Source organism: Argopecten irradians, chromosome 2, assembly GCF_041381155.1.
Source record: "Argopecten irradians isolate NY chromosome 2, Ai_NY, whole genome shotgun sequence".
NCBI lineage: Eukaryota > Metazoa > Mollusca > Bivalvia > Pectinida > Pectinidae > Argopecten > Argopecten irradians.
The window spans coordinates 59,097,490-59,235,432 of NC_091135.1; the positions used below are offsets into that span (position 1 = coordinate 59,097,490).

The 137,943-nt window shown below is 36.3% G+C and overlaps 1 protein-coding gene, 1 long non-coding RNA gene and 1 other non-coding gene across 3 annotated transcripts; all 3 read right to left on the reverse strand.

Annotated features, from left to right (window-relative positions):
- Positions 1 to 12,944: 12,944 nt before the first annotated feature.
- Trnah-gug (transfer RNA histidin (anticodon GUG)) lies at positions 12,945 to 13,016 on the reverse strand. The gene has a single exon. It is a non-coding gene; the product is annotated as a tRNA-His (tRNA).
- A 4,587-nt stretch (positions 13,017 to 17,603) lies between these two features.
- Positions 17,604 to 74,600, reverse strand: LOC138316082 (TPR repeat-containing protein DDB_G0287407-like). The gene is made up of 27 exons (XM_069257573.1): positions 74,193 to 74,600; positions 73,829 to 74,005; positions 73,400 to 73,537; positions 73,071 to 73,109; positions 72,129 to 72,321; positions 71,493 to 71,642; positions 67,290 to 67,516; positions 66,551 to 66,706; positions 65,715 to 65,819; positions 58,469 to 58,536; positions 57,611 to 57,695; positions 53,296 to 53,435; positions 50,507 to 50,569; positions 46,287 to 46,335; positions 46,038 to 46,189; positions 42,539 to 42,698; positions 35,587 to 35,682; positions 33,666 to 33,808; positions 31,961 to 32,069; positions 31,290 to 31,439; positions 30,310 to 30,428; positions 29,375 to 29,519; positions 28,882 to 28,996; positions 24,189 to 24,435; positions 23,106 to 23,331; positions 21,708 to 21,926; positions 17,604 to 21,019 (listed from the first exon to the last, which is right to left on the reverse strand). Exons 1-27 carry the CDS (start codon positions 74,460 to 74,462, stop codon positions 20,957 to 20,959), a joined length of 3,804 nt encoding a protein of 1,267 aa, XP_069113674.1. The 5' UTR covers positions 74,463 to 74,600; the 3' UTR covers positions 17,604 to 20,956.
- Positions 74,601 to 126,667: 52,067 nt separating this feature from the next.
- On the reverse strand, positions 126,668 to 127,499 carry LOC138317040 (uncharacterized). Its single transcript, XR_011207701.1, has 3 exons — positions 127,310 to 127,499; positions 126,917 to 127,028; positions 126,668 to 126,745 (listed from the first exon to the last, which is right to left on the reverse strand). It is a non-coding gene; the product is annotated as an uncharacterized lncRNA (long non-coding RNA).
- Positions 127,500 to 137,943: the final 10,444 nt, after the last annotated feature.

Sequence of the window (137,943 nt, forward strand, 5' to 3'; positions counted from 1 at the left end):
TAAAAGCTGTTGTCAGACATCTTGTTTTTCAAAATGGCTGACAAGAAAATGTTTAAATTTTTAATATTTTGAAAACTAATTGATATAGAAGTTTTGTTTTATAACTCTGTTTTCTGGGTTACTGAAAGCAAATATAAACATTACTAATTGGTAAAAGATGCTGTCAACCATCTTGTTTAACAAAATAGCCGCCGTAAGTATAATTAAAATCTAATACATGTACCCTGAAAGTTAATTCATAAAAAGTCCCTGTATTTGTGTACATACCTATATTTTATGGGTTACTACAAATGTTAATAATTGATAAAAGCTGTCTTCCATTTTTTTTCTTTTTTTTAATAATTTTGAAGATATTTTCAATGTATGCCTTGGTTAAATAATGATTAAAATTATATTTTTTGACAAGAATCAAGTCATCGCCCGGGAACTCCCGAGGGAGTAAGTTAAAAGTTTGTGTCGTGTTCTTCTTTTGGTCAATTTGTCCGCAATTGTTATCATTTCTTGTCTGGACATTATCTCATATACTATAAGGTATTGGAATTTGGTGTTTGAGTTATCCTAGATAAGACATACCAAGATCAAGCCATTGTGATTTTTCTTTTTGGCTGTTATTGAAAACAAAAATCCATTTGTTACATTGTCATTAAACGTATACCAGAATTTTCAAATATATTGACAACTAATACATAAAGTATAGTTTGTGTGGGTTTGATTTTTGGTGCGATGTATTCATCAAAAAGGTGTCCAATTTGTTCTTTTTCTATTTTATTTTGTTTTTGTTTTTTTTTTCAAAATGGCTCCTATAGTAATATAAATGGATATTTATCACCCTACGTTTATTATTGTCAAACAAGTTTCAAATCATTAGTTGATTGGTTGGTTGATTCGGCTTGACGTTGTTTTGAAAGCCAGGATCCCCCCATGTAAGCAATTTGTTGCGTGTATGAATGTATGTTTTGAGAAGATGCTGTTTATTCGTATTGTGTCTCCATGTAATACTTTTTCAATTTCTATAGTACTATCCCACTGAAGCATGCCGCTTAACAATAACCCACCTGGTAATATTGTACTGACAATGGTGAAACTAATAGTCTCATTTCCTTTATGCTCAGCACTTAGCAGCACAGGAAACTATCACCGTTATAGACAATAGCGTGTCTCAACCAGGATACAGAATCCTGAGCCTTGAACGAGACGAATGCTCACTTAAAACAAATGGTGAGGTGGAGTCAAGGGAGATGTTATGAAAAAAGATAATATTCAAAATTAAGTCTTCTTTTAAGATCATGCAATATTGGGACAGCAGGTACATTTCTAACGCTCTACCTACAGTGCAGGCATTTATTAATAATATATTATATTGCTTTTGATAAACTTTTCTCTTAAACGCTAACTCTATTGATGAGATTAGAAATAATAACAATTTTATGCAGACCATAATCTAGATCTAAGGAAGCAACTAGTACCTTATTTCTGTTATTAACATGTAAAATTATATTTGAGATCGAAGCTACATGTAGTTTACACATTCTATCTCTTTGCTTGAAAATTAATTCATAAGATAGTAACGTTAACTTGACGAACTAAAGGGTCCTGCTATATATGCCAAAAGGTTGCAATCCCCTCGCCTGAAGGACCAATGTGATTTGTATATTACTAATCAGCAGAGAGATCAGACATGTTTTCTTTCTGATGCTGTGGTCAAAGGTAAATGTTTGTATTCTGATTCTACTATATGGCTTAGTGGCTCACCTGGATGGACCAAAATGCAACTATACAGCAAGTAGGGTGTTGATATGGTACTTGTTGCCACCATTGCATTGTCGTCAAATGAAAATAAATATTGGATTTTACGTTGTTTCTTCTTCCTAAGGTCTCTCTTGACATGGCCACACTCTTGGCCCTGAGTTTAGGATATGGGGAAGGCTCTGGTTCTGTCCCCTGGCCGCGACACATTATAGTCTGTAAAAGTGGTAGTCTCTGTTTTTACCTAGCGCTTTGCATAAATGAAACAAAACGCCTTTTACTCCGGTGGCTTATGTCGGGTTTTGAGAGTCCGTGGGTATTTCTTGATGAAACTTGACACCATATACCAAAATGTTCATCCTGTATCCTGGATGTCATCCTCTTTCGAGAATAATCTAATCGTAATGAATTCTGATAGAGTTTGGAGAAAATAGCTACATTATCTCACAACGCCATGACGTCACACATAACTGACGCAACAATCAATACATGTTCTTTTAGAGAATAATTTAAAAACAATTCTGATTAAAATGCCGGCACATAAGCACTGCTGGAATATGATTGATGCCCGAATGTTATGACGTAGATAGTTTTCAGTTCTGATGTTTATTTGCTTGGAATAAAGGTGATACTGAAGAGAGTGTGTAACAGATATCACATCACGCTGGAGTCTGGTCAGACTTGCTAACGACTGACAAAATAGGCCTGGCAGGATTATATGACGATTGCAAATATACGTCAATATTTAGTGGGAGAGTTGCGTGCAGGGTGCAGTCGCGTGGCTAGTGAAATCAAACGTAGCATTATCGTCAGTGTCAACATTAATGGGGGAGAGGACATCTTTGTATAAACCCTGATGTATAGTCAACACTTTAAGTCTTTTGAAACTAGACACGTATTTGAAAGTGTAGCTGGTATAATGAGAGAATTAATCGTTGTGTAGTCCTGTAACACCGCCACTGTGACGGCACTCAGTACACCTCCATACCCTTATCACGTCAAAATGAACATTATTAGGTTACAATTGCTTTCTTGAATTTGTACAGAAAAACGCATCTTATTTTTGTCAAATCATCATTGTCATGGCGAATAAAAAGATGACGAATATGATATAAACGTGATTTAGAGTAATTATAGGAAAATTGTGGAGGGGCAGACGACACGTTGCTAGGGAGATATATGTAATTGTTTTGTTGTGAATGTGACTAGTGAGATAGGAGGACATAACCAGGTCACAATGATGGTAAGATGTCGCCAGAAAATAGAATATCAAGCACAATGTCCAGTGAGTTACCATCACATCGTCATAGCGTCATCGAGCCAATAGCCGATAGCAATCTGTAACATGGGTGACCATTTTTTTTAAATATTGGATAAAACATATTGTCTCGCTTTAAGGTAATAATGTGTGTATGTATCAAATCTTCTTCATTTTTACAAATTCAGTTTAGAAACCACAAAGTGAGCATTACATTGTATATCCGTATGTCTGACGAACTGACTCAACCCAAGTTGTCCACGTCGTGGGCGCAATATCGAAACAAGCACATGCTATAGAAAGATGGCATCCCCAAAGTAATAAACTGCTGTAAATATCGAGAAACACATGCTTATGATAAAAAGAATGTTTACATGTGAAGCTGGTGTTTGATTGTGTTGGTATAGTAATGATGCCACCTCGGAGATGGATCCCCTCACAGCTGTACACACTAACCACGTGGAAAAGGAGGGAGCTGTTCTGTTCGTTTTTATTGCAAGTACTATCTGCTTTATGATCAAGCGAATGTTTCTTTATCAGTTTCACCTTATACATGTTATCATGAATTTGTTATTAAATCATTGTCTTAATAAATATGTCACAATGATCAAACTTAACGAGAGATGTGGAAGATAAATCGTGATATATTTCAACTTCACATGAGCATTAAGCTAACCCTTCATGTACCTTCAGTATCCAGAGTGATTGTCTATAAGGTAAAGGATCAGTGTTTTACGTTAGGTAGTTAGACACCTATAGACGGTCACGGGTCGTTACTAATGAGGGAATACGCTACTACAACGCATGCGCGGACGACGAATGTTGGCATAGTTGCCCGTGCTGGCGCGAGGAACGTGTCTCATACCTATCTCTATACGGTGGTCCACACATCGCAGGTGTTAGTCTGCAATTTCCACTGGAATTAGACTAAAATGGCATCTAATTGCTCATTAGGCCTAGCCTACGCCAGCTACTGGCTTCGCAACATTTACAAAGCACCGACAGGTTTCCAATACACTGCCAATGATTGATAAAAAGAGGTACGGGGCGGGCTTACAACTCGCACCACAAAAGGATTAACGATCACGGCCATAACCAGTCCAGTGTCCATAACGTAAAGTACGTACTAGGCTTATATATTTATATGAGGAATCATATTCTACAAAGAAAAACGGAATGTCAAACATACACTGCTATATTTACAGATGCTTTTTAACATTTCCAGTCCATCTTTTCAAAAATGAAACTTTGGTAACCGTCCTAATTTGTTCTTCTTCCTAGATTTGAAACAGAGGAAGATAGCTTGGACTCGAAATTCGTTTGTCATTTACTCCTGCGGCTAAATATCTGTTGTCAATTAATAGAAATATATCATAACATTATCCGAAATGATTTCCCTGACATTTAAACAGAATACAGAGTATTTTTAATCGTTTCTTTTTTTAATGTGGGAAACACCAAATGACATCTACGCCAAATCTATAGAATTGGTTGAGGTGTATGTTGTGTCACGTATATTAAAACGTTCACCAAATAACTAAAACGTTTAATATTCAGTTGACTTTCACTCCCTGTCTAGGGCCTCTGACACAAAAAGAGTGAACATTGTTCTAGTGTTGATAAGTTCGACCCCAATCGTATCTCTATCTCTTCTACTCTCTACATCGATGAAACATTTGCACCTTGAATAATCTGTCAAAAGATGAAAAACGTTTGACAAGGTGAGAGGTGCCCACGCGTAATTTCGCGTCTATCTGTGGGTGAAGGTACAATTTGGTACAGACTCGCTCAGTCGAAGAAACAAATGAGGTGGCAATGGGGAAGGCGAGGCAATCAGATTGGTGTGCATACAAACCAAGCCACTTGTAATCGTCCTATCACTCTAATGCATGTGTGATGATGAGTTTGGCTATCAGAAATGAACTTTTCCCAAACATAAACGCGTTATTACCACTGAGTGTCTTTGCTCTGAGCGAACTTTCCAGCTCGGCGAGATTCGCCTGATGAAGTGGTCCGTTTGACAGTCTCTATATATTAGTCTATGTTGAGAAAAGAACTGACAGGTGCTCTTATTCAACTTTTTACTCATAGAATCGTGTACATGCTTCAGTTTAAAACAAATAATTCTGGATTCCCGTTGATCATTGACAAACAAGGTAAACCTTCTAAGATATTCTTGTGTTATTGAAACATACTTAATTCCGTGCCTTTGCTGGTTAAGTAAGAACTTTCCGATCTTTATATTGCTTCCTTTAACATTTCTTTCGTTTTTGTTCGTTGGTTTGTTTGTTTTGTTCTGTTTGTTTGATTTGGGTTTGGGTTTTGTTTTTGTTTTGTTTGGGTTTTTTTTTTTTTTTTTTTTTTTTGGGGGGGGGGGGGGTCTGTCCTTTGTATGTTTGGATGTCCATTGCATTGGTCTCTATTATCTTAACTAAATTAAAATACAATCCTTTATCCACATTGTAATATAAGCATTACCAATACAAAAAGCCAATATAGGTCTGTGTTTTATTTTTATCTTGATTGTACTTAACCTATATCGCTTGCAACAATTTCAACTTGAAAATACATTGAAGTTACATTACCAACGTCAAAGCCTTTAGCGCTTCCAATGTTTTAGCATCATATCAATTTAATGAATATCTGATTCGGCATGTGGAAACAAATTGCTGCTTCAGTTAAATTCTTGGTTTGTACTTTTAATTTCAAAAAGAACGTGGTTTTTTTTCATTTCTTGTAAAACACGTGTGCATTCGGGAATCAATGACAGCAACCCGTTTCTGGTCGATCAATGATTGACATCCTCCATTGGTGGCACTTTTTATAAAGACAACGTTAGTGTCATGAATGTCCCCTGTATCATTTTTTGGAAAAGGTACCACTGGTTTATGTGTGATGGCAGTACGATTTGAGAGTTGATAGCAGATCTGGGCGTGCTGTTTTTGTTGCGCTTATCTCGTAACAGAAACACCCATGCGTGTCAAACCTCACACCAACTCAGAGTGGGAATCCCGTAAATGGTAACACGTAACAGTGAAATCTCTAACTTCTGCCCCGTAAACGTCAGCACATTTATACAACTGATAAATGAATATATTTCAATATACTGTAGTTCGGAAATACGTCATAATTTAGGAAAATGTTTCAATGAGTTTGTTTTATATAACAAATATTAACTGAACATTAAAAGGTGGTGTACCACTTAATCATGTTTCCTCTATCTTGTAAAGAGTATATTGATATTAAAACAAAGTTATTGTAGACTTTCCTGGTGATTTATTATGTTAACACTTGTTGTACATGGTGTAATATGTTTCCCTGTCCAAACCCTATCTCCTTTGTACAAGTGACTGACAGCCCATTGGGCATGTCCTATTGCAGACAACAAGTACCCCAGTTCCGGTCATGGCATGGGCCAAGTTTGGTCAAGTGTTATTGGTTCAGGCCGCTGACAGACTACTGATAATTTACATACACACGTGTTGTTTTAGAGATATATACATATCGTATTGTTATGAAGATAACGATTGGGCAGATGGACTCTCGCGAGGTCTTCTTTGCGTACGTGATGAATGACGGGGGTAAACTTGATGTGTTGCCTAGATTCTGTTATAGACCATGAAAAGTCGTTACACTATATTAGTAATGACTTTTAGTTGTACATCTTAAATGTGTTGTTTTTGGGAAATATAATCGTTCCGTTTGAAATAAATATTGACATACAAGAAATCCTGCAATCATACGGCTGATGTACATGTACATTGTATCAACAACAACACAAATGAAACGTGCATTAAAACTGGTCGAAAGTTTGAGGCTCACAATTCAAGACCACCTATTTCAAATAAATATAAATAAATGTATAGTGATACTTAAAAAAGCTTACTCAACTTTATTTCATTTTGAAATCTGAATGTGAAGAGGAGTTATCTTTGTGTTATGTATAATAAGACTTCTCGCTAAGTTGCGGATCGTAATCACCTTTTTGGAATTTTCCACCATTTTCGGCTCGAGTACGAGGCCTATTTCATCCCTAGGCTATACTATGAGGTAATAGTGCCCTCTCAACCAGGTCGTAATGAGTTTAGTACATCACTCTCACATGAGACGCGTTTTCATGTCATCGTAACAGAAGCACGTCAAGCGAAGGCTCGGCTATCTTCATTTCCACACCACGTTGTTTCATTAAAAGCAGAAATCTGTGTTTCTATAAAACGGGATTCAGCTTCATAAAGATTGAAAGTATATCAATATTAGAACATGAGTGAACGGTCTGTAGAAAAGCAACATTTGCTTCCATCCCCGCACACAACAGCCTGTCCGCCATCTTAACGTCTTGGTCGAAGGGCAACGTTATAATGACGTCATGTAATGGTGGCGTCACAATACACCCACGTTCAATTTCGCGCCACTTCAAAAGTGCCCGTTTGCCCGGGCGCTATTGCAAATTTATAGTATCCATGTGTGTAGCCAATCAGAATCGAGTATTCTGTCACGTGATGTACTAATGTCATGAATTCATTTTCTCCTAATTTTGTTATTGTGAAACTCAGCGATCCAGTCATTTGGAGATGGTGTTTGCCTAAAATCATTGAAGAGGTCTTGAAGAACAGTATTACTATCCTATTATTGCCCTTTCCAGAGGGAACTGTTCTCCTATAGTGTTGTCTGGCGAGGTCCTAGTCCCCGAGTCGAAGACGAGGGGACTATACCTCGCTATACAACACTAGGAGAACTGTTCCCGAGGGAAAGGGCCATAATAGATTTAGTACGTCACATGACATTTAATATGACGTCATATATTTGGTACTATTTGGACCAAGTGTAATAGTGCATTAGTTTCATGTTTTAATCAGTTGAGTGATAAGAAGGGCTCCTGTTATAAAGTTTTAACGTCATTGCATGACCGATGATAAACAACAAAGGGGCAATCTCGAGGTAGCTGTTTTTAATAATAAAAGAATACATGTTTATAGAATTTTGTTCTTGACCTGGAAACAATTAAAACAGTCTTTCTGACTTTCAAGGCGGATTACCATTCATATTGCTATCACAATCGGATACTTAGTGCTATCTTGTTTTAACAAAGTACTTTTAATCTTAAGTGCACAATCATCAAATAAAATGGAGGTTTGCGTTTGTTATCAAGAGGTGCTGTTTCATTGTTGTGCACAATAGCTTGAACAAGTTTCAATCTTACAAGCATTCCTCCTCTCTCCACCAAGGTTTTACCTTTGAATATGTGTGTACCTGGTCATCAGAAGAGACGCAGGGGTCATTATGACTCACCTGTACATTGTATATTGTATTTATTATGTCCAAAAAACTGAAATTTTGTTTAAACAACATTTTATTCCATTATTTTACATGTCATACTAAGCACAAATCAGAAGACAAGAATACATGAATCGTGTATTAACTGCTATTTAAATTCGCGTCCTCTTTTGAACTCACGTTCTAAAAAAATAAAGCTTAAAAAGGCACTAACTGTAGAGACGAATTGATACTTTTTGGTGTAAGAGGTAAGTGAATTTGTCGAAATAAAAGAAGAAAGAGTGTCGAATGAACAGAGAATCAGAGAGACAAATGAAGTCCAACTGTATTTCAGGGAAGTAAAAAGTTAATTTTATAATTTGGTACAACGTATTGCTCTGTGGCTTCTACTGCACCTTATCAGCATCGTGATATACATGTATGTACGAGAAACATCGGGGATGTTGAAAGGTTGAAACTTACAAAGCAAACCATATAAGGGCACTATAAGGTAGTACAGTCTACATGTTCGATATCACTACTCACCAAAACATCTCGTACACTAGGTATCACTTGTGTAATACTGGCTACACATAAGTATAAAGCAACAGTCTGAAAGATCAACTTATATTTAAATTATTTCCTTACTACCTCTGTTGAGTTTTTACAGATCTGAAGGATTTGTAGAATATTTTCTCGGAGTTTTCTTATTGGGCCATCGATCCTTAGGTCAAGACCAGCCTCTTACACTCAATTTATTTGCTTTGGTCCAAAGATATTTTGATTTATTGTAATTGAAACATACATTAGATACTGTAGGTCTAGTAACGATTCAGAGGACTCATCTTTGTTATTCCCACTGGGTTACACCTCTCCAGCCCCAGAAGGGTCACATTTACTATTTAGGCCAAAACAAATATGTTTAGGATTACCCGACCCCCCCCCCCCCCCCCCCCCCACCCACCCTAATTTTTTTCTCACGTTTAAAAGTTGGGATTTCGATCTCAGACTCGTGTTCTGGCCATTACTTTAAAGTGAAAGATATTAAAAAAATCACGACCCTATTTTTTTGCCAATGTAACCCTAAAGGGACATTTTTTGCCTTAATAGTATACAAATCTGTTGCCCTTCCTCTTTTGGCGTTTATGCCAAACCTTTGTTCGGACATAAACATGACTTTATTATTTTTTGTCAAATATCCGACCGAATTTAATTAAAATGTGTGAAGTTGGAAATGGACAAAATTCCATGGTGTACAACCTTTGGTTGGTGTGTTTAACTACAATATTGTATCATTAAGGACGTCTAGAATTTTTATTTTCTTTAGAACAGTATATAGTAGGCAGGCTACGTATAGTTGTTCAATTTAAATACTGAAAATATATATCCAGTCAAGTTTTCTATAAGATAATGTCTATCCCAGGGATCACAAAATGTGGTAAATTCCTCGGAAGGCCTAGGTTTTAGTCCCCATAGTAACTATCCTTCATACTTACATATACAAAAATCTGACACTCTACCCAGGAATCAAAACATAGACTCAAATCACAAAACATATTGGGTATAATCTTCTGATATATTTGTACTATCCAGTGTGCCAGGTCTCGTGGCGTACGTCAAATACGGTGTCTTAGTTCTCGATGGAAGGGGTTTGTTTAAAGGGAGGCAACTCGTAATAGCCACTATCAATAAAGGATGACGTTTTATAAAATTGTTGCTTTTGAATTTATCTTTATCAAAGTAGCCAGGGGCGGATTTAGGTTTTCAGGTTAGAGGGGGCGTGGGACAAAGCAAATCAGGCGAGGGGTCTAGGGGCCGCCCCCAGAAGCTCTCGAATAAATGGTGCAAAATCCTGCATTCTGAGGATTACATGAACACATTTTCCAGAAAATAAATGAAGCCATTTAAGGATGTTTATTTATGGTTTTCGTGTCAAGTGTCATATTTTTTATTTGAAGCTTTGATTTATTTTTTTTTTACTTACAGAATTGCAATATTAAAATCTTAATAATTATATGGACATAAAGCGAAGAAGGGCGGGGTCTGGGGGCCGCCTAGGCCCCCAGAAGCCCTCGAATAAATGTACACTTTTTCCAAAAAATGATTGAAGCCATGTAAAAATGTTCGTTTATTATTTTTGACGTCTAATGTCATATTTTGAATATAAAGTTACTGAATTGCACTGCCTAAAATCTGAATATCTATTCATAGAGGCACGAAGCAAAGAAAATGATGGGGGTGGCCGCCTAGAACGAATATACGTACCCGGCCTATAGCTACTATGCCTTTAAGCCGGGTACAAATTGGTCCCTATGTATCGTAGTGGAGCACTGCCTCCGAAAATCACTCGGGCACAGTTTTTCATACTTTTTTGAAGGTTTTGAAGTAATAGGGAACAATTGTAGCTCTAAAGAAGACACCATTTTCAGTCTAAAAGTCTTTTGAGCTACAATATTGCAGCTAGGGGTCGCCTATCGAAGGTTTTTGTAGGACTAATGAAAGTGTATGTGAACTTTTTTAACGATATAAGCTTTTACTTTTATACATTATCTGTCAGATTAGATAATTCATTTTCCCTAACTTACACAATCTTCATAATTCGTGTATTGGACAATGAAAGAAAAGAAGGCTAGTGGTCTTGTCTATGGCCATACGGTGCCAGGAACCATTGCTATCATCCTGTTTTCTAATAGGGAGCCTTTTGTCATGTGCATTAATTTTTTAACATCGTTTGCCTATCTTATAACATTATCGTTACGATATGTTTTTATTGAAACAAAAAAGGAAGGCATCTGGCCACGGGATGCACCCAGACCCTAGAAGTTCTCATTTTCTGTCGCATTCCACTTTTTTCTTTACAAACATTTTCTTAGGACAAATAAAAGGCTTTTAGAAGCATTCGGCGTCAGTAGTGATCTTGTAACTGGCGTTTTGAAAGTACGCACACATTTGTGAATTAATAGTCGGATTTAATACAGGACTTTAATGCTGATTCAAAAATGTGTAATATATCATTTACAACCTGGAAAACGAAGGGCATGACATATAGTCAACCAGCGAAGACTCATGGCCAGCTACAATTCCTTCCACCCACCCCCCTCCCCCTTTTCTTTTATTGCTAAGGATATCGAGATATAACCTGTCAATATTGAATATTAATGACAATAAATTATCTAATACATGTATATTGGGATTTTATCGGGTTTTGTTTGGAAAAAGTAAATACTTGAAGGGATTTACATTGTACCTTTTAAGCGATGGAGATAAAACCTTAACTTACAAGAAAAAATATATAATTATTCCATTGCGCCTGGATACAAGTATGTTCATGCATGTATGTACCACAAAGTCGAATACGTTTAGATTTCAAAATGATAACATCAAACGGTAAAGGTAGGAAATGGAGCTTTCTGTCTAATTCTCACTCTTTATCTAATTCCATAATTTTTTCCCTTTTCCTTTCTCCCTCTTTTTTTCTTTCTTCCTTCTTTTCTTTCCTTCCCCTCTTTCTTTATCCCTTCTTTTTCCTTTTTCTTTTTTTTTCTCTCTCCTATTTTAGGGGGGGGGGGGGGGGGCCCCCCCCCCCCCCCCCCCCCCCCCCCCCTTGGATCCGCGCCTGGTAGCTGATATAAATTGCTTACTTATTCCAATAAATAAAAGCACATATTGTTTACTGCAACTATTGTAAAATAAAAGTTATGATACATCGATGAAATACGAGAAAATAAACATAGTTTCATCCCAAAAACAACCACATAACTACTGTTAATTAATATCACATGTATTTACACGTTATAAGATATTACTTATCAGAGCAAATATGTTTATAACCATTCACATCGATAGTAGTCAATTGTAACATCATCTCAACTTACATCTTAACTGTATTATTTTTAACGTATTTCAATAGATAAACATTTCTTTATACATTTATAAAATTAAAATGTTGAAATAGTAAGTTTCTAAATCATCATTCAAAAACAAATGAAGTAAGTTTAAACTAAAAATAAAATAATCCGCCGTGCCGTACCAGTACTTTATGTTGTTGTTTTTTCATTATATTTCATATTAATCACTTACGTGGCAAAAAAAGTAAATGTAATATACGACAAAAAGAGCCTTTCCAAAAATTTAAATATAATTAATGATGCCGTTATCAGTTATTGGTACAAATCATGTAAAGATTATTAAAAAAAAACTTTTACTTTATTATTTTCAGTTTCTTGTGAACAATGATCAAATCGTAAGTATTGCAGGAAGGAAATCGATGTGTGATGGCTTTTTATTTTATTATCGTAAATCAATATGTTAATCAGTTTTAACAGCTACAAAAAAGAAAGGGCATTTATAACTGAAATGGGGTATTAAATTATATCTTGTTCACATTAAGACTATATAATGATGCCTAGTAGAAGAGATAAGTGATATGTATGATCTTGTAATCAAACAATTTTTGTCACAAATACAGCATTGATATCAGTATTGTTAACAATGGTTGCTAAAACTTCTGCTTCAAACGTCATATTTCTGGCATCTCTACATGCGTTTTTGGTGAATTATTTCAATGTTTTTTTATGAAAATGTACTAGCGATTTAATACCAACACTCTACCACATCATTTTCTATTAAATATAAAATAAAAAAAAAAATAATCCGCCGTGCCGTAACAGCGACTGACACAGCTCGCTGCCGTGACCAGGATTCGAACCTGGGTTGTCGCGGCCACAACGCGAAGTACTAACCACTATACGATCACGGCTGTATTGGCGGATATGTTACTGAGGCAAAAAAATTAGCCAGTATCGTTGACCTCGTTAAGCTAAACCGGAAACTAGCCTAATATGATTTTGTAGGCTAGTATGACTTTTGTTATTTTACGATCTTGTATGTATTACCAAGAAGATATACGTTAATGATTTATCAACTTAAGTGAATCAGAGACATGACAGAACTTAGCCTCTTATGGGTGTGACGTTAGCTTAGGCCTAACGCTAGCAGTGACACGGTAACAGACGAGTAACGTCACTGATCGGACCAGTAGGAATTAAAGAATGTATCGATATATTAGATCTATATAGATCAGACTTTTTAATGAATTCCAAATTGATATAATATGTCATCTTGTTTATCGTCTATAATATGCCGTATTTGTCCAGATACACAGTTTTTATCGACATTCTGGTCAAAGGGAGATAATCCAAAAATTAACGACAGCCTGTATTAGCATTTCAATCTTTTCACTTGAAAACCATATTTTTAATACAATATTTAGAGAGAAAAAATAGATAAAAGTCACCATTTGCACGATCATACATATGTAGAACTATGTCGCTTAGCTAGTATCTAAATCTCCGTAGTAAGTCTAGGCCTAAGCTTATTGTATACGTGTACATATATTAACAACTTTTCTTTAAATTATTTTTTCTGATAGATCATCTTTTAAATCTCAATCGTAAGTGATAGCCCGTATTCATGAAACCGTTCTTATGCTCATACTCAACTTTTATACTCATGCTCAAAACTGTGCTCCGGTGAGAACGTACTCAAAACTCCTATTCACGAAACTGGAGTATCGAGGATGCCCACGGTGTAAAGTTACAGTTATTTCACTAATTATGGCGACCCGTTTCGACCTAAAGGGTATCGTTCAAAATCCAAAAACTACACAAGCTATACATACATGTAACATATTTATAAATTGTATTATTTGCGAAAAGTATTGTATTAATTGCATTACATGTACATGTACTGTAGGTGATAACTGATATCCCGGAGTAGTATTAAAACTACTTAAAGTATTTGAAACTTTTACCGGTGTTTATTTCATTTTTTTTCGCTATGGCTCGCTTTATTCAGTTTTATACAACTTTAATCCTGTTATTAAAAAAGTCCTCCGATATGCGCTCATACCGAAAGTGAGAAAATATATATTTAAAATCGTTATCAGGCAGACTCGTATGAAGTACAAAGGTGTGTACAAGTAGGTTTTATTTTATCTTTAGTCAATGTACATGAAAAAAATGTCCAAAAATTTTAACTTTGAGTTAGGAATGTAGGAAACTCTGGCTTTCTATATCACCTTGTTCAATGTTTAAGACTATCGAAAGTAACATAAAACAAAAAAAAAACAGACGAACTGAAATAATACGGTCACCTGATATCAGATACAGAATGAAACAAAGACATGCATATAAACACTATATATTTGCCCATCAGGCCCTTGAAGTCAGTCAGTGATTTTATAAATTTGACTTTTTAATCTATGAAGATTATTTGGTTACATCAAATCTGTGAATTCAGAAGTAAGATTTTTGAAATGTTATCCATTTTGACCCCTTTTGGCCCCAATTGGCCCCTGGGGGGACCAATTTGGATATGATGTTAAAATGCTATCTCAGGCTAATAATTCTAACCCAGATTGACTAATTTCCTATGAAAATTAAGCAAATAATGTTCCTAAATGTGTTTTTCCTATATAAACTATAGTAAACTTGACCCCCTCCCCAGAAGGGAAACATGAGACCCCAGGGTCATATAATTCACAAATTTTGAAAAGGACCTCAAGACCTTTCCATCTATGCAGAGTATTTGATTCTACCAGTTCCAGAATTTCAGAAGAAGATTTTTGAAGTTTTAGCCTATTTGACCCGTTTTGGCCCCGCCCCTAAGGCCCCTGGGGATCAGTCATGGAAAATTTGGTAATAAGATTCAATGGCCATCACATAGGGATAATTCTGACAACAATTGACTATGAATTTCCTATTATAATGACTAAATAATGCTCAAAAATGTGTTTTCCCTACATAAACTACAGTAAACTTAACCCCCTCCCCAGGGGGAAACCTGAGACCCAAGGGTGATGTAATTCACAATTTTCATAAAACACCTTAAGACCTGTCCATCTATGAAGAGTATTTGATTCTACCATTTCCAGTATTTAAGAAGAAGATTTTTAAAGTTTTAGCCTATTTGCCCCTTTTGGCCCCACACCTCTGCCCCGAGGGGGTTGACCAGGACCAACATAGATATAATATTAAAATGTTATCTCAGGCTAATAATTCTAAACAAGTTTGACTCTTTTCCTATGAAAATTGAGCAAAAAATGCTCATAAATGTGTTTTCTCTATATAAGCTATAGTAAATTTGACCCCCTCCCCAGGGGGAAACGCGTGAGACCCCAGGGTCATATAATTCACAATTTTCATAAAACACCTTAAGACCTTTCCATCTATGAGAGTATGTGATTCTATCAGTTCCAGAATTTCAGAAGAAGATTTTTGAAATTATAGCCTATTTGACCCCTTTTGACCCCGCCCCTAAGGCCCCTGGGGATCAGTCATGGAAAATTGGTTAATAGGATTCAATGGCCATCTCATACTGATAATTCTGACAATATTTGACTCATTTCCTATTACAAATGATCAAATAATACTCAAAAATGTGTTTTCCCTATATAAACTATAGTAAACTTAACCCCCTCCCCAGGGGGAAACCTGAGACCCCAGGGTCATATAATTCACAATTTTTGTAAAGGACCTTAGGACCTTTCTATCTATGAAGAGTATTTAATTCCATCACATCTGTGAGTGGAGAAGAAGATTTTTGAAATTTTAGTCAATTTTACCCCTTTTGGCCCCTCCCATAGCTCCCTGGGGGGTGGGGACCATATAATTCACAATTTTGATTGGCCTTATGCCTTAGAAGGTTTGTGCAAAATTTCATTGAAATTGCTTCAGCGGTTTTGGAGAAGAAGTCGAAAATGTAAATTGTTTACGGACATACGACGCACGACGCACGACGGACGACGGACGACGGACGACGCACGACGCACGACGGACGACGACGGACAAAAGGCGATTAGAATAGGTCACTTGAGACTTCGTCTCAGGTGACCTATGATTTTGTAGGCTAGTATGACTTTTGTTATTTTACGATCTTGTATGTATTACCAAGAAGATATACGTTAATGATTTATCAACTTAAGTGAATCAGAGACATGACAGAACTTAGCCTCTTATGGGTGTGACGTTAGCTTAGGCCTAACGCTAGCAGTGACACGGTAACAGACGAGTAACGTCACTGGTTACACGTTGATCGGGCCAGTAGGAATTAAAGAATGTATCGATATATTAGATCTATATAGATAAGACTTTTTAATGAATTCCAAATTGATATAATATGTCATCTTGTTTATCGTCTATACTATGCCGTATTTGTCCAGATACACAGTTTTTATCGACATTCTGGTCAAAGGGAGATAATCCAAAAATTAACGACAGCCTGTATTAGCATTTCAATCTTTTCACTTGAAAACCATATTTTTAATACAATATTTAGAGAGAAAAAATAGATAAAAGTCACCATTTGCACGATCATACATATGTAGAACTATGTCGCTTAGCTAGTATCTAAATCTCCGTAGTAAGTCTAGGCCTAAGCTTATTGTATACGTGTACATATATTAACAACTTTTCTTTAAATTATTTTTTCTGATAGATCATCTTTTAAATCTCAACAAAAAATTACCCGTCCTCTCAGCTCATAATCAATACTTTCTTATGTTTCATTTTCACAAGGACGTAGATCTATGACTAGGCTTACAAAATATAGGCACATTTTACATATAATCAGAAATCCTTGTCGCAGTTACCCACGGTGCATCCTCGATACTCCAGGGGTTCCGATCACTTACGATCTCTACACCCCTGGACTATCTCATAGTGAAATTGAAGGCAGCTCAGCTGAAAATATTTGACCAATCACAGACCAGCAAAGATTTCCTTTGAAGACCCACGTGTAAAGTTACAGTTATTTCACTAATTATGGCGACCCGTTTCGACCTAAAGGGTATCGTTCAAAATCCAAAAACTACACAAGCTATACATACATACATGTAACATATTTATAAATTGTATTATTTGCGAAAAGTATTGTATTAATTGCATTACATGTACATGTACTGTAGGTGATAACTGATATCCCGGAGTAGTATTAAAACTACTTAAAGTATTTGAAACTTTTACCGGTGTTTATTTCATTTTTTTTCGCTATGGCTCGCTTTATTCAGTTTTATACAACTTTAATCCTGTTATTAAAAAAGTCCTCCGATATGCGCTCATACCGAAAGTTAGAAAAATATATATTTAAAAGCGTTATCAGGCAGACTCGTATGAAGTACAAAGGTGTGTACAAGTAGGTTTTATTTTATCTTTAGTCAATGTACATGAAAAAAATGTCCAAAAATTTTAACTTAGAGTTAGGAATGTAGGAAACTCTGGCTTTCTATATCACCTTGTTCAATGTTTAAGACTATCGAAAGTAACATAAAACAAAAAAAAAACAGACGAACTGAAATAATACTTTTATTCATTTCAGCTACTTACTGAAATACAATGTATAAGTTAGATAGATAATTACTGTAAACTTATAACAATGGCTGCCTAACTTAATCAGTATGACAAAGTGGACGGATATTTCTAACATGGAATTTAAAATATCTCAGAATATATGTAAATAGTTCCAACCAAGGCGGTGACATTTTTCTCTTTCAATTTCAAAATGGTCATTTATAATATTAAAGGTTCAAAGTGCAAAAAGTTAAATCCAAATTGTTTTCTAGTGAAAACGCTAAAAAATAAAGAATTTCATCGATTAAGATTGTAGAATTCTATATTGATATTCTGGGTATGACCACATTATCCTTACAAGTCAATACAGATATACTGCTAGATATAGAAAAAGACATGTACTGTCTTCTGTAATACATAGAATTAAGTTTTATATACCACTATTCAGAAAGAAAATATACATGTAGGTATACATTCAACACAAGACTATGGTATACTCTACAACATAAGTGTGTTGTATATGAATAATCTAATATCATATGTTATGCTAATTTCTATTGGTTGGATCTTTGAGGTTATTTTTCCATAGGCCGAAATAATTGTAGGTCATGTATTATGACGTCATACATACGGAATGTTTTCGTGGAATATTCGAAGAATATTCTTAATTGGCACAGTCATTGGCCAAATTGAACTATTGGATAATTAAGATATCAATGCGCAACAACTCAATTTGTTTTATTATAAAAGATAGTCAAATCACGAGAATTTATGCCTAAATAGTACCTGATTGAGTTATCTAAATTAAATTATAAGCATTATTCTCAATATCTTTTGGGTTTATGAAGTCATAGACAAAAAAAAACGGCCGGACATTCTTCCTGTCTACCAAGAATGTTGTTCAATTTATTTTCTATGACTTCATAATTAATCTGATAAGCCAATCCCTGGTCAGTTGCTGAAGATAGGGAGGGTTTGGAGTGTGATGGGCATTACAATGTGTAGGATGTCAGACACAAGCCAAACTATCACCGACACACAACTGTAGCTCCAGTGTTTCAGGGGAGATACATATGTAGCTCCAGTTTTTCAGGGGAGATAATCATTTAATTATTAGTGATATGTGGCTTTCTAAGCTGATTGATGTGGATACATTTCATATCACAGTTCCATTGTTTCCTATATGTATAGCTGCTTTTGTCATTATTTCAAAACCCATTTTATACTTCAGTGCAAACTTCATATATATATATATATATATATATTCCTGAAGAGCCATTATGAAATGGCCAAAGAACTAGGGGAAGGTCGTTGAGTTTTATTTTTTATTATAAAAACTATCATTAATTAAATGACTTCATTAGCTAAATACATGTAAGTACACTTTCTAGGACAAACAAATGTACTGCATTTCATTTTTGGTCATCATAGATAGAGGCCCCTACATTAAGTGTTATTGTTTGAACTTCTTTCAGCAATATTTCAGATCAAACAGGTAAACTATTTATGCAAAAACATCACAAACTGTATATTTTAAATACCCTCATGTAAAATAAACCAGAACAAATAAAAACTACAAAAATATATGAATTGAAGCAATCCTAAAAACAAAATGTTGACTCACACAATACCCTAAATCATACATAAACATAGAACCAATATACAGGCTTGATTCACTGACAAACTACCTGCATACTACAGTCCTAACACAGTCATCTTATTTGAAGATTTCTACCAAATTTGACCCCTGTGATCAAAACTGAAGGTCAATGTACATGTAACTTTAAAAAAAATCGTAGCCTTTAATTCCTGCAATCTGTAGATATAATATTAGGTCTCTATAAGCCCATACATTATTGACCAGATGTTGTTAAACAATGTTAGTCTACTCTGCCCTGTGATCTTAGTTAGACCTTTCCTTCCAGCATGTTACATGCTACATTCCTGATATGAGGTTTCTAATACAATATTATTGGTTATTTCATAAAATTGGATCCCAGCATTCTACAGAGCCAATATATGAAGTCTCTATATATCTTATTGGCAAGAACTTGTTTTAATACGTGTATTATAGCATATTTGACCCCTGTGACCCTATAAGAAAGTCAAGGTCATTTATTTAAATAAACTTGGCAGCCCTCCATCCCAGCATGCTACAGCCTGTAACAGGCGTAATGTCAGGTACCATTAATTGCCAAAATCAAGATGGCCAATTACATGTCTATGTACATGTAGTTTTCCAATGCAATAGGCAATAACAATTGGCCGATCGTCAAGTGTAACATAGCTACCCCTCGTGCTCACATCCACACATGTACCTTTATTCAATTTCAGAGCAAACATCGTAGCATACACCACACAAAATGTAAAGTCACGTGTGGTTTGATTGACAGCTGGCGATCCATCAATTATAGACAAAATCCCACTATTTGATGATGGTAGGTCTATTGATAAAGTATACTTTCTTAGTTAAACAGTTGTACACAGACATTTGTATTCAATGATTCATATATCACATTTGCATCTAAAAACAAAAAACATGTAAAAAACATTTTTTAAACCAACATAGTACACATGTACCTGTAAATCAAAGAAGGATTATAAGTTGATGCTTTGTATCACAGAATGTAAAGATAACAGGTGTAAAAAAAGGTTGTAAAATGGAATGGCTGATAATTTGATGATGAGGAGTTGTTAATTAATCAGCTATAAACACATTCTATATAATAATGCTAACCTTGCGGAAAAGTATTGTTCTCTAAGTTTCTGGCTGAAAAATAAATGATACATAAACTTACTTCAATATATATGTACAAATATGTAAGTAATCTCGATGTTAATATATGATATATTTCAGAATCCTCACATACTTCATCCTCAATAACCCACTGTCAGCAATGTATCATTTACTGTATACATCGCCTGGGTCACTGAGGATGCACATACTTTCAAGTTGTTTGTGTGTATGTAAACAAGGGTAAATAATACACAGTCATACACACATAACAAAAAGGCACAGGACATTTAACAATAGTGTTGAATTAATATATGTTTTGTTGCTGTAGGTTTGATCTTTAATAACATGAAGAATCTAATCTATTTAACTATTCCATTCTCTCACATTGTACATATATACAGTAAAAATGTTTATGGCAAACATGTTTACAAAAAATTCATGTTTTTCGTCCATAGTGATTTTCATTCCCCGTCAATATTCCTATAAGATGTCTGTAGTATATGTAAAATAAACTATGCTTATAACTAAGTGAGTTTGTTGGTCCCTTAACATTCATTATAACCATGTTTTATTGTACATCAATCTTTTATGTAACCTCTGTTATTTTTAGATTGATCACTTGTCTTCACTTTGTATCTCTCTTTCTGCTTCGGCAAGTAAATCTATTAGGTTATCCACCTAGAAAACAGAAAACAAGAGGTATTTAGCAACAAACGCAGTTATTTCACTGAGTGTAACCAGTAACACTAAAATTTGTTGTTATTTCACCGAGTGTAACCAGTAACACTAAAATGTGTTGTTATTTCACAGAGTGTAATAAGCAACACTAAAATTTGTTGTTATTTCACCGAGTGCAACCAGTAACACTAAAATTTGTTGTTATTTCACCGAGTGCAACCAGTAACACTAAAATTTGTTGTTATTTTACCAAGTGTAACCAGTGACACTAAAATTGATTGTTATTTCACCAAGAGTAACCAGTAACACTAAAATTTACACAAATAAAGTCACTAATTATGTTGTATAATAATATAGTCATAATTTCTGTCCCCTTAACCTTTAAAAGAATGTTTAATGTGTGCTTTCAGTGGAAATCAAACTGAAGTACCTAATATACTGTCTTTGACATAAAGGACACCAAGTAGATTTGGTATGTTTGTTTACAGGAATACTGTAAGGTTAAAGATCACCATCATCATCATCATCATCATCATCATCATCATCATCCTCATAATATCATCCTCATAATATCATCATCATCATCATCACCATCATCATCATCATATCAGTATCATCATCATCAACATCATCATTAATAATCATCATCAACATCATCATCATCATCATCATCATCATCATTTCATACCTTTTTTAACAGCTCCTGATCATCAGGGAAACGCTCTTTAGCCTTTTGAGCAAATTCTCTCCCAAGATTAAACTGGTGAGCAAAAGCTGCTTGTGAAATGGCTAAAAGGGCAATATCTGTGTCTTCTGGTGCAAGTTCAAACAGTTTTTCAGCTCCTTTCAGAGCAATGTCGTGCTGTCCGTCCTTTCTGCGACAAGACACCATGTTCCTAAGGTAAGCCTGCAACAAACATGCAAATAAACAAGAGATCGAGGAGGGATCTTGACGCTCACCAAAGAATGATCCATGTCTGACAATGGAAAGAGGGATCTTTTCTCTGGTTTTCAAACTTTAATTGACTACATCCTACAAATAAAATTTGAAACAGATCATTTCAGTTCTTTCTGAGAAATAGCTAAAACAAACTGTTCATCAAAATTCAAGATGGCGGCCTGTCGGCTATCTTGTTCACATATCGGTTCCAAAATGTAAACCTGCACATGAAATTTTAGACCGATCCCTTCAGTGCTTTCTGAGAAATAGTGGTAACAAACTTCAAATATCAAAATCTAAGATGGTGGCCAGTCGATTGCAACCATCTTGGAAAATGATTGGTCCCAAAATGCAATATGCACAACTAGATCCCTAGGGGAACCTATGCATGAATTTGAACACAGATCCCTTCAGTACTTTCTGAGAAATAGCAGTAACAGACTTTCACAATCAAAATCAGTCCCAAAATACAATATGCACAACTAGGGGAACCTACATATGCAATTTGAGAAAAATCCCTTCAGCGTTTTTCTGAGAAATAGCAGTAACAAAAATTGTTAACGGATGGAAGGACCGACAAACCAACAGAAGGACAGACGGACAACGGACCACAGACGAATGACGATTTGAAGATGGTGGGCTAAAAAGACATTGGAAATTGGGACACCTGCTGCATACTAAGCAATTGACCACAGATATTCATGGTGGGAACAAAAAAAAATTGAATTCAACAAATAACAAATTTAGGTGAACAAAATTTGTCAATCTTTCATGACATAGTACATGTTAATATTTGAAATGATATTGCACTGCACATTGTCCCAGGGTGATTATGGTATACCACAGGATAGTCAATATAACTTAAAATATAAAGGTCTGAACAAAAGCCATTGTAAAGTTTACACTTGTTGACATTAGATGTCAAAGTGACCTATTGATCATACACCACCCTTATGGTTTGAATGTTGTGGTCAGGGGAAATACCAGGAAAAACAATCCTAAAGATTATCTAGGTTTTGATCTATCCAATCAGAAAGGATATTATAAAAAGTATTGTTACTTTTGATTTGATAAATTGACCAATGATCATGAAGCAAGAAGAACCTTATTAATACAGATGTAGCATCGAAAACCAAATTAACTCACGATACTATCGGGATACTTTTCCAGGGCTGCCTCAGTCACAGCTAGCAGAATCGTAGTATCCACATTATTACTGTCCAGCATCTGTAGGCCAAAATCATACACAGCTGAACCATGGCTTGTACAGTCATGTAGTCTGTTCAGAAGTCTCACAAACTCTTGAGCATCTCCTTTTGGAATCAAGTAGTTCACAGCTTTGTGTTGAACAAGCTCAGGACTTTCTGGCCATCTATTTGGAAAGGAAAAGTAATTGCCATTTAAAGTTTCAGTATGTTCTATATAAACTACAAGCCATATCTATTCTAAGTACAACGAATATACGTACCCAGCCTACTTTACCTTTCGGCCGGGTACGAATCGGTCCCTATGTGTCCTAGTGGAGCAGTGCCTCCGAAAAATCACTCGGACACAATTTTCTATTTTTTTTTTGTAGGTTTCCAATTAGTTTATGCATATACAAGCATTTACGTAATATGTTGTATACATTCCCTTCAAAAGACCTTTATATGTATATGTAAGGCAAATAATGTCTCGTTGAATTTGATATTTTCTACGGTTCAGTTTTACCTCCTGAGGTAAATGATATAAAACTAGTATGGTAAAAAACATACAAATGTGAAATAATGTTTTCCATGATCATTACTTTGCTCCATTAGCAGTAACAGGCACCAATTGTAGCTCTTAAGACGACACCATTTTCTATCTTAAAGTCTTTTGAGCTACAATATTGCAGCTATAGTCTAAGGTGCTCAGTAGTCCACTGTACCACACTCCCCACTGTACCATAAGCCCACCCCCAACCACTTAGAAAAGTATTCCTATAACTTATATTATTACAGATACAATACAACTATAGTGTTATACATCCTCTAACAGTATTGAAGCAGACTCAATTTCTACAATTAAACGCTCTGCATAAATGCAAAACCAAATCAGTATACGCATACATATACTTCTAATTGATTCCAGGGTACACAACATCAATTGTATAACTATTTGTAAGTTTCAATATTCTGCCTTCTTGTCTAAATCAACATTACCATAATTACTGGATATGTTCATCTCATAAAAGTAAAATAATCTTACTTTTCAAGGGCATAATCTACAGTCATATTAGCTGGTCGCACTGGACGATGGTCTGGAGGGGTCATTTCAATGTCCAGGAGATCAAGATGGACAATATTGACTGCACTAACATGTTTGCTGTTGATGAGGTCCAAAGTGATTCGCAGGGCTTCTGGGTAACGCTTCTCTGAGATCAGGTGTTTAACAATATCTGTAAGGAACCACCCTAAACAGAAATCCACTCTCTGTTCCTTCTCCACAACATCCACTGTAACAGAACATTAAAATTTGTTAACTGAATTCATGGAACATGTGTTCTGTTGAGGTAAATGTGTATTGACTGTATTCCACTGAGATTTACATGTCTTCTGTTGAGTTAACATGCATTCTGTTGAGTTAACATGTATTCTGTTGAGGTCAACATGTATTCTGTTGAGGTTAACATGAATTTTGTTGATTAATGTATACTGTTGAGGTCAACATATGCTCTGTTGAGGTTAGCATGTGTTCTGTTGAGGTTAACTTGTGTTCTGTTGAGTTAACATGTGTTCTGTTGAGGTCAACATATGTTCTGTTGAGGTTAACATATATTCTGTTGAGGTTAACAATTGTTCTGTTAAGGATAACATGTGTTCTGTTGAGGTAAGCATGTGTTTTGTTGAGGATAACATGTGTTCTGTTGAGGTTAGCATGTGTTCTGTTGAGGATAACATATATTCTGTTGAGGTTAGCATGTGTTCTGTTGAGGATAACATGTATTCTGTTGAGGTTAGCATGTGTTTTGTTGAGGTTAACATGTGTTCTGTTGAGGTTAGCATGTGTTCTGTTGAGGATAACATGTATTCTGTTGAGGTTAGCATGTGTTCTGTTGATGTTAACATGTATTTTGTTGAGGTAAACATGTGTTTTGTTGAGGTTAACATGTGTTTTGTTGAGGTTAACATGTGTTCTGTTGAGGTTAACATATATTCTGTTGAGGTTAGCATGTGTTTTGTTGAGGTTAACATGTATTCTGTTGAGATCAACATGTGTTCTGTTGAGGTTAACATATATTCTGTTGAGGTTGGCATGTGTTCTGTTGAGGTTATCAAGTGTTTTGTTGAGGTTAGCATGTGTTCTGTTGAGGTTAGCATGTGTTTTGTTGAGGTCAACATGTGTTCTGTTGAGGTTAACATATATTCTGTTGAGGTTAGCATGTGTTCTGTTGAGGTTATCAAGTGTTTTGTTGAGGTTATCAAGTGTTTTGTTGAGGTTATCAAGTGTTTTGTTGAGGTTATCATGTGTTCTGTTGAGGTCAACATGTGTTCTGTTGAGGTTAACATATATTCTGTTGAGGTTAGCATGTGTTCTGTTGAGGTTAACATGTGTTCTGTCGAGGTTAACATGTGTTCTGTTGAGATTATCATAGACCGTCCCTTCTGTGACATCATACGTTTGTAACGTCGCTATCTGGATCCCGGCAAACGTATTTTATTTCTCCGTACCCATCTATTATAACTCGCTTCTGACATCGGCATTCAAGCAAATACTTTGTCTGGAACCTTTCTGAGTGTTTACTTGAAGTGTATCAATCTAAAGGTGTGGCTATCGGTAAATATAGTATAATTTTGAAGATTCATGCATGAAGTAAAATCCAAGAATCATAATAGTCGCTAAACAATCAGATGGACTACACATGGATTTAGCCTATGGGACCCAATCTTCAAGTCAATAGTAACAAATGAATGACCGTTATCATTATAACTGTATACCTATCTTTTTGCAAAATAGAAATAAATTTACGCAGTATATGGATGCCGAAGGAAGGTAGTGGTGATTTGAATGGAAACATTCGAGTTTAGAGCTTCACATAGGCGCTCTTTGTAAGATACCGTTATACTGATTTTTGTCCGGAAACTAACAAACAGAATACGGAAATAAAATTGATGGAAAATATTTTCATTTTATTTTTATTAAAATCTTTACTTATAATTTGAAAGATACTATAACAGAAAATAGTCCATTTTAGTACTGTATCACACAGAGCAAATATTCGTCTCGGAAAAAACTGATGTATTTTCTGCTGAATTAGACTCTTTTTGGAAGTTTGCAGTCAGATAAGATTAAGATATGTAATTATTGTGTTATCTTGTATTCTTCAATAAAATAATAAATATATAGAAAATTAACAAGGGTAAATGAATATCATAAAACATTGAACAGTGCTACTGCTTTGCCTCTAATTCTAAGGTTTTCAGGCCAAAATTTAAGGGGTATTAGAAAGCAAATCAGTCATATTTTTAAAAATAATAAGGTGAGGTATACTTTTTATTGGTTTTTCTTATTGCAAATGTGTCAATCTTCATAGAAATTGTAAAAAATCGATCTTTCCTGGGATCATTTTTTCAGAAAAAAAAAGAAAAAACATGACTATTTTGATACAATTTTTCACTAAAATTGGCCTGGATTTTATATTAAAATAATGATATTTTATTTTATTGTGGAAAACCAAGCTAATTTGATATAGTTATGAAATTCTATATCACCTACTGAAGGTATAAACATGTCTGTGCCGGGGATCGAACCCCGGCCGGCTAGGTGAAAGGCGAGTGACTTAACAAATACACCACCCGATCACCCAATGATCTTTATATGTTATGGGATGTTACATCGAGGGAATATTATTTATTTAAAAATCCTTCAAATCCAGAATTTTATGTCATTAGTAGATATCTTTAAGCGACCCTGGAAGAAAAATTAACCAAGTGACATATGATTTTTATGTGGTTTTTGTGATAAGGATATACCTAAAATCAAAATATCAAAAAACAAGTACTGATTGTAATGGACACCATTACATAGTCCCCCAAACGCACCCCCAATTGCAACAAATCTGAAAAAAAGTGTGCACTATATGCGCAAAAATACGGTAATACCAGGCTATTTTCAGAGAAATTGATTTGGCAGTAATCATGACTGTATGGCATCCCTTAAAATTTTAAGTTAAAACCCCCATTTACCAATTTTCAATGAAATGCTGACGAAAATTTGAAAACAGGAAGTTTGCCCAGCGACAATCTTTTAAAATTTTCATCATATTGATAAGCATCCCTTAATACCCCTATATACTAATTTTTATTGAAATCAGAGACCAAAATATAAAAACAGGAAGTGAGCCCAGCGGCCATCTTGGAATACCAAAAATCTTTACGGAAATGTTTTTATGTTGTTCGCCATCCCTTAAAACCTCCTGTAGACCAAATTTCATGGAGATCGGAGATCAAAATCTTAAGAACAGGAAATAAGCCAGCGGCCATCTTGGAATAGCAAAATCTTTACGAAAACCTTTGCATGTTGTTCGCCATCCCTTAAAACCCCTATATACCAATTTTCATTGAGATAGAAAACCGAAACCTGAAAACAGGAAGTGGGCCAGCAGCCATCTTGGAATACTTAAATCTTTACGAAAATGTTTGCATGTTGTTTGCAATCCCTTAAAACCCCTACATACCAATTTTCTTTGAGATCGGAGACCGAAACCTGAAAACAGGAAGTGGGCCAGCACCCATCTTGGAATACTTAAATCTTTACGAAAATGTTTGCATGATGTTCGCCATCACTTAAAACCCCCATAGACCAATTTTCAGCGAGATCGGAGATCGAAACCTGAAAACAGGAAGTTGGCCAGCGGCCATCTTGGAATACCAAAATCTTTACGAAAACCTTTGCATGTTGTTCGCCATCCCTTAAAACCCCTATATACCAATTTTCATTGAGATAGAAGACCGAAACCTGAAAACAGGAAGTGGGCCAGCGGCCATCTTGGAATACTAAAATCTTTACGAAAACCTTTGCATGTTGTTTGCCATCCCTTAAAACCCCTATATACCAATTTTCTTTGAGATCGGAGACCGAAACCTGAAAACAGGAAGTTGGCCAGCAGCCATCTTGGAATACCAAAAATCTTCACGAAAATGTTTTCATGATGTTCGCCATCCCTTAAAACCCCCATAGACCAATTTTCAGCAAGATCGGAGACCGAAACCTGAAAACAGGAAATGGGCCCTGGCGGCCATCTTGGACTTCCGGTTGGGAAAAAAAAACCTTTATGCACAATCCCATACCCTAATGAATATGTATGTGAAGTTTCGTGATAATCGGCCCAGTAGTTTCTGAGAAAAGCTGCGGAAACCCGCGCGGCGGAAGAAACCAGAAGAAATAAGAATAAAAATAATAATAATAATAATAATAATAATAAGAAACGGAGCAAAAACAATATGTCCCCCCACTTCGTTTGGGGGACATAATAAACAAAATCCCTGAGAGGAAACCAGAAGGGAAGTCTACCTTAACATGTGTTCTATTGAACCAAAGGAGGAATCAAGTGCTTGATGCCTAGATATTTTATGTAGGGGCATAAAAATGCAGAGAGAGTCCTCAAGGTAGATTTCTGTCTTTGAAATTATCTGAAATTTCTTAATGAATTGGTCCAACCTCATAAAGAGTCTGAATGTGTCTTCACGGCTCAATGAGATAAAGCTGGGTGATGGGTATACTACCAAATGGTATAACAAGGCTAGGAACCTTATGTCATGAAAATGATATGAACAAAATCAGTATGGGAGTCATCAAGAAATGAACATTGCTCATGAAATTCAATTCAATTCAACTCTATTCATCAATTGAGTTGAATAAAAGTTAGCATGAAAAAGGTTGTCCAGGAAGTTGTACTCACAGAAAGGGAAAAAGTCCTCTAGAGTTTCTGCATGCCTTCCTAATTTCCATTTTGCAAGAAGGGCATTCTCCTGGAGCATAAGATACTGGACATTTCCTGGTAATACATTCAGGGCCTGAAAAATTAACAATTTAACAATCAAAAGGCTAAGAGGGCCTGTATCCCCTACCTAAGTAATACATTCAGGGCCTGAAACATTAACTATTAAACAATCAAAAGGCTTAGAGGAACTGTATCCTATACATTTAGGGTTTGGAACATTTTAAAGCTTTAAACAAAAGAAATTAAATGTTTCCTTGAAATGAGTCTCAGCAGTTTCAAAGATACAATCCTTCTAAAATATGGAGCTAGGCACCAATGTCTATCCACACATTAATGACTGTGTTTATCTTCAATGACTACATGTAGCTTGGCTCTGAACAATATTACCAGAAAACTAATTAGTCCCTATGGAATCGCAGTGCTCATTTTTATCATAAAACACAGCAAATACCTTATAGATACTGAGACCCTCAAGGTAGTAGTTCAGCGACTTCTCGGGGTTTCCACGTAAGCCTTCAAGGGTACCAAGGTTCATCAGGGAAATCGGAATATCAATGTGGATGTCACCAAAAGACTGTCGCTTGATCTGTAAGGATCTACAAAACAACACAAGTATAGTATACCAATGGTTTAGTGATATTCAGATATCTTAACTATGGGCTTATAGTGTACAAAGTATCAATTTATATGGAGATGTATATATAATGGTAATGACTGTTTCATACAGGTTTCAGTATTGGTGCAAATGTTATACAGATAAAGCATTTTAGGTGTGTTTTATATGTATATCGACACATATGTCACTTTACAGGTGTGCCACTATAGGTGTGTCACTTTACAGGTGTGTCTCTTTATAGGTGTGATGCTACAGGTGTGTCACTTTACAGGTGTGTCACTATAGGTGTGTCAGTTTACAGGTGTGTCACTTTACAGGTGTGTCACTATAGGTGTGAATTACAGGTGTGTCACTTTACAGGTGTGACACTACAAGTGTGTCACTTCACAGGTGTGTCACTTTACAGGTGTGTCACTATAGGTGTGTCAGTTTACAGGTTTGTCACTTTACAGATGTGTCAATATAGGTGTGAATTACAGGTGTGTCAATTTACAGGTGTGAGACTACAAGTGTGTCACTTTACAGGTGTGTCACTTTACAGGTGTGTCACTTTACAGGTGTGACACTACAGTTATATCACTACAGTTGTGACACTACAGGTGTGACACTACAGGTGTGACACTACAGGTGTGACACTACAGGTGTGTCACTTAACACATGTGTCACTTTACAGGTGTGTCACTACAGTTGTATTACTACAGGTGTGACACTATAGGTGTATTACTTTACAGGTGTGTCACTTTAGAATGACGAGAAGACAGGTGTGATACCTGAAGTAAAACTGCTCCGCCTTGTCCAGGTCACCCTTTCGCCTGAAGATTAATCCAATGTTTGTGAACAGGTTTCCTATCTTTGGTGGTAGATGACCAAAATGGATATCCTCTTCCATCTATTCAACACCGGAATATGTTTTATATACTCAATTAATCAAAAATTGTCTATGTGTATGGTAAAGAGCACAGGTGTATGCTTCTTGAAAAAAAAAACTCTAGCCTACACTTGTTCATTTAGTAGAGGTAAGCGAAATAATTTTTCAAAAACCAGAAGCAGACAACTGTGGTAAAGAGCATGTTGAAATACAACAAATATAACTTGATAGATTATTATTTCGTTTACCACCGTTCAATAATCATCTACACTATAACAAGCAAATTCGTGGAATTTATAACTCTCGTTTTCATTAATCAAAGGGTCATAACTCCGCCAAATAGGGACCTGTGAAAGTGCAGGCTGAAGCTGGCCATGGCCCTGAGACATTTAACCATGTAAGTAAGTTTCGAGAAAATCCAGTAATATTTTCAAGAGTTATTGAACAGAAACAGATGAAATTGGCGTTTTTCGTTAATCAAAGGGCCATAAATCAACCAAATAATGTCCAATTACAGTCCAGATCGAAGCTGGCTAAGGTCCTGAGACATTTAACCACGTTACCAACTTTCGAGAAAATATATCCATTATAGTAATATTTGCGAGAGTTTTTAAATAGAAACAGACGAAAATGCTGTTTTTCGTAATCAAAGGGCCATAACTTGTGGCAGTTATTGCAATGGAACCAAGCATTACAGACAGACGGACAGATAGACCGATAGACCAAAATTAATATCCCGTTTCGATGATTAATTCTTAATTTAGCTTTATATAGCTTTATATATACCAAATGAAACAAATGTAAGTGAAAATTTGGCAATTTTAAAACTACTTCAATAATGAGTCAAATCAAATAGATAATTTGTATTATTCAAGATGTAACCTTCAAGGCTTTGAGAGCATATTCCAGTGCTTCATCAAGAAGTCCAAGTTGCATCTTGACAGTGGCCATGTTTGTGTAGGATGCTGATAAATCACTATCATTTTCGCATGTCTTCTCTAGTTGAATGGACTTCTCTAGGTACTTCAAAGCCTGCAACAGGAACAGGGAAGTACTACAGTAAATCATGTTTATAACAAAGCCAACAAAATCACTTCGTTACTGTGATCACAACTAATTATACCGATTGACTGATCATCCAGATCATTTGCATCGCCATTGTCCTTACAGTTTATCTATAGTTTTAATGTGTTGATTGTTTACGTTTTTGGGAACGTTTGTAACCGTCCTTAAAATGTAATTTCTATCTGTTCATTTTGTGTTTTGATAAAGGGGCAGATTGATTCAAAAAAATTCAACAACACTTTGTCCACACTGTTGGAATGACTTCTTTGTTCCTTGCTTTGTTATACACATGTTAAATTTCATATATGAACCTTGACGGGAAATGACAATTACAACATTATAACCAAGAACTTATTGTTAGCCTGGTTGTTATACATGTGTTTTACTGTATAAGCACAATGGATTTTAACATTAGGAAGATCAATTGTCAGTTATGATGAAGAAAAATAATAAATTTTGGATAAACCTTAGCTACAATGGTGACCTACTTTTTCATACTCCATAAGTTGTTGGTAGAGTACATGTAGACCATGATATGATGTCCCTAACGCCCATCTGTCCTCCTTTGTCACATTATCTCCAGCCTCATCCACAATCCTATCAAATACAGACAAAATCAAGATCTCCAGCCTCATCCACAATCCTATCAAATACAGACAAAATCAAGATCTCCATGAAATCATTTTATCTTTTTTTTTAACTTCTATACTTAAATTAGGGGTTATAAAATTTTAAATACTAACGTAAATTATAATTGCACTAATTGCATACTCTGCACTAATTGCATACTCTGTTAATTGTTATTGGGTATATAAGATGTAAATACTCTGTTAATTGTTATTGGGTATATAAGATGTAAATACTCTGTTAATTGTTATTGGGTATATAAGATGTAAATACTCTGTTAATTGTTATTGGTATGAGATGTAATATAAGATGAAATATCTGTTAATGTATTGTAAGATGTATGTTATTGGGTATATAAGATGTAAATACTCTGTTAATTGTTATTGGGTATATAAGATGTAAATACTCTGTTAATTGTTATTGGGTATATAAGATGTAAATACTCTGTTAATTGTTATTGGGTATATAAGATGTAAATACTCTGTTAATTGTTATTGGGTATATAAGATGTAAATACTCTGTTAATTGTTATTGGGTATATAAGATGTAAATACTCTGTTAATTGTTATTGGGTATATAAGATGTAAATACTCTGTTAATTGTTATTGGGTATATAAGATGTAAATACTCTGTTAATTGTTATTGGGTATATAAGATGTAAATACTCTGTTTAATTGTTATTGTGGGTATATAGATGTAAATACTCTGATTGTTATGGGTAGATGTAAATACTCTGTTAATTGTTATTGGGTATATAAGATGTAAATACTCTGTTAATTGTTTTGGTATAATACTTGTAATTGTTATTGTAAATACTCTGTTAATTGTTTTGGGTATAAGAGTAAATACTCTGTTAATTGTTATTGGGTATATAAGATGTAAATACTCTGTTAATTGTTTTGGTATATAGATGAACTTGTTATTTAATTGTAATCTTTTAATTGGGTATATAAGATGTAAATACTCTGTTAAACTGTTATTGGGTATATAAGATGTAAATACTCTGTTAATTTGGGTATATAAGATGTAAATACTCTTAATTGTTATGGTATATAAGATGTAAATACTCTGTAATTGTTTTGGTATATAAGATGTAAATACTCTGTTAATTGTTATTGGGTATATAAGATGTAAATACTCTGTTAATTGTTATTGGGTATATAAGATGTAAATACTCTGTTAATTGTTATTGGGTATATAAGATGTAAATACTCTGTTAATTGTTATTGGGTATATAAGATGTAAATACTCTGTTAATTGTTATTGGGTATATAAGATGTAAATACCTCTGTTAATTGTTATTGGGTATATAAGATGTAAATACTCTGTTAATTGTTATTGGGTATATAAGATGTAAATACTCTGTTAATTGTTATTGGGTATATAAGATGTAAATACTCTGTTAATTGTTATTGGGTATATAAGATGTAAATACTCTGTTAATTGTTATTGGGTATATAAGATGTAAATACTCTGTTAATTGTTATTGGGTATAGAAGATGTAAATACAAGTGATTGCGGTAACTAATAAATGTTCAAAATTTAGAACTCAAATTGATCACAAACTTTAGACGGTAATCCAGGACTTCTCTATGAAGTTTCTCAGCAGCAGTAAACTGACTGTGATCCACATACAGACAGGCTAAGGAATACTTCTCTGTCATCAAAACCGACTCATCCTGCAGTTTCCCACTTGCTACATTCTTTTCCTGAATATTAAACATTTGAATACAAGTACAGTGAAAAACAGTAACATTTCTTCATATGAAAGTATAATTACAACAAGAGATCCCAGAGGGATCTTGGCGCCCACCAAAGAATGATCTATGTCTGACAATGGAAAGAGGGATCTTTTCCCTGCTTTTCAAACTTTTTCAAACGAACAACATACGAAATTCAAGACAGATCGCTTCATCACTTTCTGAAAAACAGCGGTGAAATCCAAGATAGAGGCCGGTTGGCCATCTTGTTGGCCGATCAGTCTCAAAGGAACTTGCACATTAGGGCCCAAGGGGAACCTACGCATGGAATTTGAGAGATATTCCTTTAGTAATTTCTGACAAATAGCGATAACTATAAAAATCCAAGATGGCAACCGATCGGCCATCTTGTTGACTAATCAGTAACCAAATGCAAAATGCAAAACTAGGGCCCTAGGGGAACCTAGATATTAAATTTGAGATAGATCCCTTCAGTACTTTCTGAAAAATAGCGGTAACAAACTCTAACTATCAAAATCAAAGATGGCTGCCAGGCGGCCATCTTGTTGACCGATCGATCCAAAAAATGCAATATGTACAACCAGGGCCCTGAGGGAACCTACATATGAAATTTGAGAAATATCCCTTTAGTACTTTTTGAGAAATAGCGGTAACAAACTTCAATTGTCAAAAATTCAAGATGGCGGCCTGTCGGCCATCTTTTTGACCTATTGGTCCCAACTATCAAAATCCAAGATGGCCACAGGTTAGCCATTTTGTTGACCAAACGGTCTTGAAATGCAATATGCACAACTAGAGTCCTAGGGGAACTTACACATGAAATTGGAGAAAGATCCCTTAAGCAATTTCTGAGAAATAGCGGTAACAAACTCTAACTATCAAAATCAAAGATGGCTGTCAGGTGGCCATCTTGTTGACCGATCGGTCCAAAAATGCAATATGCACAACCAGGGCCCTAGGGGAAGTTACATATGAAATTTTAGACAGATCCCTTCAGTACTTTCTGAGAAATAGTGGTAACAAACTTTATCTATCAAAATCCAAGATGGCTACAGGTCGGCCATTTTGTTGACCAATCGGTCCCAAAATGCAATATGCACAACTAGGGTCATAGGGGAACTTATATATGAAATTTGAGAAATATCCCTTCAGTACTTTCTGAGAAATAGTGGTAACAAACTTTAACTATCAAAATCCAAGATGGCTACAGGTCGGCCATTTTGTTGACCAAACAGTCCCAAAATGCAATATGCACAACTAGGGTCCTAGGGGAACTTACACATAAAATTTGAGAAATATCCCTTCAGTACTTTCTGAGAAATAGTGGTAACAAACTTTAACTATCAAAATCCAAGATGGCTATAGGTCGGCCATTTTATTGACCGATCGGTCCCAAAATGCAATATGCACAACTAGGGTCCTAGGGGAACTTATATATGAAATTTGAGAAAGATCCCTTCGGTACTCTCTGAGAATTAGCGATAACAAACTTTAACTATCAAAATCCAAGATGGTCGCCTGTCGGCCATTTTGTTGACCGCTCGGTCCCAAAATGCAATTTGCACAACTAGGGCCCCAGGATCATCAGATGGTGGGCTAAAAATGAAAAACTACAAGTGAAGCTCATTTGTTTTAATTCATTTAATAAATGTTCACCAATATTAAATATCAATTTGTAATTTATCCCTAAAACATATTTGAAAGTATGTGCTCCTCACTGCTGATTCAATTACATATCTATGTACCTATTGATTCACTCCACTTACACATATTCTGATGTGGTACTCCATTATCATAGAGGCTGCGTGAAAATCTCCTACTTGCAGAAAGAAGTTTTGTATACTCAATACCGTGTCCAGGATCTGAAATCATATCATCACAATTTCCTGTAATCTGTAGAATCACATATGCTCATTTTCAATCAAAATTGGTAGATGCTGAACAAAATGTTTATAACGTGTATAGTGCCTTGAGGGATGATGGTGTTTAGGAACTTGTATAGTCCCTAGAGGGATGATGGTGTTTATAACCTGTATAGTCCCTAGAGGGATGATGGTGTTTATAACGTGTATAGTCCCTAGAGGGATGATGGTGTTTATAACGTGTATAGTCCCTAGAGGGATGATGGTGTTTATAATGTGTATAGTCCCTAGAGGGATGATGGTGTTTATAACGTGTATAGTCCCTAGAGGGATGATGGTGTTTATAACGTGTATAGTCCCTAGAGGGATGATGGTGTTTATAACGTGTATAGTCCCTAGCGGGATGATGGTGTTTATAACGTGTGTAGTCCCTAGAGGGATGATGGTGTTTAAAACGTGTATAGTCCCTAGAGGGATGATGGTGTTTATAACGTGTATAGTCCCTAGAGGGATGATGGTGTTTATAACGTGTATAGTCCCTAGAGGGATGATGGTGTTTATAACGTGTATAGTCCCTAGAGGGATGATGGTGTTTATAACGTGTATAGTCCCTAGAGGGATGATGGTGTTTATAACGTGTATAGTCCCTAGAGGGATGATGGTGTTTATAACATGTATAGTCCCTAGAGGTGTATAGTGCCTAAAGGGATGATGGTGTTTATAACGTGTATAGTCCCTAGAGGGATGATGGCGTTTATAACGTGTATAGTCCCTAGAGGGATGATGGCGTTTATAACGTGTATAGTCCCTAGAGGGATGATGGTGTTTATAACGTGTATAGTCCCTAGAGGGATGATGGTGTTTATAATGTGTATAGTCCCTAGAGGGATGATGGTGTTTATAACGTGTATAGTCCCTAGAGGGATGATGGTGTTTATAATGTGTATAGTCCCTAGAGGGATGATGGTGTTTATAACGTGTATAGTCCCTAGAGGGATGATGGTGTTTATAACGTGTATAGTCCCTAGAGGATGATGTTTATGCGTGTTTATAGGTGTAGTGTATAGTCCCTAGAGGGATGATGGTGTTTATAGCGTGTTATAGTCCCTAGAGGGATGATGGTGTTTATACGTGTATAGTCCCTAGAGGGATGATGGTGTTTATAACGTGTATAGTCCCTAGAGGGATGATGGTGTTTATAACGTGTATAGTCCCTAGAGGGATGATGGTGTTTATAACGTGTATAGTCCCTAGAGGGATGATGGTGTTTATAACGTGTATAGTCCCTAGAGGGATGATGGTGTTTATAACGTGTATAGTCCCTAGAGGGATGATGGTGTTTATAACGTGTATAGTCCCTAGAGGGATGATGGATGATGGTGTTTATAACGTGTATAGTCCCTAGAGGGATGATGGTGTTTATAACGTGTATAGTCCCTAGAGGGATGATGGTGTTTATAACGTGTATAGTCCCTAGAGGGATGATGGTGTTTATAACGTGTATAGTCCCTAGAGGGATGATGGTGTGTTTATAACGTGTGTATAGTCCCTAGAGGGATGATGGTGTTTATAACGTGTATAGTCCCTAGAGGGATGATGGTGTTTATAACGTGTATAGTCCCTAGAGGGATGATGGTGTTTATAACGTGTATAGTCCCTAGAGGGATGATGGTGTTTATAACGTGTATAGTCCCTAGAGGGATGATGGTGTTTATAACGTGTATATATAGTCCCTAGAGGGATGATGGTGTTTATAACGTGTATAGTCCCTAGAGGGATGATGGTGTTTATAACGTGTATAGTCCCTAGAGGGATGATGGTGTTTATAACGTGTATAGTCCCTAGAGGGATGATGGTGTTTATAACGTGTATAGTCCCTAGAGGGATGATGGTGTTTATAACGTGTATAGTCCCTAGAGGGATGATGGTGTTTATAACATGTATAGTCCCTAGAGGTGTATAGTGCCTAGAGGGATGATGGTGTTTATAACGTGTATAGTCCCTAGAGGGATGATGGTGTTTATAACGTGTATAGTCCCTAGAGGGATGATGGTGTTTATAACGTGTATATATAGTCCCTAGAGGGATGATGGTGTTTATAACGTGTATAGTCCCTAGAGGGATGATGGTGTTTATAACGTGTATAGTCCCTAGAGGGATGATGGTGTTTATAACGTGTATAGTCCCTAGAGGTGTATAGTGCCTAGAGGGATGATGGTGTTTATAACGTGTATAGTCCCTAGAGGGATGATGGTGTTTATAACGTGTATATCCCTAGAGGGATGATGGGTTTATACGTTATAGTCCTAGGTGTAGTTATAGTCCCTAGAGGGATGATGGCGTTTATAACGTGTATAGTCCCTAGAGGATGATGGGTTTATAACGTGTATAGTCCCTAGAGGGATGATGGTGTTTATAACATGTATAGTCCCTAGAGGTGTATAGTGCCAGGGATGATGGTGTTTATAACGTGTATAGTCCCTAGAGGGATGATGGCGTTTATAACGTGTATAGTCCCTAGAGGGATGATGGCGTTTATAACGTGTATAGTCCCTAGAGGGATGATGGGTTTATAACGTGTATAGTCCCTAGAGGGATGATGGTGTTTAGTAACGGTATAGTCCCTAGAGGGATGATGGTGTTTATAACGTGTATAGTCCCTGTGATGGTGTGGTTTATAACGTGTATAGTCCCTAGAGGATGAGGTGTTTATAACGTGTATAGTCCCTAGAGGGATGATGGTGTTTATAACGTGTATAGTCCCTAGAGGGATGATGTGTTTATAACGTGTATAGTCCCCCTAGAGGGATGATGGTGTTTTAGTGTAAGTCCCTAGAGGATGATGTGTTTATAACGTGTATAGTCCCTAGAGGGATGATGGTGTTTATAACGTGTATATATAGTCCCTAGAGGGATGATGGTGTTTATAACGTGTATAGTCCCTAGAGGGATGATGGTGTTTATAACGTGTATAGTACCTAGAGGGATGATGGTGTTTATAACTTGTATAGTCCCTAGAGGGATGATGGTGTTTATAACGTGTATAGTCGCTAAAGGTATGATGGTGTTTATAACGTGTATAGTCCCTAGAGGGATGATGGTGTTTATAACGTGTATAGTCCCTAGAGGGATGATGGTGTTTAAAACGTGAATAGTCCCTAGAGGGATGATGGTGTTTATAACGTGTATAGTCCCTAGAGGGATGATGGTGTTTATAACATGTATAGTCCCTAGAGGGATGATGGTTCCAATGGATAAGCCCCAAAGGTTTTAATGTTTCTTATTGTAACTCTAGCAAAGTCACACCCTTGGCATTGGATATTACATTCTTCATTAATGATTCTGGGTGAGATAGTCCCTGAGTGAAATTTCCTAACTTAACCCAGCCAAGTCACTCCCCACAGTTTTGACATTTCCTACCTTAATTCCAGTTGAGTCACACTCCACAGTTTTGACATTTCCTACCTTCACTCCAGCCAAGTCAGTCGTCACAGTTTTGACATTTCCTTCTTTCACCCCAGCCAAATCAGTCCCCACAGTTTTGACATTTCCTACTTTAATTCCAGTCGAGCCACTCTCCAAAGTTTTGACATTTTCTACCTTGACTCCAGTCGAGTCACCCTCCACAGGTTTGACATTTCCTTCTTTCACCCCAGCCAAGTCAGTCCCCACAGTTTTGACATTTCCTACCTTAATTCCAGTCGAGTCACTCTCCACAGTTTTAACATTTCCTACCTTGACTCCAGTCAAGTCACTCTCCACAGTTTTGACATTTCCTACCTTATCTCCAGCCAAGTCAGTTCCCACAGTTTTGACATTTCCTACCTTAATTTCAGTCGAGTCACTCTCCACAGTTTTGACATTTCCTACCTTGACTCCAGTCCAGTCACTCTCCACAGTTTTGACATTTCCTACCTTAACTCCAGGTGAGTCAGTCCCCTCAGTTTTAACATTTCCTACCTTAACTCCAGTCGAGTCAGTCCAATCAGTTTTATCATTTCCTACCTTAACTCCAGTCGAGTCAGTCCAATCAGCTTTATCATTTCCTACCTTAACTCCAGTCGAGTCAGTCCAATCAGTTTTATCATTTCCTACCTTAACTCCAGTCGAGTCAGTCCAATCAGTTTTATCATTTCCTACCTTAACTCCAGTCGAGTCAGTCCAATCAGTTTTATCATTTCCTACCTTAACTCCAGTCGAGTCAGTCCAATCAGTTTTAACATTTCCTACCTTAACTCCAGTCGAGTCAGTCCAATCAGTTTTATCATTTCCTACCTTAACTCCAGCTGAGTCAGTCCCCACAGTTTTAACATTTCCTACCTTAACTCCAGCTGAGTCAGTCCCCACAGTTTTAACATTTCCTACCTTAACTCCAGCTGAGTCAGTCCCCTCAGTTTTAACATTTCCTACCTTAACTCCAGCTGAGTCAGTCCCCTCAGTTTTAACATTTCCTACCTAAACTCCAGCTGAGTCAGTCCCCTCAGTTTTATCATTTCCTACCTTAACTCCAGCTGAGTCAGTCCCCTCAGTTTTAACATTTCCTACCTTAACTCCAGCTGAGTCAGTCCCCACAGTTTTAACATTTCCTACCTTAACTCCAGCTGAGTCAGTCCCCACAGTTTTAACATTTCCTACCTTAACTCCAGCTGAGTCAGTCCCCTCAGTTTTAACATTTCCTACCTTAACTCCAGCTGAGTCAGTCCCCTCAGTTTTATCATTTCCTACCTTAACTCCAGCTGAGTCAGTCCCCTCAGTTTTAACATTTCCTACCTTAACTCCAGCTGAGTCAGTCCCCACAGTTTTAACATTTCCTACCTTAACTCCAGCTGAGTCAGTCCCCTCAGTTTTAACATTTCCTACCTTAACTCCAGCTGAGTCAGTCCCCACAGTTTTAACATTTCCTACCTTAACTCCAGCTGAGTCAGTCCCCACAGTTTTAACATTTCCTACCTTAACTCCAGCTGAGTCAGTCCCCTCAGTTTTGACATTTCCTACCTTAACTCCAGCTGAGTCAGTCCCCATAGGTTTGACATTTCCTACCTAAACTCCAGCTGAGTCACTCTCTACAGTTTTGACATTTCCTACCTTAACTCCAGCCAAGTCAGTCCCCACAGTTTTGACATTTCCTACCTTAATTCCAGTCGAGTCACTCTCTACAGTTTTGACATTTCCTACCTTGACTCTAGTCAAGTCAGTCCCCACAGTTTTGACATTTCCTACCTTAACTCCAGGTGAGTCACTCTCCACAGTTTTGATATTTCCTACCTTGACTCTAGTCAAGTCACTCTCTACAGTTTTGACATTTCCTACCTTAACTCCAGCTGAGTCAGTCCCCACAGTTTTGACATTTCCTACCTTATCTCCAGGTGAGTCAGTCTCCTCAGTTTTAACATTTCCTACCTTAACTCCAGTCGAGTCAGTCCAATCAGTTTTATCATTTCCTACCTCAACTCCAGGTGAGTCAGTCCCCTCAGTTTTAACATTTCCTACCTTAACTCCAGCTGAGTCAGTCCCCTCAGTTTTGACATTTCCTACCTTAACTCCAGCTGAGTCAGTCCCCACAGTTTTGACATTTCCTACCTTAACTCCAGCTGAGTCAGTCCCCTCAGTTTTAACATTTCCTACCTTAACTCCAGCTGAGTCAGTCCCCTCAGTTTTATCATTTCCTACCTTAACTCCAGCTGAGTCAGTCCCCTCAGTTTTAACATTTCCTACCTTAACTCCAGTCGAGTCAGTCCCCTCAGTTTTAACATTTCCTACCTTAACTCCAGCTGAGTCAGTCCCCTCAGTTTTGACATTTCCTACCTTAACTCCAGCTGAGTCAGTCCCCATAGGTTTGACATTTCCTACCTTAACTCCAGCTGAGTCAGTCTCCTCAGTTTTAACATTTCCTACCTTAACTCCAGTCGAGTCAGTCCCCTCAGTTTTAACATTTCCTACCTTAACTCCAGCTGAGTCAGTCCCCTCAGTTTTGACATTTCCTACCTTAACTCCAGCTGAGTCAGTCCCCATAGGTTTGACATTTCCTACCTTAACTCCAGCTGAGTCAGTCCCCACAGTTTTAACATTTCCTACCTTAAACTCCAGCTGAGTCAGTCCCCACAGTTTTAACATTTCCTACCTTAACTCCAGCTGAGTCAGTCCCCACAGTTTTAACATTTCCTACCTTAACTCCAGCTGAGTCAGTCCCCACAGTTTTAACATTTCCTACCTTAACTCCAGGTGAGTCAGTCCCCACAGTTTTAACATTTCCTACCTTAACTCCAGTCGAGTCAGTCCAATCAGTTTTATCATTTCCTACCTTAACTCCAGTGGAGTCAGTCCCCACAGTTTTAACATTTCCTACCTTAACTCCAGCTGAGTCAGTCCCCACAGTTTTAACATTTCCTACCTTAACTCCAGCTGAGTCAGTCCCCACAGTTTTAACATTTCCTACCTTAACTCCAGCTGAGTCAGTCCCCACAGTTTTAACATTTCCTACCTTAACTCCAGGTGAGTCAGTCCCCAGTTTTAACATTTCCTACCTTAACGAGTCGAGTTTTCATCAGCGATCACACAGTTTTCATTTCCTTTACATTTACCTACCTAACTCCAGTGAGTCAGTCCCCACAGTGAGTCAGTCAGTTTTACATTTTACCTTTAACTCCTCAGGCAGTTCAGTTTTGACATTTCCTACCTTAACTCCAGTCGAGTCAGTCCAATCAGTTTTATCATTTCCTACCTTAACTCCAGTCGAGTCAGTCCAATCAGTTTTATCATTTCCTACCTTAACTCCAGGTGAGTCACTCTCTACAGTTTTAACATTTCCTACCTTAACTCCAGTCAAGTCAGTCCCCACAGTTTAGACATTTCCTACCTTAACTCCAGCTGAGTCCGTCTCCAGGGAGTCAGTCTCCTCCATATCTATGTAAGTGTTTACAACTGTCTGCTTTAATACATCAATGTAGCGTTTGGCTATATCAGACCATTGTAGGCCAGTCTCTTTCCAAAGCTCCACCAGGTACAGGGTACCATCTCTGGTAAACAAAAATAGGTTTTAGTAAGTTTGTTTTTGTTTTACATCCTATTAACAGCCATGCAGAGTTAGTGATGTATATGAGAGGTTATGTGTAATTTATGGAGAAAACCATTGACCTATGGACAATACTTGTCAAACTTGAGAGGTGGAGAGCTAGTGTTAATAAGTCAGGCCACCTTAACCACTACGCCAATTCAGCCCCTTAAGTAAAACAAGAATTCCAAGGAAGTTGATGTGTCACCTACACAGCAGTTTAAAACATCTCAAAAAAGAGTTATTTACAGTTGAAAATATTCTTAATAATTAGGTGAAGTTATCAAGTCCCGTAACTCTTGTAAATATTAACAGATTTTGACCAATATCAAACCAATCCTAGATCCCAATGATATAAAGCAATATACTAAATGGTTGAAATCGGATAATAAATACTAAAGTTATTGAGCAGAAACCATGGATTTATCTGTTTTGACGATTTTAAAGTCCCATAACTCTTGCAAATATATTGACGGTTTTTGACCAGTATCGGAATTATCCGAGATCTTATTGATATAAAGCAATATACCAAATTTGGTTGATAAAGGACAATAAATACTTAAGTTATTCCATGGAAACCTTTTTTCTGATGCCGTCGACGCTGACACCGACACTGACGCCAACAAAGTGATACCTATGTGACGCCCTTGCGTTGCAGGCGACACAATGAACAAATGGAGAGAATATAAACAAGACAATGCATAGGTGTCTGGTTTAGTAAGTGTGATTTAAAAGAACCATGGAAAAGAGATCAAAGAATTTGTGTACATGCATGAAGATTAAAGAAAGGAATGATGGAAAGACAAGATAATACATGGACAGATAAAGATTGATCAGTGTAATTACATTGTAAATGGGTAATTAAAACTCTGCAATCTGTCTATTATACTTAAGCCCACTACCTTTCCGAAACAGCTTTTTATCTTTAAATAGGACTGTAAAATTGGATTGATTATTTTGTAGATTCACAAAAGTTATTAATATTAGTTTACCTTTAATATTTCACTTACCCCCTGCTGAACAATTTAATTGAAATGAAAAAAAATGTTAATTTTCATACATAGGTCATCTTATGTTTCCCGTCATCGTCCTAATTACCACATGTTAGTTGACTCTCACTGCGCCAGATGGCAAAACAACAAAATGAATCCTCATTGTTAAAACAGATTATGAAGATTATTTTGTTTGGTGTTGTGACTTCATTTTAGGCCATCAATATAAATTTTCTAATGTTTATATTGTTTAATTTTTTTTTTTACTTCTATTTTTTTGTTATGGAAAGGCAGCGGGTCTTTAATATAAAGCCCTCATAGGTAAAGAGATGCATTGATCAGGTCAGACAATAATTAGATCAATTATTTATTTAAAATTGTCAAGAATGATAAGTTTAGTATCAAGGCGTAAGGTGATAAATTTTTAGCTCTCCAAAATTATCATGAACATTTTAACAAGAGATCCCAGAGGGATCTTGGCGCCCACCAAAGAATGATCTATGTCTGACAAACGAAAGAGGGATCTTTTCTCTGCTTTTCAAACTTTTACTACATATTACTACATATGGAGAAAGATCCTTTGAGCACTCTCTGAGATACATAACAGTAACAAACTTCAATTATCAAAATCTATGATGACTACCTGTCGGCCATCTTTTTGACGATCAGTCCGAAAATGCAATATGCACAACTAAGGTCCTAGTGGAACTTACATATAAAATTTGAGACATATCACTTCAGTACTCTCTGAGAAAAAGTGGTAACAAGCTTCAACTATCCAAATTCAAGATGGCAGCCTGTCGGCCATCTTGTTCATTGATCGGTACCAAAATGCAATATGCATAACCAGGGACCTAGGGGAACCTGCACATAAAATTTGAGACCACTCCCTTCAGTACTTTTTGAGAAATAGCGGTAACAAACTTCAATTGTCAAAATCCAAGAATGCGGCCTGTCGGCCATATTGTTGAGCAATCAGTCCCAAAATGCAATATGCACAACTAGGGCCTAAGGGGAACCTACATGTGAAATTTGAGAAGAATCCCTTCAAGACTTTCTGAGAAATAGCAGTAACAATCTTTAAGTATTAAAATCCAAGATGGCGGCCTGTCGGCCATCTTGTTAACCGATCGGTCTGAAAATATAATATGCATAACTATACCCCTAGGGGAACCAACATGTGAATTTTGAGACAGATCCCTTCAGTACTTTTTGAGATATAGCAGTAACAAACTTAAATTGTCAAAATCCAATATGGCATCCTGTCGGCCATCTTGTTCACCGATCGGTCCCAAAATGCAATATGCACAACTAGACCCCTAGGGGAACCTGCACATGCAAAGGAGTAGATATGATAGGACCAGTATTTGGCCTTAATATTTCAGGCCAAAAAATATTAACTCTGAACTACATCAATTTCACATCAATAAATACTCTCATACTTGCCATTCATAATACTCTCATACTTGCCATTCATCAAAACAGAACTTTTTATAACCATGTACACGATGTGCTCCACCTATGACATCATCAAATTGATGATTTTCCTCTTCTCGCCAAATTTTGCTAGAAATTCATCATCTTTAGGTTAGAAAAGGCTTGAAATGGATTTGGCCGCCACCTTGGAGCAACTTTATATTTTGCATGGATATGCGTAAATACACGATACACAACATGTGAAAATCTCTTTCTGCTCCACGAAGGCGGCCATATTCATTTTTAGAGAAAACCACTCAAAAAGTATGATTTTGCAAGGATTTTTGTGAAAAATGGCGGGAAACTGTATGTTGATGATGTCATAGTGAACATAATTGGCACATGCAGGATATTTTCGGGATGTAATGAGTTAGCATATGTATTCAACAGTTATATGGCAAAATATGTTGTTCTTTACTGGAGAATTAATTTTGAGACCATATTCGAGTCTTAACGTACCTTCTCCTTTGACAAAGATCCCTTTAGTACTTTTTGAGAAATAGTGGTAACAAACTTCAATTGTCAAAAATTCAAGATGGCGGCCTGTCGGCCATCTTGTTGACCTATTGGTCCCAAAATACAATATGCACAACTAGACCCCAAGGGGAACCTACATGTGAAATTTGAGAAAGATCCCTTGAGTACTTTCTGAGAAATAGCGGTAACAAGAATTGTTAACGAGCGGAAGGACGGACGGACGGACGGAAGGACGGACCACGGACAAAAAGCGATTTGAATAGCCCACCATCTGATGATGGTGGGCTAAAAAGCAGTTTTGGTTGAGGTATTAACCTTTTACATTCATTAAAAACAAAACCATAAAAGCTGATACTTGCGCATCAATTAAGGTGAGGAAAAGTTGAAGGTCCAAGAGGGCCAGAGCGAGACCATCTAGGTCTCCAAGACTCTTTAACAGGTACGGTAGTTCATAAGCTACACGTGAGGCGGTGTAATTCACCTTCTTCTTCCCAGAAAAGTGTCCTAAACCCTGGAACAGTCACAGACGTTCTTACAAAGGCAAATAATTTACAGAATTTTGTTGTAGTTACACATTAGGTTAGAATGATAATTATCACTTTACGTACCTTTCTATTGTCTTCAAAATAACGGATAATTCTCCGTAAGTAATAAGATCTAAAAAATAAAGTAAAAAATATTAAGGAAATTGACAGCAATGATGAAGTTAATAACAAAGGACTGAGACAATAAAAGGATGATCACATAACTGAGTATTATCTGTCAGTTAGCTTTATAGACCAGTCAAACTAAGTTTCAACATCAAACTAATTGCAACAGAATTTATTTTTGTTGGAATGTTTTTAGATTTCGACTATAAGTAACTGGTAAAAATTCCCAAAAAATCCCATAAGGGGAAAGTGGTTAATTTTACCTATTTATAAAGTCATCTACACCGCCGGTAAATGTGTCCCATATGGGCCGCCGTAGATCGGAAGAGTTCCACAAAGGAGGCGGAAATGAGCTACAATGTTGGCATGAGTGGACACACGAATACAATTTACATAAACAAAAGCGTTGATTATTGACAATCGTGCATCATTGGCAGGTTTTATGATAGTATGAGCTAAGTTCATGATTATTTTAAGTTATATTATACATAATACCATGTGCTTCACATATGTCTTTAAGTGTTGAAATGGTTAGCGATCGGTGACGGTAACTCCTACCCGACGGAAGTACAAAGTGACGACAACATAACTGTATTTATGTTAAATAAAACATATCCGAATTTCGATATTTTGCCAGTGTAGTCTATGCTTTAGTTTATCTTTAATGAGTAATGGTTCTGTCAATACGATGTATTTAAGTTTTAAAAGTTTGCCAGTTTTAATAACCCTGTTTCATTGACGAAAAAAAGTATGGAAGCCTGTTTGTACTAGCGCGATATTGATCAAAATTTCCATTTTACACATATTTCCGATAAAATTCAATATTTAATTCTTATTCCGAAGAGTGGTTTGGATGTTTGCGACCTCATTATTGTTTTGGTTTCTAACTGTGTATTTTATATGTACTATTTTCTTTTATTTCAGAAATTATTTTACTTTATTGCCACTTTATTACTGAATACGTGTCATAGCTCTACATATAACAGATACTAATGGTCAGTTAGTTCCATGTATATATTTATCTGGGGCCAGTTGTTCAAAGGTCTATTAAAAGTTAATCGAGGATTAAACCTTCATTAAACCGTCATTAACTTGATGACGTCATTTCCAGAAAATATGATGTTGCACAAACGTCCATTAAAGTTAACGGAGCATAAAGCTCTAATAAAGCTTGATTAAAATCTACGATATTTAATGGACCTATGGGGCTCCTTTAAACCACAATTAAATGCTAATTTGTGTGGTAAAACTTTTGTATAATCTCTTTCAGCAGAGTTCGGTTATCAAATTCACAAAGACGGTAAAACAATGTCCAATCAGAGCATTTATATGTTTGAGGAAATGTTAAGAAATGAAACTGGAAGAAGCCGAATTAAAAAGGGAACTTACCGGGTTGGGGATGTACATGTATGTATGTTTCCAATTAATCTACATGTACATATATGATAATCAACTTCTACATGTTCTTTATGGATACATATTGAAAAATGACTTTACAGTGAAAACTAGTCATCATGTTAGAGACTCTTACACCTTCTTATTAATAACAGAAACAACAATATCAAGCAAATGAAATATATTTTAACAAACAAATGTCAAAGGGCATATAGATGTAGCTCTGAATAAGTAGTAAATACACACAGTTATGAATAAAAAAAAGGGGGAATTAATTAATAGAAAATCAAATACGATCAAACAAGTGTACAATTAATCATCGATAATGGAAAATCTGCCATAGAACACATTGCTGCTGACTTCGGAATTTGTGAGTTAGCTTGATAACTACGTTGATTCGGGGTGCAATCGGCCTATGACTTTAATGAACTTATAGTTTCAGAAACTCTATATCGAATTTCTGTTAGAACGAATTATTTCTCTGGTCCCAAGTCTGATTGTAATTAGATTTGAATAAAGTTTATTTTAAAGTATAGATGAAAATTGAACTTCGCTTTTCTACACATATGTACATATGGAAGTTAACGTATAATGTAACCAGTAGGTTTCCCCCAAAAATATAAACCGTTCTTACTTTTTAGAATATCACTTTATACAACGTCAACGTAATGTTGTAGACCACAACTAATCCCCATGACACAAACCATACTATACATGAAGCTGTATTATTTGTAGATAAGTTACTGGTACAAGGAAAATACTGTCACATCACTCCGCTGATTACATTTAAACAATTTGACGTCATATATTGGTTCCGCTTCTTATTCATTTTAGTTCTTTATATACATACTGTATTCGACGTAATTGGCGCCCCCCTCTCTTCTTCTGGAGGAATTGATTTGTTTGTCTGTTTGTTTGTTTGCTTGCTTGTTTGTTTGATTTTGGGAGACTGTGGTTTATTCGTGATGTATAGTGGAAGTCTTGGCCTTTTTATAGTATTATATCACTGAAGCATGCCGCCGAAGATATCATACTGACGGGTGAACCAGTCGTCCCCCTCCCTTAATGCTGAAGTTATATAAATGCCCCCGTCATCCCATAAATTTAACGATGTTTTACAACTGTGTGATGCTTACAGGCATCGTATTCCATATTACATGAACTTGTGAGTCTTCTACATGTGAATCATTACCTACTAATGCGTAATCAAAGGAAAGAAGGCATATGTATGTTTACTGTGACAGATTAATGTGCCATGAGTGTGGAAAGAGTAAAAGTATGTCTGACTTTTGTTAAAAGGTTTTTTGTCCACAACTTACAATTTCGTTACCTAAAAAGCGTCCCTTTAATCTTTGTTATAATTTACAAGTATGAAGAAGGATGGAGCATCAACACCAAAGATTCCATGAATTTGTGGGTATTTATTAGTTTACATGTTTCGGATGGCTAGGCCAATCGTCATCAGAACAAATTTACAACAGCATTTCCATTTGTTATAATTTGTAAGTGCACTGGGCGCTAATTACGGTGAATATGGTAATTAATAAATAGTTATTCTGTAGTTGATGTTCATTTTTATGTGATTTTAGTTATCACACCACTGAGGTCAATTATATAACCAATGACCAACACAAAGGGAAAGATACAACCTTAGTATTAGACTACCTTCATCAAAGAAATCCCTTTGGCCAAAGTATAAATTATAGCAATGTCATTATGTAATTTAACCTTTTGGTCCATTGATCCTTTTGGAATTTCAAAATCCAGCATTTCCCCCTTTAAGTCATTGTCCATATACCACAATTATAAACCAAAATTATTGCAGAAATAAATGTCAGTTGTGACAGATAACAGTATTTCACACTTGCACAAAACCTTAACCTGCCTACTTCGGCCAATTGGGCCTCTTGAAATTCTCCAAATCCAGCATTGCCCTTCTTTAAATGCTTGTCCATACTTATCACAACAATTTTAATCCAAGAATATTGTAGAATTAAATGTCATTTGTTTAGAATAGCAGTATATATTACAACACACAACCAAAACCTTAAGATGGGATTCCCAATGCCGACACTGACACAAAAGCGATTCTGTAAGCTCCGAGAGGTGAGCTAACAATGTAATGGGACATTATATTGTTGCCAGGGTAATATTTTGTAGTTTGTATTAATTTATTTTAACTTTGTGCAAAGATGAAAATGTAAGTGATATAATGCTTTATAAACCTACAAGAGAGTACATCTGAAAACACTGCTGGTTTTTCATCATTTTTTCACCAATTTGGCAGTTTTGACCTTTATTTGACCTTCATAATAAAATGATTTTTACTGAAAAAAAATATCATAACAAAGTTTAATCTATCTTTATAGTATTATTGCAAGTATATAATGTATACATATAAATACTTTCCAAGAAAGAATAATTTTATTAACCTACCCCCTTAATCTACAGTGCTTATCTGTAAGGCTATATAGGTCTTAGAAAAGCTGATATTTTTCAATTTTCCCCTTTTGGGATTATTTGGGAATTTCTATATATCATTTACTACATATCAAGGAGTAAGAAAAATGCATAGTTGCTTCTGTTGCAATTAGTTTGAGGTTCAGCTATTTTCATGGCTAGATTGACTGGTCTATTAATAGATAACAATTAAAACCAGGATGTTTGTAGAGATCCTATATAAAGGTAGATTATGATCTTCCAATAATGCAATAAAGATGACAACAACAACATGGCCATCAACATCAATATTCTTTGAATTACAGGTCCATATTCCAACTCACTTTGTTTCTGGTTTTTGTAAGTATCTGTTATATATGGCTGTCCGCAGATCGTTAAGTCCAATGCTACAAGAAAAACCAATTGGCCTTTATCAGAAACGAAATAAACACAAGATCTAATTGTGACGGGTGCTGTCACATAAAGTTCCACCAATCTCCACAAAGCCTAATTTGACAAGAGTGACCTCCGCTGAATGACGACGTTACATTGTTTTACCGGTAAATAAATCTCATTTCGCAGAAGAAAAATGCTTTTTGAAAAGTCACATCATTTAAAGTTAATATATTAGGCTCAGCAAAGTCTATAACTGTATTAGATTTGTGTTCTCAACCATGTTCCTTTTTGTTCAATTTTGACCAATTTGTCTACATCCACAGGTCACCAAAAATTGACCTCAAAATAGTTTTATGTCACTATTAACTATATGATCTATAACTTAACAAGAGATCCCAGAGGGATCTTGGTGCCCACCAAAGAATGATCTATGTCTGACAATGGAAAAAGGGATCTTTACCCTGCTTTTCATACTTTTTCAAATATACTACATATAAAATTTAAGACAAATCACTTCAATACTTTCTGAGAAACAGCAGTAACAAACTTCAACGATGAAATTCAAGATGGCGGCTGATTGGCCATCTTGTTGACCAATCAGTCCCAAAATGTACTATGCACAACTAGGGCCCAAGGGGAATCTAAGTATGGAATTTCAGAGATATCCCTTCAGAAATATCTGTGAAATAGCGATAACTATCAAACCCCAAGATGGCGGCCAGTCGGCCATCTTGTTGACCGATCAGTTACAAAATCCAATGTGCACAACTAGGAAAACCTACATATGAAAATTGAATGAGTTCCCTTTATTACTTTCTGAGAAATAGCGGTAACAAACTTCAACTATCAAAATCCAAGATGGCTGCCAGGCGGCCATCTTGTTGACCGATCAGTCCCAAAATATATTATGGACAACTACGGCCCTAGGGGAACCTACATGTGAAATATGAGAAGGATCCCTTCAGTACTTTCTGAGAAATAGCAGTAACAAACTTTAACTATCAAAATCCAAGATGGCGGACAATCGGCCATCTTGTTGGCCAATCAGTCTCAAAATGTAATACTACATGTGAAATTTGAGAATGATCCCTTCACCAGAAATAACCTCTAAAAATTTCATGGGGATCCAATTTAACATATCCAGAAATTACATATAAAAAATGAAGGCATTAAATCAGACCAACAGTTTTGTGAAAAGCTTTTGTAGGTTTCAATATTTACTTGATAAAAAGTTTGAAATATGTTTTTTAAGATAGCAGCCATGTTGGACTTTAGATTATCTTAATTTTTTTAACAAATCTCACGATCATTATAGGCAATTTTCAGTTAAGTTCAGTGGAACTGGAAAGGAGTTTTGAAATTTGTTTTTTTTTAAATGGCAGCTGTGGTCAGGACCATCTCAGGATCATTTGTTTTCTATATAATTTATTATACATGTATGTAATATTATTATATCAATGGAAACAATATCATTTATATTTTTAATATTAAAATAAAAACAAATAAAAATTAACCTAAAACAGCTCCCTAAGGAACTCCAGAAGATCAGGGTTCACAATTTGAAATTTCAGGTACTGGTAATATTTGCACTTTATACATTTCAAATATGCACAACTAAGGGTCCTAGGGGAACCTGCAAATGAAATTTGAGACAGATCCATTTAGTACCTTCTGATAAATAGCTGTAATAAACTTCAATTATCAAAATCCAAGATGGTAGCCTGTCAGCCATCTTGTTGACCAATCAGCCCCACAATGTAATATGCACAACTAGGACCCTATGGGAACCTACATACACAATTTGAGACAGATTCCTTCAGTATTTTCTGAGAAATAGCAGTAACAAGCTTCAACTATCAAAATCCAAGATGGGAGCCTGTCAGCCATCTTGTACACAGAGCGGTCTGAAAATACAATTTGCACAACTAGACCCTTAGGGGAACCAACATGTGAAATTTGAGACAGATCCCTTCAGTACTTTCTGAGAAATAGCAGTAACAAACTTCAATTGTCAATTGGCCATCTTGTTCACCGATCAGTTCCTAAATGCCATATGTACAACTTAGGCACTAGGGGAACCTAGATATGAAATTAAAAATGTGAAGGATCCTTCAGTATTTTCTGAGAAATAGCGGAAACAAACTTTAACTATCGAAATCCAAATGATTGCTGGCGCCATCTTGTCGCCAAAATGCAATATGCACACAAGGCCCTAGGGAACTACATGTAAATTTGAGACAGCGGCGTAACAAACTTCATCTTGATGGCGTCTGACCAATCACTTGAGTCCTAGGGGCTAAATAAATTTATGGACCGCTCAGTAGCACCAGATTAGCGAAATGAATCTATGCAGGAAAGTATTGTAACCTTATTTCAGCAATCGATATATTTTTCTTTTGTTATTATTGTTTTTGAAAACAATGCCTTTACAAAAAAGCTGAAGCGTGGTGGCCATCTTGGTGGGATGCTGTTCAGAAAAAATGAAACAGGTCAACACATCTGCAGGTAACCAGAAATGACCTCGCAAAATTTAATGGCGATCCAACGCATAGTTTTTGAGAAAATGGTCAGACAAAGTCCCGGCGGAAAAACCAAAAGAAGAAGAAGAGGAAGAATAAGAAACGGAGCAAACACAATAAGTTCCTTACTCCATTGGGGGAACATAATAAGACATCTGACATCAAACAAAAATTAAAATACCACAGACATCAATCAACTGATAATTTAATCAACTTACTATAGATGGCCAGACTGGTCGATGATGTAGTTTTCTACAGCAAAGTAAAATGGCGACCACACAGGCCAAGTTACATTGTAAAGCTCAGTTATCTCCCTTTCTGCTAGTCCCTGTCGACTAAGGTAAAGTGAGCACATCACCTGTGGAATATTAAAGTCTTAATATAGCTTACATAACAGTGCATACATGTTAAACAAAAACTTTTAGCTATAAATAAAATAAAAATGGCTACCAAAGGAATATTCTTGGATCAATCTGAAAGAAGCATTAAACATGACAACTTCTGAATCCTGAATTTGTGAATGAAAATAATACTATTTAAGCTGATTACTTAATGCTACTATAGAAAATATTTATATCTTAAAGGTAGGTTTCGCCCAATGAAATATAAAGACTACAATGTTGAAATTTTTCTGTACATAGATATAATCTCCAGATCATTTTCAATGCATACAACGAACAACATGGGTGATCAGTTGCCTAGCATGACCAGGAAAATACTCCTCTAAAAAATAGAGTGAAGTCAAACTTTACATAAAACATGACGTATTTTTTCCACGAGGCCACATCAACAAACGGAAGCATGTAACAAAATGTCAGATAGCAGTGACAGTCTTGACAAGGTATGTTTAGTAAAACAAGAGGCCCAGAGGGCCTGTATTGCTCATCTGGTTTGTAATGTCAAGTCATGTTCTGAATACAGGTTCATTGTTTCTTTTCTGAAGGAATTTGAATATTTACCTCTTATTTCCCTATTGGGCCCCGCCCCTCCTGCCCCCGGGGGGGGGGGGGGGGGGGGGGGGGTCAGAGCCAAAATTTATACAAGTTCTGTTCCCCTTCCCCCAAGGATGTTTGTGGCCAAATTTGGTTACAATCCATGCAGAACTCTAGGACAAGTAGTGATTTATAGGATTTGCCTCTACTTCCCCTATTGGACCACACCCCTCCTGCTCCCGGGGGGGTCAGAGTCAAAACTTACACAAGTTCTGTTCCCCTCCCCCAAGGATGTTTGTGGCCAAATTTGGTTACAATCCATGTAGAACTCTAGGACAAGTAGCGATTTATAGGATTTACCTCTATTACCCCTATTGGGCCCCGCCCCTCCTACCCCCGGGGGGTCAGAGCCAAAATTTATACAAGTTCTGTTCCCCTTCCCCCAAGATGTTTGTGGCCAAATTTGGTTACAATCCATGGAGAACTCTAGGACAAGTAGTGATTTATAGGATTTGCCTCTATTTCCCCTATTGGGACCCGCCTCTCCTGCCCCAGGGGGGTCAGAGCCAAAATTTACACAAGTTCTGTTCCCTTTCTCCCAAGGATGTTTGTGGCCAAATTTGGTTACAATCCATGTAGAACTCTAGGACAAGTAGCAATTTATAGGATTTACCTCTATTACCCCTATTGGGCCCCACCCCTCCTGCCCCCGAGGGGTTAGAACCAAAATCTATACAGGTTCTGTTCCCCTTTGCCCAAAGATGTTTGTGGCCAAATTTGGTTACAATCCATGTAGAACTCTAGGACAAGTAGCAATTTATAGGATTTACCTCTATTACCCCTATTGGGCCCCGCCCCTCCTGCCCCCGAGGGGTTAGAGCCAAAATCTATACAAATTCTGTTCCCCCTTCCCCCAAAGATGTTTGTGGCCAAATTTGGTTACAATCCATGCAGAACTCTATGACTAGTAGCGATTTATAGGATTTACCTCTATTTCCCCTATTGGGCCCTGCCCCTCCTGCCCTCCAGGGGTCAGAGCCAAAATTTATACAAATTCTGTTCCCCCTTCCCCCAAAGATGTTTGTGGCCAAATTTGGTTACAATCCATGTAGAACTCTATGACTAGTAGCGATTTATAGGATTTACCTCTATTTCCCCTATTGGGCCCTGCCCCTCCTGCCCTCCAGGGGTCAGAGCCAAAATTTATACAAGTTCTGTTCCCCTTTCCCCAAGGATGTTTGTGGCCAAATTTGGTTACAATCCATGTAGAACTCTAGGACAAATAGTGATTTATAGGATTTACCTCTATTTCCCCTATTGGGCCACGCCCCTCCTGCCCCAGGGGGGTCAGAGCCAAAACTTACACAAGTTCTGTTCCCCTCCCCCAAGGATGTTTGTGGCCAAATTTGGTTACAATCCATGTAGAACTCTAGGACAAGTAGCGATTTATAGGATTTACCTCTATTTCCCCTATTGGGCCCCGCCCCTCCTGCCCCCGGGGGGTCAGAGCCAAAATTTATACAAGTTCTGTTCCCCTTCCCCCAAGATGTTTGTGGCCAAATTTGGTTACAATCCATGGAGAACTCTAGGACAAGTAGTGATTTATAGGATTTGCCTCTATTTCCCCTATTGGGACCCGCCTCTCCTGCCCAGGGGGGTCAGAGCCAAAATTTACACAAGTTCTGTTCCCTTTCTCCCAAGGATGTTTGTGGCCAAATTTGGTTACAATCCATGTAGAACTCTAGGACAAGTAGCAATTTATAGGATTTACCTCTATTACCCCTATTGGGCCCCACCCCTCCTGCCCCCGAGGGGTTAGAACCAAAATCTATACAGGTTCTGTTCCCCTTTGCCCAAAGATGTTTGTGGCCAAATTTGGTTACAATCCATGTAGAACTCTAGGACAAGTAGCAATTTATAGGATTTACCTCTATTACCCCTATTGGGCCCCACCCCTCCTGCCCCCGAGGGGTTAGAACCAAAATCTATACAGGTTCTGTTCCCCTTTCCCCCAAAGATGTTTTGTCCCCAAAGATGTTTGTGGCCAAATTTGGTTACAATCCATGCAGAACTCTATGACTAGTAGCGATTTATAGGATTTACCTCTATTTCCCCTATTGGGCCCTGCCCCTCCTGCCCTCCAGGAGTCAGAGCCAAAATTTATACAAGTTCTGTTCCCCTTTCCCCAAGGATGTTTGTGGCCAAATTTGGTTACAATCCATGTAGAACTCTAGGACAAATAGTGATTTATAGGATTTACCTCTATTTCCCCTATTGGGCCACGCCCCTCCTGCCCCAGGGGGGTCAGAGCCAAAATTTACACAAGTTCTGTTCCCTTTCCCCCAAGGATGTTTGTGGCCAAATTTGGTTACAATCCATGTAGAAATCTAGGACAAGTAGCGATTTATAGGATTTACCTCTATTACCCCTATTGGGCCCTGCCCCTCCTGCCCCCAGGGGGTCAGAGCCAAAATTTATACAAGTTCTGTTCCCCTTCCCCCAAGGATGTTTGTGGCCAAATTTGGTTACAATCCATGCAGAACTCTAGGACAAGTAGCGATTTATAGGATTTACCTCTATTTCCCCTATAGGGCCCCGCCCCTCCTGCCCCCGGGGGGTCAGAGTCAAAACTTATACAAGTTCTGTTCCCCTCCCCAAAAGGATGTTTCTGGCCAAATTTGGTTACAATCCATGCAGAACTCTAAGACTAGTAGCGAGCTAAAGGAAATGTTGGACGGACGGACGGACGGACGGACGGACGGACGGACAGACGGACGGATGGACGACGGACGACGGATGACGGACGATGGACGATGGGCACTGCCCCATGACATAAGCTCACCGGCCCTTCGGGCCAGGTGAGCTAAAAACAACAACAACAAATCTAAGTGCGATGGATTGTTTACACATATCATATATTCTAAAACACTTCGTGTTACTGACATACGCTCACTGGCTTAGTACATCATGTCCGCTGGCATATTTGTTGAAATTTAACTCACCAAGTGCAACACGAGTCAAACAGAATCCGGGCAAGTTCCGCATGAGATGTGGCTTCTGTTTCTTCTTTTGCGACATGCCATTTCTGACTTTCATTCCCTAGAGATATCCTAGAGTGCTACCGATTGCATTCTAATATCCTCCTCTTTGTTGCCGATTCAGATAAAAAAAAAATCTCACAGGCTTTAGTTCATCCATTTTGTATACTTTTAGTATGCAACAATGCGCATGTGCGAAACTTCGACGACCCAATCCATCGCAGCTTCATTTGCATACTATCCAGTCAGTCTGACATCGTAATCAATCCATCGCAGCTTCATTTGCATACTATCCAGTCAGTCTGACATCGTAATAAATCAAGGATTTCCTTCAATTTTGTATTCAAGACACACATTTGTTCAATCTCATACGCATAACTCAGTTTATCAGATTTTACAAAAAAATCTTTATTTGGTTGGGCGAAACATACCTTTAATGTAATTAGCTCATTATATTTTCACTTCTTCCCCTTTACAACTGTAATTTTGGTAAGTATTACATCCTCTTCTATTGCTACAGAGTAACACTTAGCAAGCTGCCTCATATCAGATAAAGAAGATACCTGTTCCACCAGATTGCCATCATGCTCAGGAACATTATAGTCCTCTTCAAGTCTTTGTAGGACGTTTCCAAACAGATCATGGACACTGTAAATATACATAAACATTGAACAATATGTTTACAGAGAAACTGTGAAATGACCAGACATATAATCATTTCTTTATAAAGGGACAATTCAGTCTAAGAGAACATTAAAATTTGTACATATATCGGAAAAACCCAGTTCTAATGGAAATTAGATCAGTCGGTTTTACTGTGATATGCCTGAAAAGCCCATGGTTGTGACATGTGTGTAAATGTTCAAACTCGCTCGCTGTCCGCCATTACACATTGTGGTAGAACTTCTTGTATGCCGAACCCTGTTCCTTGCTCGTAGAGTAATGCAATTTTTGTCTAGAACTGCTCAAATCGGTCTGACAGTAGTGTTTTTACCTTATTAGGTGAATTGTCTTGCCTAAAAATCATTGTATCACCTTCTCAGTGGTTATGTAGTTTATTTGTTTAATGTGCGAGACTTTGGCTTGGGTACAAATGTATGGGTAAAGCGTCCATATCGTACCTGTTTAATCGTATTGATCAACAATTTGATATTTCAATGATATTAATTAAAATACTTAACAATGTCGAGGAATTTGTCAATGTTTTACGTTATATGTTTCATAAGAAATGTAGAACAATACATTTATGCCATATTTTCCTTCTTGGTTATGTAAAAGAATTAGCCTGAGTGAATTGTCCCTTTAAGCCTTATAATGCTATTGAATATTATTGAATGCAGAATGTATAAACATATTACCACCATTACTGTTTTGAAAAATAAGATTGACAGAGACATCTACCCTAATGTTGGAACACTTACCTTTGACAAGAGACTAGGGAATCTATCTTCTGATCCAGGAGGCGAAAGTAACCAAACGAAACCAGCTCCTGTACAATACCAAAAGCGGTGGTTTTTATATTTATTTTGGAGTTGTGTACCGTAGTATGCTATATATATATCGACAGTAAACCACTGCTCTTAGACAGGTGCAAAGTAATCTCGCCTCTGAGATAAAAGCCATTATTGAATAGTTATCTCCCCTCTAACATTGATGCCATTATTGAATAAAGCCATCACTCCTTTGAAACAGATACTGTCACTGAACAAAGTTACCTTCCCTCTAAGATAGATGCCATCAATGAATGAAGGTGTCTCCCTTCTCTTTTCTAAGACTTCTACTGTAACTGAACTAAGTTATTTCACGTTTAAGACAGATACTGTAACTGTACAAAGTTAATTCCCCTAATAGACAGATACTGTAACTGAGCAAAGTTATCTCCCCTTATAGACAGATACTGTAACTGAACGAAGTTATCTCCCCTAATAGATAGATACTGTAACTGAACAAAGTTATCTCCCCTCATAGACTGATACTGTAACTGAACAAAGTTATCTCCCCTCAAAGACAGATACTGTAACTGAACAAGGTTATCTCCCCTCATAGATAGATACTGTAACTGAACAAAGTTATCTCCCCTCATAGACAGATACTGTAACTGAACAAGGTTATCTCCCCTCATAGATAGATACTGTAACTGAACAAAGTTGTCTCCCCTCATAGACAGATACTGTAACTGAGCAAAGTTATCTCACCTTATAGATAGATACTGTAACTGAACAAAGTTATCTCCCCTCATAGACAGATACTGTCACTCAACAAAGTTATCTCCCCTCATAGACAGATACTGTAACTGAACAAGGTTATCTCCCCTCATAGACAGATACTGTAACTGAACAAATTTATCTCCCCGCATAGACAAATACTGTAACTGAACAAAGTTATCTCCCCTCATAGACTGATACTGTAACTGAACAAGGTTATCTCCCCTCAAAGACAGATACTGTAACTGAACAAGGTTATCTCCCCTCATAGACTGATACTGTAACTGAACAAAGTTATCTCCCCTCAAAGACAGATACTGTAACTGAACAAGGTTATCTCCCCTCATAGATAGATACTGTAACTGAACAAAGTTATCTCCCCTCATAGACAGATACTGTCACTCAACAAAGTTATCTCCCCTCATAGACAGATACTGTAACTGAACAAGGTTATCTCCCCTCATAGACAGATACTGTAACTGAACAAATTTATCTCCCCGCATAGACAAATACTGTAACTGAACAAAGTTATCTCAACTCATATACTGATACTGTAACTGAACAAATCTATCTCCCCTTTTAGACAGATACTGTAACTGAACAAAGTTATCTCCCCGCATAGACTGATACTGTAACTGAACAAAGTTATCTCCCCGCATAGACAGATACTGTCACTCAACAAAGTTATCTCCCCTCATAGACAGATACTGTAACTGAACAAAGTTATCTCCCCGCATAGACAGATACTGTAACTGAACAAAGTTATCTCCCTTCATAGACAGATGCTGTTGCTGAACAAATGTATCTCTTCTCATCGACAGATGCTGTCGCTGAAGAAATATATCTCCCCTCAAAGAAAGATACTATAACTAAACAAAGTTATCTCCCCGCATAGACAGATACTGTAACTGAACAAAGTTATCTCCCCGCAAAGACAGATACTGTAACTGAACAAAGTTATCTCCCTGCATAGACAGATACTGTAACTGAACAAAGTTATCTCCCTTCATAGACAGATGCTGTTGCTGAACAAATGTATCTCTTCTCATCGACAGATGCTGTCGCTGAACAAATATATCTCCCCTCAAAGAAAGATACTACAACTAAACAAAGTTATCTCCCCTCAAAGACAGATACTGTCACTAAACAAAGTTATTTCTCCTCATAGACAGATTCTGTAACTGAACAAAGTTATCTCCCCTTAAAGACAGATACTGAAACTGAACAAAGTTATTGTAGCATCATTTATGATGTTTGTGATCCACATAAACCCAACACACTTATCAGCTTGACTGTATTCATTCTCCATCATAACAAGCACATGGTATACACAAAAACTGATGACATCATAAACCGGAAGTACCATTTTCAAGGGAGTGTCTATTATGGGGAGAAACCATTATTGTAGTTTCTATATTATCGTTACATCCCCTTTCTTTAGCACTGTTCATAACTCACTATATTCATCAAGATCAGAGTCTCTTTCGCGATGGTGCCACTTTTACTTAATTCACAGTCTTCGCTGAAATTATTAACATTAACAAATGAACTATTAAAACAAGAACAAAATAAGAAAAGTCTTTAGTAAATTGTCCCTTCAATCGCATGACTAGACAGACTAAGTTACTGAACTGTTTATCACTTACGCATAAAGTAAACATATTATTCAAGGATAGTGGCACGTTTCACGAGACACACAAAGTCCTTCAAGTAACTTGGTCGATGTACTTCTCGAGTCGATCTCCTCAGTGGAACCTCTACGACTGTCTGTTCATGCGTCCTTTGTGGCGGCCTCTCGTCTCCTTCATTGACGTTCGTCATCGCTGGTTCAGACACCTCCGGATCCAAAATGGGTTGATTGTCATCCTCAGTGAAGACCTCTGGGGTCTTCTTGAGATGATGCCGATTTCTACGATATACTGACCCGTCCTCTGTTTTGACTGTGTATGATCTAATGTTCACCTTATCTTGCACGCTTGCTTTTGTCCATTCCTTTCCGAACTCAGTTGGTTTAATTCTGACTGTCTCACCAGGCATTAGTTCAGCCAATGCCTTGGTACCTTTATCATAATATTGTTGTTGTTTGTCTTTCCTTCGCTCAATTTCCTTTCAAGTTTGTGAGTTTGGAACCACATTAGGCTCCAACAGCTTTGTTGTTAGCGGTAACAGCGTACGGGTGCGTCTTCCATATAGCCGTTAGACAGGGGACGACTTGACAATTTCCCCTGGTGCGTTCCTCCAATCCAACATGGCCAAGTAGGGATCTGTCTTGTCCTTCTTGGATTTTTCAAGAATATGTTTGGCAGTTTTGATCGCGTTTTCCACTTTCCCATTAGATTGCGGGTATCTTGGCGGACTAGTGACATGTTGGAACTCATAGGCCTTTGCAAAGTCAGAAAATTGTTTCCCTTTGAAAGGTGGCCCATTATTCGACATAATGACAGACGGTAGACCATAGCGCGAAAAATGAGCCTTCAACTTTCTGATTACCTCAGTGCCTTTCTTGTCATGGAGACGGTCGACTTCAAAAAAATCTGAATAATAATCAACAGTCAGAAGGTAGTCTTTCCCATCCGAGTAGAACAGGTCAACGCCGACTTTTTCCCATGGTCTACTTGGTGTCTCATGCGATATCAGAGGTTCTCTGCTATTCTCCTGCGAATATGCATTGCACGTGTCACATGCCCGAATAAACTCTTCAAAGTCACGATTCAGATTCGGCCAATATATTGACTCCCTTGCTCTTCGTAAACATCCCTGGAGACCGATATGGCTTGAATGTGCTCTTTCCATCATGTTACGGCGTTCGGAAATTGGCACTACTACACGGTCATTCTTGAATAACAATCCGTTGTGGACAGTCAACTCTTCTCGAAAAGGGAAGTACTTCTGGACCTCTTGAGAGAGTTGTTCTTTGCTCTCTGGCCACCCACATTGAATAACTCGCATTAATTCTATAAGACTTGCGTCACTTTCAGTGGCCTGTTGTAGCTTATGAAGCGTTTCAGACGACACTGGCAGATGTTTCACAGTGTTTACGTGTTCAAATTCAGAAAGGCAACTCGCAACACGTGTCTCTTCATCAGTACTTGACAAAAATGCCCTGCTTAACGTATCCGCCATGTACATTTCCGTGCCCTTCTTGTAGACGATTGTGTAGTCAAAACGCTGAAGATTTAGCAACATACGTTGTAAGCGTTTAGGAGCACTAAACAGGTTTTTCTTGTCAATAATCTCTAATGGCTTGTGGTCTGATTCAACAACAACATGTGTTCCATACGTGTATTGTTCAAATTTTGTCATTCCAAAAACCACCGCCAGAAGCTCTTTCTCAATCTGGGCATAGTTACATTCTGTTGCCGTGAGCGCTCGCGACGCGTTCTCCACAGGGTGTCCTTCCTGAAGGAGACATGCCCCTAGTCCATTTTCTGAAGCATCACATTGCAGTACCGTTTGTTTTGATGGGTCGAAAAATTTCAATACCAGCGCATCGGACAGTGCTTTCTTGATTTCATCAAAAGCCTTGCCTTGAACAGTTGCGTCCCACATAAATTCTGAATCCTTTTTCAAAAGGTCACGTAACGGAGTAGTCATCTCTGACAATCGCGGTGCAAACTTTTGCACAAAGTTTATCATGCCTAACAAGCGTTGTACTCCAGCTTTGTCTTTCGGAACAGGCATTTCGGTGATGGCTTTCACTTTAGACGGATCCATTTCTGTGTATCGCCTTAACTCCTTCTAATCCTTCAAGTGCCTTGTCCAATCTCCGCTGAAATTCCTCTGGGGCAGGTGAGATGCCAAAAGGCATTCTGAGCCATCGATACCGGCCCCAAGGGGTTCCAAATGTCGTCAAATAACTGCTCTCTTCGTCTAACTCAACATGCCAAAACCCGTCCTTTGCATCAACTACCGAGAATATGCGTGCTTTGTTCAATTCGGGAAGGATGTCTTCTATGGTTGGCATAGCATAATGATTCCTTTTAAGTGCCTGGTTTAATGGTTTGGGGTCAATACAAAGTCTCAACTTTCCGTTCGGCTTTTTCACGACTACGATTGATGAGATCCAATCTGTTGGAGTGTTTACAGGTGCAATCACACCAATATTGGTCAGCCTATTGAGTTCAGTTCGAAAATCATCCTTTATCGCTACAGGGGGCCGGCGCAGAGGTATTTTCGAAGGTGTAACATGAGGATCTACTTCAAGATGCAGTTTTCCTCTCAACTTTCCGAGTCCTTCGAAAATTATCCTGTCAGCTTTTACTTTTGACACATTTTCAGTTGATGAATCCGTTGTCAATGGTAACTAACTTGTGACTTGTAATTCATTATCCACTGGCAATGAAGCATTTGATGTGGAGACGATCGGCACGTGAGTGGATGACTTAAGTTGTAGAACTTTCTCCTTTGGAACCTCAGCCCTCGAGTATAGGTTTTGTGTGTTCACTGTTATTAAGTCCATTGCTTGTATAACGCGGGAACCCAAAATTGGCTTCACTTTTCCATCTACAATTACAAACTCGACCGAATACCGTCTCCCATTTTTTGGGTTGATGATTTGAACTCGTCGGGCCCCGACCGGAGACATTTCAGAGTTATTGAACAAGACAAGCGTTACATCTGTCTCTACTAAGTGTTCCAACTGAGGATCCCCAAAGACTTCCATATAGATAGATTTGGGCAACGCGTTCACGCTTGATCCGCTGTCGAGTTGACATTCAATTAAAATGCCCTTTGTTTCAATTATGGTATATAGCTTGGTTGGTATCTCCTCATGTTTTATAGTGTTTACCTCCTTTCGATCGATTGTGAAACAAAAGTCATCATCTGAACTCTCGTTTGTAGCCTCCACGTAATATACCTTTGGTTTTAATCTCCGACCAGGACGTCCATTTCCTTGATTTTGTCTTTGACCTTGACCTTGACCTTGACGAGGTCTTGACCTACATTTCTTTGCAAAATGATTCAGCATTCCGCAAATCGCACACGTTTTCTGCCATGCCAGGCACTGTTCGTGCTCGTTTACATGATTGTACCCACAATTGCCACAATTCACTATTTGTTTTTGCGAATTTCTCTTTCCACTACTTGTTTGCGGACGGTCCTGTGGTTGAGCGTTATCAGTTGCTTTCTTTCCGCATACCTTAACCTCTTCATTCGTAATGTCTTTCATGTGTTGAACTGATTTTTCAAATGAACGGCAAATGTCAATACACCTATGCAATGTCAGTGACTGATCCTGCAAGAATTTTTTTCTTGTAGCATTTTCCCGAACCCCCATAACGATCCAATCTCTGATAAGACTTTCCTCTAATGCACCATAGTTACATGTCTTTGCAAGGGACCTTAATGCTGCGACATACGCATCTATTGTTTCTCCTTGTTCCTGACTCCTGTTATTAAAGAGGTAACGTTCATAAGTCTCATTAGTCTGTCCAATGCAGAACTTTTCGAATTTGTCCAACACTTTGTCTACATCTGTTTTGTCGTCATCGTTGTCAAACGTGAGGCCATCATATATTTGTAATGCATCTGGCCCTATACAAGTTAGCAGAGTAGCATTTCTCAGTTCTTAAGTTTTGTGTTTTAAGCCACTCGCGACCTCATAATTGTCCCAAATACGACAGAATTTTTTCCAGTTAGCACATAAATTGCCTCGTAAGTCTAGCGCTGTGGGAACGGGAAGGTTTGCAGGAGCTTGTACAACAATGGGAACGGCATTTATTTGGGCTTGGGAAGTCATGGGAATTGTAGTAGAGGCTGTGTTTGTAGTACCAGTAGACATTTTCACGGACACGGTGATGTTTGCACTTGAGTTAGGTTTTACCGTCTCCCAGTCTTACCACACACTTCTGACACCATGTTGCGTCATTTATGATGTTTGTGATCGACATAAACCCAACACACTTATCAGCTTGACTGTATTCATTCTCCATCATAACAAGCACATGGTATACACAAAAACTGATGACATCATAAACCGGAAGTACCATTTTCAAGGGAGTGTCTATTATGGGGAGAAACCATTATTGTAGTTTCTATATTATCGTTACAGTTATCTCCCCTCATAGACAGATACTGTAACTGAACAAAGTTATCTCCCCTTATAGACAGACACTGTAACTGAACAAAGTTATCTCTCCTCATAGACAGATACTGTAACTGAACAAAGTTATCTCCCCTTATAGACAGAATCTGTGAGTAAACTCTTAGATAGATGCTGTGATTGCACTTATTAGTTATTTCATGTCATAGACAAATGCTATGATGTTATCTCCCTTCTAAGATAGATTTTAAAAGATGTTATCCTCGAAGACAGATGCCAGCACTGAATTAAGTTATGTCCCCGTGACAAATTATCTCCCCTGTTAAGACATATCAGGTGATATGTATTTGTATCCTGAAGAATATGTTATTCATGACTTGATTAATGAATTGATACTATTGTAACTAAAATCAGACTTACATTGAGAACAATCCTCATAAACAGTGCATTTTCTGTCTGCTTGGCTTGTACAACTTTGTCCACTTGTGCAGGGGATAATTCCTTTCCAGCCATGCGGAGTGTTTGCTGCAACACAGAAAATTCAAATTCTATATAAACGAATAAAGTGGTGATATATTAATATTGAATTCAGTGGCTAAATAGATCAAACAATAATTCATCATTTTGATATTGTATCACAGTTTGTTATTTCAATTTATTTAAACATACTATCTTTATGTATATTTCAGTACTATAGGCAGCAACTAGCCTTTAATATGTATATTTTGTATGTATGTTTGGAGAGGGCTTATCTATAAGTTGATAGAACTTGTGCCAAATCCTTTTTGTCAAATACCAAAAAGGCAAATAAAATATCTTTAAATCAATACTGTATTTTAAAAGTACATTGTATCCAGAAACAGTCATTATGATCAACTCAAGCTTATAAAAATCAAGTTAAAATTTCTGGATTAAAAGAAATATATATTGTGTTAATTAAAATGTATAAAACACACAACAGAAATATAAAATATGATGAACTTTTTTCTATTTTCTGAAGCTGTAAATTATACAGTCAAACTTGTCTATAAAGACCATGGGCAAAGAAAAAGGGTCTTTATAGACAATTGGTCTTTATACACAAGCCAAATTACATATAAATAGGCCACTAGGGACGCCTGGAAAGTGGTCTGAACAAACAGATAGTCTTTATACAGAGGTGGTTGCTAAGGTAGGTTTCACTGTATTTTCGCTGTACAAATTACTTATTAGAATTCTGTAGGTAAGCTTGATTTTATAACAGATGGCAGACATACTACACAAATGGCTCGTTGTGTTTCCAGGTCTAGAGGAGGTAGATCTATTATACAGAAGTTACGACTTTTCAGTTCTGTAATTGTGTCCTCATCAGTATTTTTCGTGGATACCACCAACACTGCTTGCTTTGGGAATTCTGGCAACCAATACACCGCCTGCAATAAATGTTAACAGGAAATCTGAACAAGAATTTTTTATAATCCACTAAATAAATTAAATGTCAGGGATATAACCAAAACAACGTGGATGGAAACCTTGACCCCCTGTTACCCTCTCCCAGTAAATTATGAACACATATCAGTTACAGTGTTTAATTTTGTATGGCAAGTGTAATTTGTGTAAGTTGGATCATTACAGTTACTGTAGTGAAAAAAAAATCATTTGTCAGTAATTTAATTGATACTCTAGTAGATTATTACCACATGTAGCTATTTCAGTATGGTTTGATAGACAACAACAGAATGTCATAATAATTATGACGCTAACGTTTAATTCAAATAGTGGATACATAAATGTTCTTCATGACTGCCTTTCATTTTACATTTGGGAGATAAAAAGATTAGTTCTCATAGATTTTGTGTATAAACGAAATCAGTATTATTTCAGAGAAAAAAAAGAGAATATGAAAATGATGTGGATGCACAGGAGTCTATGGTAGCTATCTGCCTGAATGTTCATGATAAAACGAGAATTTATACCTTTAATATTCCACTAAATAAACTAGATGCCAAGTCCTACCTTTTCAGATTTTGATGATCTCTTAACATTGCCCAGCCCATCAATAACCACCACAGGCTGTTTTCCCAGTGATACAAGCTTCTCCAGGACCACAGACAGTTTCCTCATCAATTCCCGTACATCATTTGAGCTCTCCTTCTTAGCCTCCCCAGAACTGTTATCTTCACTCATCTCCACAACTTTTTCTTCTAACTCCTCAGTCACTCTTGTCAGAACACTCTGTATTCCTATTAATACAACAGTTGTCATCATTTATCTAACATACAATAGTTTAGCTGCGATGACGTAGCTCTGAACGACGGACGGAAGATTTCTGACAGATGGAGTGGTATGATTATTCGTTCTAACAATACTTGTCATCATTTATCTAACATACAACAGTTGTCATCATTTATTTAGCATACAATAGTTGTCATCATTTATCTAACATACAACAGTTGTAATCATTTATCTAACAAACAGCAGTTGTCATCATTTATCTAACATACAATAGTTTAACTGTGATAACGTAGCTCTGAACGACGGACGGAAGATTTCTGACAGATGGAGTGGTATAATTATTCGTTCTAACAATAGTTGTCATCATTTATCTAACATACAACAGTTGTCATCATTTATAAAACATACAACAGTTGTCATCATTTATAAAACATACAATAGTTGTCATCATTTATAAAACATACAACAGTTGTCATCATTTATAAAACATACAACAGTTGTCATCATTTATAAAACATACAACAGCTGTCATCATTCATCTAACCAGGTTACATGTGAGATGTTTTGATATACTATGATGTTTAACGAGTTACAAGTGAGATGTTATGATGTACTATGATGTTTAACGAGTTACAAGTGAGATGTTATGATGTACTATGATGTTTAATAAGTTACATGTGAGATGTTATGATGTACTATGATATTTAACTAAGTTACATGTGAGATGTTATGATGTACTATGATGTTTAACTAAGTTACATGTGAGATGTTATGATGTACTATGATGTTTAACGAGTTACAAGTGAGATGTTATGATGTACTATGATGTTTAATGAGTTACATGTGAGATGTTATGATGTACTATGATATTTAACTAAGTTACATGTGAGATTTAATGATGTACTATGATATTTAACTAAGTTACATGTGACATTTAATGATGTACTATGATATTTAACTAAGTTACATGTGAGATTTAATGATGTACTATGATGTTTAACTAAGTTACATGTGAGATGTTATGATGTACTATGATATTTAACTAAGTTACATGTGAGATGTTATGATGTACTATGATGTTTAACTAAGTTACATGTGAGATGTTATGATGTACTATGATGTTTAACTAAGTTACATGTGAGATGTTATGATGTACTATGATATTTAACTAAGTTACAAGTGAGATGTTATGATGTACTATGATATTTAACTAAGTTACATGTGAGATGTTATGATGTACTATGATGTTTAATGAGTTACATGTGAGATGTTATGATGTACTATGATATTTAACTAAGTTACATGTGAGATTTAATGATGTACTATGATATTTAACTAAGTTACATGTGAGATGTTATGATGTACTATGATGTTTAACTAAGTTACATGTGAGATTTAATGATGTACTATGATGTTTAACTAAGTTACATGTGAGATGTTATGATGTACTATGATGTTTAACTAAGTTACATGTGAGATTTAATGATGTACTATGATGTTTAACTAAGTTAAATGTGAGATTTAATGATGTACTATGATGTTTAACTAAGTTACATGTGAGATGTTATGATGTACTATGATGTTTAACTAAGTTACATGTGAGATGTTATGATGTACTATGATATTTAACTAAGTTACATGTGAGATGTTATGATGTACTATGATGTTTAACTAAGTTACATGTGAGATGTTATGATGTACTATGATATTTAACTAAGTTACATGTGAGATGTTATGATGTACTATGATGTTTAACTAAGTTACATGTGAGATGTTATGATGTACTATGATGTTTAACTAAGTTACATGTGAGATATTATGATGTACTATGATGTTTAACTAAGTTACATGTGAGATGTTATGATGTACTATGATGTTTAACTAAGTTACATGTGAGATGTTATGATGTACTATGATGTTTAACTAAGTTACATGTGAGATGTTATGATGTACTATGATGTTTAACTAAGTTACATGTGAGATTTAATGATGTACTATGATGTTTAACTAAGTTACAAGTGAGATGTTATGATGTACTATGATATTTAACTAAGTTACATGTGAGATGTTATGATGTACTATGATGTTTAATGAGTTACATGTGAGATGTTATGATGTACTATGATATTTAACTAAGTTACATGTGAGATGTTATGATGTACTATGATATTTAACTAAGTTACATGTGAGATGTTATGATGTACTATGATGTTTAACTAAGTTACATGTGAGATGTTATGATGTACTATGATGTTTAACTAAGTTACATGTGAGATGTTATGATGTACTATGATGTTTAACTAAGTTACATGTGAGATGTTATGATGTACTATGATGTTTAACTAAGTTACATGTGAGATGTTATGATGTACTATGATATTTAACTAAGTTACATGTGAGATGTTATGATGTACTATGATGTTTAACTAAGTTACATGTGAGATGTTATGATGTACTATGATGTTTAACTAAGTTACAAGTGAGATGATGATGTACTATGATGTTTAACTAAGTTACATGTGAGATGTTATGATGTACTATGATGTTTAACTAGTTACATGTGAGATGTTATGATGTACTATGATGTTTAACTAAGTTACATGTGAGATGTTATGATGTACTATGATGTTTAACTAGTTACATGTGAGATGTTATGATGTACTATGATGTTTAATAAGTTACATGTGAGATGTTATGATGTACTATGATATTTAACTAAGTTACATGTGAGATGTTATGATGTACTATGATGTTTAACTAAGTTACATGTGAGATATTATGATGTACTATGATGTTTAACTAAGTTACATGTGAGATGTTATGATGTACTATGATGTTTAACTAAGTTACATGTGAGATGTTATGATGTACTATGATGTTTAACTAAGTTACATGTGAGATGTTATGATGTACTATGATATTTAACTAAGTTACATGTGAGATGTTATGATGTACTATGATGTTTAACTAAGTTACATGTGAGATATTATGATGTACTATGATGTTTAACTAAGTTACATGTGAGATGTTATGATGTACTATGATGTTTAACTAAGTTACATGTGAGATGTTATGATGTACTATGATGTTTAACTAAGTTACATGTGAGATGTTATGATGTACTATGATGTTTAACTAAGTTACATGTGAGATGTTATGATGTACTATGATGTTTAACTAAGTTACATGTGAGATGTTATGATGTACTATGATGTTTAACTAAGTTACATGTGAGATATTATGATGTACTATGATATTTAACTAAGTTACATGTGAGATGTTATGATGTACTATGATGTTTAACTAAGTTACATGTGAGATGTTATGATGTACTATGATGTTTAACATGAGTTACATGTGAGATGTTATGATGTACTATGATGTTTAACTAAGTTACATGTGAGATGTTATGATGTACTATGATGTTTAACTAAGTTACAAGTGAGATGTTATGATGTACTATGATATTTAACTAAGTTACATGTGAGATGTTATGATGTACTATGATGTTTAATGAGTTACATGTGAGATGTTATGATGTACTATGATATTTAACTAAGTTACATGTGAAATGTTATGATGTACTATGATGTTTAACTAAGTTACAAGTGAGATGTTATGATGTACTATGATATTTAACTAAGTTACAAGTGAGATGTTATGATGTACTATGATATTTAACTAAGTTACATGTGAGATTTAATGATGTACTATGATGTTTAACTAAGTTACAAGTGAGATGTTATGATGTACTATGATATTTAACTAAGTTACAAGTGAGATGCTATGATGTACTATGATGTTTAACTAAGTTACATGTGAGATGATATGATGTATTGGATGTTTTTACCGAGTTACAGCTGTGTTAGACATATAGATTTATGATTTATTCTGATGTTTAACCGAGATACATGCACAATGTTATTATGTTTTCAATGTTTTTACCCAGTTACAGCTGTGTATGATCCATGTTTAATGACTTACTTGCACTATCCCTGGCACAGCCCACGAAGTGGTATACGACACAACAGTTACGATAGCCGGGGTTTTTCATCAGTTGGTCCAGCCAGTTACAGATCAGTGCTGACTTACCACTACCAGCAAGCCCAGTCACGAGGTAGGGAGACGGGATTTCTGGACAGAAAACATAACGATCAGAAAGTAGTAGCCAACCTTCACAGATTAACTACATCTGCATTATATATATGTTGTATGCAGTGTTTTTAATCCTAATAAACAGGTGTATAAATATTGAAGACAGTAATATTAGTTCTGTGTACACATAATAACTGAGCAGCCATTCTTACTATTGATATGATGTCATACGTATATTACTATTTTCTAAAAAAATCTCTGAAGATATCGGACATAAGTTGGGCTTTGGAAAATGTAAAATTAGATTATACACGTGACTTAGCAACGATTTGGTCATCCCGATTGCATTTTAGTGATTTGTTTGTGTTATTTTTTGGAAGGTTCCGTTGGAATCGTAGGAGAAATAATTACTGAGCAGTAACAGTCATTCTTTCTATTGGTATGATGTCACATGTTCACCACTATTTTCTGTTACAAAATACACCTGAGTTATGATCAACTCAGTTCAGTTTTTCATATTGTTACCTGCATCAACATTTTTTATGAGCTGTTTGATATAATTGGTGCCACCCTCATACAGTTTGATCTTGTTAGAGAGGAAGGCAGCGTGGAGGGACTTAGCTAAGGCCTTTCTATCCTCCTGTACCACATGTACACTACTGATCATCAGGTACTTGGTCAGGTGCTCATGGATGGCCTTAAACATCAACTGTGCACCCTGGAAAAATGAAGTGCCATAATCAGTAGTTAACAGTGAAACATTACATATACAGTATAGCTTGTACATTTTCATAAGTAGTTTATTCGGCTATATTCATGATTTAAGTTAAATCTACAAATTCAAAACATATGCAAAATAATAGCTACATTATCATACCAGCGTCTTGGCTTTGTTTACAGTGTACCCTATCCAAAATGGCACGGCTTTCAAGCTATTATACTCAAAATTAATTGCAAAGAACACCATTACATGTAAAACTCTATTGATCTGTGTATATTGAAATTAGAAGAACCAGTGTATTGTGAATTCAAACCTCTGCAAATAGGTTCTCAGTGTTTGCAAATTAGCGAAATATGGACCCCGCAAATCTAAAGCATTATACAGTACATTAAAACCTAGCTATCTTAGCAACCACTTCTGTATAAAGACAACCAGCTTAATAAGAGCACTTTTCTAGGGTCCAAAATGGCCTATTTCAACACAATTCAACCTGTCTATAAAGACCACCTGGCTATAAAGACATTTTTTCCAGTCTGTTGGGTAGTCATTATCGACAGGTTTGGTTGTATATACTCTATGTCTAGACATCAACAATCATTTTTATTGCATTATGTTAGTATGTTTATCTGATACATGTATTGGTCAATCACAAAATATTTGTCCAATTCATATAATAATGGTGTAAAATATATCAATCACCATTCTGAGTGAAGTAATTTCTATGTGAGACTTTAAAAAAGTCTTACCTCTTTAGGGTTCTTATAACACAAATTAACACCCAGGGTCTGGAATAAAAATATTATATATTGTACATTTTGATATTGATTTTATTCATTTGTGACAGAAATTATATAAAAAAATTTCCATCGGAAGTTTCGTGTGTAAGTTTGTGTCATAGTTTTTAGCAGTTATTTTACTTAAATTGATTTGAAGACACATATTTTTGAGGCTATCCTATCAAATAACATATCAATGAAAAGTCTGGCACCAAATTCCAAAAGTGAAAACTTATTAAAATCAAATTATTTTATAACAACTACAGCAGTATGTTTGCAGTATCCAGGTTCTGTCTCACCAAACTTTCTGTGTCCTTGCATCTGCATTTCAGATCATCTAGCAGTTTGACTGATTCATCACTCTCGGGGGAATACTTAAATACCATTTTCTTGTCACCTTTCTTTCTCGCTTCCTCACAGACCTTGTCATCATAAGCCTGCATGAACACAAAGATGAGGTTGTATACATATGTGAATAGGCTTTATATATGTAGATGTTACATGTGGTTTGAAAGGCAATTAAATGAAATAGAATCAAACTCAAGACTTAAGTATCACATAACATTTGAGTATCAGTATAGAAAATCTGGAAAATTTAACACAAAATTTAACTATGAATTCCAAGTTGCCAAAATTGATGGAAATTAGGGGGTTTCTTTTGTTGTTTTTTTTCCTTTACTCCAAAACTTTTGAACATGAGTTTTTACATTATTCATTAATCTTCAAACCTTATCCCTGAAGCAGAGGTAGGCTGGAAGAGATCCTGGATTGTTGAGGTGTCCGTGTAGAAACTCTAACTCGGTTACACTCTTGTCACGGACCGAGGACAGCCAAGGGTACTTACTGACAGCATTGTCAAAGTTTTCCTGGAGGGCAGTGTCGCCAGCTCCATGCCATCCATATCTCTAGAATGAAAACTTTGAGGTGTTAAACAAATATATGTTATTTTATGTAAAATCTATAATGCATTCATGTGTGCATGTAATATTTCATTAAATATTTCACTAATTTTTACAAATAAAATTATAGTTTTGAACAGAAAATCTTGTACAAAAAATATGTATATAGATATCTATAAACATATATACTTGCCTGTCCAAAAAAACCTATAATCATATCAGACCGGTCCAGTTCCTTCAAACATAGGTTTATGACCTGGGCACTGGCCGAAGACTCAGTGGTGATGCCCCATCTCATGTCGACTGCCACAAACTGGACTCCTCGTGAGTTACATATATGGTTGATGTGTGGAAAGTAGCGCCTAGTTAACTCTTCTCTCTCCTCCTCCATACCGCCAAACGGAGACGAGAAAAAAATCCGCAAGGTGCTCGGATCTTTGAGCTTTTTCGGATAATTCGTCATGATCGGATTTTGAAGAGCTACACTTGCAATAACCTTTTCAATATCATGGGTTGCTTACGCCTTATACTCCGGAGTTTGATAACTCGACCTAACCATTCAGACATTGCCTTGTCAGCATGTAAACGGATGTAAACAAAATCTTTCTCGCGTAAACTGGAACGTACTACGAGTACAGCCCGGTACCGCCCGGTACTGCCCGGTACCGCCCGGCACAGCCCGGCACCGCCCGGCAAAGCCCGGTACCGCCCGGGGAATCCATATTGACCGCCCGGGCTTTCATTTTCATTCAAACACCATTAAAAGTATAGTATACAGATAGATAACTAACGTATTAATAATTTAGACCAAAAATAGCATGAAAACATTGAAAAACGAAAGAAGTACGGGTTCGCGAAATTCGCGATCTCGCAACCTAACCTCAGTGAAGAGCCGTAATCTTGTTATTTGTAGATATAAGACCGCCCGGGCTTTAATTTGCATACCAACACCAATGCAAATATAGTTTACATGTAATTACCTAACACATGCATAATTTGGCCAAAGAGTAGTGTGAAAATATTGAAAAAAGAAAGCGGTATGGCTTCGCTAATTTAGCGATCACGCAAGCAATCCTGATTGTTGTTATTTGTAGATATAAGACCATTTATTTTCATCCAAACTTCGTTGAAAGTATAGTTTACAGATAGATACATTATATATAGATAATTAGCCTAAATATAGTATGGAAACATTAAAAAACGAAAGAGTAGTGGCTTCGCAAAATTCGTGATCTCGCAATCGAGTCGCAATCTTGTTATTTGCAAATATAAGACCGCCCGGGGAACATATATCTACCGCCCGGGCATTTACTTGCACTCAAATACCATTAAAAGTATAGTTTACATATAGATACATAGCATATAGATAATTTTGTCGAAAAAAAGGTGTGAAATTATAGAAAAAAAAGAAATCGGTACGGCTTCGTTAAATTAGCGATCTCGCTACCGAACCGCGCGCGTAATCTTGTTATTTGTAGGTATAAATCCGGTGTGCTTTTATTTTCATTCAAACGCCGATGAAAGTATAGTCTACAGATAGATACATAACGAATAAATACTTAATCTAAAAAATAGCATGAAAATATTCATTAACGAAAGAGTCACGGCTTTACAAAATTCACGATCTCGCAACCCATTCGTAATCTTGTTATTTGCAGATATAAGACCGCCCGGGGAACATATATTTACCGCCCGGGCATTTACTTGCACTCAAATACCATTAAAAATGTAGTTAACCGCTAAATACTTAACATATAAACATTTTGACAAAAAATAGTGTAAAAATATTGAAAAAATGAAAGAGTTACGGCTTTACAAAATTCACGATCTCGCAACCCATTCGTAATCTTGTTATTTGCAAATGTAAGACCGCCCGGGGAACATATATTTACCGCCCGGGCATTTACTTGCATTCAAATACCAATAAAAGTGTAGTTAACAGGTAAATACTTAACATATAAACATTTTGACAAAAAATAGTGTGAAAATATTGAAAAATGAAAGAGTTACGGCTTTACAAAATTCACGATCTCGCAACACGTTCGTAATCTTGTTATTTGCAAATGTAAGACCGCCCGGGGAACACATATCTACCGCCCGGGCATTTACTTGCACTCAAATACCATTAAAAATGTAGTTAACCGCTAAATACTTAACATATAAACATTTTGACAAAAAATAGTGTGAAAATATTGAAAAATGAAAGAGTTACGGCTTTACAAAATTCACGATCTCGCAACCCATTCGTAATCTTGTTATTTGCAAATGTAAGACCGCCCGGGGAACATATATTTACCGCCCGGGCATTTACTTGCATTCAAATACCAATAAAAGTGTAGTTAACAGGTAAATACTTAACATATAAACATTTTGACAAAAAATAGTGTGAAAATATTGAAAAATGAAAGAGTTACGGCTTTACAAAATTCACGATCTCGCAACACGTTCGTAATCTTGTTATTTGCAAATATAAGACCGCCCGGGGAACACATATCTACCGCCCGGGCATTTACTTACACTCAAATACCATTAAAAGTGTAGTTAATAGGTAAATACTTAACATATAAACATTTTGACAAAAAATAGTGTGAAAATATTGAAAAATGAAAGAGTTACGGCTTTGCAAAATTCACGATCTCGCAACCGAGTTGTAATCTTGTTATTTGCAAATATAAGACCGCCCGGGGAACACATATCTACCGCCCGGGCATTTACTTACACTCAAATACCATTAAAAGTGTAGTTAATAGGTAAATACTTAACATATAAACATTTTGACAAAAAATAGTGTGAAAATATTGAAAAATGAAAGAGTTACGGCTTTGCAAAATTCACGATCTCGCAACCGAGTTGTAATCTTGTTATTTGCAAATATAAGACCGCCCGGGGAACACATATCTACCGCCCGGGCATTTACTTACACTCAAATACCATTAAAAATGTAGTTAACCGCTAAATACTTAACATATAAACATTTTGACAAAAAATAGTTTGAAAATATTGAAAAATGAAAGAGTTACGGCTTTACAAAATTCACGATCTCGCAACCCATTCGTAATCTTGTTATTTGCAAATGTAAGACCGCCCGGGGAACATATATCTACCGCCCGGGCATTTACTTGCATTCAAATACCAATAAAATGTGTAGTTAACAGGTAAATACTTAACATATAAACATTTTACCAAAAAATAGTGTGAAAATATTGAAAAATGAAAGAGTTACGGCTTTACAAAATTCACGATCTCGCAACACGTTCGTAATCTTGTTATTTGCAAATATAAGACCGCCCGGGGAACACATATCTACCGCCCGGGCATTTACTTACACTCAAATACCATTAAAAGTGTAGTTAATAGGTAAATACTTAACATATAAACATTTTGCCAAAAAATAGTGTGAAAATATTGAAAAATGAAAGAGTTACGGCTTTGCAAAATTCACGATCTCGCAACCGAGTTGTAATCTTGTTATTTGCAAATATAAGACCGCCCGGGGAACACATATCTACCGCCCGGGCATTTACTTACACTCAAATACCATTAAAAGTGTAGTTAATAGGTAAATACTTAACATATAAACATTTTGACAAAAAATAGTGTGAAAATATTGAAAAATGAAAGAGTTACGGCTTTGCAAAATTCACGATCTCGCAACCGAGTTGTAATCTTGTTATTTGCAAATATAAGACCGCCCGGGGAACATATATCTACCGCCCGGGCATTTACTTGCACTCAAATACCATTAAAAGTGTAGTTAACCGCTAAATACTTAACATATAAACATTTTGCCAAAAAATAGTGTGAAAATATTGAAAAATGAAAGAGTTACGGCTTTACAAAATTCACGATCTCGCAACACGTTCGTAATCTTGTTATTTGCAAATGTAAGACCGCCCGGGGAACACATATCTACCGCCCGGGCATTAACTTACACTCAAATACCATTAAAAATGTAGTTAACCGCTAAATACTTAACATATAAACATTTTGACAAAAAATAGTTTGAAAATATTGAAAAATGAAAGAGTTACGGCTTTACGAAATTCACGATCTCGCAACCCATTCGTTATCTTGTTATTTGCAAATGTAAGACCACCCGGGCATTTACTTGCACTCAAATACCATTAAAAGTGTAGTTAACATCAAAATACTTAACATATTAACATTTTGACAAAAAATAGTGTGAAAATATTGAAAAATGAGAGACTTACGGCTTTGCAAAATTCACGATCTCGCAACCGAGTTGTAATCTTGTTATTTGCAAATATAAGACCGCCCGGGGAACATATATCTAACGCCCGGGCATTTACTTGCACTCAAATACCATTAAAAGTGTAGTTAACCGCTAAATACTTATTATATAAACATTTTGACAAAAAATAGTGTGAAAATATTGAAAAATGAAAGAGTTACGGCTTTGCAAAATTCACGATCTCGCAACCCATTCGTAATCTTGTTATTTGCAATACAAGACCGCCCGGGGATCATATATCTACCGCCCGGGCATTTACGTGCACTCAAATACCATTAAAAGTGTAGTTAACATCAAAATACTTAACATATAAACATTTTGACAAAAAATAGTGTGAAAATATTGAAAAATGAAAGAGTTACGGCTTTGCAAAATTCACGATCTCGCAACCGAGTTGTAATCTTGTTATTTGCAAATATAAGACCGCCCGGGGGAACATATATATACCGCCCGGGCATTTACTTACACTCAAATACCATTAAAAGTGTAGTTAACATCAAAATACTTAACATATTACCATTTTGCCAAAACATAGTGTGAAAATATTGAAAAATGAGAGACTTACGGCTTTGCAAAATTCACGATCTCGCAACCCATTCGTAATCTTGTTATTTGCAAATGTAAGACCGCCCGGGGATCATATATCTACCGCCCGGGCATTTACGTGCACTCAAATACCATTAAAAGTGTAGTTAACATCAAAATACTTAACATATAAACATTTTGACAAAAAATAGTGTGAAAATATTGAAAAATGAAAGAGTTACGGCTTCGCAAAATTCACGATCTCGCAACCCATTCGTAATCTTGTTATTTGCAATACAAGACCGCCCGGGGATCATATATCTACCGCCCGGGCATTTACGTGCACTCAAATACCATTAAAAGTGTAGTTAACATCAAAATACTTAACATATAAACATTTTGACAAAAACTAGTGTAAAAAAATTTAAAAATGAAAGAGTTACGGCTTTGCAAAATTCACGATCTCGCAACCGAGTTGTAATCCTGTTATTTGCAAATATAAGACCGCCCGGGGAACATATATATACCGCCCGGGCATTTACTTGCACTCAAATACCATTTAAAATATAGTTAACATCAAAATACTTAACATATTACCATTTTGCCAAAAAATAGTGTGAAAATATTAAAAAATGAAAGAGTTACGGCTTTACAAAATTCACGATCGCGCAACCCATTCGTAATCTTGTTATTTGCAAATGTAAGACCGCCCGGGGAACACATATCTACCGCCCGGGCATTTACTTGCACTCAAATACCATTAAAAGTGTAGTTAACCGCTAAATACTTATTATATGAACATTTTGACAAAAACTAGTGTGAAAATATTGAAAAATGAAAGAGTTACGGCTTTGCAAAATTCACGATCTCGCAACTCATTAAAATGTTATTTTCGAGATATATAATTGATTATGGATGATAGGGTTTGTTGTTTTGATATAGTGAACACTTTATTGGGTACATGTATTATATTTGTAAGACTTGAAGATTATATGATATGGGGAGATGGGAAGCGTATTTCGAGCGTGATGGACGTTTTTTGTGATAATTTGGTGGCCCTGAAAAGGGCCGTTTGAGTGGGTTTTAAAGATATCGATTAATGGCTCTCTGCACACTGTGACAAAACCGTCTGGTTCCCAGTCTATTCAGGTGGACCCCATCTGTGGCATACAACGATTTCTTCATAAAGGTATGGTGCCAGAGTTGGTAAACGCCGTTGCCACTCCAAGACCTAAGAAGGAAATTTATTTTCTGTTTCTTCCTGTGGTATAGGAGATTTCAGAAAAGATGGCGATGACGTCACACAAAGGTACATCCGGGCGCTCAAAGGTACAACTCCGTATATCTACACATAAACATATAGAGGGAACACAGCCGCTTGGGATGTTTGTTTACATTTTATTGTAATAAATAGTACGACACTCCGAGAACTATTGCGTTATTTTAATTATAAAAAGGGTAAATAAAGATATTTAACAAAAATATTTAGATATAAACATGTTGTATTCATATACTTTACTCTGTTTATATTCCATTTTCGACCGCCACGAGAAAAAAACACGGTCGCCATTAGACCTACGTATAAATATTGACAGAAGTTACAAAATTGACAAAAACTACAAATTAAATTCCAAGTTTCCCCAAATATTATACTGACATTTTAATATGCGATTAATGTTTTCAAATTCTAACTTGGTAAAACACCTTACGATGTGTGATAATGGCCAAATTAAAATTTGCCTCGTAGATCACCCCAAGCGCACGGCAGCCATTACGTACGGTACTGCCGAGATCCCGAATTTCGTCATTTTTCAGAGTCACAAAATTATGTATTCTGGTTAACTTTTTCGTCAGAAATTTTGGAATTTAGTTTATGACATTCAAATGAGTCATTTTATAGTTACTTTTTATCATATTTTAAAAAAAACTTCGAGTATTTTAGGATTCTCGAAGCCGTGCGCAATATGTGTCCTGGTCGGCATTTATAGTAATTACTATCTACCTATATTAATATATCTAAATGTAGTCTATCTAACATGTATTCAAGTTATTTAAAAGTAATATCACCTCAATATGAACTTCACATAACGGCACATGGAATAAAATGGCTAAAAATTAAAAAGTAAACTCATGAAATTGAACGATTTCACTATTTTATTTTTCGAGATATCGGCAGCCATACTGTAACGTGTGCGTACATGTACACATACATCTTTATTTATGTGTAACAGTGGTTTATATACCATTCATTAAAAATAATATATACATGGGAAATAACGAAATATATATATTTTACAAGTACTTATTGAGATATGTGTTGGTAATTACGTATAAATAGTATTAATTTCCCAATTATTGGCTGTTACCCGAGGTGATCTACCAGCGAAGCCATGCACGAGCGGCCGTGGTCTGGCCAGGTGGTTTACATTTCGTTATATTTATATTAATTAGTGTTTTATGAACAGATTTTTTCGTGTATAAAAGAAATATGATACATTGAAATCAATTATCTATTCATAACTTTTTCACAACATGGATTTCTACGTGTGAACAAAAAGCGGGTACGTGTGACGGCCCGGCACCGCTTCGCAAGCTGGCTTCAACACTAAATCTACACAAATATATTTAGCAATGAACAAGTTGTAAATATAAATGTCTGTTACCTCTGAAACAATAAGAAGCTATTTAAAAAATTAGAATTTGCAAGTATGAAAGTGTATACTTTTGCCAGCGTATCGATTGTGTAGCAGGGATGTACATATCTGTTATTGTTTTTATTAGTCGCCATACTGTGTTTGTACCTTTGAGGACCCGGATGTAAACTTTCTGTGACGTCACGCCATCTTTTCTGAAATCTCCTATTGATTTGGTGTCATCTTTCTGGGGTAGAGGCGGGGAAACAAGGACCCAATAATCACGTGGCGGACTCCGAGGTTCCTGATATATACAGCAAGGTCGTATAGGTCTGATGCGATATCTTCTGCAGATCTCGTGGGCGATATATCGTTGGATCCGACTTGTAAAAAAACAACATCGGGTTGGATCCGTCTGATCAGGGAACTGTCATAAGCCTTGATATCTTTAATCTTTCTTCCGCCGACTCCATAAATTTGTAGATGACATATTTGGGGTGCGTAGTCATTGGATATGGTCCAGTCGCTGAGTCTTCTGACAAAGCTGTGTCCGAGTACTAGAGCAGTCTTCATGCTTCGATTTTGAATTCTATATCTTTTAAATTATGGTATGATTGTTTTATAATACCTGTTTTAGCTACGGAGATTTTATTGGCTAAAGTCCTCGAATGAAATTACAATTTCACCAGACTCTACGTCGCCAAAATAATATGGACGTGCCAGTCCCGTGTAACCGCACGTCGCAGATGTGTCAATGACACATATCTCGGACACTGACATATATCAATGTGATCAATATTACAGACGGCGACTGATACAACTTGACAATTATTGATTCTTCATACATATCATTCTACTATTGAAAACCTGCACCTGTTAAATGTGCTTGTTGATTAAAAAAATATAGTTGAACAAAAAAATCTTTATATTTCAATAAAAGTTTAAAATGCATGGATTTCGAAGTTAAAAAATGCACTCATCTCTTTCCGTTATAAACAGCCAATGCCGACAGATACACTTTCGGGTTGCGTTTTGCGATATCTTAACGTTGATAAACATTGCCAATAGTTCAAATAAAATGTTGTGATTTTGAAAACTTTGTAATTTCAGGTATAAGAACGTTTGTAGGAAGTCAAAAACCCAAAGAAATGTATGTAAATATAATGATTTAGTACCTTTAAATCAAAAGAAAGAATGGAAACAATTTTTTTTTATTTAAACATATTTTATTTGCAATTTTTACAATACAAAAAGGATTGGGCACTAGTTAAAAAACTTATATTAAGCCCGTTCCCGTTATTTTTTAACGTATACAAGCAAATGGATGACCTAAGTTATACAGTGCAGATAAACGTTATTAGAGAGAGAGAGAGAGAAAGAGAAGGGGGGAGAAAGAGAGAGAGAGAGAGAAGGGAAGAGAGATTATCAGTATTTTGATATGAAATATACAAACAAATAATATAATGATAATGATTATAATACTAGAGTAACGGGTCTTTTCCAGCTCAGGTGACTATCACATCTATAATACTAATCCTCATGTCATGCCATACAAAACTGATCTAATGTCTATCACAAATATATTTTCATATACCCCATTTCCCAAAATGAGTATAGGATAAAAGCCCATCCGAACAAAAGCCCCTCAGGATAAAAGCCCCTCTGGACAAAAGCCCCTTCTTTATAAAAATATAATGTATTTTTTTCTCATATCTGAATATGTTATATGGTACTTTTTGGTGTTATTAGATCAAAGTGGCAAACATATGTTATTTGATGACATTACAGAAAAAAATATTAAAACAAACTCAATATATAACTACATACATTATAGAATACCGCCTATGTTCTTTTAGGTTTAAATGATACAACCAATAAAAATCTCAAATCTCGAGTCAATTTACTAACTTCACATTGGTATTTCACAGTCTTACATTTTAATGTAATCTTAATGAAATATTATTTGTGCAATTTTTCACTTGTCATGTATATTGTCATATTTTGTGTTTTAATTCGATTTATATTAAAACTAAAGCGCCATGTTTGCGTTCGTGTTAAATGTGTATACATTTATGCTCGTATATTGGATAATAGTGGCATGCATTGTTTACTTGTTGTTTGTGTCCTGTGTGACATGTTAGTTAGTAGATATTTTAGTTGTTAGTTGCTGATTAATAATGAAATGACAATTATTGTCACCAGTCGGTCAGTCCGATGTGGTGCCAATATGTCTGACTTGCGCGTTTCAATTGAAAACCAATCGGAAACGGACAAAGGGCATTTCAATCAATACTACAAATTCGTAGAAAGACTTTTTTTACCTATAGCATTTTCATCAACTATAGAGCATCACGAGTGATTGCATCATTCTACATCAGAAGATTTCTCGTCATTGTCTTAGTGGTTGAAGGAACGTTTATATTCCTGGAATCCTATTTCCTGTTATCACCAGAATCTCATATTTACCAGCTATTTAGCATCAACATTGAAATCATCATTCTCATCATTCTTCACAAGACGGTTTACTGTCATTGCCTGTACAAGATTCATTTTGTGAATACACGAGGATGTCCAGGTATGTTATATAATTATATACCAAAAATATCCTTTTAGTCTCCAACGAATGTCAATCAAACGGTCAGAAATTGTACCCCTGGTAGCTACAATAGGGCTTTATAGAATATTTGATAAAATGTACAATATGCAAGCAAGTCCAAGCTCATTTGAAAGCGCGCTTATTTAGTCAGACTTATTATATCAATTATTGTTTTTTTTAAATTGAAATTGAAATTGGTATCCTCAAATCAATGCTATTTATTAGGGTCTGCGCTTTCTTTCAGAATATTTTTTTTATTTTATATAAAAATTTTCTTCTGTAATAATATATCAATATATTATAGAAAATTTCGTCGGTTTTGTCATTGTTCTTGTATCTTTCCACTCAATTTGGAACTATATGATTTTTGTATTATGCATGTATATATGTATTTGAAACATGTATTCTTTGAAATTTTATATTACGGTAACTACTTGTCCTATTACTTATAGTATATGATTTTAGTTATCCATTTACATGTACCATGAATTTTGGAAAATGCACGCACATCTTACGGACAGAATGCGTATTTTTTATATGTAAACGGCGTATTTTATATGTAAACGGAACTAAAAAAATCAGTCTGATGCTGATAATATTAAATTATTAAATACATGAAAAAACCCAAAGATATTTGTAAAATTCATTGAATTACAGCGTCTTGAATAAAAAATAATTTTGATTGTATACAATATAGGTAACACCGCCCGGTCTATTTCAGGAGTTAGTAAATTGTAGTTTACGGAGAAAATGTGTAATTTAAATGTAAAAGAAAATAAAATCTGGAAAAAAAAAACTCTGTGAAATTGATTAAATTAATTAAATTGTAATTGTTATTTGCATACCGCCCGGTCACGTGTTATTTCCGTGCAACTGATATATATGAGCTAGTAAATGTCATTTTTCGGACAGAGAGTGTATTACCTATGTAAAGGAAGTGAAAATCGAGACAATTGTTCAGATATAAGTAAAACTATTGATTTATAAATGTCTTAATTTTCAATCTAATTATAATTGTTATTTGGCTACCGCCCGGTCATGTGTTATTTCCGTGCAACTGATATATATGAGCTAGTAACTGTCAATTCTCGGACAGAGAGTGTAAGGAAGTTAAAACCGAGACAATTGTTCAGATATTAAAAAAACTATTGAATTGTAAATGTCTTAATTTTCAATCTAATTATAATTGTTATTTGGCTGCCGTCCAAATACAGTAGCGATAAATTTATATAATATAGGTAATATTTCCCGTTTTATTTCAGGAGTAAGTAAATCGTAGTTTACGGAGAGAATTTTGTAATTTCAATTTAAAAAGAAACTAAAGCTGGAAAAAACCTGTCTGAAATTGAAGAAATTAATTGAGTTATAATTGTTATTTGCCTACCGCCCGGTCATGTGTTATTTCCGTGCAACTGATATATATGAGCTAGTAGATGTCAATTCTCGGACAGAGAGTGTACTACCTATGTAAAGGAAGTGATAATCGAGACAATTGTTCAGATATTAGTAAAAATATTGATTTATAAATGTCTTAATTTTCGATCTAATTATAATTGTTATTTGGCTGCCGTCCAAATACAGTAGCGATAAATTATATGATATAGGTAATATTTCCCGTTTTATTTCGGGAGTCAGTAAATCGTAGTTTTTACGGACAGAATGTGTAATTTAAATGTAAAACAATCTAAACTTGAAAGAACCTTTCTGAAATTGATGAAATTAATTGAATTATAATTGTTATTTGGCTACCGCCCGGTCATATGTTATTTTACGTGCAACTGATATATATGATCTTGTAAATGTCAATTCTCGGACAGAGAGTGTACTACCTATGTAAAGGAAGTTAAAACCGAGACAATTGTTCAGATATTTAAAAAACTATTGAATTATAAATGTCTTAATTTTCAATCTAATTATAATTGTAATTTGGCTGCCGTCCAAAATACAGTAGCGATAAATTATATAATATAGGTAATATTTCCCGTTTTATTTCGGGAGTCAGTAAATCGTAGTTTACGGACAGAATGTGTAATTTAAATGTAAAACAATCTAAACTTGAAAGAACCTTTCTGAAATTGATGAAATTAATTGAATTATAATTGTTATTTGGCTACCGCCCGGTCATGTGTTATTTCCGTGCAACTGATAATATATATGAGCTAGAAGATGTCAATTCTCGGACAGAGAGTGTACTACCTATGTAAAGGAAGTGAAAATCGAGACAATTGTTCAGATATTAGTAAAACTATTGATTTATAAATGTCTTAATTTTCGATCTAATTATAATTGTTATTTGGCTGCCGTCCAAATACAGTAGCGATAAAATTATATAATATAGGTAATATTTCCCGTTTTATTTCAGGAGTTAGTAAAATCGTAGTTTACGGAGAGAATTTTGTAATTTCAATTTAAAAGAAACTAAAGCTGGAAAAAACCTGTCTGAAATTGAAGAAATTAATTGAGTTATAATTGTAATTTGGCTACCGCCCGGTCATGTGTGTATTTCCATGCAACTGATATATATGAGCTAGTAGATGTCAATTCTCGGACAGAGAGTGTACTACCTATGTAAGGAAGTGATAATCGAGACAATTGTTCAGATATTAGTAAAACTATCGAATTGAAGTGTCTTAAAATATCGATCTAATTATATTTGTTATTTGGCTGCCGTCCAAATACAGTAGCGATAAATTATATGATATAGGTAATATTTCCCGTTTTATTTCGGGAGTTAGTAAATCGTAGTTTACGGACAGAATGTGTAATTTAAATGTAAAACAATCTAAACTTGAAAGAAACTTTCTGAAATTGAAGCAATTAATTGAATTATAATTGTTATTTGGCTACCCGCCCGGTCATATGTTTATTTCCGTGCAACTGATATATATGAGCTAGTAAATGTCATTTCTCGGACAGAGAGTGTACTACCTATGTAAAGGAAGTGAAAATCGAGACAATTGTTCAGATATTAGTAAAACTATCGAATTGAAGTGTCTTAAATATCGATCTAATTATATTTGTTATTTGGCTGCCGTCCAAATACAGTAGCGATAAATTATATGATATAGGTAATATTTCCCGTTTTAATTTCGGGAGTCAGTAAATCGTAGTTTACGGACAGAATGTGTAATTTAAATGTAAAACAATCTAAACTTGAAAGAAACTTTCTGAAATTGAAGCAATTAATTGAATTATAATTGTTATTTGGCTACCGCCCGGTCATATGTTATTTCCGTGCAACTGATATATATGAGCTAGTAAATGTCATTTCTCGGACAGAGAGTGTACTACCTATGTAAAAGGAAGTGAAAATCGAGACAATTGTTCAGATATTTAGTAAAACTATCGAATTGAAGAGTCTTAAATATCGATCTAATTATATTTGTTATTTGGCTGCCGTCCAAATACAGTAGCGATAAATCATATATTATAAGTAATATTTCCCGTTTTATTTCAGGAGTTAGTAAATGGTAGTTTACGGAGAGAATTTTGTAAATTTCAATTTAAAAGAAACTAAAGCTGAAAAAAAACCTGTCTGAAATTGAAAAAATTAATTGAATTATAATTGTTATTTGCCTACCGCCCGGTCATGTGTTATTTCCGTGCAACTGATATATATGAGCTAGTAAATGTCATTTCTCGGACAGAGAGTGTACTACCTATGTAAAGGAAGTTAAAACCGAGACAATTGTTCAGATATTAGTAAAAATATTGATTTATAAATGTCTTAATTTTCGATCTAATTATAATTGTTATTTGGCTACCGCCCGGTCATGTGTTATTTCCATGCAACTGATATATATGAGCTAGTAAATGTCATTTCTCGGACAGAGAGTGTACTACCTATGTAAAGGAAGTTAAAACCGAAATCAATGTTCAGATATTAGTAAAATTATTGATTTTTAAACGTCAAAAACGAAAGAGTAGTGGCTTCGCAAAATTTTTGTTGATCTATTCGCAATCTTCGATTTGTGTCGCAACCTCTTGTTATTTGCAAATATAAGACCGCCCGGGGAACATATATCTACCGCCCGGGCATTTACTTGCACTCAAATACCATTAAAAGTATAGTTTACATATAGATACATAGCATATAGATAATTTTGTCGAAAAAAAGGTGTGAAATTATAGAAAAAAAAGAAATCGGTACGGCTTCGTTAAATTAGCGATCTCGCTACCGAACCGCGCGCGTAATCTTGTTAGCTTTGTAGGTATAAATCCGGTGTGCTTTTATTTTCATTCAAACGCCGATGAAAGTAAATAGTCTACAGACTAGATACATAACGAATAAATACTTAATCTAAAAAATAGCATGAAAAAATTCATTAACGAAAAGAGTCACGGCTTTACAAAATTCACGATCTCGCAACCCATTCGTAATCTTGTTATTTGCAGATATAAGACCGCCCGGGGGAACATATATTTACCGCCCGGGCATTTACTTGCACTCAAATACCATTAAAAATGTAGTTAACCGCTAAATACTTAACATATAAACATTTTGACAAAAAATAGTGTAAAAATATTGAAAAAATGAAAGAGTTACGGCTTTACAAAAAAAATTCTTCCACGATCTCGCAACCCATTTTCGTAATCTTGTTATTTTGCAATGTAAGACCGCCGGGGAACATATATTTTACCCGCCCGGGCATTTACTTGCATTCAAATACCAATAAAAAGTGATAGTTAACAGGTAAAAACTTAAACATTAAAAACATTTTTGACAAAAAAAAAGTGTGAAAATATTTGAACAACAATAGAAGAGTTACGACACGTTACACAAAAATCATCGATCTCGCGCAACACGTTCGAGTAATTCTTGTTATTTGCAAATGTAAGACCGCCCGGGTAACGCAACATATCTACCGCGGCCGGGCATGAGTACTTTACATCTCAAAGATACCATTATAATTGTAGTTAACCGCTAAATACTTAACATATAAACATTTGTGACAAAATAGTTTGAAAATATTGAAAAATGAAAGAGTTACGGCTTTACAAAATTCACGACATCTCGCAAACGCCATTCGTAATCTTGTTATTTGCAAATGTAAGACCGCCCGGGGACCATATATTTACCGCCCGGGGCATATTACTTTGCATTCAAATACACAATAAAAGCTGTAGTTAACAGGTAAAATACTTAACATACTAAACATTATTATGGCCCAAAAATAAATGAGAAAAAATATTTAAAACAATGAAAAAAAAAAAAAAATGGAAAAGAGGTCTATACGGCTTTACACAATTCAAAATCTCGCAACAGCATCTCGTTCGTATCATGTTATTTGCAAATATAAGACCATGCCCGGGGAAATACATATCTAACCGCCCGGCGCATTTACTTACACTCAAATACCATTAAAAAAGAGTATAATTGCTAAATACTAACAGATAAAGCATTTGAACCAAAAACTAGTGTGAAAGCATTGAATATTTACCGAGTTCGGGCATTTGCAAGAATTCACGATCTCAAATACCGGTTGTAAAAATGTATATTGCAAATATAGAAACCGCGCTAGAATACATTCTACCGCCCGGCATATACTACACTTATTGTGACAAAAAAACACTAGTTAATTAGGAAAATACTTGAACAAATGAGAAGATTGTTGGACAAAGTTCACGTGAAAATACGGATACGGCGACACCGTTTAACGCCGGGCTTTGCAAAATTCCACGATTCTCGGCAAACCCCTTCGTAATCTTTGTTATTTGCAAATGTAAGAACGCGCCCTGGTGGGTACATCAATAGTCTACAGCGCGCCCAGGGTCAATTCCGCTTCTAGCATTTCCAAAATGGAAACAAATAAAAAAGTGTATATGTAAAACAAGGTTGCCAAGATACATAACATAAAAAACAATATGACCAAAAAATATATTTGAAAATATTGAAGAAATAAAAGAGTTACTGGCTTTACAAAATTCAACATCTCGCCAACACACAATGTCGTAATCTTGTTATTTTGCAAATGTAAGAACCGCCCGGGGAACAGCATATCTACCGACCGCGGGCATTTACTTACACATGCATTCAAATACCAATAAATGTGTAGTTAACAGGCTAAATACTTAAGCGGTATATAAACGATTTTACCAAAAAATAGTGTGAAGAATATATGAAAAATGAGAGCGAGTTACGGCTATTACAAAATTCACGATCTCGCAACGCCGTTCGTAATCTTGTTATATTTGCAATATATAAGAACCGCCCGGGGAACACATAATCTACCGCCCGGCATTTACTTACAATTCAAATACCATTAAAAAGTGTAGTTAATAGGTAAATACTTATAACATATATAACATTTTGCCAAAAAATAGTGTGAAAATATTGAATCAAATGAAAGAGTTACGGCTTTGCAAAATTCGGGCGATCTCGCCAACCGAGTTGTAAACTTGTTATTTGCAAATATAAGACCGCCCGAGGAACACATATCTACCGCCCGGGCATTTACTTACACGTCAAAATACCATTAAAAGTGTAGTTAATAGGTAAATACTTAACATATAAACATTTTGACAAAAAATAGTGTGAGAAAATGATTGAAAAATGAAAGAGTTACGGCTTTTGCAAAATTACACGATCTCGCACCACCGAGTTGTAATCTTGTTATTTGCAAATATAAGACCGCCCGGGGAACATATATCTACCGCCCCGGTCATGGGTTACATTGCACTCAAAAACCATTGAAAAAAGTGTAGTTAAGCCCGCTAAATACTTAACATATCTAACAGCTTTTGCCAAAAAATAGTGTGAAAATATTGAAAAATGTAAAAGAGAAATCGGCTTTACAAAATTCACGTATCTCGCGAACACGAGATCGTAATCTTCTGTTATTTTGCGCGCGCGATAAAAGACCGCCCGTGGAACACATATCTACCGCCCGTGCGGCATTTACTTACGGGAACTCAAATTAGCGCATTGAAAAAAAATGTACGTATTAACGTGCTAACAATACTTAAATGTAAAACGCTATTGGGGGCAATAAATATAAACATTTTGGCGAAACAAAAATAGTTTTGAAGATATTGAGAAAACGTGAAAGAGACTTGACGGGCTATTACAAAAGTTCACGAGAGTCGCGCACCCATTCGTATATCTTGTATATTATCAAATGTAATGACCGCCCGTAGGAAACAATATATTTTACCGCCTCGGGCTAATTACTTGCACTCAAATACCATTAAAACTGTGAGTTAACTCCGCTAAATACTTAACTATATAAATATTTCGACAAAAAATTAGAGTGTAAGAAATTATTTGAAAAAAATGAGATAGAGAAACGGGCTATACAAAACATTCACGATCACGCAACCCATTCGTATATAGTCATTTGCATAATTGTAAGACCGCCGCCCGGGGATACATACTATCTACCGCCCGGGCATTTACGTGCACTCAAATACCATTAAAAGTGTAGTTAACATCAAAATACTTAACATATAAACATTTTGACAAAAAATAGTGTGAAAATATTGAAAAATGAAAGAGTTACGGCTTTGCAAAATTCACGATCTCGCAACCCATTCGTAATCTTGTTATTTGCAAATATAAGACCGCCCGGGGAACATATATATACCGCCCGGGCATTTACTTGCACTCAAATACCATTAAAAGTGTAGTTAACATCAAAATACTTAACATATAAACATTTTGACAAAAAATAGTGTGAAAATATTGAAAAATGAAAGAGTTACGGCTTTGCAAAATTCACGATCTCGCAACCCATTCGTAATCTTGTTATTTGCAAATACAAGACCGCCCGGGGATCATATATCTACCGCCCGGGCATTTACATGCACTCAAATACCATTTAAAAGTGTAGTTAACATCAAAATACTTAAAAACCATTATTAAACATGTTTTACGCAAAAAATAAGTGTAGAACACAATATTGTGAAAAATAAAAAGACATATTACTTGGCTTATACGGAAAATTCACAAGACTCGCAACCCATTTCGTAATCTTGTTATTTGCAATACAAGACCGCCCGGGGATCATATATCTACCGCCCGGGCATTTACGTGCACTCAAATACCATTAAAAGTGTAGTTAACATCAAAATACTTAACATATAAACATTTTGACAAAAACTAGTGTAAAAAAAATTAAAAATGAAAGAGTTACGGCTTTGCAAAAATTCACGATCTCGCAAACCGAGTTGTAATCCTGTTATTTGCAAATATAAGACCGCCCGGGGAAAATCCATATATATACCGCCGGGCATTTACTTGCACTCAAATACCATTTAAAATATAGTTAACATCATAAATACTTAACATATTACCATTTTGCCAAAAAATTGTGTGAAAAATATTAAAAAATGAAAGAGTTACGGCTTTACAAAATTCACGATCGCGAAAACCCATTCGTAATCTTGTTATTTGCAAATATAAGACCGCCCGGGGAACATATATCTACCGCCCGGGCATTTACTTGCACTCAAATACCATTAAAAGTGTAGTTAACCGCTAAATACTTAACATATAAACATTTTGACAAAAACTAGTGTGAAAATATTGAAAAATGAAAGAGTTACGGCTTTGCAAAATTCACGATCTCGCAACTCATTAAAATGTTATTTTCGAGATATATAATTGATTATGGATGATAGGGTTTGTTGTTTTGATATAGTGAACACTTTATTGGGTACATGTATTATATTTGTAAGACTTGAAGATGATATGATATGGGGAGATGGGAAGCGTATTTCGAGCGTGATGGACGTTTTTTGTGATAATTTGGTGGCCCTGAAAAGGGCCGTTTGAGTGGGTTTTAAAGATATCGATTAATGGCTCTCTGCACACTGTGACAAAACCGTCTGGTTCCCAGTCTATTCAGGTGGACCCCATCTGTGGCATACAACGATTTCTTCATAAAGGTATGGTGCCAGAGTTGGTAAACGCCGTTGCCACTCCAAGACCTAAGAAGGAAATTTATTTTCTGTTTCTTCCTGTGGTATGGAGATTTCAGAAAAGATGGCGATGACGTCACACAAAGGTACATCCGGGCGCTCAAAGGTACAACTCCGTATATCTACACATAAAACATATAGAGGGAACACAGCCGCTTGGGATGTTTGTTTACATTTTTATTGTAATAAATAGTACGACACTCCGAGAACTATTGCGTTATTTTAATTATAAAAAGGGTAAATAAAGATATTTAACAAAAATATTTAGATATAAACATGTTGTATTCATATACTTTACTCTGTTTATATTCCATTTTCGACCGCCACGAGAAAAAAAACACGGTCGCCATTAGACCTACGTATAAATATTGACAGAAGTTACAAAATTGACAAAAACTACAAATTAAATTCCAAGTTTCCCCAAAAAATATTATACTGACATTTTAATATGCGATTAATGTTTTTCAAATTCTAACTTGGTTAAAACACCTTACGATGTGTGATAATGGCCAAATTAAAATTTGCCTCGTAGATCACCCCAAGCGCACGGCAGCCATTACGTACGGTACTGCCGAGATCCCGAATTTCGTCATTTTTCAGAGTCACAAAATTATGTATTCTGGTTAACTTTTTCGTCAGAAATTTTGGAATTTAGTTTATGACATTCAAATGAGTCATTTTATAGTTACTTTTTATCATATTTTAAAACAAAACTTCGAGTATTTTAGGATTCTCGAAGCCGTGCGCAATATGTGTCCTGGTCGGCATTTATAGTAATTACTATCTACCTATATTAATATATCTAAATGTAGTCTATCTAACATGTATTCAACGTTATTTAAAAGTAATATCACCTCAATATGAACTTCACATAACGGCACATGGAATAAAAATGGCTAAAAATTAAAAAGTAAACTCATGAAATTGAACGATTTCACTATTTTATTTTTCGAGATATCGGCAGCCATACTGTACGTGTGCGTACATGTACACATACATCTTTATTTATGTGTAACAGTGGTTTATACCATTCATTAAAAATAATATATACATGGGAAATAACGAAATATATATATTTTACAAGTACTTATTGAGATATGTGTTGGTAATTACGTATAAATTATTATTAATTTCCCAATTATTGGCTGTTACCCGAGGTGATCTACCAGCGAAGCCATGCACGAGCGGCCGTGGTCTGGCCAGGTGGTTTACATTTCGTTATATTTATATTAATTAGTGTTATGAACAGATTTTTCGTGTATAAAAGAAATATGATACATTGAAATCAATTATCTATTCATAACTTTTTCACAACATGGATTTCTACGTGTGAACAAAAAGCGGGTACGTGTGACGGCCCGGCACCGCTTCGCAAGCTGGCTTCAACACTAAATCTACACAAATATATTTAGCAATGAACAAGTTGTAAATATAAATGTCTGTTACCTCTGAAACAATAAGAAGCTATTTAAAAAATTAGATTTGCAAGTATGAAAGTGTATACTTTTGCCAGCGTATCGATTGTGTAGCAGGGTTGTACATATCTGTTATTGTTTTTATTAGTCGCCATACTGTGTTTGTACCTTTGAGGACCCGGATGTAAACTTTCTGTGACGTCACGCCATCTTTTCTGAAATCTCCTATTGATTTGGTGTCATCTTTCTGGGGTAGAGGCGGGGAAACAAGGACCCAATAATCACGTGGCGGACTCCGAGGTTCCTGATATATACAGCAAGGTCGTATAGGTCTGATGCGATATCTTCTGCAGATCTCGTGGGCGATATATCGTTGGATCCGACTTGTAAAAAAACAACATCGGGTTGGATCCGTCTGATCAGGGAACTGTCATAAGCCTTGATATCTTTAATCTTTCTTCCGCCGACTCCATAAATTTGTAGATGACATATTTGGGGTGCGTAGTCATTGGATATGGTCCAGTCGCTGAGTCTTCTGACAAAGCTGTGTCCGAGTACTAGAGCAGTCTTCATGCTTCGATTTTGAATTCTATACCTTTTAAATTATGGTATGATTGTTTTATAATACCTGTTTTTAGCTACGGAGATTTTATTGGCTAAAGTCCTCGAATGAAATTACAATTTCACCAGACTCTACGTCGCCAAAATAATATGGACGTGCCAGTCCCGTGTAACCGCACGTCGCAGATGTGTCAATGACACATATCTCGGACACTGACATATATCAATGTGATCAATATACAGACGGCGACTGATACAACTTGACAATTATTGATTCTTCATACATATCATTCTACTATTGAAAACCTGCACCTGTTAAATGTGCTTGTTGATTAAAAAAATATTGTTGAACAAAAAATCTTATATTTCAATAAAAGTTTAAAATGCATGGATTTCGAAGTTAAAAATGCACTCATCTCTTTCCGTTATAAACAGCCAATGCCGACAGATACACTTTCGGGTTGCGTTTTTGCGATATCTTAACGTTGATAAACATTGCCAATAGTTCAAATAAAATGTTGTGATTTTGAAAACTTTGTAATTTCAGGTATAAGAACGTTTGTAGGAAGTCAAAAACCCAAAGAAATGTATGTAAATATAATGATTTAGTACCTTTAAATCAAAAGAAAGAATGGAAACAATTTTTTTTTATTTAAACATATTTTATTTGCAATTTTTACAATACAAAAAGGATTGGGCACTAGTTAAAAAACTTATATTAAGCCCGTTCCCGTTATTTTTTAACGTATACAAGCAAATGGATGACCTAAGTTATACAGTGCAGATAAACGTTATTAGAGAGAGAGAGAGAAAGAGAAGGGGGGAGAAAGAGAGAGAGAGAGAGAGAAGGGAAGAGAGATTATCAGTATTTTGATATGAAATATACAAACAAATAATATAATGATAATGATTATAATACTAGAGTAACGGGTCTTTTCCAGCTCAGGTGACTATCACATCTATAATACTAATCCTCATGTCATGCCATACAAACTGATCTAATGTCTATCACAAATATATTTTCATATACCCCATTTCCCAAAATGAGTATAGGATAAAAGCCCATCCGAACAAAAGCCCCTCAGGATAAAAGCCCCTCTGGACAAAAGCCCCTTCTTTATAAAATATAATGTATTTTTTTCTCATATCTGAATATGTTATATGGTACTTTTTGGTGTTATTAGATCAAAGTGGCAAACATATGTTATTTGATGACATTACAGAAAAAAATATTAAAACAAACTCAATATATAACTACATACATTATAGAATACCGCCTATGTTCTTTTAGGTTTAAATGATACAACCAATAAAAATCTCAAATCTCGAGTCAATTTACTAACTTCACATTGGTATTTCACAGTCTTACATTTTAATGTAATCTTAATGAAATATTATTTGTGCAATTTTTCACTTGTCATGTATATTGTCATATTTTGTGTTTTAATTCGATTTAATATTAAAACTAAAGCGCCATGTTTGCGTTCGTGTTAAATGTGTATACATTTATGCTCGTATATTGGATAATAGTGGCATGCATTGTTTACTTGTTGTTTGTGTCCTGTGTGACATGTTAGTTAGTAGATATTTTAGTTGTTAGTTGCTGATTAATAATGAAATGACAATTATTGTCACCAGTCGGTCAGTCCGATGTGGTGCCAATATGTCTGACTTGCGCGTTTCAATTGAAAACCAATCGGAAACGGACAAAGGGCATTTCAATCAATACTACAAATTCGTAGAAAGACTTTTTTACCTATAGCATTTTCATCAACTATAGAGCATCACGAGTGATTGCATCATTCTACATCAGAAGATTTCTCGTCATTGTCTTAGTGGTTGAAGGAACGTTATATTTCCTGGAATCCTATTTCCTGTTATCACCAGAATCTCATATTTACCAGCTATTTAGCATCAACATTGAAATCATCATTCTCATCATTCTTCACAAGACGGTTTACTGTCATTGCCTGTACAAGATTCATTTTGTGAATACACGAGGATGTCCAGGTATGTTATATAATTATATACCAAAAATATCCTTTTAGTCTCCAACGAATGTCAATCAAACGGTCAGAAATTGTACCCCTGGTAGCTACAATAGGGCTTTATAGAATATTTGATAAAATGTACAATATGCAAGCAAGTCCAAGCTCATTTGAAAGCGCGCTTATTTAGTCAGACTTATTATATCAATTATTGTTTTTTTTTAAATTGAAATTGAAATTGGTATCCTCAAATCAATGCTATTTATTAGGGTCTGCGCTTTCTTTCAGAATATTTTTTTTTATTTTATATAAAAATTTTCTTCTGTAATAATATATCAATATAATATAGAAAATTTCGTCGGTTTTGTCATTGTTCTTGTATCTTTCCACTCAATTTGAACTATATGATTTTTGTATTATGCATGTATATATGTATTTGAAACATGTATTCTTTGAAATTTTATATTACGGTAACTACTTGTCCTATTACTTATAGTATATATGATTTTAGTTATCCATTTACATGTACCATGAATTTTGGAAAATGCACGCACATCTTACGGACAGAATGCGTATTTTATATGTAAACGGCGTATTTTATATGTAAACGGAACTAAAAAAATCAGTCTGATGCTGATAATATTAAATTATTAAATACATGAAAAAACCCAAAGATATTTGTAAAATTCATTGAATTACAGCGTCTTGAATAAAAATAATTTTGATTGTATACAATATAGGTAACACCGCCCGGTCTATTTCAGGAGTTAGTAAATTGTAGTTTACGGAGAAAATGTGTAATTTAAATGTAAAAGAAAATAAATCTGGAAAAAAAAAACTCTGTGAAATTGATTAAATTAATTAAATTGTAATTGTTATTTGCATACCGCCCGGTCACGTGTTATTTCCGTGCAACTGATATATATGAGCTAGTAAATGTCATTTTTCGGACAGAGAGTGTATTACCTATGTAAAGGAAGTGAAAATCGAGACAATTGTTCAGATATAAGTAAAACTATTGATTTATAAATGTCTTAATTTTCAATCTAATTATAATTGTTATTTGGCTACCGCCCGGTCATGTGTTATTTCCGTGCAACTGATATATATGAGCTAGTAACTGTCAATTCTCGGACAGAGAGTGTAAGGAAGTTAAAACCGAGACAATTGTTCAGATATTAAAAAAACTATTGAATTGTAAATGTCTTAATTTTCAATCTAATTATAATTGTTATTTGGCTGCCGTCCAAATACAGTAGCGATAAATTATATAATATAGGTAATATTTCCCGTTTTATTTCAGGAGTAAGTAAATCGTAGTTTACGGAGAGAATTTTGTAATTTCAATTTAAAAGAAACTAAAGCTGGAAAAAACCTGTCTGAAATTGAAGAAATTAATTGAGTTATAATTGTTATTTGCCTACCGCCCGGTCATGTGTTATTTCCGTGCAACTGATATATATGAGCTAGTAGATGTCAATTCTCGGACAGAGAGTGTACTACCTATGTAAAGGAAGTGATAATCGAGACAATTGTTCAGATATTAGTAAAAATATTGATTTATAAATGTCTTAATTTTCGATCTAATTATAATTGTTATTTGGCTGCCGTCCAAATACAGTAGCGATAAATTATATGATATAGGTAATATTTCCCGTTTTATTTCGGGAGTCAGTAAATCGTAGTTTACGGACAGAATGTGTAATTTAAATGTAAAACAATCTAAACTTGAAAGAACCTTTCTGAAATTGATGAAATTAATTGAATTATAATTGTTATTTGGCTACCGCCCGGTCATATGTTATTTACGTGCAACTGATATATATGATCTTGTAAATGTCAATTCTCGGACAGAGAGTGTACTACCTATGTAAAGGAAGTTAAAACCGAGACAATTGTTCAGATATTTAAAAAACTATTGAATTATAAATGTCTTAATTTTCAATCTAATTATAATTGTAATTTGGCTGCCGTCCAAATACAGTAGCGATAAATTATATAATATAGGTAATATTTCCCGTTTTATTTCGGGAGTCAGTAAATCGTAGTTTACGGACAGAATGTGTAATTTAAATGTAAAACAATCTAAACTTGAAAGAACCTTTCTGAAATTGATGAAATTAATTGAATTATAATTGTTATTTGGCTACCGCCCGGTCATGTGTTATTTCCGTGCAACTGATATATATGAGCTAGAAGATGTCAATTCTCGGACAGAGAGTGTACTACCTATGTAAAGGAAGTGAAAATCGAGACAATTGTTCAGATATTAGTAAAACTATTGATTTATAAATGTCTTAATTTTCGATCTAATTATAATTGTTATTTGGCTGCCGTCCAAATACAGTAGCGATAAATTATATAATATAGGTAATATTTCCCGTTTTATTTCAGGAGTTAGTAAATCGTAGTTTACGGAGAGAATTTTGTAATTTCAATTTAAAAGAAACTAAAGCTGGAAAAAACCTGTCTGAAATTGAAGAAATTAATTGAGTTATAATTGTTATTTGGCTACCGCCCGGTCATGTGTGTATTTCCATGCAACTGATATATATGAGCTAGTAGATGTCAATTCTCGGACAGAGAGTGTACTACCTATGTAAAGGAAGTGATAATCGAGACAATTGTTCAGATATTAGTAAAAACTATCGAATTGAAGTGTCTTAAATATCGATCTAATTATATTTGTTATTTGGCTGCCGTCCAAATACAGTAGCGATAAATTTATATGATATAGGTAATATTTCCCGTTTTATTTCGGGAGTTAGTAAATCGTAGTTTACGGACAGAATGTGTAATTTAAATGTAAAACAATCTAAACTTGAAAGAAACTTTCTGAAATTGAAGCAATTAATTGAATTATAATTGTTATTTGGCTACCGCCCGGTCATATGTTATTTCCGTGCAACTGATATATATGAGCTAGTAAATGTCATTTCTCGGACAGAGAGTGTACTACCTATGTAAAGGAAGTGAAAATCGAGACAATTGTTCAGATATTAGTAAAACTATCGAATTGAAGTGTCTTAAATATCGATCTAATTATATTTGTTATTTGGCTGCCGTCCAAATACAGTAGCGATAAATTATATGATATAGGTAATATTTCCCGTTTTATTTCGGGAGTCAGTAAATCGTAGTTTACGGACAGAATGTGTAATTTAAATGTAAAACAATCTAAACTTGAAAGAAACTTTCTGAAATTGAAGCAATTAATTGAATTATAATTGTTATTTGGCTACCGCCCGGTCATATGTTATTTCCGTGCAACTGATATATATGAGCTAGTAAATGTCATTTCTCGGACAGAGAGTGTACTACCTATGTAAAGGAAGTGAAAATCGAGACAATTGTTCAGATATTAGTAAAACTATCGAATTGAAGAGTCTTAAATATCGATCTAATTATATTTGTTATTTGGCTGCCGTCCAAATACAGTAGCGATAAATCATATATTATAAGTAATATTTCCCGTTTTATTTCAGGAGTTAGTAAATGGTAGTTTACGGAGAGAATTTTGTAATTTCAATTTAAAAGAAACTAAAGCTGAAAAAAAACCTGTCTGAAATTGAAAAAAATTAATTGAATTATAATTGTTATTTGCCTACCGCCCGGTCATGTGTTATTTCCGTGCAACTGATATATATGAGCTAGTAAATGTCAATTCTCGGACAGAGAGTGTACTACCTATGTAAAGGAAGTTAAAACCGAGACAATTGTTCAGATATTAGTAAAAATATTGATTTATAAATGTCTTAATTTTCGATCTAATTATAATTGTTATTTGGCTACCGCCCGGTCATGTGTTATTTCCATGCAACTGATATATATGAGCTAGTAAATGTCATTTCTCGGACAGAGAGTGTACTACCTATGTAAAGGAAGTTAAAACCGAAATCAATGTTCAGATATTAGTAAAACTATTGATTTTTAAACGTCCGAAATTGAAGCAATTAATTGAGTTATAATTGTTATTTGCCTACCGCCCGGTCATGTGTTATTTCCGTGCAACTGATATATATGAGCTAGTAAATGTCAATTCTCGGACAGAGAGTGTACTACCTATGTAAAAGAAGTTAAAACCGAAATCAATGTTCAGATATTAGTAAAACTATTGATTTTTAAACGTCCGAAATTGAAGCAATTAATTGAGTTATAATTGTTATTTGCCTACCGCCCGGTCATGTGTTATTTCCGTGCAACTGATATATATGAGCTAGTAAATGTCAATTCTCGGACAGAGAGTGTACTACCTATGTAAAGGAAGTTAAAACCGAAATAATTGTTCAGATATTAAAAAAACTATTGAATTATAAATGTCTTAATTTTCAATCTAATTATAATTGTTATTTGGCTGCCGTCCAAATACAGTAGCGATCAATTATATAATATAGGTAACATTTCCCGTTTTATTTCAGGAGTTAGTAAATCGTAGTTTACGGAGAGAATTTGTAATTTCAATTTAAAAGAAACTAAAGCTGAAAAAAAACCTGTCTGAAATTGAAAAAATTAATTGAATTATAATTGTTATTTGCCTACCGCCCGGTCATGTGTTATTTCCGTGCAACTGATATATATGAGCTAGTAAATGTCAATTCTCGGACAGAGAGTGTACTACCTATGTAAAGGAAGTTACAACCGAGACAATTGTTCAGATATTGGTAAACCTATCAAGTTTCAAGTTTCTTTATTAGTTCTCTTTGACAAATACATTGTATAGAGAAACATAATATATAAATATCAATTTCAAAAATTTGACAAGTAGAAAATTGTACAAATCATAAATTCTTTTTGGAAAATAACCTTGATAAATTTACATAAATTTCTTAATGTTTTAATATTAACAGAATTCATAAGTAGTGAGAAAAAAGAAATATGTTCCCCGGGCGGTCCTATATGTTTGCAAATAACAAGATTACGACTCGGTTGCGAGATCGTGAATTTTGCAAAGCCGTAACTCTCTCATTTTTCAATATTTTCACACCATTTTTTGGCAAAATGTTAATATGTTAACTATTTAGCTGTTAACTACACTTTTAATGGTATTTGATTGCAAATAAATGCCCGGGCGGTAGATATATGTTCCCCGGGCGGTCCTGTATTTGCAAATAACAAGATTATGAATCGGTTGCGGGATCGTGAATTTTGCAAAGCCGTAACTCTCTCATTTTTCAATATTTTCACATCATTTTTGGGCAAAATGTTAATATGTTAACTATTTAGCTGTTAACTACATTTGTAATGGTATTTGAGTGCAAGTAAATGACCGGGCGGTAGATCTATATTCCCCGGGCGGTCCTATATTTGCAAATAACAAGATTACGAACGTGTTGCGAGATCGTGAATTTTGTAAAGCCGTAACTCTTTCATTTTTCAATATTTTCACACTATTTTTTGGCAAAATGTTTATATGTTAACTATTTAGCTGTTAACTACACTTTTAATGGTATTTGATTGCAAATAAATGCCCGGGCGGTAGATATATGTTCCCCGGGCGGTCCTATATTTGCAAATAACAAGATTACGACTCGGTTGCGAGATGGTGAATCTTGCAAAGCCGTAACTCTTTCATTTTTCAACATTTTCAAACCATTTTTTGGCAAAATGTTAATATGTTAAGTATTTAGCTGTTAACTACACCTATATACCTATATTGTATAATTTATCGCTACTGTATTTGGACGGTAGCCAAATAATAACCAAATAACAATTATAAATAGATCGATATTAAAGACGTTTCAATTCAATGGTTTTACTAATATCTTAACAATTGTCTCGTTTTTTACTTCATTTTTATACGTCGAACAATCCATGTCCGAGAATTGACATTTACTAGCTCATATATATCAGTTGCACGGAAATAACACGTGACCGGGCGGTAGCCAAATAACAATTATAATTCAATTAATTCTATCAATTTTAGACAGGGTTTTTCCAGCTTTAGTTTTTTTTTTTTTTACATTTTAATTACAAATTCTGTCCGTAAACTACGATTTACTCACTCCTGAAATAGAACGGGCAATATTACCTATATTGTATAATTTATCGCTACTGTATTTGGACGGAGGCCAAATAACAATTATGATTAGATCGATATTGAAGACTTTCTAATTCAATTGTTTTACTAATATCTTAACAACTATCTCGGTTTTAACTTCATTTACATAGGTAGTACATTCTCTGTTCGAGAATTGACATTTAGTAGCTCACATATATCAGTTGCACGGAAATAACACGTGACCGGGCGGTAGCCAAATAACAATTATAATTCAATTAATTTCATCAATTTCAGACAAGTTTTTACCAGTTTTAGTTTCATTTACATTTAATTACAAATTCTGTCCGTAAACTACGATTTACTAACTCCTGATTCGAATGGGCGATATACCTATATATTGTATAATTTATCGCTACTGTATTTGGACGGTAGCCAAATAACAACCAAATAACAATTATAATTAGATCCATATTAAAGACGTTTCAATTCAATAGTTTTACTAATATCTTAACAATTGTCTTGTTCATTTACATACGTCGAACAATCCATGTCCGAGAATTGACATTTACTGGCTCATATACATGTACATGTATATCAGTTGCACGAAAATAACACATGACCGGGCGGTAGCCAAATAACAGCCGTAACTCTCTCATTTTTCAATATTTTCACACTATTTTTTTGGCAAAATGTTAATATGTTAAGTATTTTAATGTTAACTACACTTTAAATGGTATTTGAGTGCAAGTAAATGTCCGGGCGGTAGAAATATGTTCCCCGGGCGGTCTTATATTTGCAAATAACAAGATTACGACTCGGTTGCGAGATCGTGAATTTTGCAAAGCCGTAACTCTTTCATTTTTCAATATTTTCACACTACTTTTTGGCAAAATGTTAATATGATAAGTATTTAGCTGTTAACTACATTTTAAATGGTATTTGAGTGTAAGTAAATGCCCGGGCGGTAGATATGTGTTCCCCGGGCGGTCTTATATTTGCAAATAACAAGATTACGACTCGGTTGCGAGATCGTGAACTTTGCAAAGCCGTAACTCTCTCATTTTTCAATATTTTCACATCATTTTTGGGCAAAATGTTAATATGTTAAGTATTTTGATGTTAACTACATTTGTACTGGTATTTGAGTGCAAGTAAATGACTGGGCGGTAGAAATATGTTCCCCGGGCGGTCCTATGTTTGCAAATAACAAGATTACGACTCGGTTGCGAGATCGTGAATTTTGCAAAGCCGTAACTCTCTCATTTTTCAATATTTTCAACACCATTTGTTGGCAAAATGTTAATATGTTAACTATTTAGCTGTTAACTACACTTTTAATGGTATTTGAGTGCAAGTAAATGCCCGGGCGGTAGATATATGTTCCCCGGGCGGTCCTATGTTTGCAAATAACAAGATTACGACTCGGTTGCGAGATCGTGAATTTTGCAAAGCCGTAACTCTCTCATTTTTCAATATTTTCACACCATTTGTTGGCAAAATGTTAATATGTTAACTATTTAGCTGTTAACTACACTTTTGATGGTATTTGAGTGCAAGTAAATGCCCGGGCGGTAGATATATGTTCCCCGGGCGGTCTTATATTTGCAAATAACAAGAGGTTGCGACTCGATTGCGAGATCACAAATTTTGCGAAGCCACTACTCTTTCGTTTTTTAATGTTTCCATACTATATTTAGGCTAATTATCTATATATAATGTATCTATCTGTAAACTATACTTTCAACGGAGTTTGGATGAAAATAAATGGTCTTATATCTACAAATAACAACAATCAGGATTGCTTGCGAGATCGCTAAATTAGCGAAGCCATACCGCTTTCTTTTTTTCAATATTTTCACACTACTCTTTGGCCAAATTATGCATGTGTTAGGTAATTACATGTAAACTATATTTGCATTGGTGTTGGTATGCAAATTAAAGCCCGGGCGGTCTTATATCTACAAATAACAAGATTACGGCTCTTCACTGAGGTTAGGTTGCGAGATCGCGAATTTCGCGAACCCGTACTTCTTTCGTTTTTCAATGTTTTCATGCTATTTTTGGTCTAAATTATTAATACGTTAGTTATCTATCTGTATACTATACTTTTAATGGTGTTTGAATGAAAATGAAAGCCCGGGCGGTCAATATGGATTCCCCGGGCGGTACCGGGCTTTGCCGGGCGGTGCCGGGCTGTGCCGGGCGGTACCGGGCAGTACCGGGCGGTACCGGGCTGTAATTAGTATCACCGACAAAATCTTTCTCGCGTCTACGAGTAGTGTTAGGAGCGAGTCGAATAATGCTGTTAGAGTTATGCCTCTTTGCTCACATAAATAGGTATGAAGTAGCGTGTCCTTCGATTTCGGGTTTCTACTTCTACGTCATAATAATGACCACCTTCAATAGGATGAAGATTATGTCATATGGTGGTGTGCTGAATACCAAGGATTGAGTTTAATAAAAAAAAAAAAAAAAAAGTGAATTTTTATGGTCGAAGGTAAACTGTTCCAATTTGGAATGGTTCGTGGGGAAAAATGATTGTTTTCTGACTTTGGTTTTACATGAAGGGACCTGGATGGTGTGAGCGTGGGAGTGCATGGTGAGACGAGCAGGAGCTACAAGTGCGTCCTTGGGTATGGCGATTTTCAAGATCATCTTGAAGAAAGTGCAGAGGCGCATATCCTTGCGTCGCTTCTCTAAGGCTGGTTAACCCAGACTGCTCAGCATTGAGCTGACACCAGCTGGACATGTTCCTGTGTACTGTTGGTGACGAAGCGGGCTGCCCTATGTTTGACCATTTCTAATTTTAATTTTAATAAAAACTCAAACCCCCACCAAACCCCCCCACCCCCCAACAACCCACACCACCACCCCCCCCAAAAAAAAAAAACAAAAAAAACCCCCCCCCCCCCCAACAAATTTTTTTCTTATCCTTCACACGCTGCTATGTCAGTACGATCCTTGTGTATTGGTTCACAAGCCACTCAGGCCCTTCAGACATACACTAAATGATCGGTCTTTACTAGGGCCCTGTTTGTCGTCCGAATAATAGACTCACAAGAGCTAATGTTAATTTGCCAAAGAAATATGCGATCTTTTAATAATTGTATTGTTATTGTCGTAAGGCATATTTTTTCAAAAATGTTGAGCTTGTTTTAATTTTCTTCTGAGGATAGCACAGAGTGCGAGTTAGGCTTAAATACAATATTTCTCGAATGGTGAGTGTCCTAGTTTTGAGATTTGCTGTGATATCTTAGGCCCACGATATTTGGCCTCATCCACATATTAAAGTGGTTGTCCATGTAGAGTATATATATGTTCTTAACTTTAGTTTAACTTAGTTTATTCTGAACGCAGGCACTATGCGTGCCTCTATATTAAGATCGTAGTCCATATACTCATTTATACAAATGACGTTATAAAGTTTTTCTTGTGACGTCGTTACTACGGTGGCTGATTTATGCCATGTCGTCTTTTCGTCTTTTCGCCCCGAACAGACGAAAATTAAATATCTTAATTCTCGTCTTTTCGCCCCGAAAAGACGAAAATTAACAAATTTAAATTTCGTCTTTTCGCGGCGAAAAGACGAAAAGACGAAAAGTCAAACACGAAAAGACGAAAGTGAAGCACGCTAATTAGCGCTTTTAATTTTCGTCTTTTCGCCTTCAAAAATCTCTTCTTTTCGTCTTTTCGTCTTTTCGCCACGAAAAGACGAAAATAAACAAACCTTAAATTTCGTGTTTTCGTCTTTTCGGGGCGAAAAGACGAAAATTAACAAACCTTAAATTTCGTGTTTTCGTCTTTTCGGGGCGAAAAGACGAAAATTAACAAACCTTAAATTTCGTCTTTTCGGGGCGAAAAGACAAAAATTAACAAACCTTAAATTTTCGTCTTTTCGCCTTCAAAAATCTCTTCTTTTCGTCTTTTCGTCTTTTCGCCACGAAAAGACGAAAATAAACAAACCTTAAATTTCGTGTTTTCGTCTTTTCGGGGCGAAAAGACGAAAATTTACAAAACTTAATTTTCGTGTTTTCGTCTTTTCGGGGCGAAAAGACGTAAATTAACAAACCTTAAATTTCGTCTTTTCGCCCCGAAAAGACGAAAATTAACAAACCTTAAAGTGAATAGTCGGGCAAAGGAAACCAGTCTAAATGCGTTCTTTGGCCTTCCAAAAGTCATTGTATACCATAATGATGGTCAAGTTCTGCTCACGGTGTCCAGTTTTGACCATTGAAATTTTGGGGAAGCCCCGTGTAAATTTAGCACAGTTCTAAATATAAATTCGCCAAACTCTTTGAAAACGAGGCTGCGTGGAAATGTCAACATGGACATGTGTTTCTCAGTCGTGTCGGTTTCGTTTCGTGTGATAAACCACTAATGCGGTATGCAAATTGTTGTTTTGAGATGATACATTTGATGCAAATGAAGTATTCTTACATTAATGACAATGCTTTGTAATCATTTTTCGATAAAAGCATCTTGTACATGGAAATCGACACAAATATTCGGCCGATGCAGAGATGGGGTCCCGGCAAGGGGTAATTATTGCAGCATAGCATTCGTTGTATTTTACATCAACCGAACCATGAAGGTTAAATACAAATAATCGTAACATAATTTCCCATTTAAAACCACACGAAAACGTTCCATAGAACGTCCATGCATGTAGCTGTCAAAGATGTGAAAATAAATTAGCTCATACATAGATATTTTACAAGTACAATATATGTGTTCAATTATTCGTGTAGTTTTTTGCAGAGATTTAATTAAATTATCTATGTCTCTGGTTGGTTTTTTTTTTGTAAACAATATTTGAGTTCTGGAGAGAGATGACATGAATGTCCAGCTGGAAGGAAAGAAACTTTTATGATGTATATGTATCGTACAATGTATATATGTAAACGTACATTCCATGTAGCTGCTATAGAATCACAACTAGGAAATTCTCTCAAACATTGATAATATTTAATTCTTCACATTCATGTAGGCCTATGCTGTGAGAATTAACACATCATATATATTTCCAGAAAACATATAGGCCTACATGTATGTTACTTTCCTTTTCTGTTGTTTCCTGTTCTTTTTTGTGCTCTGGAGAAAAAGATGATTGAGTTGAAGAAAAGTAATTAATTAAGAGAAATGTGTAACACAGTACTTTGTCTGTAGCCGAGGGGTTTCTATACTGTTTTAATAGTCCAGTAATTAATAATTAAATTGAAAATTTCAAAATTAAGATGAAATTGTAAATTCCATTTTTGAATGAAGTGGTTCCCCTCCTTTGAGAGTACACAGTGTGTATACCCTTTTAGGTTTTTAGGAATAATACCTGAATAGGAACCTGAAATAACATGACAATCAATCAGGTATGTGTGTGTTGGGGGTGGGGGGGTGGCGGTGGGGGGGGGGCTAAAAGACTGAAGAATCATGAGGTTGGGAAGTTGTAACTTGAGTGGAGGGTTGAAATATAGAAGAAATAGCTACAGATAACTGGAAGTGGAAGGGTGCTTTATCATTGATCTGGTCATTGCATATTTGGGGTTTACATGGCTTTTTTTTTGGTTATTTAGTCTCATTGATTTTGGAGCAACTTTGATTCCATATGGTACTGTATATCTTTCTTTTTTCCATGTGTAGCTATTTCTTCTGTATTTCACCCTCCGCCTAAGTCACAACTTCCCAATAGGTACCACTTTTTTGTTTAGAACTCAAATCAAAGACAGATGTACATAGTACTACATACTACATTTTAGTCTATGTGTTTGTAATCACTGTTACTACAGTATTAATACATAAATGGTCTATGTACAAGTTACACATAGACAATAAATGTGAAATTTGGTTCAGACAAAAAGATTTTTAACATTTCAGATAACTTGCTAGTTTTATGGTTTTATTTATATGTTGAGTCTACTCTCTTGTAAAGTAGAATTTAGAAATCCTAAGACAATGTTATCTATATTGCTATATGTAAAAAAAAAATCCTTATATTTTAAAAGTAATTGAAAAGCTATCTCACAAGCCCTGACAAACAAATGGGCAGGCATATGGATGCAAGAATTATAATCACTGGATCTAGAGGACTAATATAAACAAATATTTCTACAAAGTTAAACAATGAAAAAGTATTGCATCATAATTTTATTTAATGATTACAGTTGAAAGGAACATTTAATAAATTAATACTGTTTAAATGTTCTGTTCATGATCTTCTAGGTCCATATTGGAAAAGTTTACTTTCAAGAGCACTCAAATCAACATTCTTCAGTCTTCATATGATGCTAATTGTATGTATATGTATACATACACTTGTATACAGGTCCAAGGGATGATCTTTCTGTATTCATGTCACTATGCATGCATGGTGCCTGAAAAAAAGAACCAGCAATTTTTTATATCTGTTGAATATGACAAAAATTGAAATGATCAATTTCAAATATATATAAATGAATAAATGTAGGTTCATTCTACAGGTTTTTTTTTTATTTTAGAGAAAACATTTTATAAGTTGTGAATGTGTCACTGATGCATTTGATAGAATCAAATATTGTTTCAAAAAAGATACAAAATTCATTATCTATAGTTCCAACAAAAATTCAGAATAATTATAAATGATACATGGCTGCAGTACATACACATGAACCAGGTACAGTTGTAATAAATATACAAACACTATTTATTATTATGACCAGAAATAATATTGTATGTGTCCTCCAAATATATCTAAAGAACAAGCTAAAACCTACATGTACATATGTATATGTGTATATCAGAACATATACAATACAATTTTACCAATTAACCTACAATGTAAATCCTATATACAATGTATGTGTATAACACTACCTGAACATGTACAGAACAAAAATTTACAAATTAAAAATCTATAAATATATACATCAGAACTGTATGAATTGACCGGTAGCATACAGGGCATTCATTACCCCTAAAGAGGCCCCACTAAAGAACCGCTATTTACCCCAGGGTTACGTTTTACGCGATTGGGGAACAGGTATGAAACATGTGACCATATGTGACCACTCATTTATGAAAAAATACTGCTAGGGACTATTTACATAATGATCAAAATACGAAGACTCACTCACAATCAGCTGAGCAGGGAGTACCGGGTAGTAGGCCTAGGTACGTACAGTAGCGGTCCGGAGCCGCGTGCTCGTTTGAACTGTTCTCTTCACTATAACAAGTTGTATTAACACTCTCCATGCGTCGTAATGTTTACCGAGTCAGTTGTTGGGATTGTCGCTGCTCCATTGCCTTTCCTTTCGCATTTTAGGTGAGTCAGTTGGTTGTTTTGGCGGAAACATTTTGGTTCAAAACTACGGTAGCCATGTTTTGTTTACTACGGAGAGTGGTGGGTGTTGCGCATGCGTTAAGATTGAACTGCACTCTTAGCCGTCCGGGAGGACTTTTAGGATTCCCATAGATATTATTATTTTCTTCGCATGTACAGCGATTTTGACGGAAAGTTTTATTTTTCTAATTCATAAGAAATTATACCGGATATATTAATACCATTTTTACCGATTTTACAGTCACTTGCCCGAAAATTAACAAACCTTAAATTTCGTCTTTTCGTCTGTCTTTTCGTCTTTTCGTCTTTTCGCCTTTTCGCTCCGAAAAATTACAAATTACAGATAGACTTTGTCATCTTTCATATACGACGGAGATTATAATATAATTTCTAATGTACACGACGGAGATTATAATATAATTTCTAATGTACAATTATGATGAAGACCATGTCATGTATGTAGTCAAAATATCTTTTCAAATAATATACAGTACATTGTACCTACTGATTGACTGTTATAATTAACTGTATTTGAGCAATTTCTTGGCACAAGTCCTTCCTTTAAACTCAAAGTCTTCATAAGTTGTCTTTCATAAAAATATTTTGTTAAGAAGTTGATCCGTGGTTCAAACGCTTTCAAATATTACCCGCCGACAACTTTTTTTTCAAGTTGTGTAGGGGAGGCAACTCCTGTAAGTACTATGTTTAGCATCTTAAGTTCATTATGTCCTAACATATACACGGCAATGTTTTGATAAGCGTAATTGCTAAATAGGGCGATTAGAACACAAAAAATAAGATATTAATGAATTTTGGAAAATGTATCAATCACGCTAAAGGTTTGCGGAATGATGAATCTGTTTGTGGCACGTGGCATATGCCACGTGTGAGAAATCTACGTAACTGCTGTAAACATACATGTAGACTTATGTTTTAAAACTTCTAATCTTAGTGATTGATGAAGATACTTGTAATACTATCAATTTAATAAATCGATTGTTATCATAAACTACTTTGATGCTTCCATATTGAACAATTAAGTCAATATTAAAGGCCCACTACCTTTCCGAAACGGCTTTTAATTTTTAAAATGGGAATGTAAAACAAGATCGCTAATTTTGTAGAGTCCTAAAAAATATTAACTTACCGTTAATACTACATTCATCATCACCTTCTGAACGATTTGATTAAAATAAATAAAATGTTTATTTTCATAACGCGGGTCGTATTATGTTTCCCGCCGTCGTCCTAAATACCGCGCGGTAGTTGACTATCACTGCGCCAGACGGCAAAACAGCGAATTGACTCTCCACTGTTTTCATATATTACGCAGGCAATCTTGCATATGTTTGGTGTCGTAACCTTATTTTAGATCATCGGTATGCATTTTCTGGTGTTATTAATGCTTTTTAAGAAACCTTTGTATTTTGCTCCGGAAAGGTAATGGGCCGTTAAGGTAAAAAGATTTCAAAGTGACTTCCACACCGGACCGGAAGACGAAAAGACGAAAATTAAGGTTTGTTAAATTTCGTCTTTTCGCGGGGCGAAAAGACGAAAAGAAAAAAAAATAAGGTTTGTTAATTTTCGTCTTTTCGGGGCGAAAAGACGAAAAGACGAAAAGACGAGATTTTTGAAGGCGAAAAGACGAGAATTAAAGTCGCTAATTAGCGTGTATCACTTTCGTCTTTTCGTGTTTGAGTTTTCGTCTTTTCGTCTTTTCGCCACGAAAAGACGAAATTTAAATTTGTTAAATTTCGTCTTTTCGGGGCGAAAAGACGAAAAGACGAAATTTAAGGTTTCTTAATTCTCGTCTTTTCGGGGCGAAAAGACGAAAAGACGAAAAGACGAAATGGTACAAATCAGCCACCGTACGTTACACCAGCGTTGTTTTGAATTTCATTTCTTCGCTATCCCAAAATTTGTCCAAACGTTTTTCAAAATTTTTTAGATTAGCTGACTGTATTACACTCTCAGAGTTCCAGTTGCCAACTGTAAACGAATATTTACCCACTGGGAGAATTGTTTTAAGTAAGTCACATGACATTACACTTATCTGGATGAGAGGACATTTTCAAGATTGATTCCCACTCAGGTAAACAGTCAAGATCTTTCTGTAGCTTAGCAGTGTCACTATAAGATGTTACTGCCAGATAGGCGATATAGACGAACTGTGGCGTCTGAACTGGGTGGGGCCGATGACCGAGCCCTGAGGGACCCCAAACAATACATTCACATAGTCGGACTTCTCCCCTTCCACAAGGACAGCATGTGTTCTTTCGGATAAGAAGTTTTCGATCCAAGTCGTGACAGAGTCATTAATACTATAGTGCCTCAACTTGTGAATAAGGAGGGGATGACTAACTTTATCAAATGCCTAGGAGAAGTCCATAATGAGAATGTCTGTCTGAGTGCCCTAATCCATGTTATTTAAGATGTCATCCATCAACTCAATCAGCTGACTTTCGTATGATCTTAGTTTGCGGAAGCCATGCTGAGAGGATACAAGATGTCATTTGTATCTACATGTGTCATGATCTGACTGACAATGATATGCTCCATGATCTTGTTGCATATACATGTAAGTGAAATAGGGCGGTAGTTTTCAGGTGTATATTTGGGACCTCTTTTATATACGGGCGTGACATGAGCTGTTTTCCAGTCAGATGGTACTTTGCCCTGGAAAAGAGACTGCCGGTAGATAATGGTTAAGATAGGTGCTATATCTTCTGCCAATTCTTTAAGGATTTTAGGTGTAAGGTTGTCTGGACCAGCTGCTTTAGTAGGGTTGAGTTTTTTTAGGAGTTTGAGGATGCCTTCTTCCATTGCAGGGAAATCAGACATAACAGGATACTGAAGTTTAGTGGAAATTTTACATATTTTTTCAAACTTTGCTGGACTGAGTTTCTTCAAGTTGGAGAATACTGACTATTTAAAGCCTGGGCTTTTAGGAATGGGTCATGTATGAGTTTCCCATTATGTTTAAGGGAGGATATACCATCAAAATCAGTCCTCTTGTGTTTGATATATGACTAGAATCTCTTCATGGTACTGTAGTCCGAGTCAGACTTTGGAGGCGATACTATTTCCTCAATATGCTGCCAATATGCCTGGCGAAGTGATTTTTGGATAGTATGTTTCATTTCCTTATACTTGGATTTAAGAGTAATATTACCACAGACATTTTGAATTTCTCTTTTCCATAACAGTTTTTTTATGTGTGGTGATACCCAGGGCCGGCCCTGTTTTGATTTCATAGGTTTGTGGGGGATATGTGTTTTAATGGAGCCCACATGTCATTTACATCTGTGATGCTGTTTGAGGAAATGGTGTTATAGATTTCAGACAGGTCCGCTCTGATACTATCCCAGTTGGACTTTTTGTACTCGTACAGTGGGGTGTTCCTAGGTTTTACAGATGCTTTTTGGTGGAGCAATGTCAAACTCGATAAATGGTTTGTCGTGATCGGAGATGCCTGGGATGATTTCTGTACGGGATATTTGGTTCTAAGATGTTATCATGCCTAATGGGCTGTTCGATTACATGAACTAGACCAATATCGTCTAAAAAGTTTGCAAAGTTATAGTGCGCTTTGATGTTACTAGATTTGGGTTTAACGTTACGTGCCCAGTCCCATCCGGGTAGGTTGAAATCACAATCAATAAGTAAGGCTGCGTTGTTAAGAACTGGTGCTCTTCTTAAGGATGTATCTAACCCCATATAACTGTTTTCGTTAGATGTTTTGTGGGGTTATAGTCAGAACAAACATATAAAGTTTTCTTACCTACAATTTGATCTTGACCCATATAATTTCAATATTATTATCATTTGTGTTAAATCGTGTACCTCGTCACTGATATAATCATTCCTGATGGCTATTAGGACACCTCCGCCATCCTTATCATGTGCAAGCTTTTTCTATCATTGCGGTACACTTTGAAGTTATCTGGGATAACCACTGAGTTGTGTATGGTTGGATTTAGCCAGGTTTCAGTACCAAGGAGGATGTCAGGCTTGGTACTACCAAGATTTTCTAAGAGATGTTGCTTATTTTGATGGACTGAAAATTGATGGAAGTGGATTGCTTTTACCTTTCTTAAACTTATGTTTGTTTACCCTCACAGGTGTTGATGAGTGGAGAGGCTTATGCTGTAGGTTGCCTTGGCTGTGAGTGTCAGTGGTTGTTACACTGGCGATGGTGCTATCTATGTCTGAGCTAAGACTACAAAACCGGTTGGAGGTACTCACACCATGCAAGTCAAAAAGGATGTTGCTGTAGTTTGGGTGGTTACAAATCAAACAGTGCCAACTGCCCATGCTATCATTAAGGTCTAAATAGGTTTGACTGTTGATATTTTGACAATTAATGTGAAACCATTGGTCACACGTTTCACAAACAATACCCCTATGCCCCCACGTGACTGTCTTGTCACATGTACCACACATAAACTTTGTGGAGTCATTACTTGGGCCAGGGTTGATCTCTACATCATTCCATTGTAATAATAGCAGAAAAAATATTTGAATTGATGATATGGTTGGTTTCAGCTTGAGAGATTGTACTGTAGGATGGAAAAGTATGTACAGAAAATGTCTGTATAATATCTTACACGAGTAGGCGAGTTTCCGGAGATGGTGGTCGATGTGGGGGTACAGTTGGGGGTATATGCATCTGATGATGTTACAAAAGAAAATGATGTTATATCAAATACACGCACATGCACGAGCGCCACATGTTCCTCGCACGAGGGAAAAACAATATGTTCAGGATAATGATGGTGTTTATTGACGAGTGCAGCAAAAACTGCAATGAATGCAACGAAAGTGACATACATTGTTTAGATACTTCCTTTGGTGAAGTGACATGAATAGACCGGTGACATACATTGTTTAGATACTTCCTTTGGTGAAGTGACAGGAATAGACCGGTGACATACATTGTTTAGATACTTCCTTTGGTGAAGTGACAGGAATAGACCGGTGACATACATTGTTTAGATACTTCCTTCGGTGAAGTGACAGGAATAGACCGGTGACATACATTGTTTAGATACTTCCTTTGGTGAAGTGACAGGAATAGACCGGTGACATACATTGTTTTGATACTTCCTTTGGTGTAGTGACAGGAATAGACCGGTGACATACATTGTTTTGATACTTCCTTCGGTGAAGTGACAGGAATAGACCGGTGACATACATTGTTTAGATACTTCCTTTGGTGAAGTGACATGAATAGACCGGTGACATACATTGTTTAGATACTTCCTTTGGTGAAGTGACAGGAATAGACCGGTGACATACATTGTTTAGATACTTCCTTTGGTGAAGTGACAGGAATAGACCGGTGACATACATTGTTTAGATACTTCCTTTGGTGAAGTGACAGGAATAGACCGGTGACATACATTGTTTAGATACTTCCTTTGGTGAAGTGACAGGAATAGACCGGTGACATACATTGTTTAGATACTTCCTTTGGTGAAGTGACAGGAATAGACCGGTGACATACATTGTTTTGATACTTCCTTCGGTGAAGTGACAGGAATAGACCGGTGACATACATTGTTTAGATACTTCCTTTGGTGAAGTGACAGGAATAGACCGGTGACATACATTGTTTAGATACTTCCTTTGGTGAAGTGACATGAATAGACCGGTGACATACATTGTTTAGATACTTCCTTTGGTGAAGTGACAGGAATAGACCGGTGACATACATTGTTTAGATATTTCCTTCGGTGTAGTGACAGGAATAGACCGGTGACATACATTGTTTAGATACTTCCTTCGGTGTAGTGACAGGAATAGACCGGTGACATACATTGTTTTGATACTTCCTTCGGTGTAGTGACAGGAATAGACCGGTGACATACATTGTTTCGATGTAGTGACAGGAATAGATCGGTGACATACATTGTTTAGATACTTCCTTCGGTGAAGTGACAGGAATAGACCGGTGACATACATTGTTTAGATACTTCCTTCGGTGTAGTGACAGGAATAGACCGGTGACATACATTGTTTAGATACTTCCTTCGGTGTAGTGACAGGAATAGACCGGTGACATACATTGTTTAGATACTTCCTTCGGTGTAGTGACAGGAATAGACTGGTGACATACATTGTTTTGATACTTCCTTTGGTGTAGTGACAGGAATAGACCGGTGACATACATTGTTTTGATACTTCCTTCGGTGTAGTGACAGGAATAGATCGGTGACATACATTGTTTAGATACTTCCTTCGGTGAAGTGACAGGAATAGACCGGTGACATACATTGTTTAGATACTTCCTTCGGTGTAGTGACAGGAATAGACCGGTGACATACATTGTTTTGATACTTCCTTCGGTGTAGTTTGTTTAGATACTTCCTTCGGTGTAGTGACAGGAATAGACCGGTGACATACATTGTTTAGATACTTCCTTCGGTGTAGTGACAGGAATAGGCCGGTGACATACATTGTTTAGATACTTCCTTCGGTGTAGTGACAGGAATAGACCGGTGACATACATTGTTTAGATACTTCCTTCGGTGTAGTGACAGGAATAGACCGGTGACATACATTGTTTAGATACTTCCTTCGGTGTAGTGACAGGAATAGACTGGTGACATACATTGTTTTGATACTTCCTTTGGTGTAGTGACAGGAATAGACCGGTGACATACATTGTTTTTGATACTTCCTTCAGTGTAGTGACAGGAATAGACCGGTGACATACATGTTTAGATACTTCCTTGGTGTAGTGACAGGAATAGACCGGTGACATACATGTTTAGATACTTCCTTTGGTGAAGTGACAGGAATAGACCGGTGACATACATTGTTTAGATACTTCCTTTGGTGAAGTGACAGAATAGACCGGTGACATACATTGTTTAGATACTTCCTTTGGTGAAGTGACAGAATAGACCGGTGACATACATTGTTTAGATACTTCCTTTGGTGAAGTGACAGTAATAGACCGGTGACATACATTGTTTAGATACTTCCTTCGGTGTAGTGACAGGAATAGACCGGTGACATACATTGTTTTGATACTTCCTTCGGTGTAGTGACAGGAATAGACCGGTGACATACATTGTTTAGATACTTCCTTCGGTGTAGTGACAGGAATAGACCGGTGACATACATTGTTTTGATACTTCCTTCGGTGTAGTGACAGGAATAGATCGGTGACATACATTGTTTAGATACTTCCTTCGGTGTAGTTACAGGAATAGACCGGTGACATACATTGTTTTGATACTTCCTTCGGTGTAGTGACAGGAATAGACCGGTGACATACATTGTTTAGATACTTCCTTCGGTGTAGTGACAGGAATAGACTGGTTACATACATTGTTTTGATACTTCCTTCGGTGTAGTGACAGGAATAGACCGGTGACATACATTGTTTTGATACTTCCTTCGGTGTAGTGACAGGAATAGACCGGTGACATACATTGTTTTGATACTTCCTTCGGTGAAGTGACAGGAATAGACCGGTGACATACGTTGTTTAGATACTTCCTTCGGTGAAGTGACAGGAATAGACCGGTGACATACATTGTTTTGATACTTCCTTCGGTGAAGTGTCAGGAATAGACGGTGACATACATTGTTTAGATACTTCCTTCGGTGTAGTGACAGGAATAGATCGGTGACATACATTGTTTACATACTTCCTTCGGTGTAGTGACAGGAATAGACCGGTGACATACATTGTTTTGATACTTCCTTCGGTGTAGTGACAGGAATAGACTGTGACATACATTGTTTAGATACTTCCTTCGGTGTAGTGACAGGAATAGTCCGTTGACATACATTGTTTAGATACTTCCTTTCGGTGTAGTGACAGGAATAGACCGGTGACATACATTGTTTTGATACTTCCTTTGGTGTAGTGACAGGAATAGACCGGTGACATACATTGTTTGATACTTCCTTCAGTGACAGGAATAGATCGGTGACATTTGTTTAGATACTTCCTTCAGGTGTAGCGACAGGAATAGACCGGTGACATACATTGTTTAGATACTTCCTTTGGTGAAGTGACAGGAATAGACCGGTGACATACATTGTTTAGATATTCCTTTGGTGTTTAGATAAGTGACAGGAATAGACCGGTGATTGTTTAGATATACATTGTTTAGATACTTCCTTCAGTGTGACAGAATAGACGGTGACATACATTGATACTTCTTCGGTTTTTAGATACTTCCTTCAGTTTGTTTAGATACTTCCTTCGGTGTAGTGACAAGGAATAGACCGGTGGGACATACATTGTTTTAGAATACTTCCTTCGGTGAAAGTGACAGGAATAGACCGGTGACTATACATTGTTTTAGATACTTCCTTCTGTAGTGACAGGTAAATAGGACTGGCTGAGCATATACATTGTGTTAAGTGACAGGAATAGACCGGTGACATACATTGTTTTGATACTTTCCTTCAGTGTAGTTGCGTTTAGACACTTCCTTCAGTGTAGCGACAGGAATAGACCGTGTGACATAAATGTTAGATACTTCTCCAGGAATAGACCGGGTTTGTCATATACATTGTTTATGATAATTCCTTTGGGTGAATGGAGACAGTGAACAGGAGTAGACCGGTGATTCATACATTGTTTAGATATCAGTGTAGTGACATAATAGATCCGGTGACATACATTGTTTAGATACTTCCTTCGGGTGAAGTGACAGGAATAGACCGACGTGACATACATTGTTTAGATACTTCCTTCGGTGTAGTGACAGGAATAGACCGGTTGACATACATTTGTTTAGATACTTCCTTCGGGTGTAGTGACAGGAATAGACCGGTGACATACATTGTTTTGATACTTCCTTCGGTGTAGTGACAGGAATAGACCGGTGACATACATTGTTTTGATACTCTTCCTTTGTGTAGTGACAGGAATAGACCGGTGACATACGTGGTGTTTTGATACTTCCTTTCGATGATAGTTACAGGAATAGACCGGTGACATATCGATGTTTAGATACTTCCTTCGGTGTAGTGACAGGAATAGACCGGTGACATACTTGTTTATGATACTTCCTTCGGTGTAGTTACAGGAATAGACCGGTGACATACGTTGTTTAGATACTTCCTTCGGTGTAGTGACAGGAATAGACCGGTGACATACATTGTTTTGATACTTCCTTCGCGTGAGTGTCCAGGAAGTGACACATTAAATTACATACTGGGTGACATACATTGTTTAGATACTTCCTTCGGTGTAGTGACAGGAATAGACCGGTGACATACGTTGTTTAGATACTTCCTTCGGTGTAGTGACAGGAATAGACCGGTGACATACATTGTTTTGATACTTCCTTTCTGGTGTAGTGACAGGGAATAGACCGGTGACATACGATGTTTTAGATACTTTCCTTCTGGGTGAATAGTGACAGGAATAGACCGGTGACATACATTGTTTTGATACTTCCTTTCGGTGAAGTGACAGGAATAGACCGGTGACATACGTTGTTTTGATACTTCCTTCGGGTGTAGTGACAGGAATAGACCGGTGACATACGTTGTTGTAGATACTGACCATACAGTTGTTTTCGGGTGTAGTGACAGGAATAGACCGGTGACATACATTGTTTTAGATACTTCCTTCGGTGTAGTGACAGACAGGAGTGAAGACGGTGACATACCGGTGACGTTTGTTTAGATACTTCCTTCGGTGATTCTTCTTTCGGGTAGTGACAGGAATAGACGGTGACATACATTTGTTTTAGATACTTCCTTCGGTGTGTACTGGAAGGAATCCGTGAACATACCGGTGACATACATTGTTTAGATACTTTCATTCGGTGTAGTGACAGGAATAGACCGGTGACCTTACATTGTTTTTGATACTTCCTTCGGGTGTAGTGACAGGAATAGACCGGTGACATACATTGTTTTGATACTTCCTTCGGTGTAGTGACAGGAATAGATCGGTGACATACATTGTTTTGATACTTCCTTCGGTGTAGTGACAGGAATAGACCGGTGACATACATTTGATTGATACTTCCTTCGGGTGTAGTGAACAGGAATAGACCGGTGACATACATTGTTTAGATACTTCCTTCGGTGTAGTGACAGAATAGACCGGTGACATACATTGTTTTCGACTTCCTTCGGTGTAAGTGACAGGAATAGACCGGTGACACATACATTGTTTTGATACTTCCTTCGGTGTAGTGACAGGAATAGTCCGGTGACATACATTGTTAGACGCGGGTGACATACTTCTTTTCGGGTAAGTGACAGGAATAGACCGGTGACATACATTGTTTTGATACTTCCTTCGGTGTAGTGACAGGAATAAGACCGTGTGACATACGTTGTTTTGATACTTTCCTTCGGGTGTAGTGACAGGAATAGACCGGTGTGACATACATTGTTTTTTTAGATACTTCCTTCGGTGAAGTGACAGGAATAGACCGGTGCGGGTGTCATACATTGTTTAGATACTTCCTTCGGTGTAGTGACAGGAATAGACCGGTGACATACGTTGTTTAGATACTTCCTTCGGTGTAGTGACAGGAATAGACTCGGTGACATACATTGTGATACCTTCCTTCTGGTGTAGTACGTTGTTTTCAGATACTTCGGTGAAATACATTGTTTTAGATACTTTCCTTCGGTGTAGTGACAGGGATAGATCGGTGACATACGTTGTTTAGATACTTCCTTCGGTGAAGTGACAGGAATAGACCGGTGACATACGTTGTTTAGATACTTCCTTCGGTGTAGTGACAGGAATAGATCGGTGACATACGTTGTTTTGATACTTCCTTCGGTGAAGTGACAGGAATAGACCGGTGACATACGTTGTTTTGATACTTCCTTCGGTGTAGTGACAGGAATAGACCGGTGACATACATTGTTTTGATACTTCCTTCGGTGTAGTGACAGGAATAGATCGGTGACATACATTGTTTACATACTTCCTTCGGTGTAGTTACAGGAATAGACCGGTGACATACATTGTTTTGATACTTCCTTCGGTGTACATTTGTTGACATACTTACCTTCGATTGACAGGAATAGATCGGTGACATACGTTGTTTTGATACTTCCTTCGGTGTAGTGACAGGAATAGACCGGTGACATACATTGTTTTTGGATACTTCCTTCCTTCGGTGTAGTGACAGGAATAGACCGGTGACATACATTGTTTAGATACTTCCTTTTCGGTGTAGTGACAGGAATAGAATACAGTTGTTTAGATACTTCCTTCGTTGAAGTGACAGGAATAGACCGGTGACATACGTTGTTTTAGATACTTCCTTCGTGTGTAAGTGACAGGGAATAGACCGGTGACATACGTTTGTTTAGATACTTCCTTCGGTGTAGTGACAGGAATAGAGACCGCTGTGTTTTAGATACTTCCTTCGGGGAAGTGACAGGAATAGACCGGTGATACATAGTTGTTTAGATACTTTGTTTTTTCTTCTTCGGTGAAGTGACAGGAATAGACGGTGACTATACACGTTGTTTAGATACTTCCTTCGGTGTAGTGACAGGAATAGACCGGTGACATACATTGTTTTTGATACTTCCCTTCGGTGTAGTGACAGGAATAGAACTTCATTCGGTGGTGACATATACACTTTGTTTTAGATACTTCCTTCGGGTGTAGTGACAGGAATAGACCGGTGACATACATTGTTTGATACTTCCTTCGGTGTATACAGGAATAGACCGGTGACATACGTGTGTTTTATTTAGTGAAGGAATAGACCGGTGAATACATTGTTTTGATACTTCCTTCGGTGTAGTGACAGGAATAGACCGGTGACAATACATTGTTTTGATACTTCCTTCTGTGAAGTGACAGGAATAGACCGGTGACATACATTGTTTAGATACTTCCTTCGGTGTAGTGACAGGAATAGACCGGTGACATACATTGTTTTGATACTTCCTTCGGTGTAGTGACAGGAATAGACCGGTGACATACATTGTTTTGATACTTCCTTCGGTGTAGTGACAATAGACCGGTGACATACATTGTTTAGATACTTTCCTTCGGTGAAGTGACCGGTGACCGGTGACATACGTTGTTTTGATACTTCCTTCGGTGAAGTGACAGGAATAGACCGGTGACATACGTTGTTTTAGATACTTCCTTCGGTGTAGTGACAGGATATAGACCTGTGACAAACATTGTGACAGGAATATACATTTTGTTTAGATACTTCCTTCGGTGTAGTGACAGGAATAGACCGGTGACATACATTGTTTTGATACTTCCTTCGGTGTAGTGACAGGAATAGATCGGTGACATACATTGTTTTGATACTTCCTTCGGTGTAGTGACAGGAATAGACCGGTGACATACATTGTTTTGATACTTCCTTCGGTGTAGTGACAGGAATAGATCGGTGACATACATTGTTTTGATACTTCCTTCGGTGTAGTGACAGGAATAGACCGGTGACATACATTGTTTTGATACTTCCTTCGGTGTAGTGACAGGAATAGACCGGTGACATACATTGTTTTGATACTTCCTTCGGTGTAGTGACAGGAATAGCCGGTGACATACATTGTTTTGATACTTCCTTCGGTGAAGTGACAGGAATAGACTGTGACATACGTTGTTTCGATACTTCCTTCGGTGTAGTGACTGGAATAGGCCGGTGACATACATTGTTTTGATACTTCCTTCGGTGTAGTGACAGGAATAGACCGGTGACATACATTGTTTTGATACTTCCTTCGGTGTAGTGACAGGAATAGATCGGTGACATACATTGTTTACATACTTCCTTCGGTGTAGTTACAGAAATAGACCGGTGACATACATTGTTTTGATACTTCCTTCGGTGTAGTGACAGGAATAGACTGTGACAGGAATACATTGTTTTTGATACTTCCTTTCGGTGTAGTGACAGGAATAGACCGGTGACATACGTTGTTTAGATACTTCCTTCGGTGTAGTGACAGGAATAGACCGGTGACATACATTGTTTTGATACTTCCTTCGGTGTAGTGACAGGAATAGACCGGTGACATACGTTGTTTCGATACTTCCTTCGGTGAAGTGACAGGAATAGACCGGTGACATACATTGTTTTAGATACTTCCTTCGGGTTTGCGGTGATATACAGTGTTTAGATACTTTCTTCGGTGAAGTGACAGGAATAGGCCGGTGACATACATTGTTTTGATTCTTCCTTCGGTGAAGTGTCAGGAATAGACTGTGACATACATTGTTTACATACTTCCTTCTGTGTAGTTTGTTTAGATACTTCCTTCAGTGTAGTTTGTTTAGATACTTCCTTCAGTGTAGCGACAGGAATAGACCAGTGACATGCGTTGTTTAGAGACTTCCTTCTGTGTAATGACAGGAATAGATCGGTGACATACATTGTTTTGATACTTCCTTTGGTGTAGTGACAGGAATAGACCGGTGACATACGTTGTTTTGATACTTCTTTCGGGGAAGTGACAGGAATAGACCGGTGACATACGTTGTTTAGATACTTCCTTCTGTGTAGTGACAGGAATAGATCGGTGACATACGTTATTTTGATACTTCCTTCGTTGAAGTGACAGGAATAGACCGGTGACATACGTTGTTTAGATACTTCCTTCGGTGAAGTGACAGGAATAGACCGGTGACATACGTTGTTTAGATACTTCCTTCGGGGTAGTGACAGGGATTGATCGGTGACATACGTTGTTTAGATACTTCCTTCGGTGAAGTGACAGGAATAGACCGGTGACATACGTTGTTTAGATACTTCCTTCGGGGTAGTGACAGGGATAGACTGGTTACATACATTGTTTTTATACTTCCTTTGGTGTAGTGACAGTAATAGACCGGTGACATACATTGTTTTGATACTTCCTTCGGTGTAGTGACAGGAATAGATCGGTGACATACATTGTTTAGATACTTCCTTCGGTGTAGTTACAGGAATAGACCGGTGACATACATTACTGTCCTTCGGTGTAAGTTACAGGAATAGACCGGTGTTACGGTGACATACAGTTGTTTTTGATACTTTCTTCGGTGTGAAGTGTAGGTAGTGACATACGTTGTTTTGATACTTCCTTCGGTGTGTAGTGACAGAATAGACGGTGACATACGTTGTTTAGATACTTCCTTCGGGGTAGTGACAGGAATAGATCGGTGACATACGTTGTTTAGATACTTCCTTCGGTGAAGTGACAGGAATAGACCGGTGACATACGTTGTTTAGATACTTCCTTCGGTGTAGTGACAGGGATAGACCGGTGACATACATTGTTTTGATACTTCCTTCGGTGTAGTGACAGGAATAGACCGGTGACATACATTGTTTTTGATACTTCCTTCGGTGTAGGTGACAGGAATAGATACGGTGACATACATTTGTTTTGATACTTCCTTCTTTGTAGTGACAGGTGACCGGTGACATACGTTGTTTAGATACTTCCTTCGGTGTAGTGACAGGAATAGGACCGGTGACATTGGTTGTTTAGATACTTCCTTCGGTGTAGTGACAGGAATAGGACCGGTGACATACGTTGTTTTGATACTTCCTTCGGTGGACTGGTGACACGTTGAATAGATTGCTTCGGTGTAGTATAGGAATTGTTTAGAGTTTACTTCCTTCGGTGAAGTGACAGGAATAGACCGGTGACATACGTTGTTTTAGATACTTCCTTCGGTGTAGTGACAGGGAATAGATCGGTGACATACATTGTTTAGATACTTTCCTTTGGTGATACAGCGTGTTTGACAGGGAATCGGTGAAGTGACAGGACTTGACGGTGACATACATTGTTTAGATACTTCCTTCGGTGGTGAATAGAAGTGACAGGATATCCTTCGACCGGTGACATACATTGTTTAGTTTTTTTAGATACTTCCTTCGGTGTAGTGACAGGAATAGACCGGTGACATACGATTTGTTTAGATACTTCCTTCGGTGAAGTGACAGAATAGGCCGGTTTAGTAGACTTCGGTGACATTACTTTGTTTAGATACTAGTACACAGGTGTAGTGACCGGACCATACATGCGTTTTTATGATACTTTCTTCGGTGAAGTGACAGGAATAGACCGGTGACATACATTGTTTTGATACTTCCTTCGGTGTAGTGACAGGAATAGAACCGTGACATACGTTGTTTTTTGATACTTCCTTCGGTGAAGTGAATATGGGACATACGTTATTTTGATACTTCATTCGTTGTACAGGAATAGACCGGTGACATACGTTGTTTAGATACTTCCTTCGTGTGTAGTGACAGGAATAGACCGGTGACATACGTTGTTTTGATACTTCCTTCGGGGTAGTGACAGGAATAGATCGGTGACATACGTTGTTTTGATACTTCCTTCGGTGAAGTGACAGGAATAGACCCGGTGACATACGTTGTTTTGATACTTCCTTCGGGTCATGGAAGTGACAGGAATAGATGTTGGTTTACATAATACGTTGTTTTTGATACTTCCTTCGGTGTAGTGACAGGAATAGACCGGTGACATACGTTGTTTAGATACTTCCTTCGGTGTAGTGACAGAAATAGACGGGTGACATACATTGTGTTTAGATACTTCCTTCGGTGTAGTGAAAAGGAATAGGAACGGTGACATAAATATAGAAACCTGTGACATACGTTGTTTTAGATACTTCCTTCGGGGAAGTGACAGGAATAGGACCGGTGACATACGATTGTTTAGATACTTCCTTCGGTGTGAAGTGACAGGAATAGACCGGTGACATACGTTGTTTTGATACTTCCTTCGGTGTAGTGACAGGGATAGACTGGTTACATACATTGTTTTTATACTTCCTTTGGTGTAGTGACAGTAATAGACCGGTGACATACATTGTTTTGATACTTCCTTCGGTGTAGTGACAGGAATAGATCGGTGACATACATTGTTTAGATACTTCCTTCGGTGTAGTTACAGGAATAGATATATTGTTTTAAGATACCTGTATGATACAGAAACTAATTAATATGCAAAACATGACATATAACCTGTATGATATACAGAAACATTCAATTTCGTAATTATTGTTTATTACTTTAATAATTGAATAATACACAAATATTTCTATAAAATAATGATAATTAAATGTATTTGATATCCGAAACCCAGTCATTTCATTCTCTTTAAATCATATTGACCGGGACTATATGCGCGCAAATTTAACAGTTTGTGTGGCCTTGGCATGTGACGTAATTTTCCCGCGCGGATTTTTCAACCCACTCTAGTCCGTGTCACTGTCGGAGTAAAGCACCCTTGGCCTTTGGCGTTTCCTACAAGTACACACGGACTTGTTGTTGATGTTTATTGTGAAAGATCCACCTTTAATGGGTCCGAAAACAATGACGGGAGCGTGTTTGGTAATGGTGGTCTGTTTGATACGTTTTGAAGTTGAACATCACCGTTTGATGACACTAGTGATGATGGCCGGGGGGCCGGATGATGGATTGTTTGCTGGCTGACCGATCTGCTCTGAGTGCGCGTTCGACAATGTTTCTTGAGATCGTCCTATGTTGGTTTGAGTTTATTGTCGAATAGTTGTTAATACTCTGGATGTTCTTGTGTCCGGAAATCTGAAAGGATAAAAAAAATGCAAAAATATGCAAGTGATTTGTAAAAAAGTTACAGTAGCCCTACTGTACCGAAATATTTGTGATGGGATGTATTTTCTTAAATAAAGGTAAGTCTGCATTAAAAACATACATTTTGTTTATTATTCAACGTACAAGAATATTTATTAATACCTGCATAATCTGATTGGGAGGCAACCCGTTATCATTCAACTTCTGTACAAGATACTTTCTTGCGCTATGGTTCGTGAGGCGCTTTCCATTTCCCCTGTTTTGCTCGTCAAGCCTAAAACATTTTTATTGCAAATATTGAAAAATCCTGTATCACGGGTCATAATTCAGTAATCATTTAGTATTAAAGTGCAAATAACCAGGACAATCGACCTTGTTGACCTGTTGTGTGAAATTTTGAAATGCAACATGACATCGTGTACTGTTTCAGTACACACTGTAATACATTGTATAGCCTGTGTACAATCTGAAAGGGCGGGGCTTAGTTTTTGTTACTTTGTTGACAGCAGCTGTTTATTATAATGGAAGTTTTAGGATGAATTCATAAAATATTACCTGCATTTTCTGCCATTGTAGTCATGAATCTTCCCAGTTTATTTACGCCGACAGGCTGGCACTTAAACCACCTGCTAGATTTGTCCATGTTTGTATTAGTGGCGATATAATAGGGTGCATCATCATGGCAGTATGTTGGCGGACGGCGAGATTGGTAGACCTTATAAGTGGCGACAGGGCAGCGTGATGGGGTTTTTTAGGGGTAGCCCAGGCGCGCGGGGGACGGCCCTTACATTCTTAGGATTTGATCCAGGCCTTGTTTAGTTTTGCCGTTCACGAAATTCAATGTACTCATTATTCTCTGAATCTTTACATAGCTTAATATCCCCCCAACACATATCCCTGTGTTCAGTAACACCTCGCATGCCAAAATGCACAGTATTTAGAAAACCAAACTGTTCTTAACAAACTGTCAGGGTTGTGTGAACCAAGTTGACCTACGTCATACAATTTATCTATGTCTTTGTCTGAAACAGCATCAGCCCTCTTTTCTAAATTTCCCTTTCCCTCTCGTTTTAGCTTTTTTTGCTTAGATTTGATAACCTCCATTACCTTAGAAAACTCTACACTTGTTGTTAGTTGTTTGCCGTAATCTTTCGATTTCAAATACCGATCAATGCTACATGCCATGTTTCTAATGGTAGCAGGTTCATATTCCTTTCCATGATTGTTTCTAACATTCATAAAAAAGATACAAAGGTAACTTGTTCAGCTGAACTGGCGGAATCGATTCTAATGGCCTGTTTTCCTTGAGAACACACTGAAAAAAATCTCGTACTTTTTTCATATCTAAATCAGTTTTTTTTCTTAGTGTTTTTGTTGACCTCTGAAGCAATGAATCTGTCAACATCAAAATCTTCTAATGAATCTTTGTCTGACAAATATGGATCATGGGGCTTATCAACTGGGGGTGTTAATGTACTCTGAATGGTTTCCGATATCGTGACAGATCTAACGTTAGTTTTGTGATATTGTAACGTCGCGACCTGGGCATGACGGTATGACGTCGAACCGATACCGGGCTTCAGTTGCTATTTTGCCTGAATCAAACTGAATTTCAAATCGGTCGAAACCATAATTAGTGTCTGCCTTTGAAATAGACTTGCAAATGGCTGCTATAAATGGCGGATCACAAATATCGCATATAAGAAGCCATCTCAATTGATACAAATGTTCTTATAGACACCATAAGGTACTCTGAACATGACAAGTGCTCTTATGTAATTGGTATTTATGGTAGCAATTTGCACTTATATAAAACAGAACATAGTAAAGAATAATTGTGTACGTTAATCTTGAAACATTATATCATTAAAAAGTCACTTATTCGACAATTCGACAAAGATAACAAATTATCTACTTATTATAAATTTTTATACTTATAGTCTAGTTTAGTGGTAACATGCTAGTCTTCAGTTCAGGCGGACGGGGTTCGATACTCACAGGCGGTTTTATAATATTTTTTTTTTAATTTTCAAAATATTTTTTTTTTAAATATATCATGCGAACATGCATAATGTTTTATTAATGTATTTGCTGTCACGAATTTTTATTAATAAATTATGCAACTGGTATGGTCATTTAAAAAAATAATTCTTAACTTGTATATAGATATAATTAGCAAATTCTGATACATGTACATTCATTTAATTTTTGTCTTTACAAAGTTGATTTATTATATACAATGTACATGCAATTGATGAAAATCTTCAAACTATTTTTCTTACACTCCATTGGTTATTTACCAGTTCAATAATCATTAGTTTTATAATCTTAATTGTACATTTTTGTATATGTATCAATAACTAAACTAAATCTTTCATTTTACATTCTAAAATTTGTCATAATATAATCTTGTTGATTTTTCTTCAAAACAGGGCACCTTCTTAATTAAGTAAACATTTTGTCAAGTAGTTTTGTAAACAAGATACAATTAGATATTCAAACTATTTACAAAATCTGGTGAGGGCTGGTATATGTACACGTTGCTATTGCTACAAAATGTATAATTCTAGATCTATATCTTAGGGTATAGGTTTTACAATGTATAGACATTTTGTTTATTCTTTACTTCACTTGATCTGTTGGGTAATAAAGGCATTAAATTGAATTATTGGTCTAGTACCTATATACCCAAGTCTGGATGTTAGTTACAGGTAAAATAATATTCATGACCTGAGGGCAAAATTAATGTCAGTTTGGCGAAAAAGTATCTGGACACATTACTGCCCATAGGGTCTTCTCCGAACACCACCTCCGGGTATATGGTGGGGTGTTTTCATAAGGGCTAAAGCCAAGGGTGTGTTGATAGCCGTTGATAGGGAGTTATAGTCTGTCTCAAAACGGTTCTCGTTGCAAGATCACAGGTAAATCTCGGTAAATCAACTCACCTGGTAGGTGATCAGCAAATCAGTAACTGTTAATTATTGTCAAGCTGCTGCAGAATATATATTTGTGCTATTTTATGATCAGATTTAATGGGATACATGTATAAGAGTCACAAAGTTTGGGCGGGAAAATAGACTTGTTTTGATAATTTGACCTAACTGTAACCTTGAATGATAAGTCAAGGTCGATGAAAATCATAAATTTGGTAGACATCTGTCCATGCTGTGTCTATTTAGAAGTTTAGCATTAAAGGCGCTGAAACCTTGTACATTTTTGGCGGGAAGACAAAATTTATATGAAGATATTTTGTAGTTTACTAATTTATTGTACCAATACTATACATGATTTGTATTAATTCAATTCTCACACCATTGTCAAATTGTAAAGCTTATAAAGCTTCAACTTATAAACTCATGAACACAAAGGCTTAAGGACTGCAGTACTTACAGTACTTTGATTCAGCTTTGGTTTCCTTTTTCGAGTTTCTTTCTTTCGACCATTTCAAAGAACGTATGACGTCCCAGTTTTTTCTGGATTAGTTTTGGCAATTCACTGCACTCAATATCACCAAGAAGAAGAATCATGTCTTCTCTACCATCACGAAAAGAATAATTTCATCGCAAACAGTTCCCGTTGGTGCTCCATGAATTTACAGCTAACGACAAAAACAGTTTTACGAGAATTGTCTATCGCATCCATTATGTTATCCGCTTTGTCCCGCAATAAACTAAAACTTTTGTCATCAAATCAGTTTTTGATATTGTTAATATCAAGCCATGGCATCAGTGTTTTAGCTACCCACGTAGAGTCCTCGTCTCCATACACTATATATATGTCATATAGATACAATGTATACACCTTCGTCTTTAGGAAGGTGAAAAAGAATTTGTAACCAGGCACTGCGACTCCAGGCTACTCGAAAGACAATACCAAACGACAAACACGCCAGGGCGAGGGTGATCGAGATTAATAACCGGAATTTAGAGACACAGCCAGTATAAAATTCGTCAACATTTTTCAGGAGTTCTGAAATCTTGCTTTCTTCTCTTTCTGGTGTGATACACGAAACGTTTCCTTTGTCAATACAGTATTGGTCGTACAGAACCAAGTGATAAGGTCCAAATGATCACAATTATAAACGAAAAGGTTCCCTGCCAAACTGATTTGATGTTTATCGCTGGAATTGTCCAGAAAAGAAAGTTCATGGCTTGATAAAGTAGTTATGAGATTAAAACTTACGAAGGGGTTTGAGAGATTCCAAGGGAAGATGTTGTAAGTTGTTTCCGGACAGGTTGAGGTGTGTCAGTGAATGTGACTGGTCTTTGAATGTGTTTGGATCCAAATATCCGATATTGTTAAAAGCTAGATCTATTAATGAGAGATTGTACAGTCCCGTGAATAACGACTTGTTATCCAATTGTAGTCTATCTCTGAGGTCACACTGCTTAGCCTCCAGCCGTGACAAAATTGAATACACACCAAACACTTGATCATTTGAGTCCAGAAACAAAAAGTTGCTCTAAGTGGATAAGACATTTAGTTATTCCGCCCGAACACGCTAAACCAGGAACTGTATAACTAATATCTAGTACTTCAAGTGTCATATAATAAAACAGTTATCGGCATATTTTCAGGTGGATACGGTGAGTTATCAACCCTCGAAAATGATATAACCCTCGGCCTCCGGCCTCGGGATATATCACTTACTCGGGTTGATAACTCACCGTATCCATCTGAAAAAAGGTCGATAATTGTATAATATCGTGATGTTCGAAAAGTCTCCACCTAGAGGATCATGCGACGTATAAAGATACTTAAAAATTTTGGGAAAGAAATATGTCCTTTCGTGCATAAATCGTCGACGTTTTCTCTTACGTACAAATATTTCGCCAACAGCATATACTCTAATGATGGACGGAAACAGAACCAAAAGCCACAATAATTGTGGTGAGACAATGGCATTACCGGAAAGACTTAGAACCTCGAGGCAATGTCTCGTTTTCCAGGATAATATTGCTTGCAGTTTTGTTCCTGAAAGTTGATTGTTAGATAAATCTAAGTTCCTAACACAAATTGTTGCAAGATATTTCAAATCGATGTTTCCGCTAACCATTATTACCGTATTTTAAATGATTGTACCGTAGTTGGATAGAGTCCATATCTCTCTTGTAATCCATAAAGAGTATCCAGAGCGTCTTTGATGGGCAATGTTTTATGCGAATCCAGTGTTAGCGACTCAAGACGGCCAAATGGGGACAGCGAACCTGTCTCTATCAATTTCATTCCAAAACTTAAATACAAGCGTACGATTTTTGATTTTTTTTCAGTCCTTCAAAAGACGTTTTTTCGAATTGACATCAATCTTGCTCCTGTGTGATAGACATCTAATTGGTTTAGATTCGCCAAATTCAGATATCCGTTCCCGAATGGTAACCCGTCAAATACATCTATTTTTCAATGAACAATACGAATTTAGACGTGATATTGATTGTTCGGGATACATCCTGTCCAAATGAAAGTTATTCTTTTCTATATCAAGCAAATTTAAATTCAGAAGATATCTGAAAAGGGTATCATCAAACGTTGTGTGCTGCAGGGCATTATCCGATAAATCTAGGTATCCCATTTTTTACGAGATTATAAAATTGAAATTCAATAAATTCCATTCTATGAGAGCGTTAAATATTCGAGATAAAGTAAATTCGCATAACTCGACAATGCCGTTATTCCGAAGGTTGAGTGTTGTGGTGTTGATGGGTAAATCCCGAGGTACTTCCTTCAGCTGACATCCTTCACACGTGACATGGATCTTCTGTTCCTCTTGAACAACATAACAGTAACCGGACAGAGCATCTAAAATTAATGAACATCGCCTATAAAATGTTCGTTTAATTGAGAAGCTTCGTCGGATTCAGATTAGATCATATCAATCATATTAATCAAAAGCATAAACCAGCATGATGAAAAACCATACTGTTGTTTCAGCAAAAAATAACAATAGTTTTCCCATTTGAGTTGTTTACCTAAGCGGCCACCAACTTCTACTCATATGCGTCTATCAAAAACATTCCAATCGACAATGCGGTCGTCTAGGGAGTCTATTACAAAGACAAACTCGTTTGAAATCCATCTTCCATATACATTAGTACGGAATCGTATCATGCAGTTACAGGAATTTGTGCCGACAAGTTTCCTCAACATCTACACGACGCCTTCGTCACTGGGGAGCTACTGTCATCTAGTTGTTTGATTTAAACATATTTTATTGGAATATTTGATATACAATTGGATTGGGCACAAATTTAATATGAAGCCCTCTCCCAATTTGTGATCAATGTGTCAATGAAAGATCTAAATCATGTAGCATGGGACGATTATCACAGCATTCATAAAATTACATGGTATGTAATGGAGAAACAGTTCGTTTGAGGTAAGTAAGAAGGGCTAGAGAAAATACTGACTACCAGCATCAAAACCGAAGCTGCCAAAGCTGTGATAAATTCACTGAGAGAAAAAAAACAATTCAGAAAAGTGTGACATTTTAGGAAAAAGTTAAAAGTAAAAAGATAAAAGAAAAGCTGTAAAAACCAGTTGAGAATAGCAATGGCAATAGATCGAAGACCAAGTTGCCAATCATATTCCGAGATATGGTAAAACAACAAAGAATCCTAATTGATTCAAATAAAAAAAAAAACACCTATTAATAAGGGCGCAGCCCTTCGTGCCCTTCGAAGCACTTCTAAGGTAACGCATACATGAAAATATAAGAAACAAGAGGCCCAAAGGGCCACAACGGTCATCTGACTACCTTGGCAATAGTAAAATTAATTACATATGGGGTCACTTTGTCAGGACCATGTCAGGATCATTTCATGCAAGTTTCAGCCAAATCGCACTGGTAGAACTTGAGAAGAAGTTGAAAATGTGTTTTCAAGATGGCGGCTTTGGCGGCCATCTTGGATTTCAGATCAACCCGAAAAACAACACTTTGTCAGGACCATGTCAGGATCATTTCATGCAAGTTTCAGCCAAATCGCACAGGTAGAACTTGAGAAGAAGTTCAAAATGTGTTTTCAAGATGGAAGCTGTGGCGGCCATCTTGGATTTTGGATAGACCCGAAAAATAACAACACTTTGTCGGGACCATGTCAGGATCATTTCATGCAAGTTTCAGCCAAATCGCTCTAATAGAACTTGAGAAGAAGTTCAAAATGTGTTTTCAAGATGGCAGCTGTGGTGGCCATCTTGGATTTCAGATCGACCCGAAAAATAACAACACTTTGTCGGGACCATGTCAGGATCATTTCATGCAAGTTTCAGCCAAATCGCACTGGTAGAACTTGAGAAGAAGTTCAAAATGTGTTTTCAAGATGGCGGCTGTGGCGGCCATCTTGGATTTCAGATCGACCCGAAAAATAACAACACTTTGTCGGGACCATGTCAGGATCATTTCATGCAAGTTTCAGCCAAATCGCACAGGTAGAACTTGAGAAGAAGTTCAAAATGTGTTTTCAAGATGGCGGCTGTGGCGGCCATGTTGGATTTTGGATCGACCCGAAAAATAACAACACTTTGTCGGGACCATGTCAGGATCATTTCATGCAAGTTTCAGCCAAATCGCACTAATAGAACTTGAGAAGAAGTTCAAAATGTGTTTTCAAGATGGCGGCTGTGGCGGCCATCTTGGATTTTGGATCGACCCGAAAAAAATAACAACACTTTGTCGGGACCATGTCAGGATCATTTCATGCAAGTTTCAGCCAAATCGCACTGGTAGAACTTGAGAAGAAGTTCAAAATGTGTTTTCAAGATGGCGGCTGTGGCGGCCATCTTGGATTTCAGATCGACCCGAAAAATAACAACACTTTGTCGGGACCATGTCAGGATCATTTAATGCAAGTTTCAGCCAAATCGCACTGGTAGAACTTGAGAAGAAGTTCAAAATGTGTTTTCAAGATGGCGGCTGTGGCGGCCATCTTGGATTTTGGATCGACCCGAAAAATAACAACACTTTGTCGGGACCATGTCAGGATCATTTCATGCAAGTTTCAGCCAAATTGCACCGGTAGAACTTGAGAAGAAGTTCAAAATGTGTTTTCAAGATGGCGGCTGTGGCGGCCATCTTGGATTTCAGATCGACCCGAAAAATAACAACACTTTGTCGGGACCATGTCAGGATCATTTCATGCAAGTTTCAGCCAAATTGCACTGGTAGAACTTGAGAAGAAGTTCAAAATGTGTTTTCAAGATGGCGGCTGTGGCGGCCATCTTGGATTTCAGATCGACCCGAAAAATAACAACACTTTGTCGGGACCATGTCAGGATCATTTCATGCAAGTTTCAGCCAAATCGCACCGGTAGAACTTGAGAAGAAGTTCAAAATGTGTTTTCAAGATGGCGGCTGTGGCGGCCATCTTGGATTTCAGATCGACCCGAAAAATAACAACACTTTGTCGGGACCATGTCACGATCATTTCATGCAAGTTTCAGCTAAATCGCACCGGTAGAACTTGAGAAGAAGTTCAAAATGTGAAATGTTAACGCACGGCGGACGGCGCACGGCGGACGGCGGACGGCGGACGGCGGACGACGACGGACGAAACATGACGACTATAGGTCATCCTGACCCTTCGGGTCAGATGACCTAAAAACACTATCTTCAAAATTCAATCCTACACACTGACAACTTCAGTGTGCGGCCGCCATTTTTTTACCCACTGTAAAAAATCCCATCAGCGTGAATGCGATGCTTTGAAGTCAGCTCAATATATAATCAGGCGGTTCAAACGCTTTTATGATCCGACGAACGTAATCTTGGTCCGGTAGAAGCTCAGTTCAATTGCTATTTATTTGCAAGCGTTTAAGTGATAGACCACCTTCCAATATAGTCAGCTGACCGAAAACGGAATATCTGCTACGAAAATAAAAATTTCTTCTTTCTCTTATGTAGATTTCCTTCACAAATGGGAGTTTGGGGACAAGGTTAGAGTGAGATATATGAATAAAAAAACAAACAGAAAATTCGGCTCCGTTATTTCCATAAATTTAACTTTTTAACATTGCATAATTAATGGTTACTGAAACATCTGGCTGCGCCCTTTAAGGCCTTGCCTTCAGTCATATTAGTTTAATGTGTAATCAGATACAACACTCTATATAATGAAAGTCATGAGTCTTGTTACCCATAGAGAAGCGACAAGCAAAAATGTTCTCCCGATACAAACAAGGAGAAAAGTGGGGTACCAATTTGTTTATTTTCGTTGAACATCCAATCATTAATGTTTATGAACTTTACAGAACACTAGAAATGTGTTCTCAATGTAGGGCATCAATATCATCCAATCATAAAAACATCTTAATATGAAACATTTGGAAGTTATCGCTCATTTTCTATATTGGATAATAAAGAGAGGTTGACACTATTGCAGTCATGCAGACTTGCAGAAATTAAGCATTTGGGACAGACTTCTAATGCGAAGAAGGTCACGTTTAATTTTAACAACAAAACCGTGACGTCTTTTGGGCATGGAAGCAGCGTTCCGTCATCAACTTTGAAATATCGCGAACACTCGCGGGAATGGATCACAACCTTGTTAGTGACAGTGGATATTAATGATAAACTGATAGACCAAGTCATCAAATAGTGTTAACAGTGTTTAGCCTCAGACAACAACAAGGGAGTTTGCAATGCAGACAACGACTGTTCACGCACGAGTGGGCCACGAGCGTTTTCGTGCAATGGGGTTTGATTTCATCAAGCACGTGCATATCAGATGAGATTCTGAATTGCACATACTTCAAAGAGTCTCAAAGCAATATGCTTATATATTTCAGAATGAGAGGCGGTGTATTTGTTCTATTGCTTACCAACTTTGATCATTTATGCTCCTCTATCCATTAGGACTAGTTTGATCTAGTGAGTGTGTAACGGCTGTTTTGACGTGACTAGATTGGAGACTTCCTAGAGGCATTGTGGTTCGGTGAGATAGCACTATAATGTTGCTCCTCACAATCCCATTACAAAGTCCCCAAAACGCTGTTCCTATGTTGTTTCATTACAATGGTTGGTTATGTTACTTTAAGATTCCTTCAAACGTGTTGTGCAATCATTCAGAACGGGAGTTCTCTGTGACCAATACCTGCATGTATGTGTATATTGGTGTATTATAAAAATTGTTTCGTGTAAAACAATAATCTGTATTGGTTATCTGTTTATAGAACTCAAACAGACAATCTATGTTTTACTTGACTACATACTGTCCTGTTTCTGGCCCCGGATACACCCATCAGAATGTCCAGTATCTTTGCGGGAGGCAGACAGGTATCACACCTGGAATCTGACTGGAGAAGCTGGCTAATTACCCGTTCCACGTATGTGTCTGTGCATAGATAGGAGAAGGTCTTAGTGACATAACAGTAAGGCGATAAGATCCTCTTCTGTTCCACATTCACACATTCCTCAAGCGATTACAAAAGATCCATCATGGAACTCCACAAATGCACTGCGCCAGATTTCATTAAGTACTATCCTTGTCTTACAGTGATTGTACTTAGAATTGTTTATGCTTGAATATGCACACGTACTTGAGGAAAGATTTACCATACTATAGTATACCTTCTATGAACCACTTATTTTACGATTTTAGTTTCTCGGGCTACTTCTTAACCCTACTATCGTCTACATAAATAATTACATGGTATCATGTCCATATATCTGTGTGTTGTGTGTGAATGATATGGATGGACAATCCAACCTGTCTATAACGACCACTTTGAGTAGAATTGTGATGACACTGCCGTTTAAGATACCAAGAAAGTGGTTACATTAAGTTGTTGGTCATTATACCGAGTTGGTCGTTAATGCAGGTTTTACTGTTATGTGTATCTTCGTCAGTGTATCTAATGTATCTGTTTGTAGGATGTAACTAGTAATTTGTATACATCTGTCTACTCATAACTGGTCTGTGGTGCCAACAAATCAGTATGTCCGTCCATCTTTCTGATGCCATTGAATTGTATATCCGTCCGTTCGTTTCATTGGACATGTCCGTTTGACCGTCAATTTTTACATTGAGTGATGTGTGAATGATGCTAATTCGATGTTTTTTAATATGCAAATTGCAAAATAGTCTCACGTATTTATGCATTACATGTCATATGACGGCGTGAATGTTTTTCATGACGGCGTAGTGGGTGGTCGAACCCAGGACCCCCGGGACGGGACCTTGATACAGTTCACGAGATAT

Excerpts from the sequence above, each read along its gene's own strand:
- LOC138316082 (XM_069257573.1), bottom strand. The coding sequence starts at position 74,462 with ATGACGAATTATCCGAAAAAGCTCAAAGATCCGAGCACCTTGCGGATT. Across the intron at positions 58,537-65,714 it reads TTATGAGGATTGTTCTCAAT|GAGCTGGTTTCGTTTGGTTA; the intron begins GTAAGTCTGATT and ends GGTATTGTACAG. Across the intron at positions 21,927-23,105 it reads AAAAGTATCCCGATAGTATC|GCTTACCTTAGGAACATGGT; the intron begins GTGAGTTAATTT and ends TGTTTGTTGCAG.